Source organism: Trifolium pratense, linkage group LG4 (assembly GCF_020283565.1).
Source record: "Trifolium pratense cultivar HEN17-A07 linkage group LG4, ARS_RC_1.1, whole genome shotgun sequence".
Taxonomy (NCBI): Eukaryota; Viridiplantae; Streptophyta; class Magnoliopsida; order Fabales; family Fabaceae; genus Trifolium; species Trifolium pratense.
In genome coordinates, this window is record NC_060062.1 from 3922128 (window position 1) to 4063219 (window position 141092).

A 141092-nucleotide genomic window follows, 5' to 3' on the forward strand; every position below is an offset into this window, starting at 1 on the left:
AAACAAACGAAAAAAATACTAGATATACGTGAAAATCACACTTATTTAATTAAAATAGAAAGAAAAAAGATTTGGAGGAATGATTTTAGGCCTAAATTGACCCTAAATCACCCCTCACCGTAGATAAAAAAAGGGAAAAAGTGGTGACGGTTTAGAAAAGGAGAAGAATATTTTGAAATAGTATAATTTCATATTCTCCTTTTTAAAATAAACAAATAAATAAAGTAATCAAGCCTATCAAACATTGCTTTACGCAAGTGTCTTGGAACACTCTTTCATTAAAAAAAAGAAGAGGGTATTTTTTTTAATAAAAAGAATACGGCAAGAGTACATTCTTACATTTATATGCAAAAATAATATGAAATTTTCTTTTGTAAAATATTTGATAACAAAACAATATACAATGAATGTACACATATATGGTATACTATATGTAGAAATAAGTAGATGTATCATTTGCATTTGTTGTGTCTTTGCAAAGAATAGATCGAGCTTCAATCACTGAGCGAGGAGGCTCAATATCTTTCTCATGCAATGCATTTCCTTTTAATCTTTGCATCTGGGAAGCAAATGTGTCATCCAATATCTACAAAATGAAACAATCAATCAACAATCTTAGTTATTTGATTATTATAAAGTGCTATACATTATTGCCTATTGTGTCCAAGAAGACATGAAAACGAAAACATAAGTTGATTTTAACATTCACTTACCCCAAGAGCATAGCAAGATCCATTGTACCATATTCTATTTTCCTTCCTCCCTTCAAGAAACTTCAAAATAATCTAGCACAATTCATCAAAATACTAATTTAGAATACATTAGAGGAAAAAGTCAGAGCCAATAAAAGTCAACACATAAGTAACATGTTACATGCAACATTTTACTAGTACTATAGTTGTAGACTCTAACCTGTCCCATTCTGTCCCATAATCCACGACATATTGCTATGAAGATTTGGCTGGTAAAGACCTCATGAAGATTCGAGATGAATTCAACTAGTTGTGAATTCAACAACTGCATTCTTTCACGAACTTCTGCCTCTCCATCTGCTTCTCTTGTTTCCTCAAGCATCTTTTTCAGCCGTGTGCTCTTATTGCCTTGAATCTGAACAATTGAAAACTCTTCTTAAACTACATATCAAATGCATGTAAAATTATTGAGACTTCGAAAATCCTAACAAATTTAAGTAGAATCTTGATGAATGTCTTACATTGTTGACAAGATTCCCTATTATTGCTTGCAAATAAGTTTTGTATCTGGTTCTCAATAGCACTGTTATTCCATTCATTTGCTCTCCAAACAACTTCTTATCACCCATGACAGGTAAACATCTTGCCCATGAATTTAGTACGTCTTCCACTCTACAATGAAGGACATCGAGAATCCTCTTGATGGTGTTCAAGAAGATTCCTAACTGGACATAGAAATATAAGGTGTAAGAAAATATATCAATGAGTAAATACATTATAGATAGGAGCAACCCAAAATATATAACCATGAATGCAGAAAACTTACTTGGTTAGGAACCAATTGAACAGAAGCTGATTGTCTTCTTGCTAGCTTTTGAACTTGCAAGTGAAGTCGCTTTGGTATGCTATCTTTCAAAGGAGTTAAGATGTCACTATATTGTTTTTCAAGCGATTTCACAATTGCCCTTTCAACATTTGCAACAGCCTTTCAGAAAGAAAAAGGAAAAAAAAAAAAATACAAAGTCAACATATTGCTATCTATCACATGTTTTATAAAATGGATCTTAAATGCAACATGTTTTAGGACTTACATTTTCCAAATACAGTGAGTATTGAGGCCATCTATTGATTACCACTTCATATTGGATTAGGTTGTCTTTAATGTTGTCATACATTTTCTCTGCAAATGGGGAGGTGGAATGGTTTGTTGTTACTCCAGCCCATGGAACCTGTGTCATTTGTTTTTAATCAAGGAAGGGTCATTTGATTTATAGATTTAAGTTTTTGTTTGTAGTTGTACATAGAATAAACTATAATAACAAGTCGACTACCTTTTCTGCTTTACAAAGATCAAGCAAACCAAGTTGCATATCCTGTATCCAAACCATGATGTAGTTGTGGAACAGGTTTCTGGAGTCCACACCTCCCTGCACAGAACTGAAACATGAAGAATATTGAATGTCAGAAGAAATGATACCGTAATCTTGTTGAATCTAAAGTTTTGTGCTGTATTTTTAGCCGCGCATGGAAAAAAGTTTAATTGACAAACAAACCTTATATTCCATGACTCGAGATCCCGTTCAAAGTCGGCAGTGGCCACTAGAAGTTCATTCACATGTGGCTGTGGACTTGATGGTGGCCAGGAAGAAAGGAAAGTTCTCAGCCTTTTACACAGCTCTGTGCTGTATATGGCTGTTGTGATGTTTGCCAGGTCAATTGAACTGAAAATGTTATCGAAATTAATATGTATGAAGCTAAAAAAAGAGGGGAGTTTGTGCAGTGCAACTGAAGATATTTAAGAAATGACAATGATAACAAAAAGCTATGTTCGAAATAGAAAGAAACTAAAACGGCTAAGGTCAAGCCTTGTGAAACTTAATACAGACTAACTGCATCTCCTAGTGTAGACAAACTGTTAAGTTCAAACAAAGAGAAACTTAAAAATGAATATGTCCAAGAAACTTAATACAGACTAACTGCACTCCATCTCCTAGTGTAGACAAACTAAATCTACATGACAGTTAAACAAATAGAAACTTGTAAATGAAAATTCCCTCAAAACTTAATACAGACTAACTGCACTGGATCTCCTAGTGTAGACAAACTAAATTTGCATCACAGTTGAACTGTATTGTCTACTTGCAAAGAAGAATGTTAAGAATTGTAGCTAAAATACCTGGGAAAAATATGCTGACCGTGAATTGTATTCTGGCCGTTGATCTTTATGTCTGCCTGAATTTCATTTCTTATAGAAATACAAAGGTTTTTCATCTTCAGGTATGCTGTTGAGATGGTAATGGTGTCCATTAGGTAACTCTCAGAGGCACCAGACGCAAATTCATCAGTCTCCATCATGTGTTTTCTACACCTTTTTCTGGCTGCAGTCTGTCAATACATTTCATTTAGACTCCAAAACAGAAAATATCATATTGTTATTGTTGCAAGAGTGATCCATAAAGACTTTACGAGGTAGTATGAAGTGCAATTTTGATATTTTCCTAAACCTTATAAGACCATAAGAAGGTATTCCTAAATCTTTTCAAGGCTTGAAGTTACCTTGGGCAAAAACATCAGTTATTTGTATAATGACTATAAAATCACCTGCAGATAATTCTGTAGAATAGTTTGAGCATCTGGAGATAGTATATCATGAAGACTACTGTAGACCTGTAGAGCAGGATGTAGAGCTGGTGCTGCAGAATCAGATGCTGGACCAAAATGATCGGTTAAACCTGTTAGTGAGTTTTCATCAAGTGATTTGTAATTCTCAAAAACAGTCGCTAGTAGTCCTTCAATTTGAGTTTCACAATCCAAAAGTATACTTCTCTGCAAGAACAAACAAATAGAGGATTTGTTAGCCACAACAAGCCAATTCCAAGAGCAAATTTCAGAAATGTCATGGTAAAAACCAGAGACAGCAAATAAGACAACTATTAATTATTCAGAGAACTTCACTCAAGTTTTCCATTCCTTTCATCGTTTATTTTTTATGTTTGTGCTAACTGTTAAGTAACCAAGAGCAAAAATTGATAGAAACAAATAAACAAAGAAGTTTTATTGAATGAATGAGAAAGAAGTTTTATTGAATGAATGAGAAAAAATAGGTGCGATATATCTCCTCCAAGGGTTTCCCCTTCTATAAAGGATTTCTCCTATCACACAAACTCTCAAATGTACAGAAATGTGTATTTAACTACTTCAAGTGTTCTCCAAATGGTCCCTATAGGATTTCTCCTATCACACAAACTCTCAAGTGTACAGAAATGCGTATTTAACTACTAAACTTCAAGTGTTCTCCAAATGGTCCCTATACCCTAACTGCTGAATATGAATATAAAGGTTGTCTACTCTAAAACCTACGCTGACTTCATTGTCTTAGCATGTTAAAAAGAAATAAGTATGAACGTGATATTCCGAAGTATATGATTCGAGAAGTTACCTCTTGCCTCGTAAGACTCCTCTCACTTCTGGCCTTCATTAGGGGATCAAGCAACTCTTTCACAAGCTCAAGGCAGTCCTTGGTTGGAGTTGCTACATTCATCACCTGTAATAGATATCTACAAGAAGACCACAAGGAAAGTGAAGGTTAAAAATTGATTAATGATTTCATTCTGTGTGAAGAATGTTCAAAAAATAGATTTTTTTTAGGGTAAATAGTGTTATACCCCCTGCAAAATAGGCGAGTTTTGCGTTACCCCCTGCAAAATATTTTTTTGAGATTACCCCCTGCAATCTCAAGATTCTTTGCGTTACCCCCCTGGCTCAACAAGTGGGCATATGACATGGAAGAATCTTGACGTGGCATGACACATGGAAATTAATTAATTTTTTATTTATTTTTAATTGCCAACTTATTAATTAATGTGAGTTTTTAATTAAAAAAATGAAAAAAAAACTTAAAAGTTGTTATATTTTTATGAACTTACTTAAAAGAAAGTTTTTTTTTTTTTTTACTAAAAGTTGTTATTATATATATATAAAAAAATTCTTATATATATATAATAACTAATAATAGAGTAAGCAAAAAAAAAACGAAGATGAAAAAAAAAACTAATAATAATAATAGTAACCAAAAAACTAATAATAATAAGAGTCAGGATCCGTTGACACCAACTAGTTTGACACCAAATGTTACACCTCTCAATAACGTTTTAACCGATATAAATTTTATAAAATCCACCGTTGGATTGAAAGTTTACATCATATAGATCATTTGTGTAAAATTTCAAATAAATCCAAAATCATTTTATATGTTATTGAGATACATCAAAATTAACGGTTTTTGTATTTTTTTAAATGCCGTTAATCTTTATGTGTCTCAATAGCATATCAAATGATTTTGGATTTGTCTGAAATTTTACACGAATAATCTATATGATGTAAACTTTCAATCCAACGGTGGATTTTATAAAATTTATATCGGTTAACACGTTATTGAGAGGTGTAACATTTGGTGTCAAACTAGTTGGTGTCAACGGATCCTGACTCTAATAATAATAATAATAATAATAACTAATAATAATAGAGTAACCAAAAAAAAAAACACTGCAATCACATAGTAATGCAAAAACAATCGTTTTGCCCTAACCCCCAAATTGAAATTGAAAACGAAGAACAATCGCTGCATATGAACGGAACGAAAAAAAAAAAGTTTCTCTAAATAAAAAAATTTCTTTAAAAAAAAAAGTTTCTTTAAAAAAAAGTTTTTTTTTAAAAAAAAAGTTTCTTTAAAAAAAAAAGATTTCTTTAAAAAAAAAGTTACCGTAAAAAAAAAAGTTTCTTTAAAAAAAAAAGTTATTTTCATTTTTTTTTAATAAAAAAAATAATAATTATTGAGTTGGCAATTAAAAATAAATAAAAAATAAATTAATTTCCACGTGTCATGCCACGTCAAGATTCGTCCATGTCATATGTCCACTTATTGAGCCAGGGGGTAACGCAAGGAATCTTGACATTGCAGGGGGTAATCTCAAAAAAAATATTTTGCAGGGGGTAACGCAAAACTCGCCTATTTTGCAGGGGGGTATGACACTATTTACCCTTTTTTTTATTTGTGAGGGGGGCACCCAAATGACATTCAATTACCTCAATTTAGAATATGAACTGGAAACTCCATAGTAGTCAGCAAATGCATCTAACAACCATTTCCATGTCCCATTTAGCCGCAAGTTTCGGGAGTGGAAACGCTGTGCACGCATGGCACCCTCCAACACTATATCATAAGCTTGAGTTTCCACAACAGGAGCACTCTGCAGAAAATATAGAAAACAGGGAAAACAATATGATAAGTCTATTCTCAGACTCAATGAATAGCAAAAAAACTACGTTGGAAAATTTTCTATTTGTTCAATCAAGATTTATTGAACTAAAGTAAATTTTGATGAAAGTATAACCTTTATATGATTGTTGTCATCACTTGTCATTGTACTTCCAATGGAGAGCTGGATCTTGCCAACACATTCGTTATCATCATGATTTATTGGCCACCACCGAATTCTGTCACTCTACATATTCAATTAAAGATAATTATTACATGAATTTGGATGGTGTAAGAGGAAAGAAGAGTAATATCTATGAACCAATATGGCAGCGGAGCACATACAGGATTATCATTGAGGTATGAAATTGGAATCCTGGCTTCACCATGAACTGCCTTCTTAGAATCTTGGACTTCTACGAGTAAAGCATCACCTTGGCTCAATGGAAAACTGAAATTACACGACAGTTATAAGTTCCTTGAGATTATTAACAACATTGAGTGTAAGTAAAAAAATTGTAACTTAATGAGTAACATTTGATTTTCAACTGTTAAGATTTGTTCACTGCGTAAAGTTCCTTCAACAATAGTCTAAAGACTCTAAATCATGCTAAGATGTATTTCCAGATATTTCTAACAGCTTAACAGAAGCTCAGTTAAAAGGAGTTTTCCTAGTAAAAAGATAAAATAATAGAAGTAGAAGATGAAACTTACAAATCATGATAATCTCCACTTCCAGGACGAAGAAAAATTGCAGAACACGACTCTGATGCATTTTCTTCTGTTGCGCTCTTGAGTTGGACCAAACAATACAATGGCTCTACAAGAATAAAACAGATTCCTTTAACTCGTTCATATATATGCAATAACAAGATTAACTTTTATAAATAAAATTAAAAGCTCAATTTATCAGCTCGTGAAGGGCCAAGTGTACGACAATCCTTATCAATGTCAAAAGATTTCCAAACTATAAAGCGAAAAAGAGTTGCAGAAACCTTCTTCAAACATGCACTAACCTTCTGCTGCTGCTGAGAATGATGCGGACTTCATAGAATTTATACCGCTTTTCACAAGGGATGAAACATGCCGGACATACTCCATCCCAGCTTGCTTATACATTGATCCTCGGTTTGAAAATGAGCTCTTAAGTTTTCGTCTTTGTATAATACGAAGTTTCTTCACTGCACAGTACCTCAAATTTAGTGATTTGAAAGTTTATCCAAACAGGATAAATTGTTTTGAACACAATCATAATTACATTAGTAATTTTTCCCATATATGTGTGTGTGTATGTACCTTCCACTCTTATTTTCCCTACAACCTTCTTTGTCTTGAGAGGCACCGTTTGTTCTGAATTCCTTGTACTTCTTTCAGTTGGCTTTATACCTCGAGGTTGCAACAAGAACTCATGCAATCTACAAATTTAGAGAAACGAGAGAAATGATTGAGGACAATAAACAATGCCAAATTAGTGGTTTTATAAAACCAAATAAAACCTACCCAAAGGCACTTCGGAGAGCCAAACACTCATCTTTTAGAAACTCCGGGGCCTCAGTACAGCCTCTTGCCCATGCTTGCAGGCATAGACGAATGCAGGCATCATAAGTGATAAGGGTTTGCCAGGCATGTTGGCTATTGCAACTGCTGAGATGACATGCCATAAAAGGAAGATAGGATATCAATATGATTTTCAAATCGATAACATGAACTAAATATTATCAAAGCTAATATGTAGAATCAAATATCAGACTCAAGACACTTAAATTGGAAACCTACATCATAAGCTCTTATTTGTAAAATTGTATGTTGATCTCACACTAATTTGTACAATTGTATGTTGATCTCACACTAATGGGGCCTGTTTGGGTAAACAGTTTATTTGCAGGCTGCAACTTATAGCATAAGCTCTTATGATGATAAGCACTTATCTATAAGCTTACATAAGCTATTTTTATATGAAAAGATAAAATAAAAATAAATTTGTTTTTATATATGCTACAAGCTGTTTTCATAAACTATATTGGAGAACTTATGAAAATAAGCTAAAAAGAACTTATGAAAATTGTCATAAGTTGTTTTCATAAGTTCCCCCAAACAGTCTCCTCTCAAATAAGGCAATCCAAATAGGCCCAAGTTTACCGAAATGCATGAGGCTAGAGTTATCACTTATCAATTATAAAACTATATGATAATTGTGAAATAAAATAAAACTAAAAAGTTTATGTGACAGAACCTAGTGTTGAGATATTGCAACTGAGGAGTAGTCTGTCTTTCTATGTCTTGTGTAGAAGTTGTTTCCTGTCTAGACATTTCAACATCAAAACAACACCGACATCAATAAGGAAACAAATTCGACAAAGGAAAGCAACACAAACAACCAAATAGACGATGAATTGGTTAATTAATTAATTACACTATAGCAATATATACCTTTCGGAAACAGTATTAGGTTTTTGTTCAATTGAACACTCACTTCTTCCACCTCCTTCATTATCACAATTCACAGATTCTCTAGATGGCCAAGATCTATGTTGCTGCTGAGGCATTTCATCGACTACATTCGCCACAGAGTCTTCTGAATAACAAATATCACCACTTTCACCATCAACAAAAATAGGAGGAGCACTTGGAGTATTCAATTCAACAGGATCATTCTGAAACCGAACAGCGCCAGTTCCAGTTCCAATTCCACTTCCACAAGGAGTCATTTTCTTTTGAACACATTTATTGAAACCTAATTCTCCATCAGTAAATCTTCTAACATTAACAACAGTATTAGGAAGTTGAATAGTTAAATTTTCATTAACCAAACCTTTCCTCAAAATTCCACTTGGATTTAGGGTTTTAGGTTTGGTTGTTCCATTACCAAATCCAAATAATTGATCCTCATCATAACAGTGTTCAATTGGAGTATCCAAGGAATCAAGAACTCGCTCGTCTTCGTTATCTTCATCATCGTCATCGGTTTCAACAGTAGGACAATGTAATGAAGCAACACTTTCATCATCATCATCAGTGACACTATCATCATCATCATCATCATCATCATGATCACGATGATCGGGGAATCGGAATGCGAGGTTAGGAGGTGGAAGTAAAGGAGAGTGGAAGAATTTTAAAGGAGGCAAAGAGGGAGATCTGGGAGTGAGAAGGGTTAAGTTTTCTGAAAGAGGAGAACGCGTGATTGGATTATGAGGAGGAGGAGGAGGATCTTGTTGTTGCGATCCCTGTGAAGAAGGAATAATTGAAAATTGAAAAAGGAAAGTTAGTTAGAGTTGAAGAATAATTAATTATAAAGGAGAAAGCAAAAAAAGAAAGAAGAAAGGAAAGTTACCTTGTTGATCCATTGAATTGCGGTTTCGTCGAGACCTTCGGTGAACATGTTTTCTGTTTTACTTTGAGCGATGTTTGAAAGCTTATTTGAGTTTGAGTTCAGAGAATAATCGATTTTCTGGGGAAGCTGTGAGTGAGTGAGTCAGAGAGGAGCGTAATGTAAAGCTGTAGTGTGCAAGACTATTACAGTACAGCGAACACGCTACCAACGGCTACTTTCGTTTCTATTTTTTATTTTCTCTTCTTTTAAATTCGTTTCTTTTTTCAAACCTTTATTACAATACTTTTTTCTTTTTCTCTTTTTATTTATTTATGGAAAATGCTAAATGCTCTCGGACACTGTTTAAGGAAATAAATATAGTAATACGATATTGAAGTTTGTACAGTCAATGTATCGAAAGTCTAAAAAGTATTATTTTCAACAATTTCATTTTTTGGTTTCAATTTTCAAACCTTTATTTATTTATTTATTACTAAATGATCTAAATCCTCTTGTATATTGTCTTGTTAAAACAAAAGAGCTTATGTATTGTAAAGAAAAATTGTATGTCGTAGTCCTCGTGCGTTGTATAGTGGAGTCTGAATGAGAGAAAAAATATACTTCTTCCTTGAGCACATTCAAAAAATGTTGCGTGATCCGAATTTGTTGCATATGTGGAGGGTATAATATTGGGATTGGTTAAGAGAAATTTGTGAGGGTATGAACTGACCATGTCATGCATTTTGGTAATACCATCACAAATAGGGTCAAATCATCTTATTTCCGTTTGAATTGCCGGAGGGCACTTGAGAATCATGAGAGGCACAAAAAGAAAAGACTTTTAGAAGGGGCACGTGAGAATTAATGGGGGAAGAAGAAATCTTTCCAAAATTCTTAGCTTATATAAACTCTTTCGTTAAGTACATCTATGCTAGATATGAAGAAATCTTCTAGTCATATCTAGCAAAAGATTTCTTATGTCATATTTATGCTAGATATGAAAAAATCTTCTAAGCTAGAGAAATCTTTTTTTTTGTTCCTTTTGATGTCAATTTCGATAGGCTAGTTAGCAAAAAAAAAAAAATCCTAGGGCCCCTGCAAATGAGCGGTGAAATTGTTCCCCTCGGATTAATCAGTCCTAGGGCAGGATACCAAGTTTTACGATATATATACATATATAATTCTGGTATGAGTGATACGGAAAGCGAATATCAACCATCTCCACTTCCTTGACACAAAAGCTACAGTTTATTTAGAGGATGTGTGGCTTGAGATTAAACATTGATCATTTTGGTTCTTTGGACTAGATCTTCTCTTCGTTAAATCATTTTTTATTCGGTCAAAAAGAAGAAAAATGAAGATTACTTCAAACAACAACTCCTATGAGAATGATTTCAAATTCAAAATTGTAATAAAAAAAATTAAATTAAATTAGATTATGGTATGAGCTATTGAAGAAAAAAATGTCAACACAAGAAGGTTTTTTAATTAGTTGTTCTTTTTTGTCTTAATCTTTGAATTCGTAGAAGAAAGGATTATAATAATCTAGTTATCTAGAGTTTGATGAAAAGCAAATAAAATATATTTTAGTTAAAATTCCAAACTCAAATTTTTCTAAATAATTTATCATTAATTAAAGATCATTATTATTAAGCTCTTAAATTCAATAACTTAATTTTATATTATCTATTTTTCAGGTTCATGTACCTAGTTTATGTTAATAAATAATAAGCACATGCTTTGATGATGATAAGTATAATAAAAAGAAGAATTCTTTGACACTAACATTTTGATTGGTACTCATACTTTATAGTCAAAATTTAAAATTTAAACTCAATTTAAAATATTAAATAATCAATGTTAGGTAAATATAAATGAAAGAAAATTCAGCTGGCGAAAAAGTCAAGTCCCTAACCCACAAATTGTACTCTTGCACCTACTCACTACTCACCAACCAAACAAACAACCACTTCCCTATACTTAAACCTTAAAAGCCTTTTGTTCTTCTTACTCATACACTCATACACTACAAACTCTACAAACATGGCAACCATTAATCCACAAAATGACAACAAAAGTGTTAGCTCAAACTTGATTATTGATTCAGACCCTTTGAACTGGGATTCAGCTGCTAATTCACTCAAAGGTAGCCACTTTGATGAAGTAAAACGGATGGTAGCAGAGTACAAGAAACCAGTTATTTGTCTTGGTGGGGTGGAGACACTAACTATATCTCAGGTTGCTGCTGTTGCTAACAGTAGCACACGTGTTAAGGTTGAACTCTCAGAGTCTTCGAGGGCTGGTGTTGAAGCCAGCTGCGAGTGGATCGCAGAAAACATTGAAAAAGGCACTGCTATATATGGTGTTACCACTGGTTTTGGTGCTGCCTCACATAGAAGAACAGAACAAGGCTTTGCTCTTCAGAAGGAAATGGTTAGGTGAGGTTCAAATTCAACTCTCAATAATATGTATAGAATATATCGCTTTGACTCTTATAGAAATAATTTTTAGCTTATTGAAGTTTCTCAGGTAGTTCCTAACTAATCTTTTTTTCGTATTCATAGAGAAATTAGATTATGAGGGTTTATGAAAAACATGAGATATATAGGCTAATTACTTGCACAAGAAGTTAATGTCAATAAGTCTGCAAAAATTTATGCAGAGTTCCTATTTGTCATGCAATTGAAGCTTTTATTGTTGTGCAACTTTATAGTCATATGATACTAATTCTTATTCTTTTGGTTAAATCACTTTTTTTTCTTAAGGTTTCTAAACTGCGCGATATTTGGGCGTGAAACTGAGTTATCTCATACACTGCCTCAGTCAGCAACAAGAGCAGCTATGCTTGTAAGGGTCAATACTCTTCTTCAAGGCTATTCAGGCATTAGATTTGAAATCTTAGAAGCTATCACCAAACTACTCAACCGTAATGTCACGCCAAGCTTGCCATTACGCGGTACAGTTACTGCTTCCGGTGATCTAATTCCTCTGTCCTACATTGCTGCATTGCTAACCGGTAGGCGAAATTCCAGAGCTGTTGGACCCTCAAAAGAGTCCCTTAATGCCGAGGAAGCTTTCCATTTAGCAGGTCTGAATTATGGGTTCTTTGAGTTGAAGCCGAAGGAAGGTCTCGCTCTTGTTAATGGCACCGCTGTTGGATCTGGTGTGGCTTCTACAGTACTTTTCGAGGCAAACGTATTAGCTTTGTTGTCGGTAGTTCTATCAGCAGTTTTTACTGAAGTCATGCACGGGAAGGCAGAATTTACACATCATCTTATACACAAGCTGAAGTTTCATCCTGGTCAAATTGAGGCTGCTGCTATTATGGAACACATTTTAGACGGAAGCTCTTATATCAAAAACGCGAAACTGCAGCAGCCAGATCCATTGCAGAAGCCTAGAAAAGATCGTTATGCTCTTATAACTTCTCCTCAGTGGCTTGGTCCACAGATTGAAGTTATCCGGTTTTCGACCAAATCAATTGAAAGGGAGATAAATTCAGTGAATGACAATCCTCTGATTGATGTCACAAGGGATAAGGCTCTGAATGGTGGTAATTTCCAAGGCACGCCAATAGGAGTTTCAATGGATAATGTACGTTTAGCTATTGCTTCAATTGGAAAACTCGTCTTTGCACAATTTACCGAGCTAGTCAATGATTTGTATAATAATGGGTTGCCATCAAATCTTTCTGCTGGTAGAAACCCAAGTTTGGATTATGGTTTTAAGGCCTCTGAAGTTGCTATGGCTGCTTACTGTTCTGAACTTCAATATTTAGCAAATCCTGTGACAAGCCATGTGCAAAGTGCTGAGCAGCACAACCAAGATGTGAACTCTTTAGGGTTGATTTCTGCTTTGAAAACTGCAGAAGCCATTGAGATATTGAAGCTCATGTCTTCCACATATTTGGTTGCACTCTGCCAAGCTATTGATTTGAGGCATTTGGAGGAAATTTTTAAGAACACAGTTAAGAATACTGTAAGCAGAGTTGCAAAGAAGACATTAGTATTGGAAGAAAAAGAAGAAACTAACCCATTTAGATTTTGTGAGGAAAATTTGCTCAAAGTGGTTGATAGAGAATATGTATTCTCCTACATAGATGATCCCTTTAATATTGTGTACCCGTTAATGCCGAAACTAAAGCAAGTACTTTATGAGCATGCACACATCAGTGCCGTTAATAACAAGAATGCGAGCTTGTCAATATTTGAGAAGATTGGAGCATTTGAGGAAGAATTGAAGTCTCTATTGCCAAAGGAAGTTGAAAGTGCAAGGGTAGCATTTGAGAAGGGAAATCCAGAAATTCCAAACAGAATTAAGGAATGTAGGTCATACCCACTATACAAGTTTGTGAGGGAAAAATTAAAGATAGGGTTGCTGACAGGAGAAAAGGATGTCACCCCAGATGAAGAATTTGAAAAAGTATTTACAGCAATTTGTCAAGCAAAGATTATTGATCCAATTCTGGAATGTCTTGGTGATTGGAACAGAGTTCCCCTCCCAATATAATCTGCAAATGTTTAACAGTAACTAGCTTTGATTTCTTTTTCTCGTGTTACCTGTGTTTGGCTTTTATATGAACAGCTTGTTGAGAAAAACTTGTATATTTCTCTTGGTGTAAACTTTACACAAATTATGAAGACTGAATAAAAAACTACCATGTATCACTTTTAAATTGCAGTCATAAATTTACACAAATTATTTACCATAAGATAATCAAGTCTAAACTATTAACTAGTTTAATCTATTCTATACTATACGTACAACCTGTGCAGAAAAGATGGCTTTGTTTCAGTCATATGTTTCTTCTTATCATATGAAAGATAAAGATTAAAGCCACACGAACAATTATAACAAGTTGTTAGTAACAAGACTTGTCATGTTTTAAGTACAACACCACCCATTGAACTTGTTTTTGTATCTTAATAACATGAGAATGAACATTACACGATCTATTTCTGTCCAAGACTTGAGTAGTCTCCGATTTGTTTTAATATATTTCCATTAAGTTACTATTTGGTATGTTACCGAGCCAATAATGATAATTAAGGTAGCAAAATGTATAACTAAAAAGTTACTCTCCCTATCCTTGAAGAGAAACAAAATTAAACACCCACAAAAACATAAATCATGAAGAAATCTATAAGTAACTGTTTGATTTTTGTTATCATAATTGAAATGAATAAGGGAGTAGACAGTTTGAGCAATTACAACTTCCTCAAGAAACTTGACTAAACTAAAGTACATGAAACAAAATGGTATAAAAACGATAGTTGAAGGGGAACAAAGTGCAGATTACATTGCAGTATAAAATCATCTAACAACTATTTAACACAATAAGCAAAGCATCTGTTTTCCTTACTCAATATGCTGCAAAGCAAACCAAGTTACAAAAATAATCGAGCAGAAGTTATATCTATTGAGAAAAATCCCCCTTCCACTTCCAGTATGCATTTTGTTCAGTTGATGAGAGATAGCAGAGATATAGCCTTAATCTATCTTTACGGATGAGAACAAGTAATGCACAAAGTAGAATGAGACAAGGAAGCCAATAGTTCCAGTTGACAGCATGATTGCAATTGCCATGAGGAGCGAATAGCCAATATAAAGTATAGCAGAGATAGGTCCACTCAAACTCTGCAGGTCGAAAACCAAGTAGTTAATGGAGTACAAAAAGACATAAAGAGCAACAGAGCCTGATGCATAGAATGCCTTCCACCACCACCGCCAATCTTCAACACAGAGATGCATGTATGTGAGGACCACTGAAACTTCAGCACAAACAATAGTCAACAATAAAAGCACAACCAACAGGAAACCAAATACATAGTAGAACCTCCCAAGCCAGATACTAGAAAGGATAAAGAAAAGCTCAATGAAAAGGGTTCCAAATGGAAGTGTTCCGGCACCGAGAACAAGAAGCCATGATGGATATTTACGTGCAGGAATTTCTCTTGGAATCTGGTTAGTTCGCACGGGATATTCAATTTGCTCAGCTTTTGTCCCCAGAAATCCTCCAATGAGGGTGAGTGGCACCGAAATGCAAAACCAGAGGAAGAACAACTCAAAAAACAAGGAAATGGGAAGAGCGCCAGTACTGTTGCTACCCCAGAGAACAAAATTCAGTGCTGTAAGAATCGAAAAAGCAATTCCCGGAAAGAAGCATGCAGCAAACCAGGAAATCGATTTCCACCCTTCTGAAGTTCCCTTAATGGTCCTCGAAAGACGTACACTAACATATCCGGAAGCAATCCCCAGGAAAAGATATAAAATTATCATCCCTGTTAGTAGCATTCCCCGGGAAGCTGGTGACATGAAACCCAAGGCTGCGAAAACAATAGTAACAGCAGCCATTCCAAGAATCTGAACCCCATCTCCAACCATCACACAGAGGAGATTCGAGCAACAAGGTTCCCTAAATACATCACCCACAACAAGCTTCCATCCAGAAAGCTCCTCATTCATCTGTGCCTGTGTCTCTTTGTCCAATTCTTCATACCTCGCCAAGTCCCTTCTCACTGTTCTTAAGAAAATGACAAAAACAATACCTGCTAAGAAAAAAATCACCATAAGTGAATTTAGGATTGAAAACCAATGTACCCGGGAACCCTCCATTTTTAAATAAGCATCCCAACGAGACGGCCATCTTATATCGCTTTTCACAAATTCAACTTCATATGTAAATGATATCCTCTCTTGCTCTTTTATAGGTTGATACTTGTCCAACTCAGAGGGACAGTTTATCGAAGAGATATTATCATACATATGGAGCTTTGTCATGACTTCAGGATCGCGTTTGACACTACACGGAACGACATGAAAACCAACAATTTCAAAACCAGATTCCTTCTTCTTATCACTTTCAGCAATAACACCCATACCTTCCTCCCCAGTACCGATAATCTCAACACCATTTCCTTCATATTCATGAACCAAAACCGTAAACTTAAGATGGTTAATAATGTAATCAACACTTCCATCAGACGGTGTATACCCAATAGGAAACCCCGTCCACTGAATCTTCACCCCATTTTGACTAGCAAACCTCATAACAGGCAAATTGTCAAGAATCATATTTACTTGATAGAGATCGCGACTTCTCTGTTTCAACAGCTTAACCTCATGCTCATTTAACGGCGGAGTAGTACATAGATAAGTTGACTCATTAACATTCATTTTGAAAAGGTACGGAGAGTTATCGATCTGATCTCCCATAAGAAGTTCACCAAGATTCTCGGCACTCTTCTTAATACCGCCGAGAGGCTTGCAATAAGGCAAACTATAGTAACTAAACGGAAGCTCGGTTTCGATAGAAGTCAATGAATTAACTTTTGCATATATTGAATCTCCATTTGAATAAGTATGCATGTAACTTCCAGGTAAATAAAAAGCATTACTAATTCGAACAAACGCAACGACAACGAAAATACAAATCCACCAGATCAAAGGGTTTCTCATTCTCATAGTTGCTAATTCCATGCAAGAGATGCTGTTTGAAATTTGAATATTAAGCTAACTTTTATGTTGCATTCAACGCCAAATCTACAATACAAGAATAAATATTTCGTTTTACCATGAGATTCAAAACTATAAAACAAATAAATAAATATAAATGAGAATGAAAGAACATAATATGAAAATTAATTAATTAATTAACAAATCAGATCAAGAAAATTAAGAACTGAAGATAGAAAAACACAGATCGGGTTAAGAATCAGATCATGAAGCTTAAGTGCGGTTTGAATCATAATAGAAAGAAAAAAAATCACGATGAAAAAAAAAAAAATACATGCAACAACAAAGAAGAAAATAACGAGGAAAAGAGAAACGGACGAAGAAGAAATTGCAGAGTGTGAGATTAGGATTACTCACCATTGATTTTGGCGAAAGAGATCTGAATTGTTCTGAAATGAACGTAGAAGGTGGAAAATGGAGAATTACGATTTGTTGCGAAGAAAAGAGAAAAGAAGAAGAAGAAAAAAACAAAGTAATGATGACACGGAAAATGAGAGAGTGAGTTGAAAATGGAAATGTGGGTCAGTGTCAGGACTAACTAACTAACTTGAAAAACTGTGGCCCAATGGGCCTTAACATGGTCCACTTAGACTTATTTATTTGATTTTTAGTATCCAAACATAACCCAAATTTAATGTGTTGATGGATGTGAGTTATGTACACTTGCAGACGTGAGACGAGCATAATGTTTTGCAGCAAGTCTGAATTAAATAAACAAAATAACGAACATGTGAGAAGCTTGCGAAAGATAGAAATAAAGTTTGATAAACATTTTGACTAAAAGATGATTAAGACTGATGAAAATTCAAGTTAGAACAACAAATTTGCGGTTTTGATCGCATATAACAGGATTTGTAAGACGTTTTTCAAAAATCAATTTGGAAAATATTTTCTAAAGCAATTTTGGATTTTGCGTTCCGAAATATTTGACTTTTTGGAAAATGTTTTCCAAAATAATTAAATTTTTGAAAAATAGAATCCGAAACAATTAAATGTGTGTGAAAAAAAATATAGCTGAAAACTACAGTTAAGTCTATTTTGAAAAATAGATACCGAAAAAATATAAATTTTAGAAAATATTTTCCAAAAATTATTTATGAGGGCAAAATTGGAATTTCAAGGGGTTTGAAAGAAACATGGGGGGTGGAAAGAGAAAAATTCTAGTTATTTTTTCTTATGCTTAAAGTAAGTGAGTTTAGTCACTAAACTAGATTAATCGATAAAAAAAGTAATTAATTGCTTTTCATCTATGGGAATTTTTTTGGGGGGGGTCAAATTTATCTTTTTTGAATTTTATAGTATGATGTCCTGATTTGCTCTTGTACCACTTGTTGGGAAAGCAACCAGAAAAATCTCTACAAACAAAGCAAAATAAACAAAAACAACTCACAATTTTTTTTTTATAAGGATAAAATTGCAAATCCTCTCGACTACAATTTTTACACGGAAAAAATTGGAAACTTTCTCAAAACTCACGCAAACTGTTCATGCCCAAATACACTCTATGCTGGTGCATCTAATTAAATTATAATGGCTCATCGATTTGTTCTTGGTTCAATATCAAGTTGTCTATAATCAAATGTCCATGGTGGAAGCTGCTCATAGTGTACCATATCAGTATTAGGGATGACAATTATACGGATTTGGATGATGTGAAGTCGACTGCATGCAGTCAGTGGATTTGGACCGTCTGATCAAGATCAGAAGGCTCAGATTTTAAGGTCAGATTTTAATTATAAAATCTGATTTTAAAATCTGAATCGTCTGATCTTGATCGGACGGTTTATATGTGGCCGACTGCACTGCAGTCAGTATATTTGTGAATTCACTAAATCCATATCCCAATTATACCTTGTCAAAATTTTATAGATTACTTCTACAATATCGTGAGAGCTGAGGATCTTCGAAATTATGGCCGAGATTTATTAGAAGCATAAAGAAATATGATGTAATTAATATGACAAAGGGTATAATTTACACAAAAGAAATTCGGAATTATGGGTAGAAAAGAAACATGAAGTGGGGAGAAAAAAACTGTCCATAATTTTTTACCATCAAATTATGCTTTTTTGCTGTAGACGTGAGTTTTGAAGCCCTCATTGTGCAACCAAACATGTACTTAAGCTAAAATTGGCTAAAATATTTGAATTTTTATTGATGATTTGGTAACAAGATGGCCAAAGGTGGACAACTAAGCAAACCTGCCTAAGATTAATTTGCAAGGTAGGATCAATATGCTATGAATAATTGAAAGAGTTAAATAAATTTTTGGTTCCTATAAATATTTTAAATTTTATTTTTAGTTTCTATAAAAAATTTCAGCAATTTTTGGTCCCTTATATTTAATTCACCTCTTGTTAAAAAAAAATTAAACTTTTGCAAGATTTTTTTTTTCATAATGTAATAAACATGACCGCAGAAAAAAAATAAAATTTTGAATGATATGTATGAATTGACTGAAAAGTAGGGACCAAAAATCATGACAGAAAATACTTTAAAGATCAAAAGTTGCTGAAATTTTTTATAGAGGCTAAAAATAAAATCTAAGATATTTATAAAAAACAAAAACATATTTAACTCAAACTTAAATGTGCAAGACATAATTTATCGTCTAAATTGCACGACAGAGTGTTTTCTACTATTTTATTTGTCTATTTTGTTTGATTTGAATTAAAATTATTCTTTCAGGTTTAGTTCTGCTACAAATTAATCCTAGTTCATGATTTATTTTGCTACTAAGTAATGCTTTTGAAATTTGATACGTGTACTTCTTACGGTTAAACATGTGTCGTGCCGTATAGCACCGCTCGGCCAGAAATTCCACCCATAAGAAGGTGGATAAGTGGGATGACCAGGGTTCAAACCACGACCCTGCATATATAATGCGATGTCCAATCAATTGATCTAAAAATTCTAATCGACAATAACATAAAAGAAAATGGATTATAGAAAATATTAAGAGTTCCAATGAGCTATTCAAAATCATTCACACAGATACTTGAATAAATTGACAAAAGAAATAACAAATCATTGGATTGACAACCGCATAACATCATCTCGTAGCTCCGTTTGACACGCGTTTTTTAAGGTAGCTATTTCATATTTTTCAGCAGTGGTATAATAATAAGGTAGACTAAAAAATTATACTATATAATATCACTAATAAAATAACCAATAATTAATATAATGGATACATTACTCCAAAAAAAAAAATATATAACTAGTGATGCTTAACTGGTACAAATTTTGTGAGTTTCCTCACATGCAACCATGGACAATCATAGACAACAGCGTCATAAACGTGCTCCCATGTACATTCATAGACAACATCGTCATAAACGTTAGGAATAAAATTGGTAGTGGAAATAATGAGGCGGTAGTTCGTGCCGGCGACATCCTGGGATATCCCTTTGATGACTTTTTTAAATTTCAACGTTGCTCCGATTTGTTTGTTAATTTCAGTAACAATAAAATTGGCGATTTCAATCACTTGTGGATCATTGATATCTTTGATTGGATACCAACAACCACAACAACCATCACAACAATCATAATATTCCATTGAGGTTGCAGAGGCCATCAGAAAAACAAGGACTAGAACAAGCAATTGGAGTTTCATGTTGTATAGTAACAATTATCTTTTTAAACTAGACAATTCTAGTTGTGGGTTATATAGTATTTGACCTCTTAGGTTCTTATATACTTATGTATCAAAACTAACCTACTTTTTCTTCTTTTTTATACAAAGAGGGGTCTAAGGGGATGTATTAGATTGAGATTTTATGAGACAATTTTTGCAAAAAAAAATCTTGGTGATTTTATGAGATTTTGTTGGATTATATTGATTTCGTGAGATTTTAAAGAATTTTTTACAATCATGATTTTTAACACAAGATTTGAATGAATTTTGAGAGATTTTTTTCAAAAGACTTTTTACAATCAAAGATTTCATAATACTTTATATATTATGAAACTTTTGTATATTAGGAAAATTTTAAAAGAATCAATAAATTTTAATAAAAGAAATTATATTTTTTTGGGAATCCAAATATTTAAACAAAAAAAAACCAACCATTTTTTTTACGTATATATTTTTAATTACAAATAAAAAAACCATTGAGTTTAAAAATAAAGTATTTCAAACGAGCCATAAGTTTATTCAAATTCATATTATAATTATTAATAAACGATACCAGAAATGGGTAGCACACTAGTTTCTTACGAGGCAAAACATGTTGACACGATGCAATTTAATTCCAAAACACAAGAGAGTGAACTAAAAGATGGTTGAGTTTTTTGATAATAATAATAGCTTACAACAACCAAAAAAGAGCAAAGAAAAGAATATATGTAATTAGAATCTACATATTTCATTAGAGAATTGGCACCATTATATTAGAACCAACAGACAAAAAAGTTAGAATGAGAAAAATTATGAAATTATAAAAAGTTTATAAGCAGAAGAAAATACATACGAATTATACATACGAATGATGCAAGGAATGGTAGCACTATATATTTATAGCAAAATAATGTTGATACAAACTTAGAGAAAAAACACAATCAATTAAAGGAAATCATTAATCATTAATAAATAATAATTTACGTTAATGCTAATATTTCATTTTACATCAATATTTCATTGTATTAAGGAATAAAATACGGAGTATTTCATTGTATTAAGGAATGAATGCATTTAAATGTTACGGAAGGTAACCTATTTCAAATCGAAAACATTAATGAAAAATCATTGAGAAATTGATGAATGCATTTAAATGAGGGAAGTAAATCAATCCGGTCAAATTTCTTTCAAAATCGGATTTGACTTGAGGAAATGAATGTCAACAACAATTGAAAAATAATATTTAAATTATTTAATTAATTTATTTAAGTAAAAAGAGAATCAATGAAAATGAAACAACGAAAAAGAAAAAAAAATCAAATTCAAATTATACATATATGAAAAATAATAGTACATGATACTGAAAATTGAAGAACATAAAATGATACGGTCTTAGTTATGGAAACATACTGCATATATATATATATATATATATATATATATATATATATATATATATATATATATATATATATATATATATATATATATATATATATATATATATATATATATATATATATATATATATATTGTGTGGCTACCGACAACTATTAAAGGAATAGATAGATGTATCACTAAAATTTCGGAACTTATTTTATCAAAATATAAATAAATCGTAGCCTATATTATTAATTTTAAATTTAAATTTTAAATACGGTAACCATTTGAATTATTATGCATTTTCTGGTCAAAGTCAATCAATATATTTCCATAATAATTTAACGGAGCTGGTTGATATATGAGGAAGTAATATGAAGAATAAATATTTGACAAATGTCAATAAATGCTAAATGAATCACATAAGCAAAATTGGATGTATGAATCATAATACACCCAATTTTGCTATTAGTATGATTATAATACAATCAAGAATATGATTCATTTATATGAATATTATGATATCTGCAATCATAATACACCCAATTGCAGTATGATTATAATACAATCCAGAATATTCCATAATTTTTTCGAAGGAGATATATCATAAATTCCAGAAATAAATTCCAGAAATCGAGTTATATTTTGGAGGCATTTTCTTAAACATTCGAGTAAATAAATAACAATAACAATTAGTAAAATAACTAAAGAGGAATAACTAAAAGAAAAGATTTGGAAAATTGTGAGTTGTAGTGTTTAGACAAAATCATGTATAGAGAAAAAAATTGACATATGAATAATTTTGTGTTATTAAAACCAATTATGACACAATTATCACTACAATTAAAAAAAAAACCATATAATATTTAATATTGTAATAATAGCATTAAATGTCAAATGCATGAGGAGATGAGAGAGAAAGACAAATAAGTCTGACTTTTTACATATTATAGATTATAGATTATAGATTATAGATTCACCTCTTGTTAAAAAAAAATTAAACTTTTGCAAGAATTTTTTTTTTCATAATGTAATAAACATGACCGCAAAAAAAAATTAAAATTTTGAATGATATGTATGAATTGACTGAAAAGTAGGGACCAAAAATCATGACAGAAAATACTTTAAAGATCAAAAGTTGCTGAAATTTTTTATAGAGGCTAAAAATAAAATCTAAGATATTTATAAAAAACAAAAATATATTTAACCCAAACTTAAATGTTAGATTTTTTTTTTTAAGTAGTCTAGTTGATAGAAAGGGAAATAATAATGTGCAAGACATAATTTGTCGTCTAAATTGCACGACAGAGTGTTTTCTACAATTTTATTTGTCTATTTTGTTTGATTTGAATTAAAATTATTCTTTCAGGTTTAGTTCTGCTACAAATTAATCATAGTTCATGATTTATTTTGCTACTAAGTAATGCTTTTGAAATTTGATATGTGTACTTCTTACAGTTAAACGTGTCGTGCTGTATAGCACCGCTCGGCTAGAAATTCAACCCATAAGAAAATGGATAAGTGGGATGATCAGGGTTCGAACCACGACCCTGCATATATAATGCGATGTCCAATCAATTGATCTAAAAATTCTGATCAACAATAACATAAAAGAAAATGGATTATAGAAAATATTAAGAGTTCCAATGAGCTATTCAAAATCATTCACACAGATACTTGAATAAATTGACAAAAGAAATAACAAATCATTGGATTGACAACCGCATAACATCATCTCGTAGCTCCGTTTGACACGCGTTTTTTAAGGTAGCTATTTCATATTTTTCAGCAGTGGTATAATAATAAGGTAGACTAAAAAATTATACTATATAATATCACTAATAAAATAACCAATAATTAATATAATGGATACATTACTCCAAAAAATATATTATATATAACTAGCGATGCTTAACTGGTACAAATTTTGTGAGTTTCCTCACATGCAACCATGGACAATCATAGACAACAGCGTCATAAACGTGCTCCCATGGACATTCATAGACAACATCGTCATAAACGTTAGGAATAAAATTGGTAGTGGAAATAATGAGGCGGTAGTTCGTGCCGGCGACATTCTGGGATTGCCCTTTGATGACTTTTTTAAATTTCAACGTTGCTCCGATTTGTTTGTTAATTTCAGTAACAATAAAATTGGCGATTTCAATCACTTGTGGATCATTGATATCTTTGATTGGATACCAACAACCACAACAACCATCACAACAATCATAATCTTCCATTGAGGTTGCAGAGGCCATCAGAAAAACAAGGACTAGAACAAGCAATTGGAGTTTCATGTTGTATAGTAACAATTATCTTTTTAAACTAGACAATTCTAGTTGTGGGTTATATAGTATTTGACCTCTTAGGTTCTTATATACTTATGTATCAAAACTAACCTACTTTCTTCTTTTTCTTCTTCTTTTTTATGAGACAATTTTTGCAAAAAAAAATCTTGTGATTTTATGAGATTTTGTTGGATTATATTAATTTCGTGAGATTTTAAAGAATTTTTTACAATCAAGATTTTTAACACAAGATTTGAATGAATTTTGAGAGATTTTTTTCAAAAAACTTTTTACAATCAAAGATTTCATAATACTTTATATATTATGAAACTTTTGTATATTAGGAAAATTTTAAAAGAATCAATAAATTTTAATAAAATAAATTATATTTTTTTGGGAATCCAAATATTTAAACAAAAATAAAACCATTTTTTTTACGTATATGTTTTTAATCATAAATAAAAACCACTACCACCATTTAGCTTAAAAATAAAGTACTTCAAACGAGCCATAAGTTTATTCAAATTCATATTATAATTATTAATAAACGATACCAGAAATGGGTAGCACACTAGTTTCTTACGAGGCAAAACATGTTGACACGATGCAATTTAATTCCAAAACACAAGAGAGTGAACTAAAAGATGGTTGAGTTTTTTGATAATAATAATAATAGCTTACAACAACCAAAAAAGAGCAAAGAAAAGAATATATAATATAATATAATACATTGATGATTTAGTGGAACTTGAGACTGGTCAAGATGTTGTTGTTGACAGGATCAGCCAAATGATCTAAAAGGTTTTGATATGGTCCAACACCTGTAACAAGACCTTGAACAAAGTAACCCAATATTGCCAACATAGCTAACCTTCCATTCTTAACTTCTTTCAGCTTTAACTCTTTCAATGATTTCTCATCTTTACCAAAACCAAGAGGGTTAAAGAAAGGTCCACCAGGGTAAGCTGGTTCACCAGAACCACCAAGACCTTTTTCAAGTCCTAAGAAGTATTGTTTTCCCATGGAACCAGGGTTATACCAATCTTGGAATCTTCTATGTTCTGCAAATCCCATAAGTGCCAGTTCTAAGACAAAGAGTGTGTAATTGTCTGCCCAGTAGTTGTATGTTCCTGCTGGTGGAATAACACCGGTTTGGAACCAAGCGAGAGCGGTTTCTTGTGGAATTAAACCGGCTTTGCCGAGGATTTCAGGTGCTATTGCTCCTACTGCTCCCAACATTGCGTAGCGACCATTGATTATCTCGCCGTATGCTAGCCATCTTGGCTCAATGAAACCTCCTGTTCCTTCTGGATCTGAAAGTCCTAGAGGATCAAATCCATAGTCACCTGGAAGGCTGCAGGTGATGATGATGATGATGATGATGATGTCAAATGAAGTCAATTTTGATTCTCAACACATTGTGTTACCAAACAAAGTTGCATATACATTACCGGCTTAAAGAGTTTTTACACTATCAATTAATCATAACTGTCAAATCATTAGAAACGTTCGACTTTTATGATAACCACTTCTAAAATCATACACATGGACTCTATTTGGGTAAATAACTTAATTAAAAGCTTATAGTATAAACGCTTATCATATAAGTGTTTATGTGTAAGCTATTTCTATAACAAATGGTAAAATAAAACAATTTTCATACAAGTTATAAGTTGTATTCATAAACTACCTTAGAAAACTTATGAAATAAACTAAGAACATCTTATAGACATGTCATAAGTTGTTTTCATACGTTCTCTCAAACATCTTATAGACATGTCATAAAAATAGATTATACTTAATCATATACAATAATAATCACTTAATTAGACAGTTAACTCAAGACACACTATAGGTTCTTAGACTCACAAAACATCCATCTTACAATATATTTTCTTCAACTACTAAGAAATTTACCTGCCGTCCAAGTAAGAAAGACTTTGCTTTGATGCAAACCACAAAGGCCTATTTGCTCCACCTTGCTGAACTCCAAAAAGAGAAACAAAGTTATTTTCAATTTAAATTTAAGGTAGATCAAAGCACACACACATATACTCCCTCTGATCTCATACATAAGCAATTTTTTTTTCTTTTCAGGTTCATAGGTTCATTGAATAACTGATGTATCTGGTTGTTATTCAATTAACTGAAAAAATAATCTTTGTTTATATACGAGATCGGAGGGAGTACTCAAGAAGAATTTGAGTGAAAAAGAAACCTTGACAGGAGGAGTAGCAGTTGCCTTGACAACAAAGGAACCTTTTCTAGAAGACCCAATTGAAGAAGGGAGTGATCTTGCTCCAAAACTCTGTCTCACAGCTTCAGCTGCAAAGGTAAGAGATGATGACGACACTAGAGCTTGTGTAGCCATGTTGTTTCCTTCTTTGTTACCTCTACTACTACAACAATAGAGTGTTTTTGTTCTTCAAGAATTGGTTAAGAATGAATGATAGATATTGTAGTAACTAATAAGCCAAAGGGAGGAAGATATGAAGAAGTTTAAGCCACTACTTCCAAGCTCATGTGCATGCAAACGTGGAACATCTTGTGGTGAATATTGAATGGTGCAATATAGTAAGGATGAGAGTGTGATCTTGTTCTCCAACCATGGTTATACACGTAATATGATGAATCGGATAAGGGATCTTAGTTTGTTCACACTGCTGTTATGTTTTTGTTGGTATGCAAATTGAAATCATGTAATCTTACACCTAGCTCACTTGAGGATAATGTGTGACATTAATAATTCTATGATTCTATATTCTACATCCACGTGGAATATTTGTGACATGAGAATAACATTTCCTTGTGTCACAAAATTTGAACGAATGCCCAAAATTGAGAGAGTTGTATTATTTTGAGACACAAATTTGATGTATTAAACTTCAAGAAATTATAAAAATTATGGGATTAATACAGTTTAAATATGTTATTAATTGTGCAAATTAGATGATCAATGAGTAATAAAAAATGTGGTAATTCATTAATCAAATGTCCACCGAACACAATTACTAATCATTCAAATTACTAGTCCCACACCCGTGCGATGCACAGGTGTTATGCGGTATTTTATATTATAATTTTGAAAAATCATTCGTATAAATTGAAACAATAAGTATTATGAAAATTATAATAACAACATCAACAACAACAAAATAATAATAATAAAAACAGTGATGTAAATATAAGATAAATATTAAAAATGTGTTTATACATTTCGAAAAGATTACAATGGATCCTATTGCATCTACCAAAATAAGTTGGTAATCCATAAATTGTCATGCCACTATGAAAACGGTTTGTGGTCATACTCATACACTGTGCATTTGATTCTTAATTGGACGCTATAATTCAATATATAGTATAAAAGATTAATTAGTGCGTATAATTTAGTAAAAAATATTATTATTAGTTAAGTGAGTGTATAATGAAAAATCATAGGTATATAAATGTAGGCATATGAAAAAGTGTATAGAGATGACAAAGATGTAAGTAAAAGTGATGTGACATTATTGAGTGGTTTAATTGGATATAAGTGGCTGACGTGAATTAGGGTTAGATTAATGGTTGCACAACTATCTAGGTATTATATATATAGATGTTTATACATTTAAAAAACTTATTTATACATCACATATGAAGTTACTTTGGTATATTCTTCATTAACATTGATTAGCAATATCTTTAACTCATTCTTCAAAATAACTATGGAAATGACAACATATAATTAACAATGGAAAACAATCGATGTTCAAACATAAGTTTTTATTTATATTATAAATCTCATTGGAGGATTCTGAGTTGGATAAACTACTTCATTATCTCTTACCAAAAAACTACTGTATTATCGAATTTGACATTTATATTAATTTGAAACTTATTGGAGCAAAGATAAACCAACTTAACTCATACTCAAATATCGAATATGATAAAAATCATACAGGACATAACAACCATTAGTAAATTTTATTTTATCTATTTTTTGTTACCAACATTAGAAAGTAGTGCTGACAATCGACCAACTCCTTATATTTACAAAGATTGAACAAAAGATCATTAACAAAACATTAACTTTTTTGAAAAAAAATAAAATAAAATACACAAAATAATAAAATGAACAAAAAAATTTAAAATGAATAATAACCCAAAACAATAATAATAATAATAATAATAATAATAATAACAATAATAATAATAATAATAATAATAATAATAATAATAATAATAATTACAATTAGTACCCCACATTAAATGGATGTAAGTGGATGATGTGGCTAAATGAAAGGTTTTCATTGGTTTGTGAATTAGGGTTAGATTAATGGTTGCACAACTATCTAGGAATTATATATATAGATGTTCAAATACATGATATTGTTACATTATACATACATGAGCTGAAATTTAAATCCCGTAAGCTCAGTTATTTACCTTAAAAGATAAAATTTTAACTACTAGATTACTTGAAAATAAATAAATAAAATAGACATGATATTCACCAACTAGTTTTTCTTTCAAATTTTCACTTAAAAATTGTACGTAATGACATTAAAATTATGACTAATTGTGTTCAATAGATGCTAATGAACTACCACAATTTGTTAAAGTTCATTAATAAATTTAGGGTCATGCTAAACAGTGTCCCTGGGGCACTAGTTAAGCATACTAAAAAAGGAAACAAATGATAAAGTTAATGATGAGAGAGAATAATTTTTCACATCATTAAAACATTGAATGCACAATTTACGAGATAAAACTTCTATATTTGTATCCTTAACTAGTGCCCCGAGGCACTGTTTAGCATTTTCCATAAATTTATTGCCAAAATATATTTTCTCTATTGAGAAGATAGAGTCAATCGGATAAAAACAAAAGAAAAATAAAGTCCAACCGTTACTTTCTCAATGTAAATTATTTTCATTAAATTATGCTAAATTTATTCTTTACTTCGAGTGTAAAGGGCTTGGGTTGTCTCTGGTGAATTTTTTCTCATATTTCAGTGGTGGAAGACCTCCATCCTTAGATCTACCTATTTTTTTCTATCTCCTACCAAATGAAGGATTAGGATTTGACTGAACTCTAATGTCAATGGAGATGATCTTTTTCTGTGTAAATTGTATGTTCAAACTAATGTTTGTGTTGAGGGTAAAAGTGGTTTGTAAATACAAAAGTAATTTTGGGTTCCCAATTGTGTGACGTGTTTGGGATTTTATAAAGTCGAAGTCGAACTACTTTTCTCTCAAAAATGGCACCAACTCAAGTTAGGATTCTAATAAAATATTGAAACTATAATTTGGAACTTTTATGAAATGAAAACAATTTATTTATTTGGTTTTCCGGACATTTTCTCCATTGGAGGTAATAGTCTTCAAGCTATGTCGGACATTAAAGGATCCGTTTGGCCTAGCTTTTTTTTAGCTTATCCAAATAACTTATGCAATATAAATTAAGTTTTATGTTATTTTATAAATTCACATTAGTGAAAATTATAATTTTATAAGCTATTTTATCATAAACTAACTTGACAAACTTATAATAATAATATATAAAAATTGCATAAGTCGTTTGCATAAGCTCTAAATAAGAGGAAAAAAAGCCAGACCAAACGATACCTAAATATTAGTAATATCTTCCGATTGAAATTCAAACATTGATGCATCACTTTATAGAAGTCTAGCATCTTCAACTTAACTGAATCCATTGGTGAAGTGAAAACAGTTTTAACTCTAAATCTAAATTATTTAAATCATTGTTAATGCAAATTAATTTACAAAATTATTTTCTTTAAAATAAATTTCAACCACAACCAAATTGCACGGTGAAAGGTGATGCATATCGTTGCTCCGATAATCTCGTTGATTTGAGTTCGAACGACTCATATTACACGTCACTTGAATCATCTTTAATACACATTACATTTTGAGATCAAACCCAATATAAATTATTGTATCACAATTTAGTTCATGAAATCCAAATCCAATTTACTTAAGAGACATAGCATGAAATATTACGCATGCAAGAACCCACATCAATAATGATCAAGACACCTAATAGAGAAGTCTAATTGTTTTCTAAACAACAAATCTTATAATGTTACAAACGTTCCAGCACACTTATAATTTGGAATTCTATATAATTTGCATTTTCGGAATGAGTTAATTTATATACATATAATGCATTGTTAATGTAAAAAATTAACCTATCAAGCAATCAGAACCATCGAATCATAAACATCACAACTACTTTTAAAGCCATACATATAAATGGTTGAGATTTGTTAACAGTGTATCAATATTAAACTCGTTTTTTTTGAAAAAAATGGTTCAATGCGGTTGAGACGAAACTCAGTTGTGTACAAAAGAACATGCCAATTACTTATTTAAATTTAGTGTTAGAAACACTTCTAGTTGTGCGATGTAGTTGTATCAAAGAACCTAATAACGAAACTCATACACTAAGTACGGAGAAGCAATGAATGCATTGCAAATTTGAAATACAAGATGCAATTTTCCCCCAAAGACTTTTTGTACCAAATTCAAAATTTAATAATATTTTGCCGAAAATTGTAAGACAAGGGGTGGAAGGGGAAGACAGGGATAGAATAACTTAGTACCTTAGCAAAGAGATCCCCAATTGCTTCTTTTTTGGGCTAACTATACTGTTTAAAATCTAGCATTGAAAATGGCAAACTTTAGTGTAATACATCCATGGCAAAATTCAATAAGTAGTGCAACAATCTCTGGTGACTTGCCCCAAAAGAACCGACACTGAAATGTTATTTCTTTGTTGTGCTAGGAGCTATGTGCCTCGTAAGAACATAGCAGTCTGGTGGTGTGATGTTTGTATAATAGTTCTGGATTGTTTCTGTAATTTCAAACTCAAACTTCTTATAAAAGTTAATGGCATCTTCATTGTTTGTCTGCACATGCAAGTAAACTTCAGAAATGTTCTGCTTCGAGCAAAGATCAAGAACATGATTCAGCAGCCTTGTTCCTGCATAAACCAAAAGATTCATATCACATTTCTAAAAGCATGTAGATGGCAAGCTTAAAGACACGACACATTTTGAAACAGTGACCATCCAAAAATGTAAAATGAAATGCTCCTAATATGAAGCTTGCACCTTACAAGGCTCTTAATATGTGTTTGTCATACTATGGCAGGTATGCACACTAAGAAGAGTGATAACTAAATGATCAAGCAAACTTTCAATTACCAGTTAACATCAAGGGAAGATATTAAATTTCTTTCTTACCAATACCAAGTCCACGGTAAGGCGCTAAAACACCCAAAGTCATGATGTAAACCCGAACTTGCCCCCCACCTTCCTTCTTCTCAAGCCGACACGCAATTGCACCAACACAAATGTCACTGTAGTAAGCTGCAAGAAATCATAATAAATTAATAATCAATCTTGGGGCTGATGAATGCAAACTTCCATGCAGCAACATTAATAAAGGTATTAGACACGTCCTAAAGGTCGCTTGTATAGCCACATCTAAATATCATCATCTATCCAAACTTAAAGCACCGAGATATCAAACAGGCTAGTTGGATTGAAGAAAAACTTGCATTCCAACTAAGTCAAAAAATTTCAGAAGCACGCAAATGTAAATATATTATAAAGTAGTAAAAATAAAGAAAATTTTATACAATATTTTTGGGATTTGAATGAAACTTGAAAGATGTTTTATCATGAGAGATTTCAAAGCAAAGAGGAATCACATATCCCCAATAAATCAAGCAGGAAAATAATCAATTTAAAGAAGCTCCACTAGTATTCGGTATATCTAATAAGGAAACTGAGAGAACTGTCCAATCGTATGTATTTCATGTTTTTGTTAGATGCAGAGAGTAACTGCGTTTTAATCAAAATAAATTGAATAGAATGCATGATAATCTTTTATATGCAGAATAAGAATCCCCATCCCCAACAAAAATCAAATGCAAAAAGGATATTGCAGAACATAGCAAATAGCAAGTCTAAATTGTACAAGAAATTCAGATCAATTGCAAAACGAAATCAACCAACAGTTAAAACGCTTTGCTCTGAACAACTCCGGTGCTTGAGCAGGTTTAGTTTTTAGCCAATGAATACACTAAATTTTAAAAATACAAAAGACAAAGAAAAAAGCATTATCCAGATATTGAAGTTTCACTTTCACATGTAAAAGGAACAAAACAATGTTATAAGTGCAAGTAACAATTAACAGCAGGACTCTCGTACCCAAATTCAAATAAGTTCATTATGGCTTCCTAGCACTAGAGGCCGTGGACCTTCTGAAAATAGGGTCATGCATAGGAATGTTGTGTCCCCTAGGTCTATGAATATAGTTTTTCGAATAATTTGTCTTGCTATACAGAAAGGTTTAGCGGCACAAGTTGTTGTTAGTTTACCTTTCATTCATGAGTAAAATTATCTTGAATATATGTATTAAAGTGTAGTTGAATTCATTACAAATATTGAACTTCAAAATTCAAAAGATAAAAATGAAGCTACCTAGTTTAGTGAATTCAGCAGAAGCAAGAGCATCAGCATAGTATTTGTCATTGTAACGAACAGGGAAAAGAGCAATATTGAGCTTCTTGAGTTGCATAATGTTCTTATCTCTCACTCCATCAAGTGAGATTGATACTTCACGACCAACTCCCATTCTTCTACTTCAGTTCTAACAACAACAACAACATTACAAGACAATAACGTTTATGTTGTCAATTTGCGGAATTTATAATTCATTGTCAATCGTCGCCGCCGCAAATCGGTCGGGATTCAATCGCATCAAGGAAAAAAAATAATAATTAAAAAATGAAAAGGTGGAGGAGTACCTGGCTGGTGTTTCTGGCGAACTTGCTTTTTCCGGCGAGTTGAGTTGAATTGAGTGCGACTCTAACTTGGTGGTGGTTCTGATATACACTCACCTCACAGAGTCAGTCACAGGGCAAATCGGCAGCGGCTTGCGTTTTGTGAGTTCTCTGTTTTTATTTGATGGAGATCATGATGATGAATCAGCTTATGGGCCAGGCCTTTTCAAAATCACCTGGATTGGGCTTTTGGGATTATAATCCAATTGTGAAATTTTTTTTTGGGTCATGCTAACCGGTGCCCTGGGGGCACTGGTTAAGGAAACCAAAATTAGAAAGTTTTGAAAAGAAAATAACACTTTTTAAACTTTCGAGAAATTGACTGCACAAACTCCAATACCAAATTACTATTTTTGCATCCTTAACTAGTGCCCCGAGGGCACTGTTTAGCATTTTCCATTTTTTTTTCTACCCCTACATTTATCACTTTACCCCAACATATTTTAAAATATTCCTATTTTACCCTTATCTTATTCTAGTAAATTTTTTTTCGGTATGTTAATTTTACCGGAACACTTTTGACAAGTGTTCCGGTGTACAAAAATTTTGGGAATTGTTTTCTTTTTACCGGAACACTTTAAAAAAAACTGTTCCGGTACATATTATAACCAGAATTACATACCGGAACACTGGTGTAGTGAAAATTGGAGAATTTTTTAACTATTACCGGGACACTTTTAAAAGTGTTCCGGTATGTTTTGCAACAATTGATTTCAGGGACAACCGCAAGTTAATTTTGTATCCAGATAGAGCACCAAGGCTTTCTTTCCCCATTAAATTGGATATTCATACTTCATAGAGTTCTGAAGCTTCCACTTTTCCCACCCATTAGAGCACCAAGGCTTTCTTTCCCCCATTAATTTTGTATCCAGATAAGGACATGATTGAAAACAAGGGTTTGCGGATCAGTGTCCCTATCCCATCCCATCCCATGGTTGAACAATTAGCCAAGAGTTCCTACAAATCCACGGATATCCACCAATATTGTTGAGTAATTGATCTAACATTTTATGGGAGAACACAAAACATTGTTCACCCATCAAATTCCACCAAACGCAACATTAATAATCATTCAGTGGCTATTGAAGCAAGTACTGAACGAGATTATATTCTTCCTTGCGAACAACGTCTTCAGAGGCTAGAAAACGTATTTAACGAACTTAACAACAAACCTAACGGCATGCCTTTGGAGAAGGAGCAAATGCTTATGGATTCCTTGGATAGAATAAAGTCCGTTGAGTTTGACCTTGAGAGAACAAAGCGGGTATTCATCATTCATCTATGTCTTTCTATTATGCTGATTTGATGTCATGGTTTTAAAATTTGTATATTTTTTTGCAGGTGCTACATGCTGCGGTGAATATTGGTGGATAGAACCTTTTCACCCTGTAACTTAAACAACATTCCCCTTCAACCTATAACAAAGCCAAATCAAGTGTTCCGGGACAACCGCAAGTTACAGGTATTTTCACACGGTAAAGCTGAAATCAATTGTTGCAAAACATACCGGAACACTTTTAAAAGTGTTCCGGTAATAGTTAAAAAATTCTCCAATTTTCACTACATAGTGTTCCGGTATGTAATTCTGGTTATAATATGTATCGGAACAGTTTTTTTAAAGTGTTCCGGTAAAAAGAAAACAATTCCCAAAATTTTTGTACACCGGAACACTTGTCAAAAGTGTTCCGGTAAAATTAACATACCGAAAAAAAAATTTACTAGAATAAGATAAGGGTAAAATATGAATATTTTAAAATATGTTGGGGTAAAATGATAAATGTAGGGGTAGAAAAAAAAAAATCCTCCAATTGTTTTAGGATTTCTATATTTTCTAAAATGTTTTTTTTTTGTCTCACTAACGCCACTGAAAATAAACTCACATAATTATGAGAGTGAGATCGGTAGTTCAACCGGTTAAGTTGGTTGAGTTAAGAGTTAATGCGCATGAGGTTCAGGATTCAATTTTTGGCAAAAAAGAAAAAACTAATATGTCATGACGTCCGACCTAACAATATCGATATTTTTGCCAGTTGAGATAGGACTTATGGAACTTAAAATGATTTTATTAATGTGCTTAATTTTTTTTATGAAATATTAATGTACTTGATTACTACTACTACTATACTATATGAATATTTTATTGACATTATAAAAAAAAAACTATCAAAAAAATTAAGTGAAGGATGAATATTGTATCTACTAGATTTTTTCTTTGAAAGAAGCGGTATTATTTCACTAAAGATGAAAGACAGGTTAACTCGCCATTTTATTAGCTCGTTTATGACATATAGTATTGAAATATCTAAAATATTTGATATTAAAAAAATCTAAAATATTTTCATTAGCTTAATGAGCTTAACTAATATTTTTTTTAACTAAATATTAATCCCATGGCTTTGGATTTTTTTTTACTAATCTCATACTAATTCAAATGATAAAAGTTATGAGATATATTGGTAGTCTCATTGGAATGTCAAAAGTTCTACTAATTTCTCACTAAGCTGAATTTTAACCTACTCATACTAATTTGATGTAGTATAAGTAAAAGTCAACTTTTCAGATTCATTGAATAACTTATGTATCTAGACTATAGTGTAGACCAAATACATTACTTTTTCAATGAATTTAAAAAGTGAACTTTTATTTATAACTAAGAATGAAGGGAGCATGAGTTCCAAAATAAAAAAATGAAATTGTGGTTGTGATAAATAATTTTATTAAAATGTCATTTTTATTTGTACAACTAATATTTTATGAATTTTTCTTCCTTCAAAAAAAGATACTAATAAATAAAGATAAACATTAACCATGTCTTAGAAACACTTGTTAAAAAATTAAATTTAAAAATATTATTTTAAAGTTGTTAAGTTAACTTAACACTTTTAAAAAATTTAGTTTTGGTATTTTAATACACCAACTTAGCAGCTAAGTCTTGTATTGTGCATGAAACGAGAAGACATAGTTCCAATCCAAACCAACATTTCTGTGGGCGTTACATGAAAGCTCAGTTCAGTTGACATTTGGTTACCGCTGCTAGATACCAGAAACAGTGTGCAATTTATTTATCTAACAATAAAATTCTGTGTTCAAAAAAGTAAAAATAAAAAAAAATAAAATAAATTAAAACACCTCTTCTTATCCATATTCAATTCGAAAACCCTCTTTCTTTTCTCTCTTCATTCATCTCTGTAACTCGCCACTATTTCTTCTTTATTTTTATTTTTTTTCAAATCCAAATCTGTGTTAGTTATAATGCCGTGTACAATTTCCGTGACAGCTCCTTCTTACGCCGTTACTCCATTGACATTCAGTTGTTCCAAATCAACTCCAATTTGTCATACATCAAATTTTCTCACTAAACAGAATCGTAAACCGTTGTTAAGAGTCACAAAATCAATGAATTCTAATCGAGTAGTAAAAGTAAAAGCAACGGTTTCAATAGAAAAAGAAACACCAGAAACTGAAAGACCTGATACATTTCTTCGTGGCAACGACGATGGCGTTGCGTCTTCGGTTAGATTTCGATTTGAAAAGATGATAAGAGAAGCTCAAGATAAAGTTTGTAATGCAATTGAAATTGCTGATGGTGGTGGAAAATTTAAAGAAGATGTTTGGTCTAGACCTGGTGGTGGTGGTGGTATTAGTAGGGTTCTTCAAGATGGTGCTGTTTGGGAAAAAGCTGGTGTTAATGTTTCTGTTGTTTATGGTCAAATGCCTCCTGATGCTTATCGTGCTGCAAAAGGCGCTGCTTCTAATGATCAGAAGCCTGGTCCTATTCCCTTTTTCGCAGCTGGAATTAGCTCTGTAAGTATCATCATTTGGAGATATGCTTCTTTATTATCTCATGTTTGTTTGGTTTAACAAATTTGAGAATAAATCTCTCAATGTATTTCTTTCTATATGTTCAGGTTTTACATCCTAAAAACCCGTTTGCCCCAACCTTGCATTTCAATTATCGCTATTTTGAAACCGATGCTCCTAAAGGTAATGTGTTCTGCTTTATCTTTCTTTCATGCTATACATACATTGTGCCATGTTCATTTCCGAGCTACTTTTCATATTATAATGATTTTTGGAAAGAATTATCATTAATCGTCGTGACACTCAATTACTTGAGAATATTTTTTTGAACAAGAATTACTTGAGAATATTACTTATATGTTTATCTTTATATACAAGTTCAATATACTGCTGTCACGAACCAGAAATTACAAATACTGTTAACTACCCATAACTAATTATGATAAATACAATTGATTCGACTAGTATGCTCTATAACAGGATTGTCTAATAGATATAATTATACTAGAATGAAAGGGTGAAACTTGTAGTCACATTAGAAAGCAAGGCTCTTGATTTTGCGTCTATTAATAGTCATGCTGTTGCATTCTGCAGATGCTCCTGGAGCACCTAGACAATGGTGGTTTGGTGGGGGAACTGATTTAACCCCTGCTTACATTTTCGAGGACGATGTCAAGCACTTCCATTCAGTATGTGCTTAACACAATATTCGTTTATCAACTTTTGTGGTTAAGAGTCAAATTCTTTGCTTGATTTTATTTTAATTTTGAAAAAGAATAGCTTCCGTTGTTTTAAAATGCCACTTTACTTAGACGTCTTATGAGAGTAGTTTTAATATGGTTTTGTAGTTTCAGATGAGTTTTCTTGAATTTAATATTTGTAGCTTGGTTTCTTTGAACTGGGTGGCGCTGAAACATTAAGAGTAGGGATTTGGTTCATTTTTTGATCTATAGAATGTTTCAGTAAATGCCTGAGAATTCTGCAATCCAATTCACTTCAATTGTTTCTCCCTATATTATCTGGATTAAACCCTGGAATGGAAACAGAAAATATACATTCCCCATGTTTTCTAAAATTGCATTTGATATGTTAACTGGGAGTTGATGATTACCTTCTACACCCCCACCCCTTCCAAAAAACGAATCTCATCTCCAAATTGGTATAGTGAAAGAATGAATGTAGGGCGCTTGAGAAATTCTTCCATATGATTTTCAGTTTAAACTTTATCTTTAAAATATTGTTGTGATCATCCAATTTTTATTTTAAAGTCATTCAAGAGCAAGTGCTTTACTGAGTTTATGTCATGCTTCTGTTATAGGTTCAAAAAAAGGCTTGTGACAAGTTTGATCCTACGTTTTACCCCCGATTCAAGAAATGGTGCGACGACTACTTTTATATCAAGGTATAGTATCATCCTTTTTCACGTGATGAAGTTTTTAAGTGCAGTATTTCACGGTAGTCGCAGGATGTCTTGGATAAACTGAAGTTGAACAATAAAAAGCAATTAATGAGCAGTCAGTCTTCAGTTCATCAAACTTTTAATTAAACAAAATAATTTTGAATTTTCTTGTCTATCTGTTATTGTCGACTTTGATAAATTTTATACATGATGAATTGAAGGCTATAGTAAACGTGAAACGTCTGTTTGTAGATGGGTAGCAACTATGACCATAGGTTAGAATAAAATGATGGGATGGGGAATATGTTGGACACTTGGAGTAGCTGCATGAGAATGACAAGTGACAAAAGGCCGGAAAGACAGAAACATATGATTAGATAGGTGGTATCTCAGATAGGTTGATTTTTTGTATGCATTGCAACTGCAAGATTCACTTGATTTCTAGACCCATAAATCCTGCATAAGAGAAAGCACATGGGTTAGAACCTTATTGATAATATTGGGCTTATGAGCGACAAATTTGACATAAATCATATTTGTTAATACCGTGTTTTGTTCTCTAGTTTGCAACTGTCATGAACATAGTATAGAAACTTAATCAGTATAGTGTCTAATTAGATTGATCATGGGTGCCGTGTGACATGTTTAATATATTATGTTTGGTAATTGAATTGAGTTGTGGTATATGTTGTTGCTGATTGTATTTTCTTATTATCCTCTTCATTTTAAATTCAGCATCGAGATGAAAGGAGAGGACTTGGAGGAATATTTTTTGATGATCTAAATGACTATGATCTGGAGATGCTCCTTTCGTTCGCTACCGGTAATTGCTTGAATATATGAATTTGTTGGTTGTCACTTCTCAGTGGAAAGACATTTAGTTCTTTCGTTTTAATGGCTCAGTGGAAAGACATTTAGTTCTTTCGTTTTAATGGTTGCCTACACTATGGTTGCTTGCAGAATGTGCAAACTCTGTCATTCCCGCTTACATACCTATCATAGAGAAAAGAAAGGATTTGCCCTTTACAGATCATCAAAAAGCATGGCAACAATTGCGAAGGGGACGATATGTTGAATTCAATTTGGTACACTTTTTAAGATAGCTACTAGATCAATATGTTTTGTTCTACTCTTTTTTAGATAAGGTTTAAATTTATGTTATCATTATGTTCTTTGGCTACAGGTATATGATAGGGGTACAACATTTGGACTAAAAACTGGAGGGAGAATAGAGAGTATTCTTGTTTCTCTCCCACTCACTGCTCGGTGGGAATATGACCATGTATGATTTTAGAATCTTCTTTATATTGTATGCAAACAAGTTGAATATTAGATGCATCTAACATTACATTTATATAACTGGTACTGAAATGCTGATATCATTTTGAGTGCAGAAACCAGAAGTAGGTAGCGAAGAATGGAAACTCTTAGATGCGTGCATCAACCCGAAGGAATGGATCTAATTTATCCGTTGACCACCCAATTTGGTAGCTTTTTCAATAATAAGATAAGATTGCATGTATTCTTTTTTTGATGTATATCATGTACTTGTAAGATGAGTCGCAACTGTTTTAGCTTCTACTCGTGGATTGTAAATCACATTTTTTACACTTTTCACCTATAAAGCACGGAGTTATGAAAATTGCACTTGTTGATTGTTCCTCAAGGGCCTACTAAACCTACTAATTACTGTTGATCACCCAAAACTTTTCCAAAAAAAAAAAAACTAGCCATGAGAAGATCTAAGCAAGAAAGATGAATAACACTAAGAATTCTTGGATGCGCTTTTCAGTTGAAGTAGCAGAATCTCGGATAAATCTTCATTACCTTTCGTCCCTTATTTCCTATGCAAACCATTTCATTGACCAATATGAAGAGTATATCATGTAACTGAGAAATCTGTACTTAAAAATAAATTGTGCTACGTCTTGTAAGGCTTTCAGAACTGCATATAAGGCTTTCTTTGATGTTCTTTTTTTATAATTTTTTTATAGAATAATAACTTATTTGAGTTATTATAAAAAATAAAATAAAAAATAAAATAAAAAATAAAATAAAAAACAAACTTATGAGTTATTATTCTTATTTTTATGCGTGGATTTCTTCAATATATATGTCTAAATATTTTTTGAAGATTTTAAATTTAAATATAGTTTAGATTTATATTTAAAATAATATAATATTAGAATTTATGAGTTAAGATTTGTTTATAATTTTTATGATTAGTTTGTTATTTTTAAAGTTATGATTTAGAAATTTGTTTTATTAGCTGTATATATAGATCCACATAGCCATGGTGAGTAAAAATAAGAACTTGACAAGATAGTTGCCCTACCTAGCGAAGTTTGAAAACTGAACAACACTTGTGTTCATCGTTTCACCTTCTTCAACTCTATTTTCTCCATGGATTATGCTGCGTATCAAGTTAAAATAGCTAATGGTGACGCATTCTGGAGAATCAACTTGGGGAAATTGAGCTGTCACAACGGCGGCACAATTACATCACTACCTTTCAAGATTTTCAAGTGGAATTGGCATATATCAGTAACACGGCGTCCTAATCGCATCACATTAGTTGCACAAGAATCAACAAACAATCCTCCACTCGCATGTTTCTACATTTCTCTACTATCAACTGATTCTAAAGTCGTCGCCAAATAACATCAAATAGACAATATCATTATTCACAAGGATAGTTTTGTTTGGAACCTTGATATTCCCATACCTGATCAATGTGTTATTAAAATTCAATTCTGGGACGTCAATGTTTGTTTAAGTATATATCTTTGCTCATACGTACTTTCAATTATACTATCAATGTGTTATTCATGTTGTTTACGATTTTATTATTTTAAATTTGAAATAGGGCCGGAAAAAGTCACCTTCTTCACTGTCTCGAACGTTAAGATTGGACATCTACAAAGACATCACAATTAAGGTCAGTGGATCTGATAAAATCATAAGAGCTCATCAAGCTGTTCTTGCATCATTGTCAGAAGTTTTCGAAAAAATGTTGGAGGAGAATCCATCTACTATAACCATACATACCTGACATGTCATTTGAAGCTTGTGAAGCATTAATCAATTATCTCTATAAAGACATTGAAGAAGAAGAATTTAGAAAGTATATGTGTGAGTTATCCGACACAGCTGAAAAATATGAAATAGCTACCTTAAAAAAGGCGTGTGAAATGGTGCTACAAGATGATTTGTTATTATTGTGTCATTTGTTTTGTAAAATTACTCAACCATCTCTGTGTGAAAGATCTTGAAGACCTCATTGGAACTCTTGATATTTCAGAATACACTGTTTTTTCTTTTTGTTTTCAATGGAATAATGAACTGATTTTTTTTCTTTTGTGTGGATGCGCTTTTAAATTGTTTGACAAGCTTGCAACGCTAATTTTGCTGGATTCATTTGAAGCAACAGAATCTCATGTACTGATGAGTTGTCTGCTAAATCTTCATTACTTTTGTTCTTTATTTTCTCTGCATATCATTTCATTAATAGATATGAGAAAATTACACTTAAATTTGTCAAAAAAAGAAAAAGAAATCTACACTTAAAGGAAGCTATAAATTGCACAATTCCTTGTAAGAGAGGTTAAAAATTACACTTACATAACAATAATTTTACAAGGCTTTCAAAATAATTAGACTTAGATATCAATAATTCTACAAGGCTTTCAAAAACTATTTAAGCTCAGTGACTTTTGAAATGATTCCAGCACTTGATAAACACAACGAGCGAAGTATGATAATTCGAACACAAAGCCAGCAATTGTTACTAACCAAGATGATTTAAATTAAGTAGCACCAAAACGGAGCCTGTAATTAGTTATCAAAAGCAAAATATATAAGTGCAGGTGCATGAACATATTGTGTGTCGATTATTGAGCACACCTTCAATTTGAAGTCTTGTGATATATGATAGAATATATATATTATTAGCCTACAAAGCAACTGAAAGAGTGTGGTAGCAGCTGCTTCTTGCATGTTTCCTACAAATTTCCACTCAAAATCCATAATATATAATGTTCCCATCCCACTCAACTCAACTATGTCCATAGTATAGAGCAAAAAATGCCAAAAAGAAACAGTAACAAGTTGAGAGCAAATACAAACTAGTTCCCAGCAGCCTATGTTCAGATTCCATGAACGCACATCTCTCCTTTTCACAATTTGGAGATGATGATAAAAAAGATTGGGCCTACATCAAAATCCAACCAATTGCTCATATATTCCGTGCTACATTGCTTTATTAATCAATTAATTAATTAATTGACTTGACTTTTGATGGCATTTTTTTTCATGTGTCAAAATAAAATTTTACATTTCCCACTACATGTTGCATTTATTATTTAATCCATACATACTGAAAGAGAGGGAAGAGTGACCATACTTTTGTATTTCATCAAACAGTCTCTTATCCTCGATCAACCACATGAAGCCTTATATTTTCTTGTTACCTATGTCTTGGTATCTATACCTTCATTTGCTTAATCTTTTTACCTTAACTTTAATGTGTTTTGCTCCAAACAGAACTTTGACAATGGCACAAGGAAACCAAACTGATCATTTGGCTTTGCTCCAATTCAAGCAACTAATATCCAGTGATCCATATGGTATCCTTGATTCTTGGAATAGTTCAACTCACTTTTGCAAATGGCATGGAATCATATGCAGTCCCAAGCATCAAAGAGTTACAAGGTTGACGTTGGAAGGAAACAAGTTGCATGGATCCATATCTCCATATGTTGGCAATCTCTCTCATATGAGATTCCTCAACCTTCAAAACAATAGCTTCTACGGTAAAATTCCACAAGAATTGGGTCGTTTGTTTAGATTAAGGTACCTCTTTCTAAACAACAACTCGTTTTCAGGAGAATTTCCTATAAACTTGACAAATTGCTCAGAGCTCATAACTATGCACTTAGGTGCAAACAAACTGATTGGCAAAATACCTAGTCAAATTGGATCTCTTGTAAAGCTTCAAGCTCTTTCCATGGAAAAAAACAATTTGTCAGGAAAAATTCCACCATCCATAAGAAATCTTGCATCTCTTACTAAATTTTTTATTGGTTTCAATCAATTAGAGGAAAATATTCCACAAGAAATTTGCTGCCTAAAACAGTTGAAGATTATAGCAGTTCATATCAACAAATTGTCGGGTACATTTCCTTCTTGTCTTTATAATATGTCATCTCTTACTGTAATCTCAGCTGTAGACAATAATTTTAATGGATCTCTTCCACACAATATGTTCCACACTCTTCCCAATCTCCAATTTTTTTCAATTGGAGTAAATAGTTTCTCGGGTCATATACCCACTTCCATTGCAAATGCTTCAACTTTAACAGTACTTGTGATTCCTACAAACCATTTTGTCGGACAAGTTCCAAATCTAGGTAAGCTACAAAGTCTGAGAGTGCTTAATTTGGAAGACAACAATTTAGGAGACAATTCCACAAAGGATTTGGAGTTTTTAAACTCATTAACAAATTGTAGTAAGTTGCAAACGCTCGGTTTAGCCGCTAATAATTTTGGAGGTACTTTGCAAAATTCTATAGGTAATTTGTCCACCACACTTAATCTATTATCTTTCGAGGGTAATCAAATATATGGACAAATTCCTACAGAATTAGGAAATCTAATTAGCTTGAGTCTCTTGACTATGGAATATAACAATTTCGAAGGAACAATTCCAACTACTTTCGGAAAGTTTCAAAAGATACAAATGTTAACAATGTTCGGAAACAATTTATCAGGGGCTATACCATCTTTCATAGGCAACCTTAGTCAATTGTATGCTTTGAGACTAGATGGAAATATGTTTGAAGGTAATATTCCTCCAAATATTGGAAATTGTCAAAGGTTACAATACTTAGACATTTCACACAACAACCTTAGTGGAGTCATACCCTTAGAGATTTTCAACATTTCGTCTTTAACAAACACACTAAACTTGTCTCATAACTCATTGAGTGGTAGCTTACCAAAAGAAGTGGGTATGCTAAAAAATATTGATATGTTAGATGTTTCTAAGAATAATTTGTCAGGGGACATTCCTGAAACTATTGGTGAATGCATAAGTTTAGAATATCTTTATTTGGAAGGGAACTCCTTTAGAGGAACCATACCATCCTCTTTGGCATCGCTCAAAGGTCTTCAACGTTTAGATCTGTCTAGAAATCAATTGTCTGGAGCAATCCCAAAAAATTTGCAAAATATTTCTTTCCTAGAATATTTCAATGTTTCTTTCAACATGTTGGAAGGTGAAGTACCGACAGATGGTGTATTTGGAAATGCAACTCAAGTGGCAATTATTGGAAACAATAAGCTTTGTGGGGGTATTTCACAGCTGCATCTACCACCATGCCTTATCAAGGGTAGGAAACATGCAAAACACCATAAATTCAGGTTGATAGCAGTGATCGCTAGTGTGGTTTCTTTTCTTCTCATACTTTCATTTATTATAACTATCTACTGGATGAGAAAAAGAAATCTAAAACGACATTTTGATTCACCAACAATTGATCAACTAGCTAAGGTTTCATACCAAGACTTACATCGAGGAACAGATGGTTTCTCGCCTAGAAACTTGATCGGATCAGGAAGTTTTGGTTCTGTTTACAGAGGAAATCTTGTGTCAGAAGATAATGTTATTGCTGTGAAGGTCCTTAACCTACAAAAGAAGGGAGCTCGCAAGAGTTTCTTCGTTGAATGTAATGCACTCAAAAGCATTAGACACCGAAATTTAGTTAAGGTTTTAACATGTTGTTCTAGTACAGATTACAAAGGCCAAGAATTTAAAGCTTTAGTTTTTGATTACATGAAAAATGGAAGCTTAGAACAATGGTTGCATCCTGAGATTTTAAATGTAGAGACTCCAACAATACTGGACCTCAGTCATAGATTAAACATCATTATTGATGTTGCTTCTGCATTACATTATCTTCATCAAGAATGTGAGCAAATGGTCATTCATTGTGATCTAAAGCCAAGCAATGTCCTTCTCGATGAAGACATGGTTGCTCATGTGAGTGATTTTGGCATAGCAAGACTTGTCTCAACCATTTCTGGCAATACCAGTACAATTGGAATCAGTGGGACTGTTGGCTATGCTCCTCCAGGTATGTCCAAAATTCATGAATCTTCCATTGTTTCTTTGAATTCTCTAAGTTTTGGTGTAGACTAAATATTTTACTAGTGACATAATATCTCCTTGTTTTGCTACATGTTTTAGAGTATGGGATGGGTTCTGAAGTGTCCACATGTGGTGACATGTATAGCTTTGGAATCCTTATGTTGGAGATGCTTACCGGTAGAAGACCCACCGATGAAGTTTTCAAAGATGGTCAAAATCTGCATAACTTTGTTGCAATTTCATTTCCCAATAATCTTGGAAGTATATTTTACCCACATCTTGTATCAAGAGATGCGGAAGTGACAGAAGATGGAAGCATTGAAAATTCAGAGTGCTTAGTTTCACTTTTTAGGATTGGACTTGTTTGTTCAATGGAATCACCGAAGGAAAGAATGAATATTGTGGATGTCACTAGAGAGCTTAGCATAATCAGAAAGACCTTTTGTCACTGGTGAGATAAACTGATGTTTTTATATGCTTATTTGAATCACAACTAACACATTAATTACCAATTGGAGTTATTATTTAATTTTTGTCATCTTATTGTGCATTTCAAAATTCCTAAGCTACAAAATGAAACGTAATAATGAGCTTCTCTATTTGAATTTCAGGTTTTCGCACTCATAATTAGGATCTAAAGTTGAACCAAGTTTCCAAGTCATTTGTGGAAAGAGAAGCTATGCAGCATGATGTACTTTTGTTGTGAATCTGTGTGATTGTGTTCATTGTTGATTTCTAGTTGCTATAAGTAATGTTGTATTGCATTTTAATTCAATAAAGTGAGAGTTACTTCTCTCAAATTTATCTTCATTCCATTGTCATGTACCTTCATTTTGTTAAGAATTTCCACTGTAGATGAAATTGCAGGTGCAGAATTGTATGTACTTTTATGGCATTACAGTATAACAGCGCCATTGTATAACTGTTTATTTAAAGATTCATAATCCAGTTTTCAACAACAAAAGAATGCAGAACATACCTCAAATATTCATTGCAACTCTCAACGACGGATATTTTATGCATTATATTTTATTCATTTCCTGCCATTTCGGTGAAACCTCATCTTTGAGAGTCGCAATACTGAGGAAATTCACATTTGCACAAACCTGCTCTAACCTGGTATACAGTACACAATTAATTAGTTTTAACATGAGAGTCTGAACACAAGAAAGAAAAATGACGGAACAAACGATTAGTTATTAGTAATTATTGTAAGTAAAAGGTTGCAGGCACTGATATATCTCTTAATATTTCAATACCATCATAGATGCGTATCATTATGTAATAGTCTAGGTTCATTGCATCACATAAATAAACTAACTAGGACAACTTTATCTTTGTAATTATTACATTTTTTATATAAATTTCAAGTCTGTTCTGTAGTTGAAACACACAGTATTCAACATATGCTTCTCTTTTCACTTCCTTAAATTAGTACCGTACCATAGCATAGTTGAAATACACAGTATTCAACATATGCTACTCACATTCTGCTAACAAAATGATTACATTTGAAGGAACTATTCAAAGTGTTCATCCATTATTAGTTTACAGGTAAGATAGATTTTGAGTCCAGTTAATAAGGTAAGATAGTTTGTGCATTGTCTATAAAACCATTTACGTGCCTTCACTCAACAACTTAAGCTTCAGGGTATGATGGTTCACAACAAACACTTATGATGAAGCACGAGCATACAAATGGTTCTCAAGGTGTTTGGAAATTGAGTGTTATCATCTTTCAAGTTTCAAATCCACCTAATCATTGGATTTACAGAAAAGCTAGAGTCTTAGTCTATAGTCTATACCAAGTTACCAACAAAGCATATTAACAAGAACAGAAAATAAACACTAAAAATATACGGAAAAGTAAATGCAAAAAGACATAGCATCAAATATAGTTTGAGTCACGACAACAGATGTGGCTGCTAATCAATAATCAAGACGGGGGAATCTGCTGATGAGATTGTTTTTTTGAATTCAGCAAAATTTATTAAGAAAACCAATCCCCTTACAAGAAGTAAAAGGGATGGTACTAAATAGACTACAATAGTAGAACCCTAACACTAACAGGAAGAGGGCCACACTACCTGATACAAATCAAAACCGAACCTTGCTGATGAGATTAATTCACATGTCAACAAGAATTTCATTATTTTTATGTTGTGTTGAACAACTAGATATTGAATCACTATAAGTAAAATATACCAAAGGTTTAATATCGTTATATAGGCAGACCAAAAATAGCCATGACATCAACACACCTTGCGTAATGTAAAAGATACCCTTCTTGAAGCCCTTCTGATGATTCTATCATTCACTTTGTCTATCTGTTGGGGAGAAAATATATTCAGATGCAAAATTATAGTTTTTCTTACATACTTAGGTTATAACCTACTTTCAGCATGCAAAGGTAGAAACAGTATGATGATTTCTTAAACATTAAACCTTGTGGTGTGGAATGTAATGATGCCATGCATATCGTCCTTCTTTATACAAAGATCTAGGGGGGAGATAGATAGCCTTCTTTATACAATTTGAACCATCTTCTGGACTTTCTCCTTTTGTAACAGTACTTGAGGCAACTTTAGGGCGCCAATCACCGTCTTCATACCGTCTGAATTCCATTATACAAGGCCCTGCTAATGAAAGGCTGAAAATTATATCTTCAAATGCAGAGTGAGTGTCTATATGAGGCGACAAACCCACTCCAGGTGGGTACTCATTTAGCTATAACAAAGAGACAACAATTACAACTCAAAGCATGGGATGGTGTTTAAGTAATAACGACAAATGAATGAACAAAACTCATTAAGATCGAGTCCAGTAGTAAGTTATCATACCGTAAGTTGGTCCAACACTATGCTATCAGGGTCAACATTCTTGAAAGCTGGACATGATGATATTCTTTCAAGTATTGGAGAAAGAAATGAGAAAGAGAGACAGAAAACTACCTAATTGTGCTGCATTGAACTCTCACATGAAAGTATTTGCTTTGGGAAGAATCTACAATTGCAAAAAAGAAAGCAGGTTGCTTAATTCATTAACTAGATTAACCTATAAAAGGCAAGGAAACAAATGCATATTTGGAAACATATTTTTCTTATTAGACTCTTTTTCATCAGTGTCAAATAATAGAACTATAAACAATTTTATTTTATTTATCCTAACTGTAAGCTACTGACACAAATAAAAGGAACCAGATGAAGATTACAACAATAAAAATGAATAAATGTTGAAAAAGAAAATGGGAGGATTGAAATTCCATACCATTACCACATAGAGGTTCTAGCTCATTACATGTGCCAGCCTTTAGCAGTCTCTGCTATGGCCTCCAGCACCAGTATAGTGATCATTCCCGCAAATCAGCCACTATGTGCCAGCCTTTAGCAGTCTCTGCTATGGCCTCCAGCACCAGTATAGTGATCATTCCCGCAAATCAGCCACTGTCGATTATCAAGTAATAATAACTTACAAGAAAGATCATTTTTGTCCTCTTTAGCATTTTTGCTATACAGATAATGTCACCTCACAAATATATTACTCAACAGGAAAACTAAAGACAGTTTATGAAAAATTCAATTTTAAGCTAGTAACATGCATTATAGTGTTAAGGAACATTCAGGACAGGCGGATTTTGGCAAATGGTTCTTTATCTGAATGTAAACTTGAATTAGCAGACATAAAAAACATGACATTGAAAATGGTTTTAGTTGATTTTAATTTTGTTCTGTCTACTTTAATATCATAAAGTCCTTTTTTCTTAATGACAAATATTGTTTTGACAGACTCAATCATTAAAAAATGTTATCATTTGTTTTCTTCTTTCCTTGGAAAGTCCGGCAAACCTGTTATTCAGACATTCATCTATCTCAAATCAATATGACAATGAACTGATTTATTCTCAAAGAAGAAAGTACCAACAGAGTAAAGAGAAATTGATTTTTCACATAAAAGAGGAAACTCACATTAACCAGATTCGAATTTTATGAAAAATCACTGACCAAATAAATGAAATAAAGAGCAAGAGGAAATTGAAAACGAAATCAAAGAAATGAAAGCTCGCCTATTTATATGAAAATGTCAAAGAAGCAGAAGAACATACCAACCAAATCGAGAGCGAGAACAAGAGTCAGTTCTAGAAAGATTAAGTACAACTTCAAGTTGCTATATCCGTTTCCAGAATCGAGAGTGAGTTATGATTGAGTTTTGAAACCAAATCGAGAACGACTACATGTAACCAATCTTGTCGATTTAAGTCTTGAACGTGTGCATGATACAAAAATATATATTAAAATAAAAGTCAAACCACAAAGCACAAGAAATACCCTGAGTATGTCAATAATTATAATAGTCATACAAATTGTACTGCATTATACAGAGCACCACCTGAACCATATTTCAAATACAATGACAATAACAGCCAAAGCCTAAACCTAATATTAAAACAACAGAAGAATTGAACATATGAATGCACGAACTATACAGATGCCAAACCAGCCTGCTTATATCTTACACCTTCTAAAAATGAATTCACAAACTTACTTCCAAGCTCACCACAGCCAGAACTAAAATATCGGTAACCACCTAATTTCAAACACTGATTTTAAGATCCGGATCAATAAGTTCTGGTCAAGACAGACAGAGATAAGCCCTTGGATTCAAAGCTCCATTGTGATATGTTATAATCAAGATTATTCGTTTTAATGTTCAGCAGGTTCCAAGATGTCACATTTGCCTCCTCAACCATCTTACACATATTTCCTTGTTGAAGATGAATGTCCCATTTCTTGTCTTCCAAATGCTCCGGACACAAGTGAACCAGACCACCGATACTTGCTTTGAGAATGTTCTGCCGGTGTCAATCAGACTTGCAAACTGCTCTTGATGCGCCAAACTTTCCTTCTGCATTACAGTAGAAATGTCAAGCCAATGACGGATTGCGTACCAAACACTTAGAAATACCGGGTACTTGAAGAACAAACAAGAAAACAATTCTTCCCCACCACAATCACCAATGCACTGCAACAGCTTCTGAGCAAGAATCCTTCTCCTATATAAATCATATTTTGTAGCAATCCTATTCTGAAACAATCTCCATACCAAACATGATGGGATTGAAGAGATGACAAATGGCATCCATAGAGAGTGGCGCGAGAGAATTGGGAGAAAGTGAGTAAAAGAATCAATGAAGTGGAATGGATTTTAACATTTAGTAAAAGAAAGAATCAGAGAATTGGGAATAAGCAAAACTAACAATCATGCAACATTTTATAAAAACTATTACTGTAATTGAATTTAGCAACTTAAAAAAGTGTTAACCAACTATCAAATGTCACTAAAACGATGAAATGTAGCAGTGTGCGCATTTTACAACAAAAAAAAGGGCAGCTTCTTCGAGCAGCTTATTGATAAGTGATTATCATACTTAACTAACACAAAATCAATCAAGAGTAAGTTCAAAATGAGCCTTTAATTGAGTCAAAACCTACATCATACATCAGCATTACACTTGCATTAGACATTCTCCCACCACTGCCTATACCTATACTACACACTTCTTTGCAATGCCAAAAAGGTGATAGTAGTGGAGAAATATGTATGAAAAAGGAAAAAAAGATGGAACAAAATGACAGATAAAAACTCCCATCTGGAATTGAACATTTTCATCCATCAGATTCAGAGGGATTCCTGTCAGGCCAATGGAGGAATTTGAACCCTTGAAGGGAGGGTGGCAAGTAGCTCTGTGTTGAGGAAGGGTTATCAGGAGTGTATATATATCCCTTCCCATACCCAATTTCCTTCATTAATTTGGTTGGTGCGTTCCTAAGATGAAGAGGCACACCTTCATTCTGTCCAACAGATTCCCTCACTAACTTCTCAGCAGCTCCAATTGCTCGATAAACTGCTATAGATTTAGGAGCCAAAGCCAAGTAAGCAACGCATTGTGCAAGAATGACATTGCACTCAGGCATTCCTATAAAGTGACAAGCTTGGTAGCAAGAAACAGCTTGATTAAGAGCTAAAGGATCAGCCAAACCAACATCCTCACTTGCAAATCTTACAAGCCTACGTGCAATATAAAGTGGCTCTTCACCTCCCTTTAACATTCTTGCCAGCCAATAAATCGCTGCATCAGCATCACTTCCCCTCATAGACTTGTGCAATGCACTGATTAAATTATAATGTTCCTCCCCAGCTTTATCATAAGCAAGATGCTTGCATTGAAGTGCCTCCTTAGCATCCTCAACCCTAACACTAACATTAACACCAACATCATCCTTGCATTCTTCATTATCATGTTGAACCCGAGCAGCCGCATTAACAGCAGCAATCTCCAATACATTCAAAGCAACACGAGCATCTCCATCGCAATTGTTAGCTATAAAATCAACAACATCGTCACCAACACTAACATCAACCTGGGAAGAACCAGAACCGGAACCAAAACCGAGGCTTTGCACCAACCCTTTGTCTATATCAGTGACAGCACGGTTAAGAAGCAAAACAAGATGATGGGATTGAAGAGGGTTAAGTGTAAGAACACGACAACGAGACAAAAGTGGCGTAATCAAATGAAAAGAAGGGTTTTCAGTAGTAGCACCAAGAAAGACAATGCTACCATCTTCAATAACAGGTAAAAAAGAGTCTTGTTGAGATTTATTAAACCTATGAACTTCATCAACAAAAAGAACAGTAGTTTGATTTGTTTTGAGTCTAAGTTTTCTGGCTTCATCAACAGCATCTCTAACATCTTTAACACCACTAGTAACAGCAGATAAAGAAACAAAACGATAGAAAGTTGAAGTTGAATTTGATGAATTGATAATAGCTTTAGCAATGGTGGTTTTACCTGTACCAGGTGGACCCCACAAGAGGATAGAAGGAAGACGGTTACGTTGGATTGCAGAACGAAGAATGGAATTTGTTGATAGAAGATGATCTTGTCCGACAACATCGTCCAATGTTGTTGGACGGAGACGTTCGTATAAGGGTTCATGAGTGTGGGTTTGAGATTGTTGTTTTTTAGAACGGTTGAAGAAAAAAGAGGGTTTGTTTTGTTGTTGTGTTTGAGGTTGTGGGGTTGGTGAAGATGATAACTTGATGCGTTTGTTTGGTTCTTCTGTTTGTTCTTGTTGTGAGACATTGAAGAAACGGTCGAGTTTGGGTTGGAAAGCAAGTGATGAAGGTGAAGGGTTAACAACGGTGGTGGAATTGGGTTTGTGAGTGAGAATCCATTCGGTGGCTTTTACGGTGGATTTGCCACCGGTAGCAGCTAAGGCTTGGGCGGCTAACTCGTCGGGGAAACCCATGCTAAGAAGTTGTTGCATCTCCATAACTACTGATGAATGATGATTGTGTTGTTTATTGTTCTTTCTTCTCAGATGTTGTTGTTGTTATGAGTGAGTGTGTGTCTAAGTCTAAGTCTAAGTCTAAGTCTAATCAGAGTGACACAATAAACCAAACAAGACCCATACTGTCTTGCCCCCAAATCACTCTCTTCGTTTTAATGTCTCCCTATCTTCATTTTTATTCCACTTTTTCATTTTGAAAATATATTTTCATTTTGATATTTCCTAAAATGATTTTTGAAAAAATTTGAAACAAACACAAGGAAGATTGAAAAATAGATTTTTTGGTGAAAGAAGAACATATATCTAATTCTCTTGTTTATGATGACTTATACACGAGAATAGCATGAGAGTGAGGGAGGAAATCGTGGAGGAGGTAGTTGAGAAAGAGTTGGAGAGAAAATAGGGTGAAGGAGTGATTGACTCCGCCTTTTCCTCTTATTTTTTCGAGACTAACCTGGTTCTTGACGTGAATGTGTCTCTGCCTTATCATATGAGACTCGCGACATGTGCCTCATTGAAGGGTCAACATATGCCTTGAGCCTATGACGAAAATAACTGATCAGACTCATTCTAGAATTTTGGATATCGCCCGGCACAACATCCAACTTTTGTTCTTAGGAGATCGACCAAAAAAAGTACCCTCATGCACATTGTATCAGTTCCATAATTATAAGTAGATAGTTGTTATTGGCCTCTATTATTTTAAGAAGTCACTTTATCATCAAATATTAAGAAACTTAAAAAAGAAATAAAATATAATTTTCCCTTGAAAAAAAAACTTTTAAATATTAAATACATATTTTTCTCTCAATTTGACATTTTAAAAATTCCAAAAAAAAGTTTTTAACATTTCACTCATAAATAACTACTGCTGCTGATATAGTTTAGTTACTTTACTACGCTAGCTCACCACAATGGATAGATGAAGAAGACACATAACATAACCAAATCATCCAATTCCAAAGCTATGAATGAAACCAACGCTATTACTAGAATCACCACCACCACCACCACTTCCTCCGTCGTTCCTCTCCCCGTCTCAACCACCACCACCACCACCCAAATCCACGTCACTCCAAAACAAAAACAATGGAACAAAGCAATCAGCACAAGCATTCGTTCACGTCTCAGCAAACTCTGCCGAGAAGGCCAACCTCACCTCGCTCGCCACCTCCTCGAAACTCTCCCCCGTCCTTCCACCGTCGTCTGGAACTCCGTCATCATCGGTTTCATCTGCAACAACATGCCTCATGAAGCTCTTCTTTTATACGCTCAAATGAAATCCACACCAAATACTCGTTTTGATCCTTATACTTTTTCTTCCATTCTTAAAGCTTGTGCTTTAACCAATGATATAGTTACCGGTAAAGCTATTCACTCTCATTTTCTTCGTTCTCATTCGATTTCGAATGAGAACCCTGGTCCTAGTAGAATTGTTTACAATTCTCTATTGAATATGTATTCTTCTTGTCAACATGATTATGTCCTCAAGGTGTTTGGTGTAATGCGTAAACGAAATGTTGTTGCTTGGAATACTTTGATTTCTTGGTATGTTAAAAGCAATCGTTATCAACAAGCGCTTAATGCTTTTGCTACTATGATTAATCAATCTGTTACTCCTACTCCTGTTACTTTTGTGAATTTATTTCCTGCTTTGTCCAAATTCCGTGATTCTAGGATTGCTCATTTGTTTTATGGGTTTCTTCTTAAATTTGGTCATGAGTATGTTAATGATGTGTTTGTTGTAAGCTCTGCGATACTTATGTTTGCTGATCTTGGTTGCATGGATTATGCTCGTATGGTTTTTGATCAATGTTCTAATAAAAATACTGAGATTTGGAACACTATGATTGCTGCATATGTTCAAAATAATGGTCCCGTTGAAGCAATTGATGTATTTGTTCAAGCCTTGGAGTCAGAGGAGGGAAAGGGTATATGCGATGATGTAACTTTGCTCTCTGTTCTTACCGCTGTTTCACAGGTTCAGCAAATCAAATTGGCCGAGCAGTTTCATGCTTTTGTTCTAAAAAAAATTCCGGTTTCGCCGATTATAATTCTCAATGCTATCACTGTTATGTACTCGAGGTGCAATCTTGTTGATACTTCGTTTAAGGTTTTTGATAAGATGTTGGAAAGGGATGCTGTTTCGTGGAATACTATAATATCTGCTTTTGTACAGAATGGTTTCGATGAGGAAGCGCTTATGCTTGTGTGTGAGATGCAGAAGCAAAGGTTTTTGATTGACTCCATTACCGCGACATCCCTTCTTTCTGCAGCCTCAAACCTTAGGAACTCGTATATTGGAAGGCAAACTCATGCGTATCTGATTCGCCATGGGATACAGTTTGAGGGAATGGAGAGTTATTTGATTGATATGTATGCAAAATCCGGCTCAATTAGGTCTTCCGAATTGTTGTTTGAGCATAACTGCTTGAGTAGTAAAGATGAGGCCACATGGAATACTATGATTGCTGGTTATACTCAGAATGGGCTCAATGAGAAAGCTATTTTCCTGCTTAAAGAGATGTTGGTGAAAAAGGTAATACCAAATGCAGTGACATTGGCATCGATTCTTCCTGCTTGTAGTTCAATGGGAAGCATGGGATTTGCTAGACAACTTCATGGATTCTCCATACGTCATTTCTTGGAGAAAAATGTTTATGTGGGAACTGCTTTAACTGACACGTATTCCAAATGTGGTGCAATCAGTTATGCTGAAAATGTTTTTGTGAGAATACCTGAGAAGAATTCAGTCACATACACCACAATGATGATGTGCTATGGTCAACATGGGATGGGTAAGAAAGCTCTTACCTTGTATGATTCTATGCTGAGATCGAGCATTAGGCCTGACGCAGTTACTTTTGTTGCCATCTTGTCTGCTTGTAATTATACTGGACTGGTTGATGAAGGCCTTCAAATATTTGAATCTATGGAGAAAGTACATAAAATCAAGCCCTCAATCGAACATTATTGTTGTGTTGCAGACATGCTAGGGAGGGTTGGGAGGGTGGCTGAAGCATATGAGTTTGTCAAGGGATTGGGTGAGGATGCTAACACCATGGAAATTTGGGGATCTCTTCTCGGGTCTTGCAAAAATCACGGGCATTTTGAATTGGGAAAAGTTGTTGCCAAAAAATTGCTGAATATGGGTAGGGAGAAGAGAATGGCAGGATATCATGTTCTGCTCTCAAATATTTATGCAGAGGAAGGAGAGTGGGAAAATGTTGATAGAGTGAGAAAGCAGATGAAGGAAAAAGGTTTGTACAAGGAAACAGGATGTAGTTGGGTTGAGATTGCTGGGTTTGTAAACTGCTTTGTATCTAGAGATGAGAAGCACCCTCAAAGTGATGAAATATATAATATGTTGAACAAGTTGACTCTAGACATGAAGGATGCAGGTTATAAGCCACTTTATAGCTCGATTTAAATACAATTTTGGATTGTGATGAATGAATTATTACAAGTTATATCAGAGTGAAGTGTTGGTTGCTCTATGGTGGGCAGTTTGTCGTGAAAGTGACCTAGGAGCATCGTTAAAATAGTCACTGGATCAATTTTAACTGATAATAGTTTCATGACCTGTATAAATTTATTCCATGTACACTACAAGAGCCGCTGGTTCGAAACTCTTACTCAAACTGTTCATTCATTTGAAACAGATTGTAATTGGTTAACAAAACTATCAATTCATGTATATTACGATAGTGCAATTGATTACTTACAATTCTGATCATACTTTCACCTCCAATTCAAGAAATGGAAGCTATAAATAGGTATGATTCTTCAACTCAGCCTTTTAACGTTATGTGGCATTTTATACAATATTTGGCTGTAGTCTATTAGTATTAGGCCTCCTATCACCAAGACTTATGTTAGAAAGAAGTATAGAAATCAAATTGTATTCAGGCAGAAGTTATGTACTATTAAATCTGTGTGTGTACAATAACTGCTATGTAACTGCTGTAGGAAGTTAGAATAATAAATATATGCTGAAAGGGAAACGGATGGGGATTCGATCTTTTTATGTTTGGTTGGTTGGGAGAGACTAGACTCTAATTTCTGGTGGTTGGGTTTATTGTATTTCTTCTTGTTCATGTAAACCAACTCTTGAGAATGTTATTCTCAGTGTTTAATATAAGTTATATTTAGTATATACTATCCCTCACTTATCCATAAATTCCTGATCTATCATAGTCGTATCGTAGGGCCTTTTTGATAAAACTGAAAATGTACAATTAAAAGCAAGTACTAATCTGTCAGTGTTAAGTTCATTCACCTTTACTAGACTAGAAGAGTACACAAAAAATTGTTTGCATGATGGATTTTGATAATCTTTATACTGCATGAATTGGGCACTGTACTAATAGACAAAATCCGTTGTTGTAAATGGGTACTGCCGTACTGCTATGACTGTTGGTGAGATAATGTAATGGCAACAGCATGTTGTTAATGAAGAATTCGATGGAGCTGACAATATCGTAATATTTGGCGTAGTGGTGTCACTGGTGTGAGAAGGACAATAAATGGCAAACAGTAGGAAACATCTATCCTGAGGCAAAAATATGCTTGTGTGATTATTATTCAGTTTGACCCCTGAACATTCCTGCGAATAGATAGGTTGTCTCATAGTTTGATTTTGATATTCTTGTAAGCATTGTAAGGGAAGTGTTCATTTGATTTCCAAACTTAAAATGTAAATGCAGGCAATTAGGATGAGACCTTTTATTTTCTACCAGCAATTGCTATACAAAATATACAACTGTCAAAGGGGAGAGTTCTTCCTATTTCATGCTTGCTTGTTGCCTAAACTTTGCTGGCGAAGAATGAGCAGATTATGTAATTTGAGCTTAGCAACAACTGCGATGGGGTGATATGTCCATTTGAGTTTGGTATGGAACCTGGCTCTAAGATTTTATATTCTTTTTCAGATCAGGTTGGATTTTGTTTTGGCGAACAGGTGCATGATAGGAGGCAACAAAGCAGGAGGCGGAATAGAGCATTCTTGTTTATCTCGCACTGGATGCTCAGTGGGAATACGATCAAGTATTATTTTGGATTTTTTACACTTTGATCATTTTGGAATATGGCAAGCTGTCCGGTTTTATCACAGGAGCTTATTTAAGGAGGAAAAATGTTATAAGAAGGTTGTGTTTAACAGTTCTGATTGGTGTTTTTTGTTTGTTAATCGTACTTCTTAATTCTTCTCTGAGAATTCAGAAGTCTTCTAGGCTCTTTGTCCTTAACTATGCTCCATGGTTGTCTTGAGATTATGTAAACTCCTGTCTGTTATAGCCACGTCTAGAAGTGCTCGAGATGGCATGATGAGTGGCTTAATTGAAACTAACTACACAGTTGTACATTGAAATATTTTAGCCTCTCTGCTTTGACATGTATAACACACAACACAATCTACATGCATATGCAGTTAGATGTATAAATTCCCAATGGGTCTGACCCTAGACAAACTGTAAACTCAATTATGTATGTATAAGAATAGAATAATACCATGCATTCTCATTCTGCAATTTTTTTTATGCTAGTAACAGATTCTCTACATAGTTTTCAATACATTCTTTTTTATTAGTTAACATGAGCGCAATGTTAAGGACACACTCTCAAACACATCCTTTTAACACATTCCTATGACATTAAGCCACGTCACATCTATTTTTTATTCTTTGACATGTTAACCTTAATCTAAACTTTAAGGTTATGTTAGAAAGAAGTATAGAAATCAAATTGTATTCAGGCAGAAGTTATGTACTATTAAATGTGTGTACAATATCTAGTTGTTCATCTAAATTTGGAACAAAACCCATAAAAACCTTAATCTAAACTTTTCATTAGTGATTTAATATAATCTATTTCTATATAAACATTTGGATTTCTACATGTTATGTTGGGGACAACTTGTTTTGGTTTTTGTTGTTGTTGTTGTCGTCGTTGTTGTCGTCTTGTATCTTGCTGGTAATTTGTTCTTCTTTGCAACTTGGGAAGAAAATTGTAGTGAATTTGCAGTACGGTGAGAGGGAGGGTAAGTGGAGAAGATGAATGGTTAAAAGACCAAATAATAAAAAATAAATAAATAAAATTGTTTTCCAATTTATCTGGTAACAGGTAATCATATTATTGGAGTGTATTAAATGGGTGTGTTTAAGAGTGTGATATTACCATTCCTCTAGTTAACATTTATATCATTAAAATTCTAGTAAACTTTGTATGCTCTTCTCCTTTTCTTCATAGCCGCCGCCCCCACCTTAACCTAATTTTTTTTTCTTCTTGATCTATCAAGGAGGGGTGGTTTTAGGGTCAATTTTTGACCCAAAATCACCCCTCATAATTGTTTTTTCCTTTTTTTCTTTATTTAAATAAGTGATCTTCACATTGATCAAGTTTTTCTTTTGTATTTTCTTTTTTGTGATTTCGCCGTCTGAGTGCGGCGTTGTGTTGTTCGTCGTCTTGTGCGACGTTTTTGTTGTCCCGTATTGTGCGGTGTTCATTTGATTCCTATTGAAAAGATCAGCTTCAGTCAATTACAGATTCAACCAATGATTTGGGCTTCAACGTTGCAGATCCGGAGGCATGGATACTTCGGTGACTTTAACTTTATCATATTATTTGTTGTAGGCATTTTGCCGTTGTATGCTATTAACTCGGATGCTGTGAGTTTTGTTCACAGATTCATCCTTTACGTTTTTAGCGATGTTGATTATGTGGTTGTATTTGATGTAATCTATCAATTTGAATGAATGAATATCATTTTGTTATTGTCAAAAAAAAATTTATATTGGCACCACCAAATTTAACTTTGGCGAGAGATAGGTATGCTATGTAAAAAAGCATTACTATATTTGTATCCTTAAAAAGTATCCTGGGGCACTGTTTAGCATTTTCCATAAATAAATTACAAATTAGCCAAATACATAAAAATATCATAGTATTTTGTCCAAAAAAAGAGACGTCCACCGACCATAATTCTTCTGATCAGGTAAGATCATGAGAGTAGTGAAGTGAATTTAATGGAATACATAAAAAAAATTATAAGCACGAAATACATAATTGCTATTAAATGATAGTGTAAAATTATTTTATCTTTACACCGTCAATGTATGCCCTATTCTCTCCCTATAACAATTTGGGTTTAAAATTCTCATTGTAATTTTTTTATGAGATAAAATTATTATAATTTAAAGTTTCAAGAATTTCACTAGTTATATTTTTCTTTTTTTAAATAAGTAAAATGTCATATTTCCCCTGAAATGTCATAATTCGTTAAATATCCTCTAAAATTTGAAAATTTTGTAAGACGTATATCAAATAAATAATACCCTGCTCTGTCTAATCTGTCTGTTGTGATGACTTGACTATTAACTGTGTTGCATACGTGACGCCATGTGATATAGAGGGGGTAATTGATCAGCATGCAAGTCACATGACAAATTCTAAAATTTTCAGGGGGGTATTTTGTCGGATTAAAATAATATTACTCCGTCCCAAAATATAAGCAAAAGAAGGTCAACAAGAGTGAATGTATCTGGACTAAATTTTAGACCAAATACATCAACTTTCATTGACCAATTTTTGCTTATATGTTGGGACAGAGGGAGTATTATTTTTGCCCCAATCCACTAAATTTTTGTTTTTTTTTGGATCTGATGAATATAATATGAGGGGCTTGAAGGCCCACTGTTCATTTTACGCTCAAAAACACATTTGAAGAAAATCAATCAATCCATCCGCGAAGATCAACCACCGTCGCCGGTCTATCGTCCGTCTTCACTGTCGAAGGTCGCAGTTCCTTGCGCCGCCGTATCTTCTTCTTCTTCTTCTTCTTCTTCTTCTTCACACCAGCCCTTACTCAAAAAGGTATGCTTTATGTCATTGCATTCAATTCAACCACATAGACAACTAGGACCACCGTAATTGCAGAAGTGGTTGCTTCTTTTTATCAAATATAGGTCAAGATTTTTGATAAATTAACAAGACCTAGTTGAAATTGTTCTATTTAAAATTACATGGCTTAGTTGATTGGGTTCAGCAACCCCTCTGACAAAAAATAAAATATACATCTTATTGCTATCTTTGAATTAAGTGATTAGTTATAGTTGATTCTGGAAAATTTGAATGAAGAATATGATGTAGAAATAATTAAATACTACTGTGGACTCCATTATAAGCAAAATACTAGTGCCTAAAAATTTGTTGGATTAGACCCATGAGCTTAGCTCGCTCAATTGGTAGAGACATCGCATATGCAGAGCCATGTTCGAACTTATGACACTCCACTTATTCACTTTAACTCTTTAAGGGTGGAAGCCACTAGGCTATTTGACCAATTTCTTTTTTTTTTTGGTTGGATTAAATATAAGTGTTAGCTATTCCCGTGGCGGAGACAAGGCCCAGCCAGCGCCCAGGCTCGGCCAATTTTTTTTTTGGTATTTTAGGGGTTAGTTTAGGGCAAAATTAATTTTTTTAGAGATTTATTTAGGGCAAAACTAAGATTTTTCAATGCAAAACTGTAATTTTGTTTAGAAATTTTCTGGCTCCGCCACTGAGCTATTCTATACAAGTAGGAGCACCCACCAAACTTTGTAGTTTTATTTTTGAATATTTTTTTCCTTTTCTACTAACCTCTTATTTTTATAATGATCATTCTTATCACAATCTCCCATTCTGCAGCACATATGAGTAGTACTAGACAGCGAACCATTGGTGGCGGGAGTCATCATGTATTGGACTATCTGAAGCGCATGCATGCAGAGAATCATACTTTCTTTTATGCAGTCCAGGGTGACATTGCTCAAGGGAGTGGGAATATATTTTGGGCTGATGCAACATGTAGAATGAACTACTCTTATTTTGGGGATGCTGTTATATTGGACACAACCTATAAGACTAATCAGTACCGGGTACCATTTGCTGCTTTTACTGGGTTTAATCATCATGGGCAACCTGTTTTATTTGGTTGTGCATTGATTCTCAATGAATCTGAGTCCTCATATATATGGCTATTCAGAACTTGGCTTCATGCCATGTCTGGACGCCACCCTGTCTCCATTACAACAGACTTGGATCCAGGCATACAAGTTGCTGTTGCTCAAGTTCTTCCTCCAACTCGCCACCGGTTCTGTAAATGGAGTATATTCAGAGAAAGCAGAGGCAAACTAGCTCATATATATCAATCGCAACCTACTTTCGAAACCGAATTCAAGAAATGTGTTCATGAGAGTGAGACTATTGATGCGTTTGAGTCTTGTTGGCACTCACTATTGGAAAGATACTACATCATGGATAATGAATGGCTTCAGTCAATATACAATGCACGACAACTTTGGGTCCCTGTCTACTTGCGGGACAGTTTTTTTGGAGAAATATCTTTAAATGCTGGAAATGAAGGTTTGAACTTTTTCTTTGATGGATATGTAAATGCATCCACCACATTACAGTTGTTGGTTAGACAATATGAGAAGGCTGTATCAACTTGGCATGAAAAAGAACTAAAAGCAGATTTCGAAACTACCAATATTAGCCCAGTTTTGAAAACACCATCTCCTATGGAAAAGCAAGCTGCAAGTCTTTATACGAGAAAGATATTCATGAAATTTCAAGATGAGTTAGTAGAGACTATGGCAAATCCTGCTAAAAAAATTGATGATTCAGGAACTATCACCACCTACCGAGTTGCCAAATTTGGAGAAAACCAAACATCTCATGTTGTCACTTTTAATTCTTCTGAAATGAAAGCTAGTTGCAGCTGTCAGATGTTTGAATATTCAGGAATCATTTGCAGGCATGTATTAGCAGTCTTCAGAGCTAAAAATGTTCTTACACTTCCGTCTCAGTATGTGTTGAAACGCTGGACAAGGAATGCAAAAACTGGCGTGTTGTTAGATGAACAAGCATCTGCACTGCCTAGCAGTTCTCACGAGTCTACTACAGTACGTTACAACAATTTGCGTCAAGAAGCCATCAAGTATGTGGAAGAAGGTGCTAAATCAATCCAAACATATCATGTTGCAATGAAAGCTTTGCAAGAAGCTGCTAAGAAGGTTTGTACCGTAAAACCTACAATAGCCAACGGAGGCAGGAGTGTTTTGCTTACAGGAAATGAAGACGCTTCAAGTCAAAGTCATCAATCTGTGGTTAGTTTCTTTGAACTTGCCATATTTCTATAGATTGTAAATGTAGCATTGGGTAGGATTTCTCATTAGGGAAATCATACTTTTACCATCTATTATAATACTTTTACACCGAGCTGCTTCCAAGGAACTATACTTTTACCGTCTATTATTTTATGTGTTAAAGCAAACAAAAATAAAAATTGTTGGAAAGGATAGGGAAGGAGAAACTTGCCCCCTTAGAGCACCCACATCCATCAAACCTATTTGAGTTATTTAAATGGGTCCCACTTAATATTTTATATTACTTCACACTTCTTAATTATTTAAACAACTCAACTATATTTTCTAAATATCCATACAACCCACCAAACACTCTAAAATGGATCCCACTTGTAGGTTAATTGTTTGAAAAAAAGCAAGTTAATTGTTTGAAAAAGAAAAAGAGAAAGCATGGCTTATGTGGCATATAAAGAGCGTTGGTGTGCAGAGTGTCACTCGTCACTGTAGAAACGGTGAAAATATGTCAAATATCCATGTTTCCTGACAAAGAGTGGTATTGGACAGTTTAAGACATGGTAAAAAGGTACTGATATTCATGCTCTTATACGATTGATAAGTAGGGCACTTAGAAATCATTCATCTTGTTTTATAGGTAGTCATTTTCTCCATGTGCTAAAATCAACAACATTGATATTTAATATTTTCTTTGAAAAAGGTGTAAGAACATTCTTCCCCTTAAACTTTGGACCTTTTGCAAAGTGGTGCCACTACTACTCACCAACTTTAAACCCATTTCAATAAATTCTCAAACTTGACCTAATGTTTCCCTAGACCCTTCAAACTCTAATTGCCCTCATTATCTCAAGTGTGCTGAGCATGCTACCAATTGATCTTCCATCTCATCATATCCTCGCAATTGTGTTTTTCACGTCTACTTATCTCATTCATTGTCCTCTAGATCTTTTTCTAATAGTGTCGACAATAGAGAACTTTGTCTCCTTTTGATGTTTGGGTTCATATTCGTCCCCCCTGTCTTACTTTAGGATTTAGTTATTAGATAATTTTCATCGCTGTTTTTTCAAGATGTACTTTAATGAAAGTCCCTTTTGAATTATTCAATGCTTGTATTAAGGAAATTGGCCATCTGCCACTGGTATCATTGTTACTAGTCCAGTTGTCCCTAGTCCCTACACACTGCAACAAATGGCGCAGTACCAAAACATTGTCATCTAGTTGACAAAACTTAAACCTTATGTGTCAAGGCTCATACAATAACCAACAACCAAAACATTGTCATCTATAGTTGACACAACTTAAACCTTATGTATCAAAAGCTCGTCCATCTTTTAAAATTTTGGGGTCACACTGTTCTCATGGTTTGATATTTGATGAATTGCATGTCCAATTTCATTGTATAATTCAATATTTTCAAATTGTTAGGTTTCTTTTTGCTAAAAGGCCAAACTTCCTGATGGCTGAATGTCCTTTTTTCTTTTCAAAGAAAATGTGCGCTGTTTATTTTATATGTTTTTGTTTTATGTGAAGAACCCATATTCCATATGTTTTGGTTATTAGAGTATTCTGTAATAGACATTTTTGTCTTCTTTTGATTTTAAGACTAGGGTGATCTTTTTTTCCATCTCCTTTCAATATTGTAAGGAGCTGAAAATGCATAGCCATGCAGTAAATTTGTGTTGAGTCTGTAGTCTTGAAGTTAAGAAAATTTTGAGATCATTCTTCTGTAGTGCCTGTTGAGGCACCTGATTTTAATGGTACTCATGCAACAGGAGGAGAAGCAAAAGAGAATCCGAGAGTTGACTGCGGAGTTAGAGACCACAAATCAACGATGTAATGTTTATAGGGCAAACTTGCTGGCGGTGCTAAGGGATATGGAAGAACAGAAGTTAAAGCTGTCAGTGAAGGTCCAGAATGCAAGACTTAGTTTGAAAGAGTGACTACATCAATCACTGATAGGTTTTAGATTGTTTATCTGTCTAGTTTGTTTTACGTTAGCTTATGATGTTGTTTGTGTTATCTTATCTATATGGTTAGAGGTTAAATTTAATCACTGTGCTTATTATTATGTATTAATTAATTGATATATACTATAATCGAATGAATACTTAAGTTTCACGACAAGTTTTCAATTAAAAGAAATTGTATATTATTGAATTCACAAGAATGCTAACAACCAATGGAAGAGAAAATTAAGGGTCATCCTTATACCTGTTTCGTGAGTCCACAATATCTTATTTTTTGCATAGACTTGATATTTATTGAGCAGGATGTGAAGTTGTGAACAGGTTTTTTTAGTCATGTCGTTTGGCCAAGTGTCGAGTTGTTTGTTAGTTAATAAATTCACTGTGTCTGACTAGGTGGTTTGGATAAAAAAAAAAATTCATCTCCGAGTCCGACCTCCACATTTTTAAAAGCCCTCCAATTCCTTTTTTTCGTTGCCAAATTTACCACTGTATGGATTATTACACAATCCGGACAGGAATTGTCAGGAATCCGGACGATTATAACAAGTATAACATCTTATATTAAATTAAACTTCAAAAAATTTCAGGTTTCTTGCACCTCCGAATTGGCCAATCTAAAAGTGTAAAATGTTTCAAACAAGAATAATGACAATGTGTAAAATGGATTTCTTTTTTACACATTGAGTGTTTAGAATATGGCAACTGGCAAGCTGTCTGATTCTATCACAGGGGTATGACTTTCTTTAAAAGTTCTGATTAGTGTTTTAAATTTGGTTAATTCTGCTTAATTCTTCTCTTAAGAATTCAGAAATCTTCTAGGTTCTTTGTCATGAGATTATGTAAACTCCTCTCTGTTATAGTCACGTCTAGAAGTGCCTGAGAAGGCATGACGAGTGGCTTAATTTGATATTTCATTTTGATTTTCATTGTTGTTCTAGTTTGATGTTTGGAAGCTTCTACTTTGACCAAAGCTATTGTGTTTCTATTGTTCATCAGTTCAATAATAGCAAAAATGTGAATGACTAATTTGATACCGTAATTCGTTTGATGCTGTTGATTGTGTCTTGAAGCCATTTGATTTTTTATCCACTTTCAAATCATTTTTATGAATTTGGGTTTACTAAAGTGAATAGCATATTTTAATTTAGATGATCAAGTGCATAACTATACAAAAAAAAAAAACAATTAATTAGAAAATAATGGCCAAGATTTTAATATCATAGCTTGTTATGTATATAGTTATGCATGTATTCTACCTTAATTTAAAATTATGATTTTCCAATCAGATTCTACATAACTTTCAAAAACACATCTCTTCTCTATGAAGTGAAAATATGCTGAGTACATTTATGTAGTAATCCAACTAATACTCTCTAACCATTTTATACATGGTTAGTATAACATAATTTCATACTTGATTTACAATATAATCAATCAAACGACCTAAGCAAGTGTAGGAAGAACCACCTTCTAACGATGTTTTCCTACTTTGTTCACTTATATCTTTCACTTTCTTCCTTACCTCTCCATTCTTATCCAACACATTCCTTATTCCCTTCTCGATCTTGTCAGCAGTTAAAAGATAGTCGCGCCCAACATCGTATTCCATCCTATAATCCAATGCAATCTCCACACCCATCTTAAGCTCTGACACAAGTTCAAGAGCATTGGTTTGTTGATCAGCAAAGAGTGGCCATGTGGCAATAGGCACACCATAGTGTATGCTCTCGAGTGTAGAATTCCAACCGCAATGCGAAACAAAGCCTCCCGTGGCTGGATGAGCGAGTACTTGGACCTGAGGGGCCCATCCAATGACCTTTCCAATCTCAGCAGTTCGATCTAAGAACCCTTCAGGTAAAACTGCAGCCAAATCAGAAAGAGGGTAATCAGACGCCGGACCCATGGTTCCGTTTGGTGGGGGTTTCCTCAGAGACCACAAGAAGCGGGTTCCACATTTCTCAATGGCACACGCAATTTCCCTAACCTGATCCTTATCGAAAGCACCCACGCTTCCAAAGCATATGAAAACTACCGAGGAAGGAGGTTGATCATCAAGCCACTTAATGATATTATCAGAGTCAACAGTTTCCTTGGGCTTGGTCTCAAGGTTTAATACAGGTCCCACCGGATACACCGGTAAACCACGTAGACCCGGGTCTTCCAAGAATGAGTTAATCGCATGAGGTTCTAGCTCGTGAAACGAATTCACAATAATGCCATTGGCTTTCTTGAGCCCTCCACCATAGTTGAAAAAAGATGATTCCCATTCCTTGCGGAGCACCAGAGTTGGCAATGTGTTTGTAGGAACGGGGTTAGCGAAACAAGGGATGTCCAATTCATCCTGCTTCAATGACAACCGAAGGGCTTCAGAGTTGTCTTCCAAAAGTGTATGAAGATGAAGTATCAAACCAAGGAAAGCAACACTGGAAGTGAAGTAGACAAGGGAAGGGACACCAAATTCATTGGCAACATCAATCATGGTGGTGCAAAACATGTCAACAACAAAGACAGCTAGTTTTCCTTTTGCAGTGATGTTGGAAACAACTTCTTTAACGTTGGATTTTTGGGTTTCAATGAGAGTGTTCACAGAGTTACCTACATCAGAAGTGGAGGAAACATGAGCACAATCAGGGAGGTTGATGACATGGAGATTTTCTGAGTCGAAGGAGGAGGAAATGGTTTTTATTGTTTCACCACCGGTGTTTGGAAACTTAATGACCAAGACGGTTATACTGAGACGGTTATCACGGTTGATGAGAAGTTTAGCAAACTCAAGGGTGGATGTTAGATGTCCTAAACCTGGAGAAGGGATAAACACCACTTCTACTTTCGTCATCCTAAACACAACAACTCATATAACTCTCAACACAATTAGTTACATGTAATTAGTAGTAACTAGCTAGAACTAGAAGCACAATATATACTATATCAGTATTGTGAGTGATGTCATGGCTTTGCTGGTTTGAAATGAATGCGTGAAGGGGAGGTTTAAATGTTGTTGTCTTTATTAATGACAAGATCATGGATTGTGGAGGACAGTTGAATTGGAAGCAGCCAGACCAAACCAAGATATTGAGCTAAGTGGTTAATGAGTTTCCCGCAAGACGAATTGTTCGGGAGAACCCGAGTTTGATTCCCGGTAGAAACAATTTCTGGTCAAATTTTACTTACCTTCCGGCCGAACTATGAATTACCGGAGTCCCCTTCCTCTGTGAACCAAAGAGTTAATGCCAATAAAAAATGGAAGCAGCCACATTTTGTGGTGAGTAAAGATTCAGGAAATCTTATCCTGTTGATTGATATAATTGGGAAGTGGTCCCTTGAGGGACAGGACTGAACAAGACTTAATGATGGTAGGGAAGAACACACTGTACTATGTCAATCTTGCTTTTTTTTGGACAAAAGTCGTCTTATCTCTGTTTGAAAGCATGCATATGACGACTTTGAAGGCCAACTCTTGTTGATTGTTAATTTGTTTTGGAGGCTTTTCAAATCTGAATTGAAAAGATCCTCTAGAGCCAGTCTTCCAAATGTGAGGTGCACTGCAATCTTAATATGCTTTTGTTTTTCTTGTTTTGTAAAAATGAAGTTCATAGATAGTTAGCCAGGCTCACAACAGTTTATTTTTCAACTACAGATAATCTCAATCCCGCAAAGAACAATTTATTGATGAAATTTATATTGTAGTTTTCAATATAAAAAATTAACCTGCTATAAACATTGTACGCAGTAATTTTTAATTGTAATAAAATAACATCATTCTAAAAATAGCAACTTTCACAAAATATAATATTGTGATTATTTTGAATTTTGAGTAAACAAAACATCATTTTAGAATGATATCATATAAATTAAAATTAATCAGCACTAATGAAAATCAATTCAATCTCAAAGCATTGTACAAAATGAAAGTATTATTGATCCTCAGACAAATAGATCAACACCGGTAATAAACAGTTTAACATGTATACAAACTTGAAATAGCCATCCATGAGCATTGAAAGGCAGCTCAAGAAGATGAAATTCCCTGTCAGGTCTTACTTTTTGTCTTTCTTTTTCTATTTTACAAATCCAACTTAACAATAAAGTTCACACTTAAATCGTACCAAACATATCTTCATTCCTAAAAATGCCAACAGTTACAACATCCGATCTCCTTACTGGCTTGTGCAATTATATGACAGCAATTGCAACATTGGAGTCCTTACTTAGTGGCTTGTGCAATAATATTACTCAAGGAACTGGCTTCTTCCTTTGCAGTTTCCACCAATGAATCCTGAAAGGCGATAACATACAAATTTGGATTAGAAAAACTGATTGAAGAATCAAAATATATCCAAAGGACAAAGATCATTGCTACCTGCGCAGCTATCAACCGGGCAACAGTTTTTTTGCTTGACTCCTGAAGCTCACCAGCAATTAGAAGTTCATCAAGTATATAATAGGCCTTCCATGATTAAAAACAAAGAACAGGTCAGAAGGAGCATTACTAGACAAAAAAAAAATTAACAACAAGCGATATCAAGCAGCCCTTGTTTTGAATTTTGGAAATATATTATTATACTTGGACATACCTTATGGAAGTTGAATATCAAGTCTAGTTCACAGACCTGCAAATAGACAAGTGACCATTATCGAGTTAGAGAGACACGGGAAATTCTTACAGCATATCACTAAATATAAAGGGGAAATATATCTACTATTCAAAAATCAAAACTTGTAATAGAACTTACACTGCCAAAATACCGATCAAGAATCTCCACAAAATGATGAATCATTTCAAGGACTTCCAATTCGTTGTCGGTGTCATCAATACACATACAGAAATATAGACTAGCATACCTGCAGCAGACATTCATTATAACATAAATAAATATCAAGCCAAAAAGAAGAGTGTCTAGCAAAGTAGCATTCTTGTATGATACAAAGCTGTGTACCCTTGTCACAATACCTTTTATAAACAACTTTATGTCCTCTCCACTCTACAAAGTTACAGAGCTTGGGAGCACGGCTAAGAATCACTCCACTGAGCTCACGGATTACCTTGTCGAGATAAGATAAAATGTAAATACATAAACTAAGGATGTTTATTATGGAATGTGGTATGCTCAGCATGCAATGACCATCACTATCATTGCATATATACACATATAAAAAGAAGGGGAAGAAAATAAATTAAGTGAATAAGTGATAAGTTGTTAGTTACCTTACTTCTTTCCTTCTGAGTGTAAGGTGAATACCATTTTGTGAGCCTGACCTTCCCTTGACGACTAATGAGCAACACAAAGTGTATCTACATTAAGGAAGACGGATAATTATAAAACATGCATGTTGAAAATGGAATTACAGACGGGCTCGTTTACTTTATTTTCAAATTTTCATTTTATGTTTTCAATAAAATACACATATAAGTACATACATATTCAAGGAAATGCTATCCACAATGGAGATTAGTGGTACAAGGAGCAATTCATATTTAGAAAGTATGAAAACAACTTTGTAGCATTTGCACCATTTCGAAATATGATACTTCTTGACTATGTATATTAGCTCACTTTGTATATTATCTTTTTCATTATGTGTACACTAGTATGTGTATATTACTGACAGAATATGAAAATTTGAAAACAAAGCAAATGGGCCCTAAATAATACTGTGCTCGCAATACATAAAATTATAGGCAACAACCAAAATCAAGTAGTAGAGTATCCTATTTACAGTGAGTAGAGAGGCACAGTCCTAACATTCATAATAAAGTTGTCTAAACTTTAAGAATTCAATCAAACAATAAATATGCTTACATACATATGTATTTCAAGTACAAAATACAAAGTGAAAACCAACTTCAACTTCATGATTGATAGTAGCAGAAACCCAAAACATAAAATAATGCTGTCAGTAGAGTTTCAACATGGAAATTTTTTAAGGTAAAGCAGCCATGAATCACGTCACGAGCATAGTCAGTTGAATCATTTATGGAATTGGTAGCTGGGTTAGTGTATTTACATTTATTTATTGCAAAATTATATCTTAGTCCCTTAACTTAATTTCAGTTAACACTCAAGTCCTTTATCTTTTTTTTCATAACATTTTAGTCCATTTTCCATGTTTGGAAGATTCAAATTTATAGTTTTCTTTCTTTGTTTGCTCTCAATCATAAAAATATCTTATGCCCTAAAAGAAAACCATAGATTTGAAGCTTGAAAAATCATATACAAACATGGATGAAGAACCAAAAGGACAATGTAAAAAAAGATCAAGGACTAAATCATTACCTAAAATTAAGTTAAAGGACTAAAGATGTAATTTTTCCTTTATTCATTTATCCAAACAAACTCAACTAACTAAGGCTTGATCGCATCACAAGACATTGAATCATTTATGGATTTTGTAGTGTTGGGTAATTAGATTAGCTTAATTATGTTTATTTTATTAATTCACACACACACACACACACACTGAATTAACCTATGAAGCACATACACTCTCCGGATTAGGTCTGTCCCGGTGTCGAACACGCATCCATACAGTTGTGATTACATTGAATTGTGTAATTTTCTTAAATTATTATCGGTGTTGACATGTCAGTGTCCGGTGTACGTGCTTCATAGACTAACTATAGCTTTGATCGCATAACAAAAACTATGAGAAAGCGTTATTGAACAAGTAACTAGATCTACAAATTAACAAATAACTACAATAGCATATTCTTCGTAACTAACAATTCATCAATAGTTTGGAATTAGTTGTGATACATAACTGAAAATCAGATCGAGTTTATGAAAGAAATAACACGAAATCAGATCAAAAAAACCTAAGTGCAGATTGAATTGAAATAATTCATAATAGTAAACAAAAAACAGCATGAAGGAATCACTAATCATGAAGGAAAGTAGAAGATGAAGAAAAGTGAGTGAGTGAGCTCACCATTGATTGGCGTAAGAGATCTCAATTCTACTCAACTGAATGTTGATGTTGCTGTTGCTGTTGCAGAGAGAGAGAGAGAAATGGAAACAAGATTGTTGAATTTATGAATATTATTACAAATTTACGAATGACAATGAAGATATGGGCCCGTTTCTGGATTCACTGTGGTCCATCAAAGTCCACTATCTCTTTTTGGGGCAAATGTTCAAGAATTTTTCTCCTAACCCCCACTTTACTTCTAGACACTCCAAAATTCCATTTTACCCTAAGCATATTTCGGAATTTATTTTTCAAACTTAAAAAAAAAATCAGAATCTATTTTTCATTCATTGTGTTTCGGATATAGTTTTATACACACCGGCTTTTATCTAGTGTACTTTCACTTCTTCTTTCTCACTCAATCTCATCCATTATGAAAAAAGTTGTACTTTTTTTTTTACTTAATTGCACTTTTGATCCCCTAATTTTTCATATTCACAAATAAAATCAAACTTATGGTCTCTATTTTCAAATTTATTGCAATGTTTGTCCCAATTCATATATTTTCTCTAAAAATGATGATTTTTGGCGTCCTAAAAAGTGATTTATTGTCTCCAACAATGAACTTAAAGATGAAATATTACTTTTGAGAACAAAATTAATCTTTTTGGCATCAAAAGTCGTCACTTTTAGGGCAAAAAATATGAGTTAGGACCAAATATTGTAACAAATGTGAAAATAGAGGATTAGAAAGTTCTATTTTAAAATAGAGTGACTATTTTCGTGAGTTTAATAAAATATGGGGTCAAAGTGCAATTAAACCTTCTTGAATGGTCACTACAATACCACTCGAATTGAGAGGATTAGAAAGTTCTATTTTAAAATAGAGTGACTATTTTCGTAAGGTATTGTAGTGACCAAAAGTTGCAAAGTATTTTGGTTATATCGTATCCGCAGGGACTAGTGCAATATCAAAAGCCGTTCAACAACCACCATGATTTTAAGTAAGAGTTTCAGAGATTTTGTAATGAAAACTTGCTTGTGAACATAAAATTGCGATTAAAAGATGATTTTAATATCAGAGAAATGAAATTGCCGGGATTAGAATTCAAATATTTATTCATATGCATTTCCTTGACCTGTTATACATATTTGAGTTACCAACCAATTTTATCACGTATTGCTCTTCGTACGTTTCCGTTCCCAGATAACGACGAGAAACTATTACATCGATCAATCCCCGATCCCTCGGGTGATTAATTGATACAATATCTTTTAAACACCAATACTTTAATTGATTATTAAATCTAAATCTATTCCTAGAGTTTAGATTCAATATATATTATCATAATTCATTGATTCAAAACATATATTCCTATACTATTTCAAATCCAAAGAATAAAACATTAAAAGCAAGGATAATATCAAGATTGATTGAATCACCAAAACATGTATAACACAAGATCAAGATAAATACATATTCATAGACTATTTTACATCTAATCCCAACAATAAGAGAGTTTAGTTACCCATAGACATAGTAACTTTACAAAGATGAAAGAAATTGAGATGAACAAACATCATGAGTTGATTCCTCAACAAAGATGAGCAAATCCACCTTCAAGTTGCTTAAACCTAGCTCCTAAGATGTTTTTCCTTTGTTTTTAGAAGTATTACAAGTTATCAGATCCATTTTTCTGCTTTTGGTGTCCTTTTATAGTGAACAAGATTTTTAAGCTGGCTCTGCCAGCTACCTTACTTCATAGCTGGGTTTGCTAACACGTGTCCTCTGAGTCACCTCCCAGCTCTTCTGGCTTTCTCTGGCTGGAGCCAAAAACTCACTGTCAATTCAACAGGACTTGTAGCTTTATCTGGCTTAAGCCAGAAACTCTCTGCCAATTCAATAGGATTTTTGGCTTTCTCTGGCTTTCTCTAGCCCAGCGAGCATCTTCAAGATCAAACATTAATTCTTCATCAAAAATTCAACTTTAATTACAAAAACTTGTCAAAATGATTGAGATTTAAGATATACTAACCAAATTTAGATCAAAACATATATGTACAATTCTTGGGGACTTATATACACAAATCTCGCAAAACAAGTTAATAATTGTCTTAATTCATAATATAATTCAACTACTTTTTGACACTTATCAGTAGATCCATTATTAAATATGAACTCTGCACTTTCAATTGCAGTCGCTGCTGCGAGTGCCCAGCAACTACCTAAAAATATATATTATGATAAAAAAAAATAAAATAATAATATATATATGCGTAAAAATCAAAGGGAACAAGTAATAAAAATTACGTACCGCAGTTTCCTTGGTATCTGACCGGAGTTATCGCATTCTTAGCACTCCAATCAAAGGAATCCGGTAATACTGACATTTCGGCTTCACTAAACGAAACCTTAATCTCCTTTTCCCATTCTTCGTCCGAAATGTCGGCAACACACGTCAGGTCTTTCATGTCATGCGTGTTGATCTTTTGAAGAATTGATCCGAGGAGGACGAGAAGGATTAATAATATCTTCATGTTTGATTCGTGAAAAAATAAACCATAGGGATATACATAGTCTACATACATCAAACTTTCAATATATTTAAAAATCAAATTTCTTCTTATATTAAGGATCGGGGGAAGTATCAAATTATTTTCAGTTATATTACACCATTGCCATTATTCAAAGTCCTTATAATTTATTATGTATAAAACAAGATAAACATTAGTAAAATATATAAATATACATATTTAGTTATATTACACCATTGTCATTATTCAAAGTCTTTATCAGGAGGATTTCAGAGGGTGTTTGAGAGGAGCGGTAGCACAAGACACCACAATTTTAGGGGCACCAATTTTTTTCCACTTAGTGTGTGTTTATGTGCGTGTGGACAATCGTGTGTGCGTGCGTACAATCGTGCGTACGTGCGTCCGTGTATTAAAATAAATAAATTAAATAATTCTAAAACTAAAGTTTAAAATAAACTTAGACTCTTATGATCTTGATAGTAAAATCTATTTGAAGAATTAAATGTTATCAGAGAATTTAACAATTGAAAGTATAATCTTTAACTTTTCTTTCACATTATATATTTTTATAGACTTATAAAATAAATAGGACACCAAAATTATAACTTGCATAGGGTACCCAAAATCCCTTAACATTTTTAACTAAAGTTTTTGGCAAGATATGGTGCATCATAGTATTCCTTTGTTCTCAACCTTTATCATTTATAAAAAAAACAAAAAAATAAAATTCATATCCGGCCTAATAACCGACAAATTTGGACACCAATTTCATTATTTACAAAATAAATCATAGGGATATACTATATATAAATAAACCCTTAGTCTGATATATAGCCATCATTTCACTAGACTGGACTTCCTTAAACTAACTAACAAAATATTAGTGAATCTCATGTCAATGTCTTATTTATAATACAAATAAGGAACAAAAATAATAGTTACTGATTTTACACCATCTGCAGGGAGCATACAGGGACGTTTTACTGCTCTATAGGGATAGTCATCCTCCCTTAAAAGACCAGGCGACCTTGTTGCAAATAAAAATGCCTTTCGAATATCCCCACCAAAACACCCGTTGTTTGACGTGTCACAATCAATGAGAGTTTGTGGAGATAAAACCTCCAGTTGAGTAGATCCAGTATTAAATACGAACTCTGCACTTTCAATTGCAGTCGCTGCTGCGAGTGCCCAGCAACTACCTAAAAATATATATTATGATAAAAAAAATAAAATTATATATATATATATATATATATATATATATATATATATATATATATATATATGCATAAAAATCAAAGGGAGCAAGTAATAAAAATTACGTACCGCAGTTTCATTGGTATCTGACCGGAATTATCGCATTCTTAGCACTCCAATCAAAGGAATCCGGTAATACTGACATTTCGGCTTCACTAAACGAAACCTTAATCTCCTTTTCCCATTCTTTGTCCGAAATGTCGGCAACACACGTAAGGTCTTTCATGTCATGCGTGTTGATCTTTTGAAGAATTGATCCGAGGAGGACGAGAAGGATTAATAATATCTTCATGTTTGATTCGTGAAAAAATAAACCATAGGGATATACATAGTCTACATACATCAAACTTTCAATATATTTAAAAATCAAATTTCTTCTTATATTAAGGATCGGGGGAAGTATCAAATTATTTTCAGTTATATTACACCATTGCCATTATTCAAAGTCCTTATAATTTATTATGTATAAAACAAGATAAACATTAGTAAAATATATAAATATACATATTTAGTTATATTACACCATTGTCATTATTCAAAGTCTTTATCAGGAGGATTTCAGAGGGTGTTTGAGAGGAGCGGTAGCACAAGACACCACAATTTTAGGGGCACCAATTTTTTTCCACTTAGTGTGTGTTTATGTGCGTGTGGACAATCGTGTGTGCGTGCGTACAATCGTGCGTACGTGCGTCCGTGTATTAAAATAAATAAATTAAATAATTCTAAAACTAAAGTTTAAAATAAACTTAGACTCTTATGATCTTGATAGTAAAATCTATTTGAAGAATTAAATGTTATCAGAGAATTTAACAATTGAAAGTATAATCTTTAACTTTTCTTTCACATTATATATTTTTATAGACTTATAAAATAAATAGGACACCAAAATTATAACTTGCATAGGGTACCCAAAATCCCTTAACATTTTTAACTAAAGTTTTTGGCAAGATATGGTGCATCATAGTATTCCTTTGTTCTCAACCTTTATCATTTATAAAAAAAACAAAAAAATAAAATTCATATCCGGCCTAATAACCGACAAATTTGGACACCAATTTCATTATTTACAAAATAAATCATAGGGATATACTATATATAAATAAACCCTTAGTCTGATATATAGCCATCATTTCACTAGACTGGACTTCCTTAAACTAACTAACAAAATATTAGTGAATCTCATGTCAATGTCTTATTTATAATACAAATAAGGAACAAAAATAATAGTTACTGATTTTACACCATCTGCAGGGAGCATACAGGGACGTTTTACTGCTCTATAGGGATAGTCATCCTCCCTTAAAAGACCAGGCGACCTTGTTGCAAATAAAAATGCCTTTCGAATATCCCCACCAAAACACCCGTTGTTTGACGTGTCACAATCAATGAGAGTTTGTGGAGATAAAACCTCCAGTTGAGTAGATCCAGTATTAAATACGAACTCTGCACTTTCAATTGCAGTCGCTGCTGCGAGTGCCCAGCAACTACCTAAAAATATATATTATGATAAAAAAAATAAAATTATATATATATATATATATATATATATATATATATATATATATATATATATATATATATATATATATATGCATAAAAATCAAAGGGAGCAAGTAATAAAAATTACGTACCGCAGTTTCATTGGTATCTGACCGGAATTATCGCATTCTTAGCACTCCAATCAAAGGAATCCGGTAATACTGACATTTCGGCTTCACTAAACGAAACCTTAATCTCCTTTTCCCATTCTTTGTCCGAAATGTCGGCAACACACGTAAGGTCTTTCATGTCATGCGTGTTGATCTTTTGAAGAATTGATCCGAGGAGGACGAGAAGGATTAATAATATCTTCATGTTTGATTCGTGAAAAAATAAACCATAGGGATATACATAGTCTACATACATCAAACTTTCAATATATTTAAAAATCAAATTTCTTCTTATATTAAGGATCGGGGGAAGTATCAAATTATTTTCAGTTATATTACACCATTGCCATTATTCAAAGTCCTTATAATTTATTATGTATAAAACAAGATAAACATTAGTAAAATATATAAATATACATATTTAGTTATATTACACCATTGTCATTATTCAAAGTCTTTATCAGGAGGATTTCAGAGGGTGTTTGAGAGGAGCGGTAGCACAAGACACCACAATTTTAGGGGCACCAATTTTTTTCCACTTAGTGTGTGTTTATGTGCGTGTGGACAATCGTGTGTGCGTGCGTACAATCGTGCGTACGTGCGTCCGTGTATTAAAATAAATAAATTAAATAATTCTAAAACTAAAGTTTAAAATAAACTTAGACTCTTATGATCTTGATAGTAAAATCTATTTGAAGAATTAAATGTTATCAGAGAATTTAACAATTGAAAGTATAATCTTTAACTTTTCTTTCACATTATATATTTTTATAGACTTATAAAATAAATAGGACACCAAAATTATAACTTGCATAGGGTACCCAAAATCCCTTAACATTTTTAACTAAAGTTTTTGGCAAGATATGGTGCATCATAGTATTCCTTTGTTCTCAACCTTTATCATTTATAAAAAAAACAAAAAAATAAAATTCATATCCGGCCTAATAACCGACAAATTTGGACACCAATTTCATTATTTACAAAATAAATCATAGGGATATACTATATATAAATAAACCCTTAGTCTGATATATAGCCATCATTTCACTAGACTGGACTTCCTTAAACTAACTAACAAAATATTAGTGAATCTCATGTCAATGTCTTATTTATAATACAAATAAGGAACAAAAATAATAGTTACTGATTTTACACCATCTGCAGGGAGCATACAGGGACGTTTTACTGCTCTATAGGGATAGTCATCCTCCCTTAAAAGACCAGGCGACCTTGTTGCAAATAAAAATGCCTTTCGAATATCCCCACCAAAACACCCGTTGTTTGACGTGTCACAATCAATGAGAGTTTGTGGAGATAAAACCTCCAGTTGAGTAGATCCAGTATTAAATACGAACTCTGCACTTTCAATTGCAGTCGCTGCTGCGAGTGCCCAGCAACTACCTAAAAATATATATTATGATAAAAAAAATAAAATTATATATATATATATATATATATATATATATATATATATATATATATATATATATATATGCATAAAAATCAAAGGGAGCAAGTAATAAAAATTACGTACCGCAGTTTCATTGGTATCTGACCGGAATTATCGCATTCTTAGCACTCCAATCAAAGGAATCCGGTAATACTGACATTTCGGCTTCACTAAACGAAACCTTAATCTCCTTTTCCCATTCTTTGTCCGAAATGTCGGCAACACACGTAAGGTCTTTCATGTCATGCGTGTTGATCTTTTGAAGAATTGATCCGAGGAGGACGAGAAGGATTAATAATATCTTCATGTTTGATTCGTGAAAAAATAAACCATAGGGATATACATAGTCTACATACATCAAACTTTCAATATATTTAAAAATCAAATTTCTTCTTATATTAAGGATCGGGGGAAGTATCAAATTATTTTCAGTTATATTACACCATTGCCATTATTCAAAGTCCTTATAATTTATTATGTATAAAACAAGATAAACATTAGTAAAATATATAAATATACATATTCAGTTATATTACACCATTGTCATTATTCAAAGTCTTTATCAGGAGGATTTCAGAGGGTGTTTGAGAGGAGCGGTAGCACAGGGCACCACAATTTTAGGGGCACCAATTTTTTTCCACTTAGTGTGTGTTTATGTGCGTGTGGACAATCGTGTGTGCGTGCGTACAATCGTGCGTACGTGCGTCCGTGTATTAAAATAAATAAATTAAATAATTCTAAAACTAAAGTTTAAAATAAACTTAGACTCTTATGATCTTGATAGTAAAATCTATTTGAAGAATTAAATGTTATCAGAGAATTTAACAATTGAAAGTATAATCTTTAACTTTTCTTTCACATTATATATTTTTATAGACTTATAAAATAAATAGGACACCAAAATTATAACTTGCATAGGGTACCCAAAATCCCTTAACATTTTTAACTAAAGTTTTTGGCAAGATATGGTGCATCATAGTATTCCTTTGTTCTCAACCTTTATCATTTATAAAAAAAACAAAAAAATAAAATTCATATCCGGCCTAATAACCGACAAATTTGGACACCAATTTCATTATTTACAAAATAAATCATAGGGATATACTATATATAAATAAACCCTTAGTCTGATATATAGCCATCATTTCACTAGACTGGACTTCCTTAAACTAACTAACAAAATATTAGTGAATCTCATGTCAATGTCTTATTTATAATACAAATAAGGAACAAAAATAATAGTTACTGATTTTACACCATCTGCAGGGAGCATACAGGGACGTTTTACTGCTCTATAGGGATAGTCATCCTCCCTTAAAAGACCAGGCGACCTTGTTGCAAATAAAAATGCCTTTCGAATATCCCCACCAAAACACCCGTTGTTTGACGTGTCACAATCAATGAGAGTTTGTGGAGATAAAACCTCCAGTTGAGTAGATCCAGTATTAAATACGAACTCTGCACTTTCAATTGCAGTCGCTGCTGCGAGTGCCCAGCAACTACCTAAAAATATATATTATGATAAAAAAAATAAAATTATATATATATATATATATATATATATATATATATATATATATATATATATGCATAAAAATCAAAGGGAGCAAGTAATAAAAATTACGTACCGCAGTTTCATTGGTATCTGACCGGAATTATCGCATTCTTAGCACTCCAATCAAAGGAATCCGGTAATACTGACATTTCGGCTTCACTAAACGAAACCTTAATCTCCTTTTCCCATTCTTTGTCCGAAATGTCGGCAACACACGTAAGGTCTTTCATGTCATGCGTGTTGATCTTTTGAAGAATTGATCCGAGGAGGACGAGAAGGATTAATAATATCTTCATGTTTGATTCGTGAAAAAATAAACCATAGGGATATACATAGTCTACATACATCAAACTTTCAATATATTTAAAAATCAAATTTCTTCTTATATTAAGGATCGGGGGAAGTATCAAATTATTTTCAGTTATATTACACCATTGCCATTATTCAAAGTCCTTATAATTTATTATGTATAAAACAAGATAAACATTAGTAAAATATATAAATATACATATTTAGTTATATTACACCATTGTCATTATTCAAAGTCTTTATCAGGAGGATTTCAGAGGGTGTTTGAGAGGAGCGGTAGCACAAGACACCACAATTTTAGGGGCACCAATTTTTTTCCACTTAGTGTGTGTTTATGTGCGTGTGGACAATCGTGTGTGCGTGCGTACAATCGTGCGTACGTGCGTCCGTGTATTAAAATAAATAAATTAAATAATTCTAAAACTAAAGTTTAAAATAAACTTAGACTCTTATGATCTTGATAGTAAAATCTATTTGAAGAATTAAATGTTATCAGAGAATTTAACAATTGAAAGTATAATCTTTAACTTTTCTTTCACATTATATATTTTTATAGACTTATAAAATAAATAGGACACCAAAATTATAACTTGCATAGGGTACCCAAAATCCCTTAACATTTTTAACTAAAGTTTTTGGCAAGATATGGTGCATCATAGTATTCCTTTGTTCTCAACCTTTATCATTTATAAAAAAAACAAAAAAATAAAATTCATATCCGGCCTAATAACCGACAAATTTGGACACCAATTTCATTATTTACAAAATAAATCATAGGGATATACTATATATAAATAAACCCTTAGTCTGATATATAGCCATCATTTCACTAGACTGGACTTCCTTAAACTAACTAACAAAATATTAGTGAATCTCATGTCAATGTCTTATTTATAATACAAATAAGGAACAAAAATAATAGTTACTGATTTTACACCATCTGCAGGGAGCATACAGGGACGTTTTACTGCTCTATAGGGATAGTCATCCTCCCTTAAAAGACCAGGCGACCTTGTTGCAAATAAAAATGCCTTTCGAATATCCCCACCAAAACACCCGTTGTTTGACGTGTCACAATCAATGAGAGTTTGTGGAGATAAAACCTCCAGTTGAGTAGATCCAGTATTAAATACGAACTCTGCACTTTCAATTGCAGTCGCTGCTGCGAGTGCCCAGCAACTACCTAAAAATATATATTATGATAAAAAAAATAAAATTATATATATATATATATATATATATATATATATATATATATATATATATATATATATATATATATATATATATATATATATGCATAAAAATCAAAGGGAGCAAGTAATAAAAATTACGTACCGCAGTTTCATTGGTATCTGACCGGAATTATCGCATTCTTAGCACTCCAATCAAAGGAATCCGGTAATACTGACATTTCGGCTTCACTAAACGAAACCTTAATCTCCTTTTCCCATTCTTTGTCCGAAATGTCGGCAACACACGTAAGGTCTTTCATGTCATGCGTGTTGATCTTTTGAAGAATTGATCCGAGGAGGACGAGAAGGATTAATAATATCTTCATGTTTGATTCGTGAAAAAATAAACCATAGGGATATACATAGTCTACATACATCAAACTTTCAATATATTTAAAAATCAAATTTCTTCTTATATTAAGGATCGGGGGAAGTATCAAATTATTTTCAGTTATATTACACCATTGCCATTATTCAAAGTCCTTATAATTTATTATGTATAAAACAAGATAAACATTAGTAAAATATATAAATATACATATTCAGTTATATTACACCATTGTCATTATTCAAAGTCTTTATCAGGAGGATTTCAGAGGGTGTTTGAGAGGAGCGGTAGCACAGGGCACCACAATTTTAGGGGCACCAATTTTTTTCCACTTAGTGTGTGTTTATGTGCGTGTGGACAATCGTGTGTGCGTGCGTACAATCGTGCGTACGTGCGTCCGTGTATTAAAATAAATAAATTAAATAATTCTAAAACTAAAGTTTAAAATAAACTTAGACTCTTATGATCTTGATAGTAAAATCTATTTGAAGAATTAAATGTTATCAGAGAATTTAACAATTGAAAGTATAATCTTTAACTTTTCTTTCACATTATATATTTTTATAGACTTATAAAATAAATAGGACACCAAAATTATAACTTGCATAGGGTACCCAAAATCCCTTAACATTTTTAACTAAAGTTTTTGGCAAGATATGGTGCATCATAGTATTCCTTTGTTCTCAACCTTTATCATTTATAAAAAAAACAAAAAAATAAAATTCATATCCGGCCTAATAACCGACAAATTTGGACACCAATTTCATTATTTACAAAATAAATCATAGGGATATACTATATATAAATAAACCCTTAGTCTGATATATAGCCATCATTTCACTAGACTGGACTTCCTTAAACTAACTAACAAAATATTAGTGAATCTCATGTCAATGTCTTATTTATAATACAAATAAGGAACAAAAATAATAGTTACTGATTTTACACCATCTGCAGGGAGCATACAGGGACGTTTTACTGCTCTATAGGGATAGTCATCCTCCCTTAAAAGACCAGGCGACCTTGTTGCAAATAAAAATGCCTTTCGAATATCCCCACCAAAACACCCGTTGTTTGACGTGTCACAATCAATGAGAGTTTGTGGAGATAAAACCTCCAGTTGAGTAGATCCAGTATTAAATACGAACTCTGCACTTTCAATTGCAGTCGCTGCTGCGAGTGCCCAGCAACTACCTAAAAATATATATTATGATAAAAAAAATAAAATTATATATATATATATATATATATATATATATATATATATATATGCATAAAAATCAAAGGGAGCAAGTAATAAAAATTACGTACCGCAGTTTCATTGGTATCTGACCGGAATTATCGCATTCTTAGCACTCCAATCAAAGGAATCCGGTAATACTGACATTTCGGCTTCACTAAACGAAACCTTAATCTCCTTTTCCCATTCTTTGTCCGAAATGTCGGCAACACACGTAAGGTCTTTCATGTCATGCGTGTTGATCTTTTGAAGAATTGATCCGAGGAGGACGAGAAGGATTAATAATATCTTCATGTTTGATTCGTGAAAAAATAAACCATAGGGATATACATAGTCTACATACATCAAACTTTCAATATATTTAAAAATCAAATTTCTTCTTATATTAAGGATCGGGGGAAGTATCAAATTATTTTCAGTTATATTACACCATTGCCATTATTCAAAGTCCTTATAATTTATTATGTATAAAACAAGATAAACATTAGTAAAATATATAAATATACATATTTAGTTATATTACACCATTGTCATTATTCAAAGTCTTTATCAGGAGGATTTCAGAGGGTGTTTGAGAGGAGCGGTAGCACAAGACACCACAATTTTAGGGGCACCAATTTTTTTCCACTTAGTGTGTGTTTATGTGCGTGTGGACAATCGTGTGTGCGTGCGTACAATCGTGCGTACGTGCGTCCGTGTATTAAAATAAATAAATTAAATAATTCTAAAACTAAAGTTTAAAATAAACTTAGACTCTTATGATCTTGATAGTAAAATCTATTTGAAGAATTAAATGTTATCAGAGAATTTAACAATTGAAAGTATAATCTTTAACTTTTCTTTCACATTATATATTTTTATAGACTTATAAAATAAATAGGACACCAAAATTATAACTTGCATAGGGTACCCAAAATCCCTTAACATTTTTAACTAAAGTTTTTGGCAAGATATGGTGCATCATAGTATTCCTTTGTTCTCAACCTTTATCATTTATAAAAAAAACAAAAAAATAAAATTCATATCCGGCCTAATAACCGACAAATTTGGACACCAATTTCATTATTTACAAAATAAATCATAGGGATATACTATATATAAATAAACCCTTAGTCTGATATATAGCCATCATTTCACTAGACTGGACTTCCTTAAACTAACTAACAAAATATTAGTGAATCTCATGTCAATGTCTTATTTATAATACAAATAAGGAACAAAAATAATAGTTACTGATTTTACACCATCTGCAGGGAGCATACAGGGACGTTTTACTGCTCTATAGGGATAGTCATCCTCCCTTAAAAGACCAGGCGACCTTGTTGCAAATAAAAATGCCTTTCGAATATCCCCACCAAAACACCCGTTGTTTGACGTGTCACAATCAATGAGAGTTTGTGGAGATAAAACCTCCAGTTGAGTAGATCCAGTATTAAATACGAACTCTGCACTTTCAATTGCAGTCGCTGCTGCGAGTGCCCAGCAACTACCTAAAAATATATATTATGATAAAAAAAATAAAATTATATATATATATATATATATATATATATATATATATATATATATATGCATAAAAATCAAAGGGAGCAAGTAATAAAAATTACGTACCGCAGTTTCATTGGTATCTGACCGGAATTATCGCATTCTTAGCACTCCAATCAAAGGAATCCGGTAATACTGACATTTCGGCTTCACTAAACGAAACCTTAATCTCCTTTTCCCATTCTTTGTCCGAAATGTCGGCAACACACGTAAGGTCTTTCATGTCATGCGTGTTGATCTTTTGAAGAATTGATCCGAGGAGGACGAGAAGGATTAATAATATCTTCATGTTTGATTCGTGAAAAAATAAACCATAGGGATATACATAGTCTACATACATCAAACTTTCAATATATTTAAAAATCAAATTTCTTCTTATATTAAGGATCGGGGGAAGTATCAAATTATTTTCAGTTATATTACACCATTGCCATTATTCAAAGTCCTTATAATTTATTATGTATAAAACAAGATAAACATTAGTAAAATATATAAATATACATATTCAGTTATATTACACCATTGTCATTATTCAAAGTCTTTATCAGGAGGATTTCAGAGGGTGTTTGAGAGGAGCGGTAGCACAGGGCACCACAATTTTAGGGGCACCAATTTTTTTCCACTTAGTGTGTGTTTATGTGCGTGTGGACAATCGTGTGTGCGTGCGTACAATCGTGCGTGCGTGCGTCCGTGTATTAAAATAAATAAATTAAATAATTATAAAACTAAAGTTTAAAATAAACTTAGACTCTTATGATCTTGATAGTAAAATCTATTTGAAGAATTAAATGTTATCAGAGAATTTAACAATTGAAAGTATAATCTTTAACTTTTCTTTCACATTATATATTTTTATAGACTTATAAAATAAATAGGACACCAAAATTATAACTTGCATAGGGTACCCAAAATCCCTTAACATTTTTAACTAAAGTTTTTGGCAAGATATGGTGCATCATAGTATTCCTTTGTTCTCAACCTTTATCATTTATAAAAAAAACAAAAAAATAAAATTCATATCCGGCCTAATAACCGACAAATTTGGACACCAATTTCATTATTTACAAAATAAATCATAGGGATATACTATATATAAATAAACCCTTAGTCTGATATATAGCCATCATTTCACTAGACTGGACTTCCTTAAACTAACTAACAAAATATTAGTGAATCTCATGTCAATGTCTTATTTATAATACAAATAAGGAACAAAAATAATAGTTACTGATTTTACACCATCTGCAGGGAGCATACAGGGACGTTTTACTGCTCTATAGGGATAGTCATCCTCCCTTAAAAGACCAGGCGACCTTGTTGCAAATAAAAATGCCTTTCGAATATCCCCACCAAAACACCCGTTGTTTGACGTGTCACAATCAATGAGAGTTTGTGGAGATAAAACCTCCAGTTGAGTAGATCCAGTATTAAATACGAACTCTGCACTTTCAATTGCAGTCGCTGCTGCGAGTGCCCAGCAACTACCTAAAAATATATATTATGATAAAAAAAATAAAATAATATATATATATATATATATATATATATATATATATATATATATATATATATATATATATGGGGAGGGATCAAATTACACCGGTGTAACATTTGAGTAATGTTACACCGCTCAATAACGTTTTAACGAATACAAATTTTACAAAATCCACCGTTTGATTGAAAGCTTATATCGTATAGATCATCCATGTTAAATTTTACAAAAATCTAAAATCGTTTGATATGTTATTGAGACCGATGAAGATTAATGGTTTATGCGTTTTTATTGAATACCGTTAATCTTGATCTATTTCAAAAACATATCAAACGATTTTAGATTTTTATACAATTCAACATAGATGATCTATACGATATAAGCTTTCAATCCAACGGTGGATTTTGTAAAATTTATATTCGTTAAAGCGTTATTGAGCGGTGTAACATTACTCAAATGTTACACCGGTGTAATTTGATCCCTCCCCTATATATATATATATATATATATATATATATATATATATGCATAAAAATCAAAGGGAGCAAGTAATAAAAATTACGTACCGCAGTTTCATTGGTATCTGACCGGAATTATCGCATTCTTAGCACTCCAATCAAAGGAATCCGGTAATACTGACATTTCGGCTTCACTAAACGAAACCTTAATCTCCTTTTCCCATTCTTTGTCCGAAATGTCGGCAACACACGTAAGGTCTTTCATGTCATGCGTGTTGATCTTTTGAAGAATTGATCCGAGGAGGACGAGAAGGATTAATAATATCTTCATGTTTGATTCGTGAAAAAATAAACCATAGGGATATACATAGTCTACATACATCAAACTTTCAATATATTTAAAAATCAAATTTCTTCTTATATTAAGGATCGGGGGAAGTATCAAATTATTTTCAGTTATATTACACCATTGCCATTATTCAAAGTCCTTATAATTTATTATGTATAAAACAAGATAAACATTAGTAAAATATATAAATATACATATTCAGTTATATTACACCATTGTCATTATTCAAAGTCTTTATCAGGAGGATTTCAGAGGGTGTTTGAGAGGAGCGGTAGCACAGGGCACCACAATTTTAGGGGCACCAATTTTTTTCCACTTAGTGTGTGTTTATGTGCGTGTGGACAATCGTGTGTGCGTGCGTACAATCGTGCGTGCGTGCGTCCGTGTATTAAAATAAATAAATTAAATAATTATAAAACTAAAGTTTAAAATAAACTTAGACTCTTATGATCTTGATAGTAAAATCTATTTGAAGAATTAAATGTTATCAGAGAATTTAACAATTGAAAGTATAATCTTTAACTTTTCTTTTACATTATATATTTTTATAGACTTATAAAATAAATAGGACACCAAAATTATAACTTGCATAGGGTACCCAAAATCCCTTAACATTTTTAACTAAAGTTTTTGGCAAGATATGGTGCATCATAGTCAGTGGCGGATCCAGGACCCGGAGTCAGGTGGTGCACAATTTTTTAGTGTATAATATATATATATATATATATATATATATATATATATATATATATATATATATATATAATTTTTTTTTTCTAGCTACAATTTAAGTAATTATTTAGTGTATATCTGATTTTGCGGTGAAAACAATTGATTTTGAACAAATTAATTTTGTAAAATTGAGTTAAAATTAAAGTGATTTATGTTTGAATATATTTATCTACTTTAGTCAAAATTAATTGTGGTATCTCTAGAATTAAAAGCAAACATACGCTTAATATATACTAATGTTACACCAGTTTTTAAAATTTATCTAAATAGCCCAGTGGTTGAGTTGTGGAATGTGAAGGAAAGAACCTATGTTCGATTCTTGCTTGGGCTTGGTTTGCAATTTATTTTGAACAAAATTAAAATATTAATTATTATACAAATACATATGAAAAGACAGACTTTACGTACGCCTGTCATTCATTCTGCCAATGTCATCCATCACTTTATCATATATACTAGTATAATAAGTGAATAAGACAAAATAAATTGTGCAGATTTTCTAAATCTTTGGGTGAAAGGTGCAAAAGAAAAATATGAGGGGGTGCAAAGTAGAAATAATACATGGTATCATGTGTAATTTCTCAAATTTCAGGGTGTGCAGGTGCACCCTCTGATTGCACACTGGATCCGCCCCTGATCATAGTATTCCTTTGTTCTCAACCTTTATCATTTATAAAAAAAACAAAAAAATAAAATTCATATCCGGCCTAATAACCGACAAATTTGGACACCAATTTCATTATTTACAAAATAAACCATAGGGATATACTATATATAAATAAACCCTTAGTCTGATATATAGCCATCATTTCACTAGACTAGACTTCCTTAAACTAACTAACAAAATATTAGTGAATCTCATGTCAATGTCTTATTTATAATACAAATAAGGAACAAAAATATTAGTTACTGATTTTACACCATCTGCAGGGAGCATACAGGGACGTTTTACTGCTCTATATGGATAGTCATCCTCCCTTAAAAGACCAGGCGACCTTGTTGCAAATAAAAATGCCTTTCGAATATCCCCCCAAAACACCCGTTGTTTGACGTGTCACAATCAATGAGAGTTTGTGGAGATAAAACCTCCAGTTGAGTAGATCCATTATTAAATACGAACTCTGCACTTTCAATTGCAGCCGCTGCTGCGAGTGCCCAGCAACTACCTAAAAATATATATTATGATCAAAAAAATTAAAATAATAATATATATATATATATATGCGTAAAAATCAAAGGGAGCAAGTAATAAAAATTACGTACCACAGTTTCCTTGGTATCTGACCGGAGTTATCGCATTCTTAGCACTCCAATAAAAGGAATCCGGTAATATTGACATTTCGGCTTCACTAAACGAAACCTTAATCTCCTTTTCCCATTCTTCGTCCGAAATGTCGGCAACACACGTCAGGTCTTTCATGTCTTGCGTGTTGATCTTTTGAAGAATTGATCCGAGGAGGACGAGAAGGATTAATAATATCTTCATGTTTGATTCGTGAAAAAATAAACCATAGGGATATACTATATATAAATAAACCCTTAGTCTGATATATAGCCATCATTTCACTAGACAAGACTTCCTTAAACTAACTAACAAAATATTAGTGAATCTCATGTCAATGTCTTGTTTATAATACAAATAAGGAACAAAAATGCCATACACTATTTCTCATTGAGACTATATGGGGTGTTTGTGTGTCAAATTGAATCAAACGATATCAATGAAAATGGAAACTTAAAAGAAAAAGGGGAAATCGTGTGGTTGTTGACATTAAACTTGAAAGTAATGAAAATGGAAACTTAAAGAAAAAGGGGAAATTATGGTTGTTGCTAATTACTACTAGATAATGGAAATCAAAATACAAATCCGAGATTTTGGTTCGACATTGTCGAAACTGTTAGAACATTTTAATTTTTTTACACTTGTTTAGTTTTAAAGAAAGAAGATGAAAGAAAGGAGATGAAAGAGGAAGAATACAATGAAAGGAAGTTTAGAGAAAGGAATGAATACCGAAATATTAATTATTCATAAGGATTATTGATTATAAAGTGAGCATAGGATTATTGATTATAAAGTGTGCATGGACCAAATACATTATCTAGTTCATCCCATAGAGATTTCAATTCAATATAGTGTTCAGCTAAAGTACCGTTTGACTCAACTTTTTTTATATGTAGAAGCCATTATAATCAATAATCCTTATGTTTTGTCAAAAAAAAAAATCAATAATCCTTATGAATAATATTTTTGTATTCATTCCCCTCTAAACTTCATTTATAATCTAAGAAATAATATAACAAAATTAAATGCTATAATATATGACACTCTTTTTTTTTTGTTGTTACAAATAATATATGACATTCTAGTATTAACAGATAAAAGATAGTGTTAAAAAAAAGTGTAAATAAACTCAATATAACGTGATAATTGCTCTTTTATCCCCTCTATGATACATAAACCAACACCGATAAAAAGATGCTTTATTTTAAGATTTTACGATCATTGCGAACTACAACTTTACACCACCGCACCTCAACATAACTCAATATCCATCAGTGTCTCCCATACCCTGACTGTTGGTCGATGATCTCCGTGCACCAACAATATCTATTTAAGAATTTTTTTTATGAATGGTAGATGCTTCGTTGAGTTGTTCCACAAAAGATTTCAAAAGAAAAGATCCACTCTTATTATCACTATGCATTCCCATGATTCTTTCATATAATGTCATTAACCTTGTACTCATTTCCTTATCTTCCATCACATTTGCAAGTCCTTCCGCAACATCCTTTTGACCAAGCCCATTGAGTCTTAGACCCACCCTCCACACCTCAACAATATAGGCACAATTCACGAATTGATCTCCAGCCATAGGGTAGCACAACAATTTCTTTTGAAATTGTAAAGCTTCCAATGTAGAATTCCAACCACAATGTGTAATAAAACAACCCAAAGAGTTGTGTTGCAAAATCTCCCTTTGTGGAGCCCAAGAAACAACCATGCCTCTTCCTTCCTTCAAAATCTTCTCACAAAACCCAATTGGTAATCCTTGGCGCCAAGTGGATCTCAAAACCCAAATAAAAGGCCTCATTGTAGCCTCAAGAGCTAAAGCTAGATTTTTCAAATTGGATTCTCCAATTGGATTGACCCAACTTCCAAATGAGACATAAACAACTGAGTTAACTTTTTGGTTTTTTAGCCACTTTAAACAACTTAAATCTTCTTCCCAAAAACTAAGATTTTTAGTGAGTTGATGAGGCCTATAAATAGGGCCTATAGGCAACACATTTTGTGAATATGATGAATTACTAGTTTGTACCCCAACTTTGATTTCGTTTGGAAAGGAATTCACCAAGACCCATTTAAGGTTTCTTGATCTTTCCAAAGTTCTCATCCAAAACTTAAATCTTGCTTTCTTAGCGGCAATTGTTCCAATAAGCCATGGTAAATCCTCAGTTGAAACTACAGGCAATGAAGGTACAAATGTAATTTTGCCTTCATGTTGTGGAAGTCCTGCCAATACATTAATACATTATGCATCATAGTATTCTTTTGTTCTCAACCTTTATCATTTATAAAAAAAACAAAAAAAAAAAATTCATATCCGGCCTAATAACCGACAAATTTGGACACCAATTTCATTATTTACAACAAGTAACAACAAGTTTTTTTTTTTTGTTGCTAAGAATATGCTAACAACAATATTAATCACATTTTCTCAACAAAAAAAAAAAAAACAATATTAATCACATTTTCTCAACAAAAAAAAAACAATATTAATCGCATCTCTTTTAAAAAAAACAAACAATATTAATCACGTTATAAATTGTACCCAAAAAAGTCAATCACGATATATATGACACGGTTAATATTTTAGGTTGATTGAATAAGTGATATATTTAGTCGATAATTAGATATTTAATGAATCTAAAAAATGTTATTATAAAAAGAATAGCAAAGACTATTAGAGAAACAATAAACCTGTGTCAGAGATGAGTCCAGTCATAAGCATATGAGGTATGGCTGCAATCAAAAGATATGATGAAAGCATGGCTGGCCAGAAGCCAGCAGTAGGGATGCTAAACTTGTTTGCCACTTGTAAGGCCCAAGATGCCAACAAGTCAACCACCATCAAACACACTTCATCAAGCCTTTGATTATTTTGAAGAAACTCTTCCAAATTGTTTGGCATTATATTCTCCATGGATGATTCAATGGCAAAGAAATCTATTGTTGTGTTCTCTTCTATCCCATCTTCTAAACCAACCCACTTAATGATCTTATTATTATGATTATCATGATCATGATCATTGTACCGGGCCATGGACCGGGGTGTAATTTGTTAAGGCCCAATATGAAAAGGCCCAATAAAGTATAGTCCATAAAGGTTCACACCAAAATATTGCACGTTGATGACACGTGAAATCATCATCACTCCCACGATCTACCTTGACTTGGAGAAGAAGGAAAGAAACTTGGAGAAGAAGGAGGAGTAACCGCCCATGATGCAGTAATGGAGAGGTGGTGGAGAAGGTGGAGAACATGCTCCAAGGTGTCAACAAAACTCTATAAATAGGACCTGCTCCAAGAGGAAAAGGGGGGGATTTTTTTTATACTCTCATGCTTGAGACAGAATTTCTTTGATACTTTCATTCTTGTAACAACACCATTCTTTCATTATTGTAAAGTTTATCAATTTCTTCTCTAAGGAAAATTTTGTATTTCTATCATTATCAAATAATACAAACCCCCTTGAATGTTTACCAGAACATTTTGGCGCCCACCGTGGGGCTGCGGTAAAATTATTGTTTCCCAGCCTACCACTCTCTTTTTGAATAAACACGGTGATATTGCTTTGCCGTCATACCAACCTTTCCATTTGAGTTATGACGATGTCACCGCCGTCGTTGGTTCGTTTGGGAAGTCATAGTTGATTCAACAAATTCTTGTCCTCATGCTGTTCTCTGGAAGCCATCATAGAGATAAAGAAAGACGCCCACAGCGGTAATCGATTGACTCGTTTTTCTGTTAAAAGCTAAGTTTTCTCAACTGTGTACTCTTGATTTCATGGAATCCTCTCAATAATTTTCGGTACCTGTTAATATAATATAACCCCTTTGCCACGGTAATCGCCTGTGCTTATATTCTATTTAATTTAATTTAATTTGATTTGATTTATATATTGTCAATTGATGACCTTAGTATAATTCATGAGTATAATTCATGAGTGGAAATCGATGAGTATAACTTAAATCTAACAGACTAACACAATTATGAAGCCTTTAACAATTTTCCGTCATGGTATATTTTATTGATTTGATTTGTGCTAATTGGCTACAACGGAGCATAGCACTGTGTCTTGTTGCTTCAAAATAAACTATCAACATGTAACTGCCCTTTGTTTTGTCGCTATAATGTTTGTGTACTGGCGTACTTGTTCGTTGATGACTAACTCACTTTAATTTGGTTCATCATCTATTGTTTCTATTTTACTTTGTTTCTTTTATGTTTGGTTTCATGAATCTAAACTCGCCGTCTCGCCAAATTGTTGTCGTCGTCCAATATCGCCATCCTGCTACCAATTGCCTGATGGCGCAACTTCGCTTATCGGTTGTTTCAAACGTGGACATCGTCGCCGTCAAAATCATGTAACTGTTTTGTAGAAACTGGAGCAAATTTTGGAACTACGGCGATTTAAGGATGAATACGACGCAATGTAGACCACAACGTGAGAGGTAAAGAGACGTGAGGAGGACAAGTACAAGGGTAAACGATTCAAGTTATAAAGCGAACATATACAGATCATCTGCCGGCTTGAACGACCATAATCCAGGTGCCTTCAATCCTTTACTTTCTGTTTTCGACAACTTACAACTATTTTGACGGATATTTGGATTTGTTTTATCTCATTTTAGTATTTTTATCAAAGGAATGATGATAACTTAGAATACCCTTTGCTATTGAACATATGATGATCCATTACTTTAGATTAATATTCATCTATTTATTATTTGTATAATAATGTGCTTACTGTTATTATTATTAATGTCTATTGAGTGTTCTCACTCTTTCAAAATGTCCCAAAATAAGTTTCATGCTCAGGTGCTGCATTTTGTATTTGATGAGATATAAATTTCACCACAAATCTGCGCAATCAAGCCTTACACACACATACAACCAAGTTAAGCATCAGCATTGTCTGTACTTTTCTTATATGGTCAAAATAAACATCAACACCCTTTCAAGCGGCGATCTTAAAACACAAGCAGTTGGTCATTGTTGCCACTCGGCGAGAAAGAAGCCGTCAACTAATATTTCAGGTTGAAGCATATTCCGCGATAACTACCGCAATGGAGCTCAGTCTCGCCACGTCAAAACATAATTGCTTTTCTTACTAGGCGAGGAGCGCCGCGACAAACCGCCCATGGCGGTATTATTTTCGTTTATTTTATTTTTCATATATTATTATCGTTGAACCTCTAATGTATCAAAGCTTATTTGCAGTAATCATGATTAAGCTGCGGACTCTGAACAAAAAATTATTCAAGATCAACTCATATGAAAGCTCTGAACCAAATGTAAGGTTGAAAGGCCTTGGCGTTACCCGTAAGTCTTACGAGTTGGGTACGTCAGAAAAAGAAAATAAAACAAGGTTGAAAGGCCTTGGCGTCACCTACGAGTTGGGTACGTCAAAAAAAAAAAAAAAAAAAAATATTATTAAACAAGGGTTACAGTGCCTTGGCGTCACCTACGAGTTGGGTACGTCAGAAAAAAAAAATTTTAAACAAGGGTTACAGTGCCTTGGCGTCACCTACGAGTTGGGTACGTCAGAAAAAAAAAATATTATTAAACAAGGGTTACAGTGCCTTGGCGTCACCTACGAGTTGGGTACGTCAGAAAAAAAATATTATTAAACAAGGGTTACAGTGCCTTGGCGTCACCTACGAGTTGGGTACGTCAGAAAAAAAAATAAATATTATTAAACAAGGGTTACAGTGCCTTGGCGTCACCTACGAGTTGGGTACGTCAGAAAAAAAAAAAATATTATTAAACAAGGGTTACAGTGCCTTGGCGTCACCTACGAGTTGGGTACGTCAGAAAAAAAAAATAAATATTATTAAACAAGGGTTACAGTGCCTTGGCGTCACCTACGAGTTGGGTACGTCAAAAAAAAAAAAATATTATTAAACAAGGGTTACAGTGCCTTGGCGTCACCTACGAGTTGGGTACGTCAGAAAAAAAAAAATTTTATTAAATAAGGGTTACAGTGCCTTGGCGTCACCTACGAGTTGGGTACGTCAGAAAAAAAAAATGTTATTAAACAAGGGTTACAGTGCCTTGGCGTCACCTACGAGTTGGGTACGTCAGAAAAAGCAAAAATAAACAAGGTTGAAAGGCCTTGGCGTTACCTGTAAGTCTTACGAGTTGGGTACGTCAGAAAAAGAAAAATTAAACAAGGTTGCAAGGCCTTGGCGTCACCTGTAAGTCTTACGAGTTGGGTACGTCAGAAAAAGAAAAATTAAACAAGGTTGCAAGGCCTTGGCGTCACCTGTAAGTCTTACGAGTTGGGTACGTCAGAAAAAGAAAAATCAAACAAGGTTGAAAGGCCTTGGCGTCACCTGTAAGTCTTACGAGTTGGGTACGTCAGAAAAAGAAAAATTAAACAAGGTTGCAAGGCCTTGGCGTCACCTGTAAGTCTTACGAGTTGGGTACGTCAGAAAAAGAAAAATCAAACAAGGTTGAAAGGCCTTGGCGTTACCTGTAAGTCTTACGAGTTGGGTACGTCAGAAAAAAAAATCAAACAAGGTTTCAAGGCCTTGGCGTTACCTGTAAGTCTTACGAGTTGGGTACGTCAGAAAAAGAAAAATTAAACAAGGTTGCAAGGCCTTGGCGTCACCTGTAAGTCTTACGAGTTGGGTACGTCAGAAAAAGAAAAATTAAACAAGGTTGCAAGGCCTTGGCGTCACCTGTAAGTCTTACGAGTTGGGTACGTCAGAAAAAGAAAAATCAAACAAGGTTGAAAGGCCTTGGCGTTACCTGTAAGTCTTACGAGTTGGGTACGTCAGAAAAAGAAAAATCAAACAAGGTTTCAAGGCCTTGGCGTTACCTGTAAGTCTTACGAGTTGGGTACGTCAGAAAAAGAAAAATTAAACAAGGCTGAAAGACCTTGGCGTTACCTGTAAATCTTACGAGTTGGGTGCGTCAGAAAAAGATACAGCAAAGAAAGGCGAGATTATCAACACCGCCAGAAAAAGCTTACACACAACCAAAGCAAGGCGATTCATTATAACGCCAAATGACAACAGGTATAAAGTTATTCATAAATGATATATAATTATATTTAAAGAGCTAAAGACATTGCAGGTGCAAAGTTAAAAATTTTCAAAGGCGAGATTATTGTCAACACCAGACACAAAGTATAGTGGAAGTACGACTCCGAGCAGCGCCAATTCTTTTTAAATTGCCAAGAAGTCACAAAATAAGGCGTGCAAGCCTGGCAGTACGAAAATCAACTACAACAAAGAAGGGCGAGTCATAATGACGCCGAATCATTTACAATCGCCATAAAGGCAACAGGCGAGATTGTTGTCAACGCCAACGTAAAAATGCAAATACAACGGAACAGGCGAGACGAATCGCGAAAGACGAAGAGGCGAGATTGGTGACAACGCTAGCTTGAAAATGCAAATACAATGAAAAAAGAGGAAGGGCGACTCGCTAACTTGCTCAAAGTCGCCAAGAAACAATGACAACAATATTCAAAGCCACAAATGGCGTACATCAAGATATTCAAAAGTCATAGAAGGGCGTACAAATTAGCTAAGAAATATCAACAACAAAAGGAAGGATAAGGCGACAAGCAAACGAAGAATATAAGTCGGCAACAAATAGGCGACATAGAACAACGCCGAGGCATAATAATCGCCAAGTGATTTCAATTAAAAGCACTTCGCCTTCCCGAAGCCTCGTGCTTGGGGGGCTGTGTACCGGGCCATGGACCGGGGTGTAATTTGTTAAGGCCCAATATGAAAAGGCCCAATAAAGTATAGTCCATAAAGGTTCACACCAAAATATTGCACGTTGATGACACGTGAAATCATCATCACTCCCACGATCTACCTTGACTTGGAGAAGAAGGAAAGAAACTTGGAGAAGAAGGAGGAGTAACCGCCCATGATGCAGTAATGGAGAGGTGGTGGAGAAGGTGGAGAACATGCTCCAAGGTGTCAACAAAACTCTATAAATAGGACCTGCTCCAAGAGGAAAAGGGGGGGATTTTTTTTATACTCTCATGCTTGAGACAGAATTTCTTTGATACTTTCATTCTTGTAACAACACCATTCTTTCATTATTGTAAAGTTTATCAATTTCTTCTCTAAGGAAAATTTTGTATTTCTATCATTATCAAATAATACAAACCCCCTTGAATGTTTACCAGAACAATCATTATTAGTATTAATCTTCTTATGAAAATGTTGAGGGAGGACTATGAAGGCTTCAAATCCTTGACTTACAAAAACTGAGGCTAGATTTTGCATGGGATTAACATGTCCCTGTGCTGGATAGGGAACAAAAATGATTATTGGCTTCTTCATATTAATTAATTAATTAATTAATTTGGTATATGCTTTTTTTTTTGGACAAATATTTTGGGATTAAAATGATTTGAAGATGCTTTCTATTCCATTCTAAATGACACTATATATACAATTGGCTACAATACTGGTATAGTTAGTATATTCAATTGGCTACAACTACAACTATACATTACACCGGTGGATGACTTGGTCATGTCTAGTTCACACCCGCTATAGCTACATCCACTTGATACGTCGTGTTGACCTGAGATTTCAAAGTTTACTCCTCTTAAGATTTCAGATACGAACTCTATTTTTTTCTTTTTTACTAAATGATTTTGCATGTAAATATCACCTATTTATAGTTTTTAATAATATGTAGTTTTTTTTTTTATTAGGTAGTATAATGGTTAAGAATTTCACACTTAAGGTAGACTAAGTGGAGTGTTTGGAATTCGAACACCGATCCATGCATATAAAATGTGATGTCCTCTATCAACCGAGCTAATTAAGCTTGTAGGGACATGATATAGGGCCCGTTTGAATTAGTTTATTTTTCAACATAAACAAAATAACTTATGCAAATAAATAAATTTTTATGTATAAGTATAAGTTTGTCAAGGTAGTTTATGAAATAATAACTTATAAAAATACAATTTTAGATACTGAAAACTTATAAATTACCATAAAATCTTATTTATTTGCATAAACTGTTTTGCATAAGCTCAAAAATAAGTCAATTCAAACAGCCTCCACAATATTTAATAAGAAATTAATCACTCTAATTTAGTATCTCTAATTTATTTTTTGTATATATCTAAAAAAACTATTAAAAGAGACTAAGTAATAATTTTATAGCATTACAATTCAATTTTTTAATATTAAAAATAGGTGGTCATGCGGTGGAAGAGAATGCTTATCAAAGTCACTCTACTCAACAAAAACACCAACTTTATTTTTCTCTCCCTAGTGTAGATAGTCTAATAACAAACAAAATTATACCTTTTGTTAAAAATCTTTTCACACAAATTTCAGAAAGAATTTGCTAAAACAATAATCATTATTATATATTTTGTTTGCGATTTGTTCCTGATTTATTTAAGACAAATTATTCCGTATGACTTTGTTTTTTTCGATTGCAAAATTTTCTTTTACTAATAATGATGAAAGAAACCAATTGTACAAGCAAGTAGCAACACAACAATAGATGATAGAATTACAAGGAAAACGAAATCAATAGTAAAATAAAAGCCACGCCAACAAATATTCAATGACACACTATATATCCACACATGTGATGTCACACAGTTCTACTTGTGTTTTATAATTAGTGTTTATAATAATGACACGTTATTGCTGCTTCAAATTCTCAAATACAAAGCAATCTCCATAGTGCTCAATATTTTTAAATCAGATCAGCTGATTCTAATTCATATAAAAATAAAGACCTTGTATAATAATTTAGTCAGTTACTTACTCATTTGATTGTTATTTATCGGTCTTTTTCTTACAATATTCTTTAGTATTTTTTTTCTAAACTACCCGTCATAATTTAGAAATATTTATTTATCAACCAATGAAAACAAGTCATATGTATGTGAAATTGAAGTTAGTTACAAGTTAATTGTGGCTATCATATGCAAATCTACTTATGAGGGTTGTGAATTCTCAATAGTTGATAGGTAAATACTCTTAAATTATGAAAGAATAGAGTAGACTTCACCTATTCTTTATCAGCCTTGACTCTTGATAAGTTAGTCTTTTAATTATATAATATGGCCATTAAAAAGTCTTTATAAAATGGTAACAGGAAAAGAAAAAAAAAACTTATATATTGTTGAATGAAATTTAGTGAATTTAATAAGATATTGAGTTCAAGTGGTTAATTATGAACTTCTGTAACGAATTATTCGAAAGAACTTAAACATGATTTTTAATAAAAATAATTTTTAACTAAACTTTACTTACCAAGTTACCACACAATCAAACTCTAAATTACAAGAGTTACGCATTGCCTACGAATTAGTTAATGCCAGAAAAGAAATTTATTGGTTATACAAAACAAGTAGTACTTGTTTATTATGTTTTGTCAATGTGAATAGTGGGAGTATGCATCTTATTATATATATTTTGATATATACTTTCGAATTAGAATGCATTAAGAACATATATATGTGCTAATTCTCTAGATAAAACTAACTTACTTATTCCATCTTATTAAAATAAAAAGCCCATAGAGGCAATAAGAGAAGGGACATATCCACTTTCTTAGTGGGAATTTGCCATACTCAATTTGACTGTATATATAATAGCGACACAAAAAGCAGACCACTTTCCTTTCTTATTTCCAAATTGTAGCTGTTTTCTCTTTATTATGTAAAGAAAATGCACGTGTTAACCATGCAACTAATAATGACTTCATCATATATTAGGCTAGGTACATGCATGTTTGTTTATAGGCAGAAGAAGAAGACGAAGACAAGGTTGGTTTTCCACTAGCTCCAAAAGCAAGAGCCAAAGAGATTACTTTGATTCTTGTGGTAGAGTCTCTATTATATATTTTACTTAAGAGTATTTTAAAAATATCAAAATTTTATAGTTTATACTATTATACAATTAAAAATATTAATCGTCAAAATTATGCATTGACATGCGTGAAACAGTTAACTGAGTCAATCATTATGGGGCGAATGAAGTATATTCAAGTGTTATTTATTTTTTTATATTTGAACGAAGGTCGTGGTTGTAGCTCTGATTTGTCAGGTTGGCAGTCTTTAGGTTGCGCTTCAGAGATTATGTGTATAATATTTAAACCTGCGTTTGAAGCTATTTTAGATTTGTGTGACTAACAGTGATGATAGTATTGTTTGTCTGGGCTTTAATTTGGATCTAAATTTGTTATTCTCTTTGGCTGTTGTAGTAGTTTGTAGTCTGTTGGTTCCACTTTTGTTCATTCTTATAGCATGCCGAGTTTGTCGTGATCTGTTAGATTTTAAGTCAGAAGCAAGTCTAGTGCTTAAGGTTGGTTGTATCTATTTTATTTTGCATTAATTATGTAATTTTCCCCGATAGTAAGAAGTGGGTGATCTTTTCATAGAGTAATGTTTGGCTATTTTAGCTTATTGAATGAATTAAAGTTAAGTCTACAGTACAGAAATGTCAAATAAGATAAATCTTTTTGAATTAATAAGCTTCATCATTAAATCAAATGACTTGTGATGTGTCATTTTGATTCAATTCTAAAATTTATTAATTAATTAATTTAATAGTAATAAACAAATTTGTTTATACAAGTAAAAAACTTGTCTCGTTCAAATGTGAAGTTCCCAAATAGAGTATTTTAAAAAAATTAAACCAATTATTAGTTGGTTTAGTGGTGATTGACGTTAAACTTGATAAGGAGGATCACGGTTCGATTCCTCGCAACTGCGCAATTGCGATCGAAAAAAGACTGAAACTACTTGATGTCAGAACTGATTCCCGAGCCAGATTAAATTGGTGTTGAAATAAAGACACATGGAAGTAGTAAAATAAAGAAGTGAAGGTACCTAACGTATAAAAACACGGCAACAGGATAGAAGCCAAACATTTACAACCTTGTATTTGTGGTCATTTCTTGAGCTGTACTTTTGTACCAAACATTTCGTACAAAAAATACATAAATCATGCCAATCCTACATGTGCAGGTCCATGTCAAAGGTCCCCACGAAAAACTTCATAAGACAGGAAATAAAAAAATTGTTCGAGGGAATGTGAGGCTGGAAATACAGGTTGATTCATCTCATGCGCAAAGTGTTCAAAACTTCAAATTAAGTAGTAATTGATGTGGAACCGTCTAATCTGAAATGAACGGTCAAGATCTCAAACTGTCAAATTACTGAGATCCGTACTGCATAATTGGAACGTTGGTTTACAAATCTAACACCGAAATTGAAAACATGTAATAGTGGCATTTTTATAATGCAGGCGATCCGGGGCCTTCAATTCTTGCAACTTTCGTGTACAAAATTTCATAATATTCAACTTTTCCCCTTAAAATTAAATAGAAAAGTACTTGATAAACTACCTTTTTACCTGGCAATATACAGAACAGCCCTCAATTTGAAATCTGTGTATGCTGCCAACAGCAATAAAGACCAGTGCGATACAAAGAAATGAATATTTCCAAAAATACATTAATAATAAACGACTCAGAGAGATTGCATTATGCAATGATATTGCTTCATGTAGATGATGCAGGTAAAACAAAATATAAATATTATGAACACAATCGCCTTGACTAGTTTAGAGTTAGAATAACCTCAATCAAACAATAAATTTCATCAACAATGGAAAAATCACCTTCACAATTTGGAGTGCATAAGCACAGTTTTTTTCAGGTTATGACTGATTCCTATAAGTTGGTGAAACAAAGTGCATATGCTATCTACTCCACCAGTATTGTATTTCTCTGACACATTTTTAATTCAGGATTCAAACGTTAGATTTTACTTCCCAGCTCAACCTTTATACAGAACTTGGCACCCTCAAATTAGCCACACGCTGTATACAAACTATGATCCTCTTGCTCCTCTTTGCTTCTTCTCTTCTAATGCAGCCGCCTCATTTAACATGTCAGCTGCATCCTTGTGCATGTCCAGCTTTGCAAGAGCAACAGACTGCATGTAGAAAGCTGTGGGCCAGTCTGGATATACGCATTGTGCTTGCATTGCATCTCGTAGAGCAGGATCTGGTTGATCACATAACAGGTAGCATAGACTGCGCCTTGCAAAAACTGTGGGAGAGACCATCGTTCCCACATCAATGAACTGCATAAAAGCAAAAAATTTCAGAATAACCAACAAGTACACAGCTAAGCTACAATCATTGAACATTTCAAACAAGTGCTGAATTGCACCTGAGAATAGTTATCAATGGCTGTCTTAAAATCCTTGTCACGGAATGCATAGTCTCCGCGCTTCCTTGCCTCCAGCATATCTCTCATCTGTTGAGTCCACTCTTGGAACGACAACTGAACCAATCCAAATTCAAATCTTATAGCATAGCATCCAACTAAAAGTAGTAAAATTAAAACAACCGCACCATCAGTTACCTCATTAGTCCCTTCATCATCTCTGTAGTGGGTTGCAACCAAGATCTGATGTATTGCAGTGAGGTCCATTCTTGAGCAAGCCTCGCCCATTGCTGAAAGAGGACGTTGTGGGGTTGATGGAGCTTCTTCTTGCTTTGGAATTCCAAGCATGATGTGAGAACGAACCTAAATCACACATAACAATAATCAACTAGAAGTATTGTTGTTTTGATCCCTTTTAAACACTTAAATTGCCATTTAACAAGGTTATGTATCCATAAAGTGAGAAGATATTTGCATTGCAACAGCCCAATATGGCAATATGTACCTTTAGTTCATCATCTACACTGAGAAATATATGCTAAGGAGGGAAGACAATAGAAACAGTTGCATACATGACAAATCGACAATAGTATACAAAAAAACATGGAAGAACATCGTCTAGCCACATCCAATACTGCATAGAATTAGCTTGGGATTTGCATTAAATGAATATATTCTTGTAAGAAAGCATGAATCCAAATTTAAAATTTTAAGATAGATAACAAAATGTTATCCGATGGCAATATAAAGATCAAGGCCTTGAATGTACTGGCATGGAAATGACATATCTTACATGCACTGGCATGAGATTTTTTAAGTTGCAAATAAAAGTAAACTCAGAGTTACGCTGGCCTCAAGTCAGATGGGCAGTCAAAGACATTAAATATATAGAACTGGCAGCAATCAACTATTCAATCAGGTCCAGGTGTAAGACATAACCTAAGCTTGGAATCATCAAGTCTAACAAGTGGCAAGATATATGCATAACAGGTTTCTCGTAAGTAACATGGCACTGTTTCAGGATGATATCACATGTTAATGTCTATAGCTACAAGAAAGACGACATGTCAATATCTTTTTATATGCCTGCTTTTTGATAGATTTACCAATTTTATTTCTCAGTAATGTACTGTAACTCAGAATATTCTGAACCCTTATCAGATACAGATTATTTAGGCTATTTGAGAACTTAGGCTAACATATCGTCGGACATGTCCAATCCATCTTATTCTACTATACACAAAACCCTTATCAGATATTATATAATTTAAAGTAAGTAAAAATGTTTGGCCTAAAAATACCATAATCGCAGAGACCACCCAAGTTCAAGTTCAACTGCATTATCACCAAAAACAATTTAAAATTGTCATTATATGGAAGGAATACAAAAAACCACTACCAAAGCCTTATCCCATAATGATCTATTCTATCATTATCGAGTCCAAAATGGCAGACCATTTATATCTGAATCTCCTAAACGGTTTGACCTGCTATTTTCCTTAATTTTCCTATAACTCTAATTATCGAACTGTCCTCCATTTGGTCTATATCATAATTATCTGTACTTATTCATGTATCACCCACACATGCCGAAATCATGTTCGATGGGAGTCTACCATCTTTTCTATAATAAGGGCTACTTAAAGCATTTGTGTCCACTGTAACATTTGCATCTCTAGAACACTAAGTTTACCATCTTACTGTTTCTTTATCGTCCAACATTTAGTCTCATACAAGGCCTTATAGCTTTATGGTACTTCTATTTCATAAATGACAAGTAAGATACTCTCCATTTCGTCCACCCTTCTGGCTCCTATGGTTCACATTTATCTCTATATACCGATCATTTTGTATGATGGATTCTATGTAGTTGAACCGTTAGACTTATGACATGGTATGTTATTCTATTTCACAGCTAAGTCAGGACTTGCATGTCTCAAACCAACCTTGCATTCCATATACTCTGTTTTAGTTCTGCAAAATAGAAGACCATGTGCTTCCGAAGCTTGTCTCTAACGTTATTTATTTCTCCTCTCAACTCTCCAACTAGGAGCATCTGAAAGAGCTTATATGGAATTACCTTATAATATAAACACAAACATAGATGTTTGTTTAAACTTATTAAAATAGTTCATCACATACCTATAAGCTCTCTGAGCTTTATCCAATAAATTACTCAAATCAGCTAATGAAAAGAAAGAAAGAAAAAAACTATATCTACTAATATGCTATTTTGAGCTTATTTAAATTCAATAAGATTCTTAGATAAGGAAAACATCTTCCCTCAAACCCAAGCGGGTGTGGAGACAACTTACTTGAATTAAAAAACAAAAGTATCTCTTAGAATTTCAATTGGACCTAACTCAACCCTACAAAACCGACTTGTAAGGTGAGGAATGCCGACCACTTATAAAAAAATTCAGGTCATATCTCTTGGAATATGGAACTCCCAGCACACCTCTCACACCCAAGACAGGACACTTAGAGCGTGACCTGAGTGGCCCCACAATATTCACTTTTAGCTTGAAGGGTGTGTACAAGGCCCGAGAACGAATTCACAGTGGGTCACTTAATGGACCATGTTAGATAAGCTCCGATAGTATCTTAGAATTTTGGATTGGGTCTAATTCAAACTTATAAAACAGGCTTGTAAGGTGAGGCAATTCCACCACTTATAAACACTTTCAGACCATATCCAATGTCGGAATCTCAATGGTATCAAGGCATACAGAGTCAACTTAGCTGGTGGAGACAAGGAAGAATGACACTGAGATCAGAGACAGGACAGGGCATATACATCAAGGTCAAGGCCTGGGTTGCATTTGGGAGAAGAAGGATCAAAGACTTTGCACATATGTCGGAATGTCAATGAACAAAAAGACAGGTGGAAACAAAGCTAATATATGGGAAGACGGGATAAGACGTACTCAATTTGTGGATGAAAAGACATGCTGGAACAGAAATACAAACATGCAATGGAACAATATCTCGAGACTAAGACTTGATACAGAAACAGTTGCAAAGAAACTGAGATCAAACAAAAATGTAGAATATGGGTTTAGTGATAATCAAGTTCCACGAACTAAAAATCATGAACGGTAGAAAACATTTTCAAGGCGAATAACATGGTCTGGACTCCATGTTGGCATTATAGGTATGGAAAATATGATGTAAATGATGCAATATGACGTGATATATGCTACAAAAGATAAAGAACGAACATCGATTTATACAAGTATACTAACTATATTCCTGCTAATCCTTATCAAATATGGAAACATATAAAACATTATAAGGAAATATAGAAACTAATCCTAAGCGATAATCTAAGATGCTATAAATTATGTATGAGATAAAATCAAGATAGTATGGGATATTTATTATCATATACCTAACACTCTTAATCAAGCTAAAGCATTGTTAAAACCACACTTAAAAAAAATGAAAAAATAATAACCAAGTGGCAAGAAAGGGTGCCTGGACAAAATACAGGTCAAGCACCATCTAGAACTGGATATAGGAAGGATGGTACAGAGATTGTCCAGATCGCATCAGCGTTAAAAAAAAAGGGCAAAACTGCACTTGAGACCATAGACGACTAGATTGAATCTAAAACTGATCCAATCTGTACTAAATAATAAGTTGTATGCATTACACACAAAAATTCCCCAAAAATCTAATATTTGAAGTCATATAATTTGAACATTAGATATTAAAGAACTTACACATCCAACATAATTGCTTATTTAAGTGATAGAGGAATACTGAGCAGGTAACAAAAGTATGTTGGTTTTACAAGAGAAAGGATACTTACATCGGGTTTTGTGTGCAATGGAGCAAGCGTTGTGACCAAATCCTTTGTATTAGGCCGTTCTCGCGGTTCATATTGCAAACATTTAGAGGCAAGATTGACAACTACTGTTGCCTCTTCTGTAGAAAACTTTCCTTCCAAATGAGAATCCATCAAGAGCATGTTGTTTTTTCCCTGTATCATATCAAGTGCCTGCAAACAGAATCAGATAATTCCATATGGCACCAATAAAAAAAACTAATGAACAAGTCTGAGTAAGAAAATAATAAAATACACACCATTGTTAGGATAAAATTTGGATGAAGTTCCTTATATCATTATCATCAAGTTCCCAAATTGAATGACATGTGGACATTCTCTTAACATTAAATAACCTTCAATTATAATTTGGTGTTGAATATTAAAGAACTACAACATGAATTAGTTTGATTCAGAACTTGACGGCAATCAAGGTAATCAAGATCGCGAGTCATCAGGTGAAATCGTGCGAGTATACGATCTTGATGGATCTGTGCATGTTCATGAATAGACTGAATCGCAATTTTGGTATGAATCTTAGTTGTTTGTGGTATTTATGACTTTATGCTGTGAATTTTATAATCCAACATTTGAGTTTTATTTAGAATTTTGAATGTATTTTGAAATTTTTCTACTTAATTATGTTGTTTTATATGCATGTATATATGAGTTTGTGAAATTGGCAGGATCTTATGATCCGTGTTACGATCCTCCGATTCACAATCTTGTATGACCTTGATGGAAATGATATAAGAAACTGGATGTAAATTTTGTCCTTAATGTTAAACATCGGTACATATCATAGTAATAGCAACTTCAAATATTATTAGATAGATGAAATCTCACTCACCTTGAAATATGCTTACATAACAAACACACAAACCCTTTTTAGATTTGAAAAAACACTCACCACACCACCCTTATTGGTTATAGAAATTGCAAGGAGATCCCCTCAAGTATGTTTAAACGACACCCCACTCTATTTCAAAAACATCGAGGAAAGTTCAATGTCTTATACCAAACAGAGAGGGTGGATATATTATTTAGACATATCTCAGGGGTGATTGCAATTTCTCCATATTATTACTAAGTATCAATCTAACTGAAAGAATTTCATAGAAAATCATAGTACATGCATTGAACAACATTGTAATATCATGTATAATACAGTCATAACTTCAACGCCACAAAGTAAAGATTGTCATAATTCATAACAACCAATAATATTCATAGGCTTTGTACTCAAGTAGGCATACTATTTAAGACAAAAAAGTTTCAGTTAAAAAATAAGTGTAATTTTTATTCTATGTTAGGTAGTTAAGGAGGCTTAGTGAAATAAATTGGAACTTTATGTTAATTAGGCTTGAAGTCACTCCCAAAAGCTAGGTTAAAGGATGAGGGTAGTCGAGCACATATTACATTGCACAGCGCATTAGCCTTGGCAATGTGGGACTCAAATGCAACATCAATACTGAAAATTGAAATTCAACATAAAGTAGAAAAAATGCATAGCTAGAAATTTCATTCTACATATGTTAACGCCATGAATCGGTTGGAGCTAAATCCATTTTGTGAGGCCAAGTATTACTACTCCTTGAGAAAACTAATACTTGACATTTAATTTACGTGGAGACGAGTTTTAGGCTGAGGGTAACTAGTTTGCAAAAAAGGAGTTAAAGAAGAAGAGCACATAGAAGAAACTTACATGACTAGGAGGGATGTGCTTGCCACTGAGTAGGTCGAGAAGAACTGTTCCAAAGCTGTAAATGACACTTTCAGGAGTGACTCTTCCTGCAAAAATAAAGGGAGATATTTATTAGAGACAATGCAATTAGTTAGTGTCATAGAACAAAGAATGAAAGGGGGACAATAGAGCTAGTGAAGAACCATTTCTTAAATATTCAGGAGGTGTGTAAGCAAGGTTTGTGCTGTAACTTTTTCCATCCCTGCTGTTCTTCATTAAACCAAAACAAGACAGACGTGGATCACCTTCCTGAATGAATGAAAGAAAAACATATGATTCATTAATTACTTAGTATGTTTGAATTGATTTATTTGAGATTATCTACTGACATAAGTACTTGTGAGACTATTTAGATGAATTTATGAAAACAGCTTGTGACATGTTCATAAATCATAAGTTGTTTTCAACTTATTTTCATAAAGCACTCCAACATAACTTGTGAAAACAGCTTATATATAGATTATACGAAAACAATTTAACCTAACTCTTGCTTTTGTTAAAGAAATAGCTTTTACATAAGTGTTTATCATGATAAGTCTTATACTATAAATTGCAAATTAAATAGGACCTTAATCAATCAATTAACTAATTAATTACAACCAATAAACATAAAGTAGTAAAAATCAATAGAAAGAAAAGAAAAACCTCATCAAATAGAACGCGATAAGCATTCAAATCATGGTATAAGGGCCGTCCCTCAGAAGTACAATAATGCAAAGCTTGTGCAATATAAAGAGCAACTCTTAACCTCATGGCCCACTCAATAGTCTGATTTTCCCCTGAAATTAATTCAGTCATTCATTCAGAATCAACAAACAACTGAAGCATAATAAATACATAAACAGGCTCAAGTGGTTAATCAGCTCTCCAAGGAATAATCGTTTTAGGAGAACCTGAGTTCAATTCCTGATAGGAACTATTCTTAGTCAGACCTCGCGGCCGAACTCTGGATTACCAGGTGCCCTTCCTCCAAAGAAGAATCATTCAGGAGAACCCGAGTTCAATTTTTGATAGGAACTATTCTTAGTCAGACCTCGCGGCTGAACTCTGGTTTACCGGGCCTTCCCCCCGGGAACCAGAGGTTAATTAATACAAATACAAAAAATAAATACATAAACAGATAAATTAATAAAATAACTATGAGATATAAATTGAAAGAGAAAAGATAGATAGATATACAGTGAAAGAGGTGTTTGGCTAAGGTATCATTAGGCATAAACTCAGCAACAAGTAATCTTTCATCACCGTCACAACAATAACCAATCAAATTAGCAAGCCTAGGATGACGCAATTTTCCAACACCAGAAGCTTCTTCAACAAATTGTTTTGGATCCGGCCAAGCAGCTTTACTGAACTTCTTAACAGCAATCCAACGTTTCTGATTCTGTAACCTACCTTTATAAACCAAGTTAGGTGCTTTTTCACCACTCTCAGAAACAATATACTCTGAGCTGAAATTATTAGTTGCTGCTTTCAAGTCTGATAATGAAAACTCAGAGAAAGTAAAAGATGAAGGATCCACCGTTGCTGATTCTTTTTCACCATCAATTTGATTCAGATTGTTGTTGTTGTTGTTGTTGTTACGGTGCTGAAGCTGGTGATGGTAGGGTTGTTGCTGTTGTTGTTTTTCAGGATGATGATGATTCTCTCTTACTCTTCTTCTAAACAAAGAAGATTGACAACAACCCATTTTGTTTCTCTCTCTAAAAACTCTTAACTTTCTATCTCTTGTATTGAATGAAGCTAATATATTATCACAGATCATAACACACCATACATCATCACCACTTTGTGATTATTTTCTTTTCTTTTCTTTTGTTTTGTTAATTAAATTAATGATTGATTATACTATGTGTCTTGTGTGAAAATTGTTTTGTGTGTGTTCACCTTGATTTTCTCTTTTTGTGCAATTGTTTAGTTAACTTTCCAAATCTACTGTGGATTTTTTTTAAAAAAAATTATTTACTTTTTTTGACTTGGAAAGGGGACCCTACACTCAAAGTTCTCAGCTCCTGATTGCAGTAATAATAATGATTTCCCAGCTTAGTTTATGTGGAGTGGAGTACATCCTTTTTATTACCAAATTTTATTTGTCTTATCCTTTTTTACCATCTTTGATCTTTACTTACCTCAAATTAACTTCTTTAAGAACAACTGTCTACAACCAATCTTTCATAAATGAAACATAATAAAATTGTCAAAAAAAAAAAATGAAACATAATAAAGAAAAGAAAGAAAAAATTAGACTTCAAAGTACGACACGTTAAAGTTTGAATTTCGGCCTAACATATATTTATATTTAGCGTTAAATATGTTTTAAATAAGATTATTTTCAATAGAGGGAATCTATTATTAAAATTTTAAAATAAGTTATGCAAAAATGGTTTGAATTTTGTATATTATTGACATTTGAAATGTTTTTAGAGAAATTTAAGAACCGCCGTAAATATAAAAAAGTAAGAGTCAACTTCATCTACTACTATTTCATTTGACTCGTGCTTTTAATATATATTTAGTTGATGTAATTATTACAATATTTGAATTACCATGTATGTAGTTTACTTTTAACTTTTAAATTGGGTTTTTCTTAGGAAAAAGTATAAAAATATGTTTTTTCTTTGAAAGTTACATACTACTCCCTCCGTCCCTAAATATAAGCACACTTTTAAAGATAAAATATGTCCCTAAATATAAGCTCATTTACAATTTCCTAGACACATTTGTTATTACTTTTTCAAACATAACCCTACTTTACATTGAAATCCGAAAAGTCAACTACAAATAATCTTTTTACCAAGGACAATTTAGTAATTATAATACTCAAAAAATACACATTTATTACACTACCAACTTTTCTTAATATGCGTGAAAAACCTCAATAACAACTTATATTAAGGGACAGACAGAGTATATATCTAAGCTTGACGATGAGATTGAATCAAAGTTTTAAGATGTTGACGATGAGATTGAATCAAAGTTTTAAGATGTACTATCTCAAGTCTTTAGCCCTTTTGTGAAGTGATAGATAAGCCCAAAAATATGTGAATTGGGGATTGACCTCTAAAATACATGTATTATAAGAAATTTTAAATAAATAAAAACAATATCGACATTTAGTCAAAAAAAATACACAATATCGACATATAGTTAAGGGTGAGCTTCAACTATTTTATTAAGAAAAAATATTAAATAGTGCTCAAGGCAACGATTAAGAAAATAAATATGGTAATATAATCTTAAAAGTAGTGTATTCAACCCGTAAAAAAAAAGTAGTGTATTCAATGCCTTCTAGCTTAACTAATGTCATGAGTTTGATCACTAGTTTGAGTTTGTAGCAGCGTTAAAATGTTTAGGAAGAGTTTGTCGTCTTCGTCTATTTAGGTTTCACAAGGCTCGAAAGATTAGTCTACCGTCGCACATATAGAATATTTGATTTACGCCAAAAAATTAAAATAAAACACTTTGAAATTTAAAAAAGTATCTTTTCTACTTCAAATTTTTACTCCTTTTTTTTTTCCATTTTTTCTTAGCCATTGTCCTGGAATTAATATGTGAAGTACATAAGGTGAATTATCTCTTTCGATCAAATTATTTCCATACACATGATTTTAATATATTTTTAGTCGACATCATAATTACTACTATGTTTGATTACCGCATATTTATTATACTTTTTAGCTTTTGAAAATGGATTTTGTTTTAAGAAAGTGTTTAAAATATGTATTTTTTGTTGAATAAGTTTTAAGATGTCCAATTTAAAGTTTTTAGCCATCTGTGAATTCAGAGATCAGCCTAACGATCAATAAATTAGGTTGTATGTATTTTAACCTCTAAAATAAATGTTTTACAAGAATTTTTAACTAAAAAGTTAATAATTATTAATTATTATGTTTGAATATGGTTCTCTCCTCCTGAAGGTGTTTATGAACTGCTTGCTTAAGAACGATCCAATAAGAACTTTTTTCTTAGAAACTGTCTTTCTGTTCTTTTTCTCTTGTTTTCTTTAGCCTTGTATTTACCAAAAAAATCACCTCATATTTATTTTACTTTTAAAATTTTTCCAAAATGATTTCTTTCTTCTGGAAAAAAGTTTGTTGACAATGAGATTAAATCAAAGTGTTAAAGAAGATATACAATTCCAAATCTTTTAGCCTTTTGTGAATTGATAGATAAGCCCAAAGATATGTGCATTAAGTTGTATATATATGATATGATAAATTATGGTATGCTCATTTTTTTGAGAGGAAACCTTGGATATTTGACATAAGAGAGAAGGCAGTCACTGCAACCTATGAAGCACCGCGACACTGATACGGATGAGCCCGAGAGGGTGTTGGATTTTAGGTTCAACATTGGATTTTAGGTTCAACATTTCTTCTTATTCATGTTCAACATTTTGACCATTTGAGTTGTCTACAATATTAATTCTGAATTGAGAACTTGGTCACACTTAAAGTTCATTACCCTCCTTGAGTTGAGAGTATGTTCTGTGCAAATCGAAATTCGATCCTCAGTCACGCTCACTGCAGGTATCATAAACAAACTTTAGTCACAGAAGTCAACCACAAATTACTAAACTAGTAGTAATTCCTTAGTTCATTGCCAAGCCTAATCTAGATATCATAAACTAACTTTGGTCATTGAAGTCGACCACTAAGATTTACATTTTATCAATAGAATTCTCTATTCAGTCGTTGTCTTTGAACAGTTATCAGCCAAAAGAGGAAGAAAAGTGACACTTTATTCAAAATGTGTTTCCATTAAAGCTGGCTCAGTGTCAATAGGTGATTTGTACAATAATTGAACTTAAAGAACGAATATATATTTTTATGAAAGGAACATAATTTTTATACAGGAATTAATAATGGCCATGCATTCAGTGACTTGCGTCACTCAGACAGACAGGTACTATGTTCATCATGTGAGTGAGACTTGTCCAATTGCTCATCATAATATGTTTTTTCTTTCATTTACAAGCTCATTATACTGCTCTTCAGTTTGAGAACCCTTCTATTATCATCCCAGGATTTGCGCAGGGCAAGGTACTTGAAAGTTAGTCCCTCATCTGAACACATTTCTGTTTTCTAATGAAGAAAGACAGACCCTCTAGATTTTAAAATTAAGTGTGTAGGATCTCCTGTCTTTTCGTAGCTCGAACAGTCAAACCCCGTGTGCTTTAGCCAGGACAACTTCCCTTGTTGACTCTGTTGAGTGCCAAAAAAGTACTTGTACACCTCCGGCCTCCAACTTACACACCCCAAAGTATCTCTCGTCTGACAACAAATTCCACATCCCATCCCACATCTAAAACAAAATCTGCTTAGTGTAGACAATCCTCCCAAAACTGCGTTGTAAAGAAGAGCAAAAAGCAGGAGAGATTCTATTTTTGAAAAATGGTGAGGATATGATTTAAAGTTTGAACGTCCATCAAACTACAACCTTAGGGAACTCATTCATGATTTCGAGGGGCACTTTCTTCTTCACTCCGTTGTATCAACTCCTCATAAGCTTTCACAGATTCATCAGTAAATCTCTCCATTGCCTCAAAAATACGCTGCAAACTAGCCTGTAGATTACTGCTTTTGTCACTCTGATATATGATACTCTCAGAAACTGAGAGACCTTTACCTTCCCCAGATGTCATGACTATCTTCCGCTCTAATGCTTGAATTTGCTTCTGCAGCTTCTGGTCATCTCTGTCTATATTTCTCACTTTTCTCTCAAGATCTTTGTTCTGTGTCAGCTGCTGATGCAGTTCTAGCTTATCTTGTTCCCATATATGAAGGACACTCATGGTAAATACATGCATGGTTTCAACAACTTCCTTTTCAGATATTCTATCCAAAGCTTGAGACCACTGATTACATATTACAAATATTGGGGGGGCACCAATCCTACCAGGGGAAAAGGGGACTATGCCATCAGATGTTTCTTCAGGTACATACAGCAGACATTTCAGCAGCCAGTTATTCAATGCTCTGACATAACCTTTCTGTGCACTTACCCAGCCAGCGAATTGGAAAGTCCAATTGATAAGCTCTTGTTCGAGCTGCTTGGTAGCTAGAAGATGACTATCGCCACTTTTCTTTCTGGATGCAACCGAACCCAGAATTCTGGCTTCTCTAATTGCTTCACACTGACTATGATGGCATTCGAGCATGGATTTCCACATTTTGTTAAACCTGAAAACAAGTCTATGTTATATATACTGCATATATACCAAACTTCGTGAGCAAACACCCCAAAATTCTATACAGTGGATGAATGAATATCACAAGCATGTCTGGTCATATATAAAAAATGCCAGCAGCTTCAAACAATAATTAAATGAGAACAAAATGAGAACCATATTTACTTTGTGGCAAAGCTCTAATGGGGTTCACATCATTTCTTTGTAAAAGGTAGTTCATCTAGTTGAAAACAGACATCATATAAATCACAAGACCTTTCAGAAATTATCTCAGAATATGGAGAGGTATTTGCTTCTATCAGAAATTACATGTAGGTTGCAGATGGTTGAATCTCTCATAATACTCATTTCATCATAGTTATCAAATAATTACAGCAGTGCTTCAAACTCATTTCATGAGAGTTATAAGATAGGAGAGATGTGCTAATTGAACAAAATGTCAATAATAAAATAATTCCTTCCATTACATCTTTCTGAAATGTTTTATGGGGTCAAGTGCATAGCACCAGTTAATGGAAGCAAATCCAAACTACTAAAAGTGGAAAGCCCTGGACAGAATTTTATGCATAACTAGCTCGTTATACAACAATAACAACAAAGCCTTAACTCTTATCGGTTACCGCACCTATATAACTAGAAATTGCTTAGCTAATTCTACTTTTTTATCATAATAATTGTGAAAGGTTGATAACTACAAGCTGAACGGTCAAAATAAGTGTTTAATGAGGTATTGTTTTATCACCGCCTCAATGATAATTAATGATACCAAAATTGCAATTACATCAAGCATAATTTTGTATATAAGGCAATTAACTTAACCATTTTCCAAATATGAACAATAATATTAAGTACGTAGTGCCATTATATAGTATAGACCATCAGAAATAGAGAGACTTTAAAGAACTGGTACAAACAAGATTGGAAGTTGACAATTGACATACCCCTGTATTAATCCCTTCAGTTGCGGCCACAATTCTTCATCCCTTATCTTATTTATCGTCATAGAAATCTTGTCAACAACATTGATTGCCATGCTTATTTTTGTGGACAGATCCCTAATAAAAGCTCGGGTGGAATCAACTTTGTTAAAATCAGCACCCCTTTCATCCAAACGCTTTAGTTTGCGACACTTCCTATCATGCACGACCCGCATCTTTTCCTCTGCCTGCCAACAAATAAATATATACAAATTATCAGTGCAATATAGTTTAGAACACGCAAGAAGTGAAATAAAAGCAGGCAGCAGAAAAGCCAAGCAGATTGTGCATAAAATTAAAAAGCCTCGGGAAGGACACAGGATAGCTAACAGTACATACATCTGAGACTTAAACAACAAATTGCTACTTAATTTAATAGTGTGATTGGACTTCAAATAGAAGGAGCACAAAGACACGAACCAATAATCATCAAATCAGATTTGGTGAATTTATTTAGTGATAGACATGAAATAACATACCTTTACTTCATTAAAGAGTTTCTTTTCCCATAGATATAGCTTGTGGAGTGTAGAAGAAAGATTGCGCGACCTGGTAGTGAGTTCAACATCAAGATCCATGTTGTTAGGTTCAGTGGATTGGGTATTCCTTGAAGCAGAAGACACGACGGACAATGAGGGTGCAACCAGATGCAACATCTTGGAAGTAGCTGCTTCATATGTACAAGTCAAGTTAAGTCAATTCAAGTCAATTCAGCATATCAAGAATGCGAAATCACATACAACAGCAACGAAGCCTTATACGACGAATAGTGACTAATAGATCAAACAACGCCATAATGTTCTATCTATCATAGAACATATTTCTAAAATTGAAAAAAACTTATAAAAATGAAAGATGTATATAGATATAACAACCTTTGTGATGATAACGAAGCTTTCCAACTTCAAGAATATCGGCTATATGTGAACCGGAATCGGAAGCCCGCTGAAAAAGAATCTGAATTTCTTTGGCAACTTCAAGGGGATTCCTAGAACCAGGTCTAAATGCAGAATTAGCCTTAGGTTTGGGCTTGGGCTTGCCATCATCATCATCAACGACTTTCTTATCCACCACATGAACCTCATATTCCACTTCAGACTCATCCTCATCATCATCATCATCATCTTCATCATGAAGATGACCATGACCATGATCATGAGAATGATTAGGAGGATGAACAAGCTTTTGATCTCCATGCACCTGTTTAACAACTTCATCCTCATCTTCCAAGTCAGGGATCCCTTCTTCCTCCCTCACCTCCTTGGAATCGCGGCTAGGTGTGGCGGTCGGTGTATAATGAGTCTGAGGATAGTACTTGTCGTCGCTATCGAAGAAATTGAGAAAATCCCAAGTTGAAGTCCTTGGAGGAGAAGGTGGAGCTGGTGGTGGTTTAGAAGAAGCAGCCATAGGAGGAGGCGGTGAAGATCCATAAAAGGAAGAAGAAGGAGGAGGCGGATTTGAATATCCAGCATAATAGTTATTGTTGGTATAAGGATATGGTGGTTGTTGTTGTTGATAAGGGTTGTAAAAAGATGAAGATGATTCACCGACATAAACAGTTTCGTTACTCATGGGTCTCTGTTCGTACACGATTGAAGAAGGTGGAGGAGGTTTATTCTTCATGAAATTCATCTGAAAATTGGAGTTCATATGATGATGTGGCGGCGGTGAATTGTTGTAATATCCGCCGGCACCGGTGTTGTGGTTTTTGTGAGGGAAATGTAAAGGAGAAGGAGAAGCATCATCGTCGTGGTGGTGTAATTGATCGTCGTCTTCATCATCGGAATCGGTGTGGAAATGAAGATGAGAACCACCGGAATCGGAGTGAGGTGGTGAGGGAGAAGAGTGTTTGGTGGCGAGGTGGTGGTTGTTGTTTTTAGGAGGAGGTGAAACAACGGCGGAGGAATGAGTGGGGGGGTCGTGTTGAATGAAAGAGTGTAGAGAATGGCCAATTGAATTGAGGGAATTGATGTAAGAGACATGAGCAGCAGCGAGAGCATAGCGTTGATGAATAGCTTCGTCAAGAAAACTACATCTTTCCCGGCATAAAGCTACCGCCGGGAGATCGTCCAGCTTGGAGCTGGTACACCCCATACCATACAATTACAATTACAATACAATACAACAAATCCAATTGCAATGAATTAGAAAAAAAGTAGTAAAGTTTGGATGGATGATGAAAGTAAAACACTTTAGGGTTTGTTTGTTTTGTAGGTGGTAACTGAACAGTGATGGCGTTATTATTAAACACGAACGAAAAGAAAAGAAAAGAAAAAGAGATATGATATGATATGATAGTGGAGGAAGTAGTACTACTACAGTTACAGATTACTAGTAGTACTTAGTTACTGAGTGGGGGTGGGGGGGATGAAATGAAAAGATGTGAATGAAATGAAATGAATTAAGCGAGAAAAAAGAAAGAGAATCTTTTGCCAGCATGGATATTTTCGTCCGTTTCTATCTTTCTCATTTCTATTTCTGACTACTTAACTTTACCATTATAACTAGTGCTACTAGTATTAGTATTACTTTTTATTTAATTATATTGTTTCTTGTCTGTCTAATTTACACTCTCTCTCTTAATCTTTGTTGTTTGTGTAGTAGTAAACAAAACTTATTTTTCGGTGATGTTAAGGTCCATCATCATTCCTTATTATGTTTTAAGGAGAATGTTAACTTGTGCCCTTAAGGGTACACATGTTGTGTTCTACTACTACTACTTCTATGGTTAGTTAAAGTCTAGCAACACTGTGGGACTTTGGACGCAGACAAAACAAGAAGAATGAACAACACCCAAAATTCCATTTTGGAAACTTAATTGATTGAGTTGTTCAACCATTGAACGAACTTTGACGCCTCCCTCCCTCCCTCCGCTCTATTCTATTTACAGTTATACCCCTTTCTACTTTCGGTTACCAACTTACCATACTATTACTACTCTCCCTCCTTTAAATTCTCATTATTTCCCTTTTTAACAATTACAAATCGGTTACAATTTTCTTTCCTTTTCCAATTACGTACTATATTACCATGCTTCCGTTGCCAATTCAAACACGCACGCACCTATACTTTTTGCTACACGTTATTTTAAATCTAATGTATGTATGTACCAATTTAATCTTATCGCTGAAACATTAAACTAGTATAAAGTTACTAGGTTTAGTTTAATGATAAGGGTTTTGGAAGATATGGTAGAGGTTCAGCTCCATTGTAAATAAAATAATAAACAATCAATAAATACTCGCTTCTTTATATATGGAGAAAGATTGGTTGGCAAAAAAAAGTTCATTGTACATATTTTTCGATAAAGATTAATCACCGCCAAAAAAAAAAATATATATATATATATATATTGTACCAGTAGCATGATCACGAGAAGGAAAAAAAAATCTAAATGAAGTGTTTGTAGAGCTATGTTATCCCTAACCCCACACAACAATGCAGGAATGAATAATAGTACATATTTTACATGTGTGTGAAATGTTATATTGGTACATAATTTCTAACTTTTCAAATATGCTAACTCTTTTCCTTTTGCTTTTTATGGACTTAAATTTCTTATACTGCGAACCGAATTCTACGTTGGTTTGTCTAAATAACGTTGCAAAGAACTTTCTTCTTGGGTAGCCATAAAAGTCTAGAGACTACATCCTACCCAGCAACTACGTACTATTTCCAAGTCTAGTAGTATGTTTTATTGTAGTATATTCAAGTTCTTAGAATAAGGGAGCTTTTGCTTCTAAAATTGAATTAAATATTATATGATACTATATGACTTAAATATAAATTGGATTAACTTGTTAAAAAATTTAAAATAGTAAGTTTGCATTGAAATTTGAAACTTGTGTGTTTGACTTTTTAATAAATAATTGTTGTTTTTTTTTTTACAGTAATAAATAATTGTTGTTTTTCATTTCAATAAATTTATATGTAGCATGCAATATTGCACATGTTACAAGACCATTTCGTTCAGTTTACTCATGCGGCTGGAGGCATACGAGCTCGCCGTTCATTATTGCAACTTCTTTGGTTATGTAGCATTTGAGTGATGTGGCATGAATGGAACAACGGAGTTCTTAACACTAAGGTTTCAACTGTTAGATAAGGTCAAATCACATTCACTTTGGTGGATGAATGCCTATAATGTAAATCTCGGTTTAAATTCTCACATGTGGTGGTCGAGTCCCTTCGTTTGTCTGGGCATCGATTAGTTTCGTTTTTTATGTAGTGCTTTTTGTAACTATTATCTCTTGTTTGGGGAAACCAAGGAAGCATGAAACTTCTTTCTAAAAAATTTGAGAGAACGTCACTTCACAATAAGGCATCTGCGTCATTTCAGATAGGCACGCGTCTATTAAAAGTGCTTATGAAAATCCTTCTAGTGGATGGAATAATCCTCCCTCGTCGCATGTGTACTGCATCCGACACATCGGCTAGAACTTGGTGAGAGAAACCAAAGAGAAAAAATTTCGGCCATATGTTACAAATATGGGTAAATATTTCTAAATTTTACTACCATTTTACTATTATTTGCCGCTAATATATTATTGAAAATAATTTTTTTTTTTTTCAATTTAGGATATGCACCAAGCGAACCTTCATTCATATATTGGCGACACAAACTTGCGATAGAAAGTGTGCAGTCTTTAAGGTGGGTTGATAAAATCCCCAAAGAAAAATGGACACAAGCGTATGATGGAGGTCGCCGGTGGGGTCACATGACAAACAACCTTGTCGGGGCAATGAACTCAGTGTATAAGGATATCTGCAGCCTACCAATCACAGCATTGGTCAATGCAACCTATAAGTATGCGACACTTTTTGAAAGACGTGCAACCGCGGCCGCATCTGTGTTAGGTTCTGATCAAGTGTATATAGAAGCGTGCTAGGAAAAGATTGCAGATGCGATGACTAAGGCTAACTCACACGTAGTCAACCGTTTTGATAGACAACGTTTCTCAGTGTAGGAAACTGAGGATCCCAAGGAAGGCGACCAATGGATTGCTTTAAAGTAAACTTGGTAGAAAAGTGGTGTGACTTGGAAAATTTCAAGTAATAATCGTAAATATTAGGTAATGTTTTTGCTGGGATACTTGTTCTTGACGCAACCAACAATACATTGGGGAGAGAGATATTACAAGAATTTTAAAGGAGCATGGGGTATATTTTGGGAAAAAAAATCAAAGATGAAAACTCTTTTTGTTTTTAATTAAGGAAATTAATTAGAAAAATCGTCAATTTTAATAGTTTTAATCTTGAACCATTAAAATATCAAGTGCTATGTGTCGTGTATCAAAGAGATGTCATCTGGTGTAGCTACTACATACTAGATTCTTAACACTTACTTGATCTACGAAGGCACAAAGAGGGCGCACAGTAAATGGTATGCATAGTATAATCCTATGTGGCATAAGGAAATTCAACTCATTGGTCAGTTAACTGTCTATTTCAGATCAGTCAAAAATGAAACTGTACCATAGAATTAGCCTATATTGTATAACTATGTGAAAGACAAAAAAAGGAGAAAAAAAATTGTACAAAGAAAACAAGATTTTTTTTTTTCCTTTCCTTTATATACATACCTATTCAAAATACACGAAAAAAAGAATTTTTTTTTTTTTTAGGTTAAAAAGAAACTCTTTTATTGGGGCAACAACGTGATTTGAAAATGGGGGCCCAAACACAATACCATGATTGGTAGTGTTGTACTACTATTTTCGTACCTACCAAACAACAATTGAATTAAATGTCATAATATCCGATTTGAATCCTCTCCAATTTTTCTATTATGTTTTCTCCCATTTTCTTAATTCAATAGTTGATTATCTCTCTTCTTAAGTGTATTTTTATTCTTTGTAATTTATCAACCTTTAGATTAAGAAAATGAGAGAAAACATAAGGAAAAAATTAGAGATGATCCAAATTCCATAATATCATGTAGAGTGAAAAACCAAATATTTTTCTGAAATTTTAGAATTTGTTCAATACCTCTTTGAAATATGAAAATTGTCAAATACACCTATAAATTTGTAAGACGTCTATCAAATACACCATGCTCCATTTACTCCGTCAGTTTTGATGATGTGGTTGTTGACTGTATATGTGACACCTATCAATGTAGCGCCACATCACATGTGGTAATTAATCAGGATACACGTCACAGAAGGGTAATTAATTAAAATTTGCAAAATCATGGGCTGATTAACTGAAATTTAATTTGCATAAAAAGAAAGAGAGTGAGAGAGAGGGGAGAGAGAGAGAGAGAGAGAGAGAGAGAGAGAGGAAAATGTAGAGAGTTACATAGAGACAGAAAGAGAGCGAGAATAGTTGCAGAAACAACAAGAAGTCAAGCAAGAAAAATTTAGTATGGGAGGCAACAAGCTCACTCCTACAAAATTGGTTTGACGTATAAAGTAAAAATTATTTCCACTTATAAACATATGTCTTAGTTTTATCTCATCCAATGTAAGATTTTTTTAAAAAAAAGAAAATATAGTTTTTCTACCATGCATTGTATTTTATTATTTTCATCGAACTAAAACTTTATAATGCGGTGAAATTCAAATATTTGTTATTTATCTTTATAATTCCTTTTTCAGAAAAAGGATATATAAGTTTAAATTATTTTAGAGATATGTGATTATTTTAATTTCATTACCATAAAAAGTGAGTTGTTTTCTCTTTTCCTCCAAATCCTACTCTTCCTTTATGTTATTTGAATAATGAAGTCAAAGCAAGAGGAATAGTATCATACCAGCAGTAGAAGAGAATATGCACACAAAGCAAGAGGCCTACCAATCTTTTAATATAAAACACACTAAAAAGGGTTTAATTTTTTAAATGTAAAAAAAGTAAAGTAAAATAATTCATGGAGTTTGAGTAGTATATACTACTGTACTGAGTGAGTGAGTGAGTGAGTGAGTGAGTGAGTGGGAGGATATTCTTTTCTTTCTATCTAGTCATCATCATCAGTTGATGGGGCAAAGACCAAGATTTTAATGATAATGATGTTTGTTTATAGGAATGTGAGAAAGCTAGTGAGTCTAGCTAGGTAGGAGCGTCCATAAGTGGTCCTGTTGTTATCATTTCGATGTTATTGTGTCTCTCTTAAAAAATTGTCTTCGACCTTTTAACATGCTCTAAAGCATTTTAACATGTTTTCAAAATTTGAAAAACATTAAACATATTAAGAGGTACTCCGTATTAACAGATCTAAAGAGAATTTTTTTTCTGTCTTTATGTCCAATAAACTAATAACTAATAAGAGTAATTTTTTGAGTTTGATATAATTTCACATTAGTCATAGTTCTAAAAAAAAAAAATAAAACAAACTTAAATAATCTCTAAAAATACTAGCAAAAGAATAATTTTGGTTAAATTTTTACAAGATGAGTACAATCGACACTCTTTTTTACATTCATTCTCTTACTCTTTAAAATCAATGTGCATCTCTTACTTTGAAAATAAATCTCATAAAAAATAATGAAATTCACACGAATTTTATCCAATTAAAGAGTAAATCTTTGTACCAAAAAAAAAAAAAGAGTAAATCTTAGACAATGGTCATAACACTTCTCATTGTTTCAAAAAAAAATTCACAAACAAATTACTCAAGAAAGATGAATGAATTTTTTGGATCCGGCTTATGTGTTAAGGCTGGAAATTCATTTATATGTGTGGGAGGAGCTTGTTTTGTTTTATTAGTGATACATACCCATTACCATTAGACCATTATTATTTATTACTTTGAGCTTATATTATACAAACATCATAAGGGGCTAAAAGGTACTATAGTACTAGCACTTTTGAGGGATCACGTGCAGAGCACATGTGATGTTCATTTTCAATTGTTAAAAATTAAAATATTCACTCCACAGTCCACACCAGTCAGTCACAACCATGCATGCAATTGCTTAGACCATTTGTTTAATTTTTTTTCTCTCTAAATATATGTGAATTATTTAATTTTTGTTAAATCTATTAGTAACTTCTAACAAAAGAACCTCTAAAAGCTTATTATAAAACAATTTTTCTAAAGAAATGCATTCTTCAGACCTACCATTTTTAAATACTTAATCTTGATTTTATTTATTTTTTAATCAATCTTGATCTTGGTTCCTATTCCTACAAGAGGAGGAGTAGAATAAATTAATCGGTTACCCCCTTTTAATTTAGAAAAATGTTATACAAACACAATAATTTGACAAATATACAACACATATTCACTTCTTTTAAAGAAAATCCATGAGACCACACATAACAAAGCACACATTTCCACCTGTGTTGTATATTTGTCAAATTATTGTGTTTGTATAACACTTTTCTCTTTGATTTATGATCCAGCATGTAACACTTTGTACAGCAGTCTCTCCACTCCACTTTGCAGCCCCCAAAAATCATATGAATAAGGAATTATACAAAATGGATATTCCATTGGATGCCAACTACTAAAAATGAATAATGAAAGATGCATTGGAAAGTAGACACAAAATATCTGGCGCCTTGTTTGTGGGAATGTTACTAAGTAAGTAAGGGGATTGCAATATATGATTGTTTGTTTGGGGTGGGCCAGTGGGGGCTATGATTATTCATGGTCCCAACTTCAAAAGTACTGCTAATTAAGAGGTGAGAGCTTCCATAGGATTATTGTGCTTTGATGGACTTCATGATTGGTGTCTCATATCATATCAGTGTATTTGGAAGCGGTTATCAACTTGACCCAAAAACCAAGACTCAAGACTTATAGCATCCAACAATACACATGCTTGCTGCATGAGCACTTTCCAATTTCCATATCTGTACTTATTTGATTATTGAATACTGGCTGGTTCTTCTTGATTGGTAGAGGAATTTTTTAAACTATTAGGCCAATATGTAGTCAATTATGTTCAATTTATGAATAATACATATAAAAATGCATCACAACTTATAGACCATCCATCAAATATAACCACAATTTGTACGTTATTAATTAACTATAAAGTTTTGTTGATATGCAAGTGTAAGTACTGTCTGGTTAAAGAACAAACCTTGAAGTTCGCTTGTGAAAATCAAAGCGAGAAAATAAAAAGAAATTAAGATGAAGAAATTATAGACAAAAGTTCTTGAATTGTAATAATATTTTTACATTGGACATCTAACTATGGCTATCCTGTCCTGTCCTGTCCTATACTATGTAATATGAATAAAATGAATTTCTTATCAAACCTTCCCACAAATTTCAGCTTCAGAAGCTTCAACATATCTGTTCAGTGGCCTATATATTTACAGTTACTACAACTTGCATTTTGAAGCAGTCCCCATCAAAATCTAATAAAAGTATATACAAAGGCTTAATTTTCAGTCCCATCTAAGAAAATTGTTTGAAGATCTTATTCCTATCAGTGCATGAATTGGAATATCTAATCTGAGAAGAATACTTGCACTTCAGCTTGGTCGGTTCCCATTAGAACAGGCAGTGAATCAATTTTAGTTCCTTTGAGCTCAACCTGCTTTCTAATGTCCAAATCGTAATCTAATTCAGACAACTCCCGATCTTCCTCAGCAGGCTGCTTTTCTGTCCTGTTCTCTACCTTATTATCGACTTCATGCGTTTGATTTTGGGGACTGGAAAATCCCCCAGTTTTCACCTCCAATCCTGACTTTTGACATATGCAAGATGTTGGATTTTCATGAAACTCACCACTGCCAGGCCTCAACTCATTAGGCTGCCCCATGAAGCCTACCTGGAAAGTTCGAACTTTAGATGCAAATTCTTCCCATGTCATGTTATCTTTTTTCATGAATAAGGGGTTCAACTTTTTTCCATTCGGGCGGATAGTTGGTTTATGACCAAAGTACCTCCTGCAATAGAGAAAGTATGAATATCGCGATATGCCTAGGAAAAATACTGTCCAAATAGAAACCAACTACCAAATTTAAACTTTAAACTCCACTAATAAACTAGCTTACCTTCTTCCAGCTAAAATTTTAGCCATATTCCCATTGTTGTTTGTGACGAAAACGTCACTGTCATCACAAACTATGTAATCAAGTGCAGCCATGCGAGAAGAAAAGGACACAAATGGCGCCAATTCCTCCTTGGTAACTAAGGTCTCCTTTGAATGGAAGTTGGGGAAAAGAGCTCTGAGGGGTGCTAACATTTCCTCACCTCCATAGATGTCTCCAGATGCCACATACAAGTGCGTGTCAATTCCAAAACCTAGAGCTCTAAGCATTAGACCAACTTCTTCTGGAGTAAGTGGGCACCTTCCATGTCTTCTTACTTTGTCAGGATTGCTTGCCTGTAAGTCACATTATAGCAAATAAGAATATGCAAATTTTCATACAGTTTAAAAACATATCGGATGCCAGTAAAACCTTACATGTAAACTTTTCCACCGCTTCCTAATTTCACCAAGTTCTTTCCTTTCCTTTTCTCCCCCACCATAATAGCAACCAGAGAATGCAAGCATATCCGGTTCAAACCTATATGAGACATAACAACCAGTTTCAATCAACAAATTATCACATTGAACTTCGAGAAGAAAAATGAAATTGAAGTTGGCCTAGAACGGATGCACAATACAATTACAACAATGCGAGTTACTGTTTTAGAAATTAGCTGATCACATATTCTGACAATGATAATAGGCTCATAATTCATATATAGGTGCATATTACATTTTCTTTGTTGAAAAACGGCATAGCAAAGTAATCAGGGAGAAACATTTAGCTATAATTATTAAATCTTACCTTAAATGTAGAGCAATGAAATGTTTGCTTTTCATTCTCATCCGCTCAACCAACAATTTTCCCATTTCCTGAATTGGATCTGTAAATTTGAGAGCATGGTAGTTTACCCTGCACCTCAGCTTTTGTAGATCATCATCCAGCATATTAGAAAGCCTGTAGTCAAACTTCGTGAGCCGAACAGCCTGCGTAATGCAAATTAAATGTCATTCATTCAATCATAAAATAATTGCTAAGATAACTGGTTAGTATATGTTGGAATTAGTTCAATTTTTGAAAAATGGGGAGGAATTAGTATGATAATTAATTAAGTAACTAGAATGTTGGATACCTAAGGTAATTGGTAACTAACGAAAGAATGGTGGGTGTAATAATCTATTCTTGGCATTTTTCTCATTTTCCAAATTTTCAATGTCGGAACAACAAATTTAATAAATTTAATTGAGGAATATATGCAAATAGTTTTGATTAAAGCTTCAAAGGATTCTTAATTAAACACTCACACGTTTCTTGACCAGCAAGGGTAAAACACGACCCTCATAGCATTTGGGGGTGCATTTCCTTGGAACACGAACTGTATGTGGACTCACAAATTTCTCTCCCATATTTGGAAGTTGCTTTATAACTCTTATGTCATTCCGGAGGAATTTTACAAACCAATCAGCATCAAATAGTTCGGAAAAATTGCTGCAAATAAAGGTTTAATAGAAAATATTAATTAGTACCAGTGATTGAAGAGACGTCCTGATATGATAGAAGTAAAATGTAAAGACATACCTGCTGTCTTTCCAAAATGATGTATGATCCAACTCCGGAATAACAAGTGTAGCATTCAAAATATAGGCAGCAACAACAGCATCAATTATCTGCAGCAGCCAAAATCAGCATTTTGTTTTAATACCGCAAATGATACGGCCACATAATTTATCTTCAAATTCATATCACCAATCATTCATTAAATTCAATCGTAAAAATAGTAATTGAGTTTTTTATCAGGACGGTACATACAAATAAAACAACTGGTCTATGATCAAATAAAAGAATTGGTTCACAATACTCCAATTAAGAAGTTAGAACTAGAAGGTGAAAAATCAATAGGTGCCGGCTTCACGCTAGGCCACATACATTTCCTTAAAGTCTTATAAACCTAACTTGATCAAAAGGATTGCATAAACAAACCAATACCACAGTTCATTAAGAAAAAGAAGCCTAACTTACCCCTGTTCTTTGTTGATTTAAGCCTCCACTCGTTGCAATTAACAAATATCGATCCGGCTGAGTTTTGCTATCGGCCTCTGCAAGAATTAGAAATATAAATAAACACACACACAATCGAATTGAACATCAATATTCAAATCAATTTGAAGTCCAAAATTGAATCAACAAAAAAACTTCCAAAATTGAATTCATGAAAAAAGAGAGACTAGAATGAACTATACTTGGAAAGTTGACACCGGCATTACTGCAGGCAGCGAAAAGCTTAGAGTTGGTGGAATTCCATAAATCATGCCTGTAAGCACCTCCACTCGCCTTTAAAGTCGAACGAAGAAGAAGAAGAAATAAGTAAAATAAAACAAAATGCAAAAATAAGCAGAAAAATAGCGTTTGATTGAACAATAATAATAGATTACCGGAACGTGAAGCGGCGATTGCTGGTGATCAGAATCCAAACGAGGCCTAATAAAGTCATTTTCCTAAAACAGAAAAAAAATCAAAGTCACACACAGCACAATGCAACAAATTAGCACATGAATTGAAGTTGAAGAAGAGAATTTACTTACAATAACAGGAGAAGGAGCGAAGAGAGAGAGAACGGCGAAAAGAAGAAGAAGAGAAACGGAAATGGCAGAAATGAGAAGACGGTGGATGAAACGACGGCGAATGACACCGGTAAGAAAAATTCCGACGAGTCTTGACTTGTCCGTATGTGCATGATTTTTCTTTTTCTTGACTGCTGTTATATGCATCATCATTTTTTGCGTTTGGTGTAATGTAATGTAATGTTATTGATTGAAGAAGAAGAAGAAGAAGAAGAAGAAGAATGAGAAATAATGAAATTGCATAAATGTGAAGTTTGCGTGTTAAATAGGAATGAATTTGGAGCAGAGCAGGGTTTAGGAAGAATAGGACTTTTGAACAGAACGGAAAGAAGAAAAAAAAAAACTAACGTAACCGTAAATATCCTAGCTGTGGCTTTTGATTTGATGATCAAGTAATATTACCAGCCAGAGAGAGGACTTTATGACCGTTGATTTTGATCTCATCAAATTTTACGTTAGTCTTACATCCTTATCTTAATCCCCATTTGGATCTTACTTCTGTTCTAACTTCTAACTAGCAAACTAATCATACATACATACATATACCCTCTTTCTTCTAGATACCACCCAACATTATTAATTAATTAATTAATTAATTACTTTTATAAGACTATTAAGATGGTTCATCATCCCTTTGCTGTTAAAAAACAGCCACACCTCAATTAATCTGACCCATCAATTTTAAATCGGTCGATTCATACAAAATAATTTCTATCATTGATTCAAGATGAAACGGTTTTAATTCATTATTATCCATTTTTCTATTAATTAGGATTTATCCCTCTGTACTAAATATATATAACACTCTCTTAAAGAAGTTTTCTTGTACTTTTTTACAACGGTTTGACTTATATATATCTACGACACAATTTTCTATTATAGATTTTTTAAGGGCACTACTACTCATAAATATAATCACTTTTTCCTCTTTTAAAATTATTATATGAAATTACATTTATATAAATTAATTATTCAATTAAATAAATAATATTGTTTCTTCTTTTTTTTAAAAAAAAACTAAACCAATATTAGACTCTACTTAATTGAATTAGTTAGTTAGTTAGTTAGTGTGTATTTGTATATGTCCATTTTTGGCTTTGGACGTGCAATCCAGTACATACATACATACTAATTGTCAAAGTCTGAATATTATTGAAGTCAAACTGAGGCTGTATGCACAATAAAATCTATCTATCTATCTATCTATCTATCACTACAAAACTATTTGTATAAATAAATAAATATAATACAATATTATCTTATTGCTAAATATGGAGTGCTTAGCAAGTTTGCTGGATGCTTGACTCCGACAAATTAACTAACTAACAGATTCTACAACTATATTTGGAATTTCAGAGTTAGTTTGTTGGAATTGGAACTGTACTGTACTATATATTCGTCCCCTCCTTTTATTTATGATGATCAAATCAATTATTCTTATTTCTTACTACTCTTCAACTTTGTTACACCTTTGATTCTTTGGAGACTGGAGTTATCTTGTGATGACAGCCATTTGCATAGCATTACGATTAAAAGGAAAAACAAAGTAGACAAAAAGATTTATTAAGAAAAAAGTACTAGTTTCTTAATCTATACTGTGACACATCTAACAAGTAACAAGGATTCATCTTGTCTACCTTCAAAAAAGTTATAAAAAAAAAAGATTGATGGTTCCTCCACTAAAATTAACTTCATTATCACTTACTTGAGAATCCCTATCAAATCAAAACTATTGTTGCCATGTGTTTTACATGCTACCTTTTTTTTTTTTTTGAAGAAGCCAAAATGATATATATTAACACAAAACAACCTCCCCTGCACAAGACGTACCGAGGTAGACTAAATAATTACAAGAGAGTCAGAGAGATACAATTACATGCTACCTTACACTAGCTAACTAAATGTTTTGAATCCGTTAACTATTTCTTGCAACTACATGTATTAAAAAATATTATAAAAGTTGTCAACTCTTTTTTTTTTTTTTTGTGGAAAAAGTCTAATTTTCAATTAATTTATTAATTTGTTAATATATGTTAATTTGAATGAGTCTTATTATACACGTTTTTTTAAAGTTTTAATTATAAAGATGACTATTTTTTATGTTATTCATGTTATTTACAATTTAAATAAAAGATTGTTTTTATTGGCATTTTTTGTATTTTATTTTTGTTAGAATCCATTTTAAATATTTGAGCTGGATCTCTAAATAATCAAGACCGCCCTAGTATAGTATGTCCACACCATATCATTTCTCACATAAAGATTTTAGCTAGAGTCAGTTGCTCACTTGAACTAGTCGCCACATAAAGATTTAAGGTCAAATAAGATAAGAAAAAAAATTGAGTTACATCTTAGAAAATTATTTAAAAGTTGTCTCTTACTTAAGTACCTACATTTTAAAATTCAAATCAGGTTAACCTTGCAGTGAAGATTAAGTGAATTATAATAAACCAAAAGATCCTTTCATAAACAATTAGAAAAGACCCTTAAAAAAAACAATCCCAAAAGATACCATTTAAAAGCATGGAAGATTCAACCAAGTTAGTAGAAGAGAAAAAAGGGATATAATTCAACAGGGTGAAGAGGAAAATGTGGTAACTAAACATTATGTCAGAATTTCGTCAAAAAAATAAAATTATGTCAGAAAGAGATCCAACACAAGCACACGATATTAACATTATGGGAAAACTCATTATGCACATATAGCATATAGATTATATGACAATTCCATGGATTGGTAGCACACCAATCCATTCCATTTTCAATTAATGGAAACAAACATGGTAAAATTATGTACCATTTAATTTGATAAAATATGCATAATAAATAAAATGTACAAACAAAATTAACATGTACTATAAATAAAATCATACCACAACACAACTTATTGCTCTTATTGCTTAAATTTAAATTAATTAATACCATGAATAAAAATAATTCCTATTGTACTACTAAGTTAGAGCAGAACAAGGGAACAAGATAAGCTAACATCAGAAGTAAAAAATTATGAAAACTAATTCAACTTGACGATTATCAACAATTATTCATTCTTTCTTTTTTTTCCAAAGATAAATCTTGGATCCCACTGGAGAAAGAAACAATGAAGAGGCGAGCCTGTTAACGATGAATAAAAAGCATCATGACTGAGGCTGGTGAGGTGGTAATGGAAGTATGGAATTGGCCAGCTCTTCATTCATCTTCACTGGAAGAGGTGGCATTTGCTTCATCACCTCTGGTGAATCATTCATCCTGTTGAAAATTAAAGAAGTAAGTGAAGAAGTGTTACAATTGAGTCAAATGAGATTAGAGCAACAAGTATATTATAGCTATATAATGAAGTAGGAAAGCACTAGCTAACTACCATTCACACATACAGAAAGTTAAAAAGAGAAACAAATAAATCACTTCCATTAATATGATTCCGTATTTCCGTATACATAGAGAGTAAATATAGAAAAGAACAAAAACAGTACAACTCACTCATTCATTATTCTAATGATGTTGTCTCTAGTTTGGCACAAAAGATTGATGTTCTCTTGTATCTGGAAACAAGATAGAAAGCACAAAAAACTATTGGTCAGTCTTGCAGCAACAGACAATGGCCTACGAATGGAAATCATATTGATAAATTAGAACACCAATTTCAGGATATCAAGCAGTTTCAATACCCATAATGTCAGGAACTAAACTGCTATAAGAGATGGAACAACAAAAGCATAAAGAGAAATATTTTCAGTGTGCAAACACAAACATATACATATCTAGTATAATAAGTATTACCTAAAATTTGCACACTTTCCTAATCTCTAGGAATGTTATTCTCATTTTGCCACTATCAGGCAATGGCATTTCACTCCGTACTTTAAGTTATATATGCGTTATTGACTTCAGAAGTAAGGAATGTCTCTAAATACTGTTTCGGTTATTGAATTGGTTTTGGCATATAAACATTTGAAGAAAATAAAATCCATGTTAATTATTATCAATTGGAGAGGGGAGGACATTCACACCCTTAACTTTCCCTCTGTTCATTAATATATTAAAGAAATCTCATTCTAGATAGTTTGTCTAATCTGAACACTAGTTTCACCTCTTCACTCGTACAAACAAAACCATAAATAAGGATTCCAGGGCATCTAAAGACATTGAGAATTCTCTACCGAGACAAGAAAAGATAAAACTTGAATCGAAAGACAAAGAAAACGCAATTGAAGTAATTTCTCTACTCAAAAGATTACATAAGTTTGTAATGTCAATGAATAAGCATATTATTGTTAGTCTGACTGAAATGAATATAAAACAAGAATATAGAAAATAGAACGAAAGAAAGCTTAGAAGAAAGGGCAAAAACCAATTCGTCAAGTAATACAAATGCATATGTAACAAGTCTGACTCGGAAGTTCAATTTTCGATCAAGCAGTCTAGTCCACACAAAAGGTAAAATAGATTAACCATATTGTCAACACACCTGGAGAGAGGACAGATTTGCAGAGATTTGGCTCAAGGCTTGAGCATTTTGTTCTAATAAATCAGCAGTGGGACCTCCAATTGCTGCAAAATGATGATGATAACAGCAACCAAATATGAGAAGAGAAGTTGTATAACAAAGAGATAAGTGAACTTACATCATTTATAAAAAGGTAAGTAGATGAGACATTTCAAAGCGGAAAGAAATGCCCATTAGAGATATAAGGCTAAATTGTCATGTTCTCAAACCACAACATCCAAAGCTATGGAAAAACAAATCACAATGTATAGAGCTTGACCTGCATATGGGATGCCATCATCATTGTCCATTGTAATCATTGGTGGCGCATATGGAGGGACATTGGGTCGAGCAGAAATTTGAGATGATTTTGCTGCAGGGTCAGAAACCCTTTCCTGGAAATAAAAATAGGTTTTTGGTAAACATCTGAGAAATAATATGTAGAGGAAAATGCTGTACAGAAAACTTGAATTCTACACAAAATTTTAGGTAACATTTCCTAAACTTTAAGAGCCCAGTATCAGAAAAGAGAGTCAAAATAATAACCTAATTATCAAACACTTTTACATGTCTAGAACTAGAAAATATACTATAACATTTACATGTCCAAGGAAAGCTTAATTAAAATTAGACTTAAATGCACTTTTGGTCCCCCTATATTTTCAAAAAAAATGCATTCAATTTTCAAAATCAAAATCCCCAAATTCCTAATATTATACCCTAAATTTACCAAATCTTGATAAATCCCAAAATTTCCTACTTCACTGGGCAATAGGTTCGTCAACCAACCTCCAGCCTAGCTTCAACCCCATGTTCCAAAAAAACACAGACGGAAACTTCATAAGCAAAAAGTGAGAAAAATAGAAAAACAAAGAGATGGGGTAGCATAGAAAAGAACCATTTGATTAACGGCCTTAATGCCATCAGCGGGGTCGGAAGCATGAATTCCAGTGAGAAGCATTGATTTGAGAAGCTGTTGATAATGACACCGCGATTGAAATCGTAATCTTAGATTTGGTAAATTTAGAATATATTAAGGACTTGGGGATTTTGATTCTTGAAGATGATGATGTTTTAGGTTTATTGACTATGATTTTGAGTATATTGAGTGTATTGGTTTTGATGAAGATGATGAACACATTTTTGGATTAATTAAATGTTTATTATTTTAAAAAATATTAATTAATTATAAATTAATAATGACATACATAATAACTGTCCACCTAAGCGCTGCCACGTCATTAGTAGATAATTAACCCAAGTACACCATTAGTTGATAATTGACCCAAGAAGGGCTTTGTAAAAAAATGTCAATTTTAGGAGGAACATTTGCACTGTGAATGAGGTCAGCCCTCAATCCACATAACACAAGGATATACGCGTCAATCTAAAGATAATCAAGTAGGCTTTAATCATAGACCTATAGAAGCATGGAATTCAAGACAAATTAAATTCATGTGTTTTGCAAGTGGTTTCCAGGGTGACAACGTGAGAACACGAGAAACAGAACATTCACCGGATAGCATTCACATAGATAGGACCAGACACAAACAATATCCTTAGATTACATAAAGACAACAAAAAGCATCTCCAAAGTCATGCATAAGGAAACAAGAAACAAACAAAAGTTAATATAATTATAAGAATATCCAATACATGGAAGCTGTACCTTTTTATCTTTACTTTTTCGTGACAAATTGTGATCATCCTTCCTTCTCTTGCTATTTTCTTTCTTCTGTAAGAAATGAAAAACAAATGGACCATCATAGTAAGTGTATGCAGAAACGGAGTTTATGCAATCTCGATAACACTGAGCTTCTTTATTTCATAGTTTAAATTAAGGATGGGGAAGGTTGCAAATGGAACCGAAGTGTCGTGCGCCATTTAATGGATGAATAGATCATCAATTATCCTTTTCTCTCATGAAGGAACAAGCCGGTGGTTACTTTTAATGACAAAAAGTTGGGTACAAGAGGCTGAAAGCTTACAAAATAAAATTATATTACATAATCCCAATATTAGGTGGCTATATTTACCATGCAGTGACATATCTAAGATAAGATCCTCATGTCCCAACAAAAAGAAAAAGTTCTCATAAGTCACAACCATGACATGCAGTGTTATCAATAATAGAATGCCAAAAAAACGCTATGTGAAATAGCTAATAGCATTGTGGACAAATAGCCGAAGCCGCATTGCAGTTGAAATAAGTTATATAAAATAAAAATGAATATTGTATACAAATAAAAATGAGTCACTATGCAGCCAACATGCAGACTCTTTAGTTTTATTTTTAAAAAGAAAGAAAAATCCTAAAATTGTCTATTATCCACTACATCAGCTATGAACGAAAATGATATGGCGGCAACTATCAGCTATCGTTCTTATGCTATGGCGGCAACTATCAGTTCGTTCTTATAAAGGAAATGGGATAGCATCACGGTTTTCATAGAGGAGGGATAGCATCCAGGATTCACCAAAATCCGTTGCGCAGCAGTACTATAGCACCGCTATTTAAACACACTCGCATTAAACCCTTGAGAACTGTTAAGACAAACATCTAGAAAGGGATCATGATAAGATAGACCCTGATGCCTTGTTGATACATGACCCAAACAGTTCATCAACCAATGGTCGTAAACTTACATCTAAATTCTAATGTAACGACAATCCTATACAATTAGGGGGCATAGATTTTACAGCATTTACAATGAAATAAAGACTGGTTCTATGGTGCACAAGTGAGATAAATGTTGTGTCATGCACAAGTTTATTTCCACCATAGGATCAAATGAGATACAATGAGACTTATTGATATAATGGGGAAAACAAATGTGAGCATAGTATAACACTGTCTTACTTGCGCCCCATATATTTATCTTGAAATAAATGCCTTAAGGCATAAACTAAAGGGTATGTAGCTTACGTTCATCCACCTGACTCGCAGCGCCACATCTCGGACAGTCTTATTATTTAGTGATAGGGCTATCTTTGCATAACGTACTATGTTCGATAATGAGGCATACCTGCAAAGCAAATTTTAAACTTTTCATTAATTTACGTGACTACCTAGAGAAAAAAAAAATCAAGTGCTGTATTTAAGCAATTAAGTAAATACAAGTACCGGAAATTTCATTTACATTCCATTTCAAACTGTCATTTATCTTCATTTGCATATAATTAGTTTTGGGATCCCCTGGTTTCTCATAAAGCTCAGTATGAACAGAAATAAGCAATGATTAAGAAAACAATTTCGTTTTAATAATGTTCTTCGTTCCAAACTGATTTTACAATTCTGGACACTCTGAGACTAAAACCTTGGCTCAAGAATGTTGTCCACGTGTCCAATTTGCATCACATAAGGGTTGGATCTTGGATTTATATTAAAAAAAAAGGTTTGGATGTGATTCGTGTGAATTTGTGACTATTGCCAATTCATTAAAAGCTGTGTAATCAAATGGTAGTTAATGGAGTTTAGCGACACCTAAAACACTATGGTGGTATAGCCACTAGGTCGAAGTTTAGCGAAGCAATACTAAAAATTTATACCAAAATACAATACACAGTGCACACGCGCGTAAAAACTCAAAAATAAAATAATACACAAAATTAAAGACATTAATAGCTAATAACCAAAGTTCAATAATATTCAAACCCAATATAAAGCAAATAAGTTCTAGACCGAAATTACCAAAAATTTAAACATATGAAACAGCTATAAGTATTAGAGACCGTTATTCTAAGCAACACAACTGCTTAGAATGGAAACAGAAATGGATTGGCTTATAGACCGTTATTAGAGACCGTTACTATGGACTCTTTTGGATTGGCTTATTTGAGTTTATCTACCGGAATAAACCAATCTAAGAAAATACTAACACCCATCAAAATTCACAAATAATATATATACTCCAATATAAAAATCACATGTAAATGTGTAATACTGTTCGGGATAACTTACGAATACAACTTATGACACGTGGATAACCATTTTTAAGCTTATTTCCATAAACTCTCCAAGATAGCTAATACTTATGCACTTATCATGATATGCACTTATACGAAAATAATTTAACTTTATTTTATCTTTTGGTTGTAATAATAGCTAATACATATGCACTTATCATGATATGCACTTATACTAAAATAATTTAACTTTTTTAATCCATAACAAACACACTCTAAGTTGTTTATCCAAACAGGACCAATGATTAAAAGTGCAATTTGTTTATTTACTATAAACCCTAATTCATGATTTGAACTACAAAAATAGAAGACAAACACCTAAATTGAATTAATTAACAAATTCATCTCTGAAACTAAACATGAAATTGAAAACACGAAGATAAGACATAGAAATTGCATATCCATAATTGAATATAATATGATAGAAAAACAAAAAATTACATACTTTGTGAGTCCATCTTCAAGAGTAGCTTGTTCTTCCGGGGTCCAATCAAGAGATATACCTGGGTTATGCTTCATGTTCACAGCAAGACCTGAAGAACTTTCAGGGACTGAATTTCCGTTAAACGAAGAAGGATTAACATGAGTATGTTGTTCTTGATGGTTACCAGTCCCAGATGGGTTCGCCATAGATTTAACCTAACCCCTATTCTAGAAAATTGTTATTATCCCGAAAAATTTAAAGGTTGGAAATTGATTGTTGTATGATGAAATTCCGGTAAAAGGGTTATCGGAATGACGATTAGTTCCCGCCGGCGGGAAACGGATAGAGTGAGTGATGAAGGAGTGAGAGAGATAAGCAACCAGAGAAGAGAGAAGAGAAGAGAAGAGAAGAAAAGAGGGTTTTTGATTCTATGCTGGAATTGTGAAATTGAAATTGCAGTAACAGATTTATAAATAAGTAAATGACTTTGGTCCAAAAATAAATAAATAATTTCGGTAAATTTTGCCTAAATTCTCTACAAAAAAAAAAAAAAAAAAAAAACCTAAATATAACAAATGTATAAGTCTTAAAAAAAATGTATAAAATTCTTGACACATGATTCAACTAATGTGTTAGATTTTTTATTTGTTTTATGATTAAACTTTAAGTTTAAGATTTTTTACAACAAGTTTGATTGATATAATAATTTTTTAAAAAAATGTTCATCGATCTTTGCAATATCGTGTCAAGAGGGTGGGAATGAAAAAAAAAAAAAAACTCCCGAAATGGAAAATTGAGGGTATTTTAGATGGTGAAGAAGGGAGTAAAAAAAATATTTTTCATTAAATTATAGTTTTGTTGACATCCTTTATGTTGTTGGTGTAACTTGTAGAGTTTTTATTTTATTTGTATATGTTATGTGCGGAGTTTTTTATTTACTATCTACATCTACAATATATGGAAAAAAAATACATATGAAATCACCAATTTGCTATTTTTTTATTTTTTGACACATCATCATTTTCAAGGGTATTTTGTGTCATATTTGAAAGTTAATAACTAATTTCAATATTTTAATATTTTTCTTTAGGTGGTTACTTCCATTTTAATATTTTGTGTCATCAATACATTGATTAGATATTTTTATAACTAATTTCAATATTTTAATATTTTTTGAGGTGGTTTACTGATCTTTAATAATTTATGTATGACTTAAATTAATACTCAGATATTAATGGGAGAACCTGTTTTTTTTTTCCTGATTTCTACGAGATTTATATTTTTAATCATATATTAATAAAGTTGCACATTTTTTCATAATTTCTACATGGCATATATTTATACTCATAGATTAATACAAAGATCTAATGTTTTGTGTGATTTCCGCGAGGCCTATATTTTTACTCTTATTAATGAAGTTTTCAGTTTTTTACTATTTTTTGTGAGACCTACATTTATACTCATATATTAATACGAAGCATAATTTTTTGTGTGATTTATGCATGACCTATGTGTTTTACTCAAATTAATAAGTTTGTCCGTTCGTTTTTAACATCCGCGAGACCTATATTTATACTAATATATTAATATGAATTTATTTTTTTTGTGTCATTTCTACTGGACTTATACTTTTATTTATATATTAATTTAGTTGTTTGTAACTAAAAAAAATAAAAATTAAGTTGTCTATTTATTTTTACAATTTTACGGGTTATACTCATATTTAATACGATGACCTACTTATTTTGATGATTGTTGTTAGACATATATTTTCACTAACGTATTAATAAGATTTCCTATTTTTTAATAATTTTTACGGGACTATATTCATACTCATATATATATATATATTAATACAGGGACCTAAGAAAATAAGATACATGTGAAAATCTCATGTTACCCCTGCTTAATAATATGACACATCATCACTTTAATGAGTATTTTGTGTCATATTTGAAAGTTAGTAAATAATTTCAGTATTTTAAAAATTTTCTTGAGGTGGTTAATTCCATTTTAATATTTTACTCCTTCCATTTTTTTACGAGTGTTCAGTTAGAATGATAACACTAAATTAAGAAAGTAGATCTTTGCACATTATCTTCCTATTATACCCTCATCTTAATTCACCAATAAATTCATATTTTTTGCACTATTTCAAATAAATTTATTTTTATACAAAAATAAATTGGTAATAAATTTATACTCAGATATTAATGCGAGAACCTATTTTTTTTTTTTGATTTCTACGAGACTTATATTTTTAATCATATATTAATAAAGTTGTCATTCTTTCATAATTTCTACATTACATATATTTATGATCATATACTAATACAAAGATCTAATATTTTGTGTGATTTTTGCGGGGCCTATGTTTTTACTCTTATTAATGAATTTTTCAATTTTTTACAATTTTTTTGTAGACCTATATTTATAACCATATATTAATACGATACAAGAACCTAATCTTTTGTATGATTTTTGGGGACCTATGTATTTTTTAATTAAGTTTTTTGTAACAAAAATAAAATAAAAATTAAGTTGTCTATTTTTTTTTTTTTACAATATTACAGATTATACTCATATTTAATACGATGACCTAATTATTCCGATGATTATTGTGAGACCTATATTTTCACTAACATATTAATATGATTGCCTATTTTTTAATAATTTTTATGGGACTATATTTATACTCATATATTAATACATGGACATAAGTTTTTTGGTGATTTTTACAAGACCTATGTTTTTACTGATATATGAGGATTGAATGATAAGATTGAAATTATGTTAAAATTAAAAGTTAACTTATGTTTTTGTTTAAATTTAGTTTAATATTTAAAAGATTTTTAGTCGTGAGATTTGTTATTTTATTAATTATTAATATTTTTATACTAAAAAAAATAAATGAATAAATAGTTGATTACAATTATTATAATAAATAAAAAATGAAAGAGACAAATAAAAATGTAATAAAGCCAAAAATAAATATAAAAATAAAAATGGTATAACCCAGAAAAGGTGATTCTGTGGGCTTTGCTTTGGGTGTGTAGCAGCAGCCAGCGGTAGTAGTATTAAAAATTGTTTAATTGCTGTCTGTGTGTATTAGTAATAGTATAGTATGAATTGAATTCAGTAATCATAAATGATCGAATTGAACTTTCTTTCTTCCTTGTATTACTCACTCAGCACAGCAGAATACTCAAACAGGTAGTTAGTAACTAATCTTATCATCATCATCATCATATCATAAGCATGATGAACATGAAACCTTCTTCTTCTTCTTCTCAATGTCAAAGTTTCACCTTATTCAATTTCAACCATAGACATAAACCTTCATCATCATCATCATCATCATCATCATATACATCATCATGTAGTAGTAGTAGTAGTAGTAAATTTCATAGTTGTTATGGCCCACACTTATTTTCACTCAACAATTCCCGCCGCTTCTTAACCCTTCGCTCTTCTAAACCCTCTTTTGTTTCTCACCTCAATCAACAACAACAACAACAACACTCTCTTCTCGATGATTCTCATCACAACCACCACGAAGACGCCGAAGCCACACCGTAAGTCCTTCTTTCAATTTTCACTCTCTCTTTTTTCTCTTGTTTCTATCTATTTACTACTTATTTCTCTCATTTTTCTTTCAATTTCTCTCTCACAGTCAATTATCATCTGTCAACCAAACTCAAAATCAGAATCAAAATGAAAAACAAGGTTACTTCAAATCAATTTCAGATGTGAAACGTGAGATTATATTGCTAACTTTGCCTGCACTTGCTGGACAAGCGATTGATCCAATGGCTCAATTGATGGAAACTGCTTACATTGGTCGACTTGGTACTCTTCAATTGGCTTCCGCTGCTGTTTCTGTTTCCATTTTTAACATCATTTCAAAGCTATTTAATATTCCACTTCTTAGTGTTGCTACTTCTTTTGTTGCTGAAGACATGGCAAACATTTCTGCTTCAGGTTACTTAATTAATCCATCTATCAATCATCTCTTAACTTTTTTATTACTATGTCATTATCCAATGACTTTGATTTTCCTTGCAGATCAGGGTGGTAGTATAGAAATTACTGGTAATGGTAATCCTTTCAAAGCAGTTTATCAAAGAAACCAGTTGTCGTCTGTTTCCACTGCTTTGCTATTAGCTTTGGGGCTTGGACTTTTTGAGGCTTTTGCTTTGTATTTTGGATCTGTAACATTTCTTCGTTTAATCGGTGTGTCACCGGTATGTTTTTCATGTCAACACGGTCTTCGCTAATCATTTTTGTGTATATAAGACTGTAACAGGATGGATTGTAATGTGCTTTTTGAATAATTAATTATCCTTGTCAACAGGGAAATCCAACACTTGTTCCAGCACAGAAATTTCTCTCTTTAAGAGCATTTGGTGCTCCTGCAGTTGTGCTTTCTTTGGCTCTTCAAGGAATTTTTCGTGGTTTTAAAGATACTAAAACTCCTTTTATATGTCTAGGCAAGTGTTTCGTTTAATGTGTGTTTCTTTGCTAATTTCGTGTTTTTGAATATCTTTTTTGTTTTATGGGCTCTATCTTCTGCATATGCTCTAATACCTTGCCTTGCCATTATCTGCTTCAAACCTTTCAACATTTTCTTATCTGCATGTTGCGTTTTTGAGTAGCTGTATTTTATTTTTTTTAGTGG

General features: G+C 33.1%; 20 protein-coding genes and 1 long non-coding RNA gene across 28 annotated transcripts in view; 7 read left to right on the plus strand and 14 right to left on the minus strand.

Annotated features, from left to right (window-relative positions):
* Window positions 1–278: 278 nt before the first annotated feature.
* LOC123921925 lies at window positions 279–9526 on the minus strand. Of its 3 annotated transcripts, none has more exons than XM_045974653.1 (21): window positions 9284–9526; window positions 8380–9176; window positions 8183–8251; window positions 7450–7593; window positions 7246–7364; window positions 6966–7130; window positions 6664–6769; window positions 6295–6400; window positions 6086–6196; window positions 5778–5941; window positions 4132–4249; window positions 3294–3518; window positions 2869–3077; window positions 2246–2413; window positions 2024–2129; window positions 1784–1921; window positions 1519–1677; window positions 1214–1417; window positions 913–1107; window positions 714–785; window positions 279–586 (listed from the first exon to the last, which is right to left on the minus strand). In XM_045974653.1, exons 1-21 carry the CDS (start codon window positions 9329–9331, stop codon window positions 428–430), a joined length of 3582 nt encoding a protein of 1193 aa, XP_045830609.1. In that variant the 5' UTR covers window positions 9332–9526; the 3' UTR covers window positions 279–427. The 3 variants fall into 3 exon arrangements, with proteins under 3 accessions (XP_045830609.1, XP_045830610.1, XP_045830611.1); XM_045974654.1 differs by having other exon boundaries at window positions 7450–7590; window positions 9284–9486; XM_045974655.1 differs by lacking the exons at window positions 279–586; window positions 714–785 and having other exon boundaries at window positions 931–1133; window positions 9284–9487.
* Window positions 9527–11168: 1642 nt separating this feature from the next.
* LOC123923332 (phenylalanine ammonia-lyase class 3-like) lies at window positions 11169–13942 on the plus strand. The gene is made up of 2 exons (XM_045976019.1): window positions 11169–11700; window positions 12028–13942. The coding sequence occupies exons 1-2, from the start codon at window positions 11306–11308 to the stop codon at window positions 13769–13771; spliced, it is 2139 nt and encodes a 712-aa protein (XP_045831975.1). The 5' UTR covers window positions 11169–11305; the 3' UTR covers window positions 13772–13942.
* A 461-nt stretch (window positions 13943–14403) lies between these two features.
* Window positions 14404–17296, minus strand: LOC123921380 (transmembrane 9 superfamily member 12-like). Its single transcript, XM_045973895.1, has 2 exons — window positions 17135–17296; window positions 14404–16804 (listed from the first exon to the last, which is right to left on the minus strand). Exon 2 carries the CDS (start codon window positions 16739–16741, stop codon window positions 14753–14755), a length of 1989 nt encoding a protein of 662 aa, XP_045829851.1. The 5' UTR covers window positions 16742–16804; window positions 17135–17296; the 3' UTR covers window positions 14404–14752.
* A 2701-nt stretch (window positions 17297–19997) lies between these two features.
* LOC123920866 (cysteine proteinase inhibitor 1-like) lies at window positions 19998–20396 on the minus strand. Its single transcript, XM_045973194.1, has one exon. The coding sequence runs from the start codon at window positions 20394–20396 to the stop codon at window positions 19998–20000; it is 399 nt and encodes a 132-aa protein (XP_045829150.1).
* Window positions 20397–23680: 3284 nt separating this feature from the next.
* Window positions 23681–24079, minus strand: LOC123920867 (cysteine proteinase inhibitor 1-like). Its single transcript, XM_045973195.1, has one exon. The coding sequence runs from the start codon at window positions 24077–24079 to the stop codon at window positions 23681–23683; it is 399 nt and encodes a 132-aa protein (XP_045829151.1).
* Window positions 24080–24703: 624 nt separating this feature from the next.
* LOC123924739 (chlorophyll a-b binding protein 3, chloroplastic) lies at window positions 24704–26713 on the minus strand. The gene is made up of 3 exons (XM_045977704.1): window positions 26289–26713; window positions 25988–26052; window positions 24704–25424 (listed from the first exon to the last, which is right to left on the minus strand). The coding sequence occupies exons 1-3, from the start codon at window positions 26439–26441 to the stop codon at window positions 24809–24811; spliced, it is 834 nt and encodes a 277-aa protein (XP_045833660.1). The 5' UTR covers window positions 26442–26713; the 3' UTR covers window positions 24704–24808.
* A 3860-nt stretch (window positions 26714–30573) lies between these two features.
* On the minus strand, window positions 30574–33062 carry LOC123921727 (N-alpha-acetyltransferase 50). Its single transcript, XM_045974381.1, has 4 exons — window positions 32894–33062; window positions 32568–32736; window positions 31323–31448; window positions 30574–31060 (listed from the first exon to the last, which is right to left on the minus strand). Exons 2-4 carry the CDS (start codon window positions 32719–32721, stop codon window positions 30843–30845), a joined length of 498 nt encoding a protein of 165 aa, XP_045830337.1. The 5' UTR covers window positions 32722–32736; window positions 32894–33062; the 3' UTR covers window positions 30574–30842.
* Window positions 33063–35892: 2830 nt separating this feature from the next.
* Window positions 35893–39771, plus strand: LOC123882479 (oxygen-dependent coproporphyrinogen-III oxidase, chloroplastic). Its single transcript, XM_045931337.1, has 8 exons — window positions 35893–36733; window positions 36838–36913; window positions 37325–37419; window positions 38049–38132; window positions 38865–38952; window positions 39090–39214; window positions 39313–39411; window positions 39524–39771. Exons 1-8 carry the CDS (start codon window positions 36182–36184, stop codon window positions 39590–39592), a joined length of 1188 nt encoding a protein of 395 aa, XP_045787293.1. The 5' UTR covers window positions 35893–36181; the 3' UTR covers window positions 39593–39771.
* A 546-nt stretch (window positions 39772–40317) lies between these two features.
* Window positions 40318–41487, plus strand: LOC123882483. Its single transcript, XR_006799830.1, has 2 exons — window positions 40318–40905; window positions 40996–41487. It is a non-coding gene; the product is annotated as an uncharacterized LOC123882483 (long non-coding RNA).
* A 707-nt stretch (window positions 41488–42194) lies between these two features.
* On the plus strand, window positions 42195–46086 carry LOC123882480 (probable LRR receptor-like serine/threonine-protein kinase At3g47570). Its single transcript, XM_045931338.1, has 3 exons — window positions 42195–45262; window positions 45376–45727; window positions 45888–46086. The coding sequence occupies exons 1-3, from the start codon at window positions 42574–42576 to the stop codon at window positions 45901–45903; spliced, it is 3057 nt and encodes a 1018-aa protein (XP_045787294.1). The 5' UTR covers window positions 42195–42573; the 3' UTR covers window positions 45904–46086.
* Window positions 46087–50727: 4641 nt separating this feature from the next.
* On the minus strand, window positions 50728–52795 carry LOC123882482 (ATPase WRNIP1). Its single transcript, XM_045931342.1, has one exon. The coding sequence runs from the start codon at window positions 52608–52610 to the stop codon at window positions 50940–50942; it is 1671 nt and encodes a 556-aa protein (XP_045787298.1). The 5' UTR covers window positions 52611–52795; the 3' UTR covers window positions 50728–50939.
* Window positions 52796–53518: 723 nt separating this feature from the next.
* LOC123882481 (pentatricopeptide repeat-containing protein At3g22150, chloroplastic) lies at window positions 53519–58170 on the plus strand. Of its 2 annotated transcripts, none has more exons than XM_045931341.1 (2): window positions 53519–56404; window positions 57335–58170. In XM_045931341.1, the coding sequence occupies exon 1, from the start codon at window positions 53551–53553 to the stop codon at window positions 56056–56058; it is 2508 nt and encodes an 835-aa protein (XP_045787297.1). In that variant the 5' UTR covers window positions 53519–53550; the 3' UTR covers window positions 56059–56404; window positions 57335–58170. The 2 variants fall into 2 exon arrangements, with proteins under 2 accessions (XP_045787297.1, XP_045787296.1); XM_045931340.1 differs by having other exon boundaries at window positions 53544–57248.
* Window positions 58171–60066: 1896 nt separating this feature from the next.
* LOC123923330 (protein FAR1-RELATED SEQUENCE 9) lies at window positions 60067–64883 on the plus strand. Its single transcript, XM_045976017.1, has 3 exons — window positions 60067–60497; window positions 61311–62773; window positions 64540–64883. The coding sequence occupies exons 2-3, from the start codon at window positions 61316–61318 to the stop codon at window positions 64705–64707; spliced, it is 1626 nt and encodes a 541-aa protein (XP_045831973.1). The 5' UTR covers window positions 60067–60497; window positions 61311–61315; the 3' UTR covers window positions 64708–64883.
* A 1145-nt stretch (window positions 64884–66028) lies between these two features.
* On the minus strand, window positions 66029–68005 carry LOC123920844 (anthocyanidin 3-O-glucosyltransferase 6-like). The gene has a single exon (XM_045973171.1). The coding sequence runs from the start codon at window positions 67568–67570 to the stop codon at window positions 66143–66145; it is 1428 nt and encodes a 475-aa protein (XP_045829127.1). The 5' UTR covers window positions 67571–68005; the 3' UTR covers window positions 66029–66142.
* Window positions 68006–68630: 625 nt separating this feature from the next.
* Window positions 68631–71785, minus strand: LOC123920846 (AP-1 complex subunit sigma-1). The gene is made up of 7 exons (XM_045973172.1): window positions 71662–71785; window positions 69941–70027; window positions 69686–69777; window positions 69468–69576; window positions 69309–69344; window positions 69095–69181; window positions 68631–69010 (listed from the first exon to the last, which is right to left on the minus strand). Exons 1-7 carry the CDS (start codon window positions 71662–71664, stop codon window positions 68939–68941), a joined length of 486 nt encoding a protein of 161 aa, XP_045829128.1. The 5' UTR covers window positions 71665–71785; the 3' UTR covers window positions 68631–68938.
* An 18259-nt stretch (window positions 71786–90044) lies between these two features.
* LOC123923305 (UDP-glycosyltransferase 82A1) lies at window positions 90045–97419 on the minus strand. Its single transcript, XM_045975991.1, has 4 exons — window positions 97212–97419; window positions 94380–94387; window positions 91757–92054; window positions 90045–91288 (listed from the first exon to the last, which is right to left on the minus strand). Exons 1-4 carry the CDS (start codon window positions 97369–97371, stop codon window positions 90387–90389), a joined length of 1368 nt encoding a protein of 455 aa, XP_045831947.1. The 5' UTR covers window positions 97372–97419; the 3' UTR covers window positions 90045–90386.
* Window positions 97420–101611: 4192 nt separating this feature from the next.
* Window positions 101612–109740, minus strand: LOC123920519 (serine/threonine-protein kinase BSK1). 4 transcript variants are annotated; one of them, XM_045972783.1, is made up of 8 exons: window positions 109000–109740; window positions 108466–108599; window positions 107964–108069; window positions 107782–107867; window positions 106062–106250; window positions 102446–102610; window positions 102251–102364; window positions 101612–102161 (listed from the first exon to the last, which is right to left on the minus strand). In XM_045972783.1, the coding sequence occupies exons 1-8, from the start codon at window positions 109583–109585 to the stop codon at window positions 101907–101909; spliced, it is 1635 nt and encodes a 544-aa protein (XP_045828739.1). In that variant the 5' UTR covers window positions 109586–109740; the 3' UTR covers window positions 101612–101906. The 4 variants fall into 4 exon arrangements, with proteins under 4 accessions (XP_045828739.1, XP_045828740.1, XP_045828738.1 ...); XM_045972784.1 differs by having other exon boundaries at window positions 106062–106232; window positions 109000–109705; XM_045972782.1 differs by having other exon boundaries at window positions 102251–102610.
* A 2813-nt stretch (window positions 109741–112553) lies between these two features.
* Window positions 112554–117502, minus strand: LOC123921079 (protein ALTERED PHOSPHATE STARVATION RESPONSE 1-like). Of its 2 annotated transcripts, none has more exons than XM_045973475.1 (4): window positions 115863–117502; window positions 115467–115654; window positions 114952–115175; window positions 112554–114002 (listed from the first exon to the last, which is right to left on the minus strand). In XM_045973475.1, the coding sequence occupies exons 1-4, from the start codon at window positions 117079–117081 to the stop codon at window positions 113270–113272; spliced, it is 2364 nt and encodes a 787-aa protein (XP_045829431.1). In that variant the 5' UTR covers window positions 117082–117502; the 3' UTR covers window positions 112554–113269. The 2 variants fall into 2 exon arrangements, with proteins under 2 accessions (XP_045829431.1, XP_045829430.1); XM_045973474.1 differs by having other exon boundaries at window positions 115467–115657; window positions 115863–117456.
* Window positions 117503–124075: 6573 nt separating this feature from the next.
* Window positions 124076–127717, minus strand: LOC123923290 (protein ROOT HAIR SPECIFIC 17). The gene is made up of 10 exons (XM_045975977.1): window positions 127500–127717; window positions 127350–127412; window positions 127158–127248; window positions 126937–127013; window positions 126496–126584; window positions 126222–126405; window positions 125722–125903; window positions 125352–125454; window positions 124939–125270; window positions 124076–124830 (listed from the first exon to the last, which is right to left on the minus strand). The coding sequence occupies exons 1-10, from the start codon at window positions 127689–127691 to the stop codon at window positions 124389–124391; spliced, it is 1755 nt and encodes a 584-aa protein (XP_045831933.1). The 5' UTR covers window positions 127692–127717; the 3' UTR covers window positions 124076–124388.
* A 2655-nt stretch (window positions 127718–130372) lies between these two features.
* Window positions 130373–136858, minus strand: LOC123923709. The gene is made up of 7 exons (XM_045976425.1): window positions 136436–136858; window positions 134951–135050; window positions 133694–133759; window positions 132305–132419; window positions 132007–132089; window positions 131019–131080; window positions 130373–130787 (listed from the first exon to the last, which is right to left on the minus strand). The coding sequence occupies exons 1-7, from the start codon at window positions 136618–136620 to the stop codon at window positions 130676–130678; spliced, it is 723 nt and encodes a 240-aa protein (XP_045832381.1). The 5' UTR covers window positions 136621–136858; the 3' UTR covers window positions 130373–130675.
* A 2573-nt stretch (window positions 136859–139431) lies between these two features.
* LOC123921234 (protein DETOXIFICATION 45, chloroplastic) overlaps window positions 139432–141092 on the plus strand; it is a 6796-nt gene continuing 5135 nt past the window's right edge. The window contains exons 1-4 of the mRNA XM_045973687.1: window positions 139432–139989; window positions 140088–140395; window positions 140480–140658; window positions 140769–140904. Of these exons, the coding sequence (XP_045829643.1) occupies window positions 139673–139989; window positions 140088–140395; window positions 140480–140658; window positions 140769–140904 (940 nt within the window). The 5' untranslated portion in view covers window positions 139432–139672. The remainder of the gene's footprint in view (window positions 139990–140087; window positions 140396–140479; window positions 140659–140768; window positions 140905–141092) is intronic.

Excerpts from the sequence above, each read along its gene's own strand:
- LOC123921925 (XM_045974653.1), bottom strand. The coding sequence starts at position 9,331 with ATGTTCACCGAAGGTCTCGACGAAACCGCAATTCAATGGATCAACAAG. Across the intron at positions 2,414-2,868 it reads GGTCAGCATATTTTTCCCAG|TTCAATTGACCTGGCAAACA; the intron begins GTATTTTAGCTA and ends TAACATTTTCAG. Across the intron at positions 786-912 it reads TATGGGACAGAATGGGACAG|ATTATTTTGAAGTTTCTTGA; the intron begins GTTAGAGTCTAC and ends GAATTGTGCTAG.
- LOC123923332 (XM_045976019.1), top strand. The coding sequence starts at position 11,306 with ATGGCAACCATTAATCCACAAAATGACAACAAAAGTGTTAGCTCAAAC. Across the intron at positions 11,701-12,027 it reads CTTCAGAAGGAAATGGTTAG|GTTTCTAAACTGCGCGATAT; the intron begins GTGAGGTTCAAA and ends TTTTTTCTTAAG.
- LOC123921380 (XM_045973895.1), bottom strand. The coding sequence starts at position 16,741 with ATGGAATTAGCAACTATGAGAATGAGAAACCCTTTGATCTGGTGGATT.
- LOC123920866 (XM_045973194.1), bottom strand. The coding sequence starts at position 20,396 with ATGAAACTCCAATTGCTTGTTCTAGTCCTTGTTTTTCTGATGGCCTCT.
- LOC123920867 (XM_045973195.1), bottom strand. The coding sequence starts at position 24,079 with ATGAAACTCCAATTGCTTGTTCTAGTCCTTGTTTTTCTGATGGCCTCT.
- LOC123924739 (XM_045977704.1), bottom strand. The coding sequence starts at position 26,441 with ATGGCTACACAAGCTCTAGTGTCGTCATCATCTCTTACCTTTGCAGCT. Across the intron at positions 26,053-26,288 it reads CTGCTACTCCTCCTGTCAAG|CAAGGTGGAGCAAATAGGCC; the intron begins GTTTCTTTTTCA and ends TTTGGAGTTCAG. Across the intron at positions 25,425-25,987 it reads CTTTCTTACTTGGACGGCAG|CCTTCCAGGTGACTATGGAT; the intron begins GTAAATTTCTTA and ends CATCACCTGCAG.
- LOC123921727 (XM_045974381.1), bottom strand. The coding sequence starts at position 32,721 with ATGGGAGTTGGTCGTGAAGTATCAATCTCACTTGATGGAGTGAGAGAT. Across the intron at positions 31,449-32,567 it reads TGCTGAATTCACTAAACTAG|CTTACTACAGTGACATTTGT; the intron begins GTAGCTTCATTT and ends GATTTCTTGCAG. Across the intron at positions 31,061-31,322 it reads TTACCGTGGACTTGGTATTG|GAACAAGGCTGCTGAATCAT; the intron begins GTAAGAAAGAAA and ends TGGTTTATGCAG.
- LOC123882479 (XM_045931337.1), top strand. The coding sequence starts at position 36,182 with ATGCCGTGTACAATTTCCGTGACAGCTCCTTCTTACGCCGTTACTCCA. Across the intron at positions 38,953-39,089 it reads GCTCCTTTCGTTCGCTACCG|AATGTGCAAACTCTGTCATT; the intron begins GTAATTGCTTGA and ends GGTTGCTTGCAG. Across the intron at positions 39,412-39,523 it reads CTCGGTGGGAATATGACCAT|AAACCAGAAGTAGGTAGCGA; the intron begins GTATGATTTTAG and ends TTTTGAGTGCAG.
- LOC123882480 (XM_045931338.1), top strand. The coding sequence starts at position 42,574 with ATGAAGCCTTATATTTTCTTGTTACCTATGTCTTGGTATCTATACCTT. Across the intron at positions 45,263-45,375 it reads TGTTGGCTATGCTCCTCCAG|AGTATGGGATGGGTTCTGAA; the intron begins GTATGTCCAAAA and ends TACATGTTTTAG.
- LOC123882482 (XM_045931342.1), bottom strand. The coding sequence starts at position 52,610 with ATGGAGATGCAACAACTTCTTAGCATGGGTTTCCCCGACGAGTTAGCC.
- LOC123882481 (XM_045931341.1), top strand. The coding sequence starts at position 53,551 with ATGAAGAAGACACATAACATAACCAAATCATCCAATTCCAAAGCTATG.
- LOC123923330 (XM_045976017.1), top strand. The coding sequence starts at position 61,316 with ATGAGTAGTACTAGACAGCGAACCATTGGTGGCGGGAGTCATCATGTA. Across the intron at positions 62,774-64,539 it reads GTCAAAGTCATCAATCTGTG|GAGGAGAAGCAAAAGAGAAT; the intron begins GTTAGTTTCTTT and ends CTCATGCAACAG.
- LOC123920844 (XM_045973171.1), bottom strand. The coding sequence starts at position 67,570 with ATGACGAAAGTAGAAGTGGTGTTTATCCCTTCTCCAGGTTTAGGACAT.
- LOC123920846 (XM_045973172.1), bottom strand. Across the intron at positions 69,345-69,467 it reads TTGATCGGTATTTTGGCAGT|GTCTGTGAACTAGACTTGAT; the intron begins GTAAGTTCTATT and ends GTCTATTTGCAG. Across the intron at positions 69,011-69,094 it reads CCCGGTTGATAGCTGCGCAG|GATTCATTGGTGGAAACTGC; the intron begins GTAGCAATGATC and ends ATCGCCTTTCAG.
- LOC123923305 (XM_045975991.1), bottom strand. The coding sequence starts at position 97,371 with ATGAAGAAGCCAATAATCATTTTTGTTCCCTATCCAGCACAGGGACAT. Across the intron at positions 91,289-91,756 it reads TGGACTCATCTCTGACACAG|GACTTCCACAACATGAAGGC; the intron begins GTTTATTGTTTC and ends ATGTATTGGCAG.
- LOC123920519 (XM_045972782.1), bottom strand. The coding sequence starts at position 109,585 with ATGATCTGTGATAATATATTAGCTTCATTCAATACAAGAGATAGAAAG. Across the intron at positions 106,251-107,781 it reads AGCACATCCCTCCTAGTCAT|GCACTTGATATGATACAGGG; the intron begins GTAAGTTTCTTC and ends TTCTGTTTGCAG. Across the intron at positions 102,611-106,061 it reads CATTGCACACAAAACCCGAT|GTTCGTTCTCACATCATGCT; the intron begins GTAAGTATCCTT and ends TGTGTGATTTAG.
- LOC123921079 (XM_045973474.1), bottom strand. The coding sequence starts at position 117,081 with ATGGGGTGTACCAGCTCCAAGCTGGACGATCTCCCGGCGGTAGCTTTA. Across the intron at positions 115,176-115,466 it reads AACTCTTTAATGAAGTAAAG|GCAGAGGAAAAGATGCGGGT; the intron begins GTATGTTATTTC and ends ATTTGTTGGCAG. Across the intron at positions 114,003-114,951 it reads CTGAAGGGATTAATACAGGG|GTTTAACAAAATGTGGAAAT; the intron begins GTATGTCAATTG and ends ACTTGTTTTCAG.
- LOC123923290 (XM_045975977.1), bottom strand. The coding sequence starts at position 127,691 with ATGATGATGCATATAACAGCAGTCAAGAAAAAGAAAAATCATGCACAT. Across the intron at positions 127,249-127,349 it reads AATCGCCGCTTCACGTTCCG|GCGAGTGGAGGTGCTTACAG; the intron begins GTAATCTATTAT and ends TCGACTTTAAAG. Across the intron at positions 125,904-126,221 it reads CCTTGCTGGTCAAGAAACGT|GCTGTTCGGCTCACGAAGTT; the intron begins GTGAGTGTTTAA and ends TGCATTACGCAG.
- LOC123923709 (XM_045976425.1), bottom strand. The coding sequence starts at position 136,620 with ATGGCGAACCCATCTGGGACTGGTAACCATCAAGAACAACATACTCAT. Across the intron at positions 135,051-136,435 it reads CTTGAAGATGGACTCACAAA|GTATGCCTCATTATCGAACA; the intron begins GTATGTAATTTT and ends TTTGCTTTGCAG. Across the intron at positions 132,420-133,693 it reads GAAAAAGTAAAGATAAAAAG|GAAAGGGTTTCTGACCCTGC; the intron begins GTACAGCTTCCA and ends TTTTATTTCCAG.